The 144,179-nt window shown below is 49.9% G+C and overlaps 1 protein-coding gene across 2 annotated transcripts; it reads right to left on the bottom strand.

Annotated features, from left to right (window-relative positions):
• Nucleotides 1-45,892: 45,892 nt before the first annotated feature.
• Nucleotides 45,893-143,348, bottom strand: LOC144782601 (uncharacterized). 2 transcript variants are annotated; one of them, XM_078661968.1, is made up of 8 exons: nucleotides 143,196-143,348; nucleotides 109,274-109,395; nucleotides 106,170-106,308; nucleotides 83,516-83,637; nucleotides 80,139-80,249; nucleotides 79,095-79,201; nucleotides 52,230-52,320; nucleotides 45,893-46,507 (listed from the first exon to the last, which is right to left on the bottom strand). In XM_078661968.1, the coding sequence occupies exons 1-8, from the start codon at nucleotides 143,287-143,289 to the stop codon at nucleotides 46,391-46,393; spliced, it is 903 nt and encodes a 300-aa protein (XP_078518094.1). In that variant the 5' UTR covers nucleotides 143,290-143,348; the 3' UTR covers nucleotides 45,893-46,390. The 2 variants fall into 2 exon arrangements, with proteins under 2 accessions (XP_078518094.1, XP_078518095.1); XM_078661969.1 differs by having other exon boundaries at nucleotides 143,164-143,288.
• Between the last annotated feature and the right edge of the window lie 831 nt (nucleotides 143,349-144,179).

The following is a 144,179-nucleotide window of genomic DNA, read 5'->3' as shown; positions in this document are numbered from 1 at the left end:
ACCCCTCTACCGTGGACTCGGGGAGTCTGGGGTGAGGCATGCTTCAGCACACCTCTGTGGAGTCCAGACCAGGAGCTGTACCCCTCTACCCTGGACTCGGGGAGTCTGGGGTGACATGCTCCAGCACACCTCTGTGGAGTGCAGACCAGGAGCTGTACCCCTCTACCGTGGACTTGGGGAGTCTGGGGTGTGACATGCTCCAGCACACCTCTGTGGAGTCCAGACCAGGAGCTGTACCCCTCGACCGTGGACTCGGGGAGTCCGGGGTGACATGCCCCAGCACACCTCAGTGGAGTCCAGACCAGGAGCTGTACCCCTCTACCCTGGACTCCGGGAGTCTGGGGTGACATGCCCCAGCACACCTCAGTGGAGTCCAGACTAGGAGCTGTACCCCTCTACCCTGGACTCGGGGAGTCTGGGGTGTGGCATGCTCCAGCACACCTCTGTGGAGTCCAGACCAGGAGCTGTACCCCTCTATGATGGGGACTCGGGGAGTCTGGTGTGACATGCTCCAGCACACCTCTGTGGAGTCCAGACCATGAGCTGTACCCCTCTACCGTGGACTCGGGGAGTCTGGGGTGACATGCTCCAGCACACCTCTGTGGAGTCCAGATCAGGAGCTGTACCCCTCTATGATGGGGACTCGGGGAGTCTGGGGAGACATGCTCCAGCACACCTCTGTGGAGTGCAGACCAGGAGCTGTACCCCTCTACCGTGGACTCGGGGAGTCTGGGGTGAGGCATGCTTCAGCACACCTCTGTGGAGTCCAGACCAGGAGCTGTACCCCTCTACCCTGGACTCGGGGAGTCTGGGGTGACATGCTCCAGCACACCTCTGTGGAGTGCAGACCAGGAGCTGTACCCCTCTACCGTGGACTTGGGGAGTCTGGGGTGTGACATGCTCCAGCACACCTCTGTGGAGTCCAGACCAGGAGCTGTACCCCTCGACCGTGGACTTGGGGAGTCTGGGGTGTGGCATGCTCCAGCACACCTCTGTGGAGTCCAGACCAGGAGCTGTACCCCTCTACCGTGGACGCGGGGAGTCTAGGGTGACATGCCCCAGCACACCTCTGTGGAGTCCAGACCAGGAGCTGTACCCCTCTACCCTGGACTCGTGGAGTCTGGGGTGAGGCATGCTCCAGCACACCTCTGTGGAGTCCAAACCAGGAGCTGTACCCCTCTACCCTGGACTCGGGGAGTCTGGGGTGTGACATGCTTCAGCACACCTCTGTGGAGTCCAAACCAGGAGCTGTACCCCTCTACCCTGGACTCGGGGAGTCTGGGGTGACATGCTTCAGCACACCTCTGTGGAGTCCAGACCAGGAGCTGTACCCCTCTACCGTGGACTCGGGGAGTCTGGGGTGACATGCTCCAGCACACCTCTGTGGAGTCCAGACCAGGAGCTGTACCCCTCTACCCTGGACTCGGGGAGTCTGGGGTGACATGCTCCAGCACACCTCTGTGGAGTCCAGACCAGGAGCTGTACCCCTCTACCGTGGACTCGGGGAGTTTGGGGTGACATGCTCCAGCACACCTCTGTGGAGTCCAGACCAGGAGCTGTACCCCTCTACCTTGGACTCGGGGAGTCTGGGGTGGCATGCTCCAGCACACCTCTGTGGAGTCCAGGCCAGGAGCTGTACCCCTCTACCGTGGACTCGGGGAGTCTGGGGTGTGGCTCCAGCACACCTCTGTGGAGTCCAGACCAGGAGCTGTACCCCTCTACCTTGGACTCGGGGAGTCTGGGGTGACATGCTCCAGCACACCTCTGTGGAGTCCAGACCAGGAGCTGTACCCCTCTACCGTGGACTCGGGGAGTCTGGGGTGACATGCTCCAGCACACCTCTGTGGAGTACACGCCAGGAGCTGTACCCCTCTACCGTGGACTCGGGGAGTCTGGGGTGACATGCTCCAGCACACCTCTGTGGAGTCCAGACCAGGAGCTGTACCCCTCTACCGTGGACTCGGGGAGTCTGGGGTGGCATGCTCCAGCACACCTCTGTGGAGTCCAGACCAGGAGCTGTACCCCTCTACCGTGGACTCGGGGAGTCTGGGGTGACATGCTCCAGCACACCTCTGTGGAGTCCAGACCAGGAGCTGTACCCCTCTACCGTGGACTCGGGGAGTCTGGGGTGTGACATGCTCCAGCACACCTCTGTGGAGTCCAGACCAGGAGCTGTACCCCTCTACCGTGGACTCGGGGAGTCTGGGATGATACGCTCCAGCACACCTCTGTGGAGTCCAGGCCAGGAGCTGTACCCCTCTCCCGTGGACTTGGGGAGTCTGGGGTGAGGCATGCTCCAGCACACCTCTGTGGAGTCCAGACCAGGAGCTGTACCCCTCTACCGTGGACTCGGGGAGTCTGGGGTGACATGCTCCAGCACACCTCTGTGGAGTCCAGACCAGGAGCTGTACCCCTCTACCGTGGACTCGGGGAGTCTGGGGTGTGGCTCCAGCACACCTCTGTGGAGTCCAGACCAGGAGCTGTACCCCTCTACCGTGGACTCGGGGAGTCTGGGGTGAGGCATGCTCCAGCACACCTCTGTGGAGTCCAGACCAGGAGCTGTACCCCTCTACCGTGGACTCGGGGAGTCTGGGGTGACATGCTCCAGCACACCTCTGTGGAGTCCAGACCAGGAGCTGTACCCCTCTACCCTGGACTCGGGGAGTCTGGGGTGACATGCTCCAGCACACCTCTGTGGAGTCCAGACCAGGAGCTGTACCCCTCTACCCTGGACTCGGGGAGTCTGGGGTGAGGCATGCTCCAGCACACCTCTGTGGAGTCCAGACCAGGAGCTGTACCCCTCTACCATGGACTCGGGGAGTCTGGGATGTGGCATGCTCCAGCACACCTCTGTGGAGTCCAGACCAGGAGCTGTACCCCTCTACCGTGGACTTGGGGAGTCTGGGGTGACATGCTCCAGCACACCTCTGTGGAGTCCAGACCAGGAGCTGTACCCCTCTACCGTGGACTCGGGGAGTCTGGGGTGAGGCATGCTCCAGCACACCTCTGTGGAGTCCAGGCAGGAGCTGTACCCCTCTACCCTGGACTCGGGGAGTCTGGGGTGACATGCTCCAGCACACCTCTGTGGAGCCCAGACCAGGAGCTGTACCCCTCTACCGTGGACTCGGGGAGTCCGGGGTGACATAAGCCAGCACACCTCTGTGGAGTCCAGACCAGGAGCTGTACCCCTCTACCGTGGACTCGGGGAGTCCGGGGTGACATGCTCCAGCACACCTCTGTGGAGTCCAGACCAGGAGCTGTACCCCTCTACCGTGGACTCGGGGAGTCTGGGGTGAGGCATGCTCCAGCACACCTCTGTGGAGTCCAGACCAGGAGCTGTACCCCTCTACCGTGGACTCGGGGAGTCTGGGGTGACATGCTCCAGCACACCTCTGTGGAGTCCAGACCAGGAGCTGTACCCCTCTACCGTGGACTCGGGGAGTCTGGGGTGAGGCATGCTCCAGCACACCTCTGTGGAGTCCAGACCAGGAGCAGTACCCCTCTACCGTGGACTCGGGGAGTCCGGGGTGACATGCTCCAGCACACCTCTGTGGAGTCCAGACCAGGAGCTGTACCCCTCTACCGTGGACTCGGGGAGTCTGGGGTGAGGCATGCTCCAGCACACCTCTGTGGAGTCCAGGCCAGGAGCTGTACCCCTCTACCCTGGACTCGGGGAGTCTGGGGTGACATGCTCCAGCACACCTCTGTGGAGCCCAGACCAGGAGCTGTACCCCTCTACCGTGGACTCGGGGAGTCTGGGGTGAGGCATGCTCCAGGACACCTCTGTGGAGTCCAGACCAGGAGCTGTACCCCTCTACCGTGGACTCGGGGAGTCTGGTGTGACGTGCTCCAGCACACCTCTGTGGAGTCCAGACCAGGAGCTGTACCCCTCTACCGTGGACTCGGGGAGTCTGGGGTGACATGCTCCAGCACACCTCTGTGGAGTCCAGGCCAGGAGCTGTACCCCTCTACCGTGGACTCGGGGAGTCTGGGGTGACATGCTCCAGCACACCTCTGTGGAGTCCAGACCAGGAGCTGTACCCCTCTACCGTGGACTCGGGGAGTCTGGGGTGACATGCTCCAGCACACCTCTGTGGAGTCCAGACCAGGAGCTGTACCCCTCTACCGTGGACTCGGGGAGTCTGGGGTGACATGCTCCAGCACACCTCTGTGGAGTCCAGACCAGGAGCTGTACCCCTCTACCATGGACTCGGGGAGTCCGGGGTGACATGCCCCAGCACACCTCAGTGGAGTCCAGACCAGGAGCTGTACCCCTCTACCGTGGACTCGGGAAGTCTGGGGTGAGGCATGCTCCAGCACACCTCTGTGGAGTCCAGACCAGGAGCTGTACCCCTCTACCGTGGACTCGGGGAGTCTGGGGTGACATGCTCCAGCACACCTCTGTGGAGTCCAGGCCAGGAGCTGTACCCCTCTACCGTGGACTCGGGGAGTCTGGGGTGACATGCTCCAGCACACCTCTGTGGAGTCCAGACCAGGAGCTGTACCCCTCTACCGTGGACTCGGGGAGTCTGGGGTGACATGCTCCAGCACACCTCTGTGGAGTCCAGACCAGGAGCTGTACCCCTCTACCGTGGACTCGGGGAGTCTGGGGTGTGACATGCCCCAGCACACCTCAGTGGAGTCCAGACCAGGAGCTGTACCCCTCTACCGTGGACTCTGGGAGTCTGGGGTGTGACATGCTCCAGCACACCTCTGTGGAGTCCAGACCAGGAGCTGTACCCCTCTACCGTGGACTCGGGGAGTCTGGGGTGAGGCATGCTCCAGCACACCTCTGTGGAGTCCAGACCAGGAGCTGTACCCCTCTACCGTGGACTAGGGGAGTCTGGGGTGACATGCTCCAGCACACCTCTGTGGAGTCCAGGCCAGGAGCTGTACCCCTCTACCGTGGACTCGGGGAGTCTGGGGTGACATGCTCCAGCACACCTCTGTGGAGTCCAGACCAGGAGCTGTACCCCTCTACCCTGGATCGGGGAGTCTGGGGTGTGACATGCTCCAGCACACCTCTGTGGAGTCCAGACCAGGAGCTGTACCCCTCTACCGTGGACTCGGGGAGTCTGGGGTGACATGCTCCAGCACACCTCTGTGGAGTCCAGACCAGGAGCTGTACCCCTCTACCGTGGACTCGGGGAGTCCGGGGTGACATGCCCCAGCACACCTCAGTGGAGTCCAGACCAGGAGCTGTACCCCTCTACCGTGGACTCGGGGAGTCTGGGGTGACATGCTCCAGCACACCTCTGTGGAGTCCAGACCAGGAGCTGTACCCCTCTACCGTGGACTCGGGGAGTCTGGGGTGACATGCTCCAGCACACCTCTGTGGAGTCCAGAACAGGAGCTGTACCCCTCTACCGTGGACTCGGGGAGTCTGGGGTGTGACATGCTCCAGCACACCTCTGTGGAGTCCAGACCAGGAGCTGTACCCCTCTACCGTGGACTCGGGGAGTCTGGGGTGACATGCTCCAGCACACCTCTGTGGAGTCCAGACCAGGAGCTGTACCCCTCTACCGTGGACTCGGGGAGTCTGGGGTGTGACATGCTCCAGCACACCTCTGTGGAGTCCAGACCAGGAGCTGTACCCCTCTACCGTGAACTCGGGGAGTCTGGGGTGACATGCTCCAGCACACCTCTGTGGAGTCCACACCAGGAGCTGTACCCCTCTACCGTGGACTCGGGGAGTCTGGAGTGACATGCTCCAGCACACCTCTGTGGAGTCCAGACCAGGAGCTGTACCCCTCTACCGTGGACTCGGGGAGTCTGGGGTGAGGCATGCTCCAGCACACCTCTGTGGAGTCCAGGCCAGGAGCTGTACCCCTCTACCCTGGACTCGGGGAGTCTGGGGTGACATGCTCCAGCACACCTCTGTGGAGCCCAGACCAGGAGCTGTACCCCTCTACCGTGAGGTTCCGTGACAATTTTACTCATGTTTGTAACATTGTCGGAAATACATAATTTTGGTATCAGTGAACCGCAAATGATCCATTTAGTATATCCTGGTGTTTTCGCTATGCTACGAGCAAGAGCACTCCAGTTACAAACACATTTCTGTTCTACCCGTGGCATCCATCTTAGAACACGGAAGCCATTTTGTATTCCTTGCCCTCACATAGTCAATGGACACGCAATGATCTCTTTTTTTTCATTAAAGGACACGTAGGCTTTAACCGGCAATTCACCTTGCTAGTGACACGTGCACCTTAGGCCAGCAACGCTGTAGCAGCATGACTCGGCAAGAACTGCCTCCCCAGCCTGAGGCCAGTCCTGCTATACTGGTTCTTGTGTTCGTTGGCCTGATCATGATTAGGCGGCCGAAGCTGGTAACCGTGCCCATTTACGACCCACAAACATTTCTTATCCTGTCTTTCTATCTTCTACACCTGGCGCTGCTCCTTTCCTTCTGGGCCTTTATTAGGGGGAGGTAACGAAATTTACGATGAGGCGGTCCGGGTCTTGAATGAAGAATTGACATGGGATTATGATGGACTAGTGGGAACCCCTCATTCGTAATGTTTTGACATCAGATACTGTTGACGATTCCTGTGCAACGCCAAATATTTATTGTTTAAGACACGAATGTTTAGAACTGTGGTAACATGTAAAGAATTTGCCTGAAGCCCAATATTTAGTATATAAGGAGCAATCCTCTTTGTACAAATCGAACAGGCTCCTAGATACTGCCCATGTGTAGTTTCTGTGACTTCTGTGTCCCTGCAGTAATAAACCTTTGGTCTTTGACGCCACCATCGAGAAGCCCGTGTTTCTGTTTGTTTGTGTACCAAGACAGGTTGAACTCCGGGGTCTTCGGGTGTTGTCCCTGACACCTCTGGACGGAAACTAAAAAGTCCAGAACTCCATTTGGCGCCCAACTCGGGGCGACGTCATTCGGTACCGGTCCAAAAGCCTGAAGAGTTCGAGGAGCTTCGTGTGAAGATTTCAGAGGGAGGCGCCCCACTTCATCGATCCCGGCATATCGCAAAAGTGGCCCCGACGTCCTCTTCCACGAGGGTTCCCGTTCAGACGGCTGCAGTGCTCCGTTGCCTTGACCGTCGCCCTGTCTTGGACCCGAGGTGCAGTCCTCAGTACGGCGAAACGTGACGGGTTTCTCCTTGGTGACGTCTTCAGTGCCTCAGTTAAGTATTCAGTGGTTGCTAGTTAAATATTTTATGAGGATTGCTCCTGTTTGGATAATCCTTTTAGTTCTCAGTTCAGTTCAGTTCTGTAAGGTTATCACTGGTTATTCTGGTTACGATAATCATTCTGTTCAGTTCAGGTATCGATACATTTGTCAGTTCTGGTAGGCCTAAGTTCGTGGTTCGAGTGCGCATCTTTTCTGTTTGTGTCTTGTTTGTCTTGTGTTCCGGATTATAAAATGGTAAGTCGGAAAAATTGTATGTTGTCTTGTTTTAGTTGCAACAGTGATTCCCGGTTGGAGGACTCGTGTTTGGTTCCTCCGATTGGAACTCCCCTTTATGATCTATATTGCAAATTTGGTGTGGGCCCTATCTCTTATAATGAGGTATGGATCCGCTACACAGAGAAAGACGGTGTCCTTAGTTGGCCACTACATGGTAGTTTCGAACCTGAAGTTCTCGATAATCTAGAAAGAAGGTTGTTTAAGAAGAAAGCCCGGCCGGCAATGTTTGATTCTTTCCGTTATTGGCGAAAAGAATCTAAACAGAGAGAAATTAAAAAGTTGAAGAAAGAACAGAAAGAGCAAGAGTTGACTTCAGAACAGTCTGCTAGGCAGCTGCAACTCAACGAGTCTGAGAAAGCGATGGAGGTGGCCGATAGAGAGCGTAATTTAGCGATAGACAAGTGCTATCCTGCTTTGCCATCGAGTACGGCTAAGACAGTAGAGGACCCTGAAAAGGATCCCCTGTTGTCTTACTTGTTACGATCACCCCCACCGTATGCACAGGGTGCTACGGCTCCACCTATACCGAATGTTCAATTACCGGTTGCTGGACAACCTGGTGTCCCTGTTCCCGCTCCCCTGAATCTAGTTCCTGTACCTCCTGTGGTCAATATTAATGTTCCTTCGACAACCCCTCTTCTAGGGTTGCCGGCTTCTTTACCTATGCCTGTGTCGCTCACACCTGCTACTTCACAAGCTAGTTTTCCTGCTACTCCTACTGTTCCTGATCTATCTGTTCCAACTGCTACTCTATTCACTGCCTCTGTTAATATTATGACTCCGCTTTCTGTTCGTCGAAGAATCACTGATTCTGTCTCTAATATTCTATCTCCCTTCTATAAAACTCTGATTAAGACTCCTACCTCTGACTCTGTGCAGAGACGTAGTCAGCTTCCCAGTACTGAAGAAAGAGGAATACTAGATTCCACTGCCCTTAGATGGGTTTCGAAAGTTGGAAGATATAATGTACAAAATGTATTAGATACATTTATGCAATGGAATGAACCGACACAACGATATGTGTTCGATGAAATGTGTTTCCTTCTACGTGAGGAATTGGAAGAGGATGGCCCTGAATCAAATTTAGGAGAATTAATTAATGTTCAGAAAGAGTTTGCTACAGGTATGATAGTTGGTCAAAATATAAAAGAAGCGATGGAACTAATTTTAAGTTATAGATCCGACTCATCCCTTCTTTCACCGAGAGAGTTAGAGAAACGTAGTACGAAACGAAATCGTCAATATCCAATGAGAGAGGTTCCACCAATTTGGCGCGAAGCTGTGCAAGCTAATGCACCGCTTGGTATTGCAGCCGCTCCGGCCCAATTCCAGAGAGTATGGATACATATTCCATGGAAACGAGCTGAAGTGTTAGCAGTAAAACAGGCCTTGCCAGATCCGCGTAAAAATCCTGCAGGGTACTACAAAGAGTTGGCTCAAACAGTTGACGCTTGTGTATTGAATCTTGCTGACATAGATCTGCTATTTGGTAACGTAGTACCGCAACCAATTTGGGCTAAAATTCGTAAAGAGAATCATCCAGTTGCCCTAGGTGGTGACTGGGCAGCTATAACTGCAGCGGATGGTCAACAAATAGGTGGTTCCAAACCTGAACCTTTAATTGCTAACTTGCCTGGTAGAATAATCGATTTAATGAAAACCTTGATGCCAGCATTACGCGTTAACTGGGATAAATTGTCCGCGTGCAAACAAAAGAAAGACGAAAGCGTCTCCGACTTTTTCACAAGATTCGAAGAGACTTTCGTAGATCATAGTGGTCAGGATATGAGCACAGAAGGGGGCCAGAGATTATTTGATGATAAATTTGTGCACAATCTGTTGCCAGAACTTAGTGGTAAATTAAAGAATTCTGAAAGTGCGTGGGCTGTCTCTACGACTGCGCAAATACTTGCGACTGCTCAGTACTACGAAAATAGGGATAAAGAAGAGAAGGAAAAATCAGATAAAAAGACGAAAGATTTAAAAACTAAAGTACTTTTACAGCAAGCTTATCCGCCTCGCATGAATCAAACTAATATGCAGCAAGGGTCATATCAAAGAACGGATTATAATTTTCAAAGGCCACAATACCAATGGAATCAATGTGCTTATTGCAAAAAGGAAGGTCATTACAAAAGTGATTGTCCAGTTCGGGCGCAAAATAATGATGCGGCCGCTCAGAGAGGTCGTGGTAGTTCTATGCAAAACTCTAGAGGTCGAGGACGAGGTGCTATGCCTCCACAGACAAGTGATCGCCCCTCTAATTATTTCGACCAGCGTAATGGACAATCTGTCCAACAGAATAGGTCTCCACAGTATCATGTTGAAGACTATTATGAAGCTAGTGAGGAAGGTCAGCAAAGTGAATACTAGGACAGCCATGGACAAAGAGAGGGAGTAGTATCAGTACCAGTAGATCAGAGTGGGCCTTATGTCGCGGTAGCAACATCAGGTATAGTCGAACCGTTTCTGTTGGATACTGGTGCAGCAAAAAGTTCTATCATACATGCGAAACTCCCTGGCGCACCTTTGTCTGGCTCAACAAACGTTTCAGTAGGTTTTTCGGGCGCCCCTGTTCACAACCCTGTTTCTGGTCCTTTGTCTATTTCTGTTGGACCCCGTCAATTGAAAGCACCCCTGATTTTGACGACAGGTTGTAACGAAAATCTGCTTGGTTTAGACTTGTTAAAACGCCTGTACGCGACATTGTACTGTTCTCCAGCAGGTGTACAGCTTACGTTGGGTAAAAGAATAATCTCCCCGATGTACTTGTCGATGGATGCGCTCCCACCAGAGCTGCGTTCACTCCCTGATACTCTTTGGGCGACTGGTCCTAATGATGTAGGTCTATTGGAAATTCCACCCTATGTAGTAACTTTGAAAGCAAATGTCAAACTTCCACGAATCCCACAATACAGAATCTCTAGTGAAGGTGAGCGTGCGCTCCTACTGATAGTACAAGACCTGATCAAGAAAGATGTTGTAGAAGAGACTAGAGGTAATGTCTGTAATAGCCCTGTACTGCCTATTTTGAAACGAACTGACCCTACAAAGCCTCCAGTATATAGGTTCGTAATTGATCTTAGAGAGGTTAATAAAATTGTGATCCCACAGTTTCCTGTGGTTCCAGACATTACTGTATTGTTAACGTTGATTCCTGCTACAGCAGCATGGTTTTCGGTTGTCGACTTGAAAAATGCCTTTTTCAGCATTCCGATAGCCGAGGAAAGCAGAGATATCTTCGGTTTCTCTCTAGGAGGACGAAGTTTTAGATTTAAACGCGCTCCACAAGGTTATTGTGAAAGCCCATCCATTTACAGTCAAGCATTAAAAAGCCAGTTAGATTCCTTCGTACTTCCTCGTGGTTCTGCTTTAGTACAGTATGTCGATGATCTTCTAGTGGCTGCCGATGACAAGGAAACTTGCAAAACAGCTACGATTTCTTTATTGCATCACTTGTCAGATTTGAATCACAAGGTGTCACCTTCAAAAATGCAATACTGCTGCCAAGAAGTGACCTACCTAGGTCATCTCTTGTCAAAGGAGGGAAGAAAGTTGACCCCAGAGAGAATAAAAGCAATTACACAGATGAACGTTCCTAGCACGCAGAGAGAAGTACGTGCCTTTTTGGGTATTACCTCATATTGTAGGCAATGGATCCCAAATTTTTCTCTTCTAGCAAAACCATTGGTAGCCTTGACTGGGAAAGGTGTCCCGAGTCCGGTACCATGGTCTGCTGAATGTCAACAGAGTTTTTCTGAGTTACGGAATGCACTGTGTTCAGCACCTGTATTGGGTACACCCGACTACAGTAAGCCATTCACGCTCTATGTCCACGAGAGAGAAGGTTGTGCATTGAGTGTTTTGACGCAGAAATTCGGTGATAAACAACGCCCTTGTGCGTATTTTTCATCAACATTAGATCCAGTAGCTAGAGCATTGCCTAGTTGCTTGAGAGCTACAGCCGCAGCTGCAGCCTCCATTCGACAATCTGCTGGTTTAGTAATGAACAACATGTTAGTAGTTATGGTTCCTCATGCTGTGGATACACTCATGAACCGAACCAAGACGCAACACCTTACCAGTGCTAGATTATCAGGTTATGAACTGACACTGTTAGCTAGTCATATTCAGATCAAAAGATGCAATGTATTGAATCCAGCAACATTGTTGCCGACTAGCGAAGAGTCGAGTGATTCCGAACCACACGACTGTTGTTTCAGAACTGAGGAAGAAACAAAAGGACGAATCGACTTAAAAGACACTCCGTTGTCAGAACCAGATGGCACGTTGTATGTTGACGGGTCTTGCTTCAAATTGGAGAATGGTGATGTGACTGCTGCTTATGCAGTAACGACTTTGAGTACGATTGTGGAGACTGCAAGAGTGAGTCAGAATTCTGCCCAGGCTGCAGAATTGATCGCGCTAACAAGAGCGTGCGTTTTAGCTAAGGGAAAGAGAGTGAACGTGTTCACAGATAGTCAGTACGCGTTCGGCGTGGCCCATAGTTTTGGCCGTTTGTGGAAAGAGAGAGGTTTCATTACGTCCCATGGGACTAAGATTCAACATGGTCAGCTAGTTAATGACTTGTTGGAATCTCTAACCTTACCGACTGAAGTTGCGATTGTGAAATGCAGTGCTCATAAAGCAATCACGGATAATGTTGGTCGTGGGAATGCTTTTGCTGATGAGACTGCAAAACAGACAGCCAGAAATATGACGAGTAGAATGTATGTTGCAACGTCTGCAAGATGGATTTCTGAGTCTGGAATGTGTGAAGACACAGTGGAAAGCGTGAAAGAAATTCAGAAAGAGGCGACTGAGGAGGAAAAACTTGCATGGAAAGAGAGCACGGGTAAATTGGACTCGAGTGGGTGTTGGATTGACTTGTCGGAACAACAGCGTTGGATGTTGCCTGATGCGTATGTGCTTGCAGTAGTAACGATGGCACATGGAACAGCGCACATCAGTTCAAAAGGGATTTGTAAGATGTTGGCTCCGGTCTGGAAGAATGACGGGATTAGTAGGTGTGCAGAGAGAGTGGTGAGGAATTGTATGGTATGCTTGATGCATAATCCTGGCAAGGGAATCCCCACACCTGCAGGTCACTTCGCTCCTCCTTCCTGCCCCTTTGAAGTGATCCAGCTAGACTTCATTCACATGGATCGTTGTAATAACCTGAAATACGTCCTAGTGGTAGTTTGTGCTTTCTCCAGATGGATCGAAGCATACCCACTGAAGGACAATACTGCCTTATCCACTGCCAAAATTCTTCTTAAAGAATACTTCCCCAGATACGGAATGCCACGGATTGTATGGTCAGACAACGGAAGTGAGTTCGTAGGGAAAGTTATGCAGAGTGTGTGTGCCGGCCTAGGGATTAGACAGAAATTTCATAGTGCGAATCATCCCCAGTCCGCGGGTTTAGTCGAGGGTTACAATGGCACCCTTAAACTGAAACTCGCTAAGATACAAGCATCCACGGGTTTGTCCTGGCCAGACGCATTGCCTTTGGCTTTGCTATCAACAAGAGCAACTGTACATTCTAGAGTAGGGCTTAGTCCCTACGAAATAGTTTTCGGTCGTCCTGCAAATGTTTGGGGGGTACCTAGACCGAAAGAATTTAAGCAGCTGGAATACCCAATGTTAATTGATTACCTTTTCGACTTGACTGCTAAATTGAGTCTTATTCACCAACAGGTTTTCGATGCATTGCCAAAGCCATCGGAGAGTCCAGGCCATCAGCTGAAACCGGGTGATCAGGTGGTCATCCGAAATTTTGCAAGAACGAAAAATCTTCAGCCCAGATTTATTGGCCCGTTCCAAGTCCTGCTAGCAACGAGAACTGCTATTCGTGTGGCCGGAAGAAGAAATTGGATCCATACGACTCATGCTAAACGTGTGCCTCTGCCACTTCCTTACGACAACTGGGTAAAGAAAGGAATCGGTGCCTCTGAAACGGAACAAATCCCCAGGTTCATACCTTTCAGTGATGCAGAACTGATCACGGATTCACCAAATTCTGACTCTCCTCCTGAAACTGCTCTTTTGAACCCCGAACATTTGTCATCTGTACCAAAAGAACATTTGTCATCTGCGAACGTGAACATTGCAACGTCAGCTGAAAATACATTGTTTCCAGATCAGACAGCTCCTGCAAAACTGAGATACAACTTACGTTCTCGCAATATGGACAAATAAAGCAGGAAACTGCCTATTTTCAGATTTGAATTTGCTATACATTGCCTCCAGCCAGGAAGTTTGCTAATACTATGTATTGTTTCTTTTTGTTTTAAAATTGCCTTGCCGTCTGGGTAGCCGTAGGGTCGTGGCTGTGTGCCTAGTTGAATCTGCAGGGGTCCGACACAAGGTCGATCTTTCTGTTAGTTCTGGGAACTCCCAGGGCTGATAGAGGCATTTTCATCTACGTACACATCATCAGTGGTCGCGAACGGTCGTAGAAGATGGAGCTTCCTGGGCTACAACGAGAAAATGTAATTTATGTTCGCAGAAATAGACTGAACAGAATACTACACAGCAAATGCTTTCTAATGCAATGTGCAGTTACATTTTTAATTGTTTTAATGACGTTGGTGGGTGGAATCGTCTTTGGTGTACATTTGATTTTTATGCCAGTAACTACAGTACCTTCCCTTGATCCTGCTACTTCTACGGTTTCTTCTATGCATTCTTTTCACTCATTTCCTGAACACGAATAAGCTCGACGCTCAGAATGTATTAACAATACATTTGTACAGCTCTTGCATCAACACCAACTGATAGTTAATACTACAGACTGCTGGATGTGTGGCTTGATACCTCACACTATGGATAAAGGCATTCCCTATCTAGTCTTGCCTTTCAGCTATAATGGATCATTTCAGGCTTTTCAGACCATTTTTTCATATGCCCTTGAGACCTATCCTCCGCGTCCACCACGGTCCACTAAATACAACTCAGCCAACAAAGCTTTAGTCCAGGGAATTATTGATATGATTAAAGACGTCAATAATACTCCATCTTATCCTAGAGATGAATTACTGGTGTATTTGAGTTGGAACTCTACAGAGTATCGCCTTGGTTTGGGAGAAAGCAAGCGTAAAAGCTCCACTTCAGTTTGGGTCGTGCCTCACCGAGGTCAGGTCTGTTTGCAAGGAAATGGGAGAAATCCGAGAGCTCAGCTAGGGAGCAGTGAGTGCGTTGAGACTTACGTATTTCCGTCTGACTCCTCCCCTGCCTTTCTGACTGCTAGGGGTACCTACTTCATTTGTCAGGACAGAGCATATACATGGCTGCCTGCTGACTTTTCAGGTTCATGTTATATTGCTCGATTGTTACCTCCGACATACACTGCTTCTTCAGATTATCACAAAACCAGAGTAGCAAGAGGTGTCTTCAGCAAGGAAGATACCGCTGGTCAAGAAGCTGGAGACTTCTTCAAAGGTTTCCTTCCGTTTTGGGGGCCTATGGCTAATAGTAGAAGTATACGTCAACTAACACGAGTAGTTGAATCTACTATTACAGAAACTGCTGGTGCCCTTAGTAACTTAACAGCTGAGCTTCAAGCGGATCGTCTCATGACGTTGCAGAACCGTATGGTTCTAGACGTAATACTTGCAGATCGAGGTGGGGTATGCAGAATGATCCAATCGAGCTGCTGTGTCTTTATTCCAAATAATGCTCCAACAGTCTATGAAGCAATCTCTAAGCTACATAAGATTTCCGACTCTATACACGTAGATAAGGGAAACTGGTCCTTCATGGAGTGGTTTTGGACTCTGGTATCAGAGTGGGGATGGAAGGTTCTGATGGTCATTGGTGTCATCCTAGTATTTCTGTTCTCGTGCTGTCTTATTATCCAATGTGGTCCCGCTCTGTGTAGCCTCTGTGCTGCAACCTGTTTCAGAAAACCACCTACATTAGGAGAAAAGACACGAGACAGGATGATGATACAACAACATGTCACTGACCTAATGAGCATAGAATTAGACTCTGACTCTGATATAGACTAAGTAATTGCCTATGTAAGGGCAAAAGGAGGGTCTGAGGTTCCGTGACAATTTTACTCATGTTTGTAACATTGTCGGAAATACATAATTTTGGTATCAGTGAACCGCAAATGATCCATTTAGTATATCCTGGTGTTTTCGCTATGCTACGAGCAAGAGCACTCCAGTTACAAACACATTTCTGTTCTACCCGTGGCATCCATCTTAGAACACGGAAGCCATTTTGTATTCCTTGCCCTCACATAGTCAATGGACACGCAATGATCTCTTTTTTTTCATTAAAGGACACGTAGGCTTTAACCGGCAATTCACCTTGCTAGTGACACGTGCACCTTAGGCCAGCAACGCTGTAGCAGCATGACTCGGCAAGAACTGCCTCCCCAGCCTGAGGCCAGTCCTGCTATACTGGTTCTTGTGTTCGTTGGCCTGATCATGATTAGGCGGCCGAAGCTGGTAACCGTGCCCATTTACGACCCACAAACATTTCTTATCCTGTCTTTCTATCTTCTACACCTGGCGCTGCTCCTTTCCTTCTGGGCCTTTATTAGGGGGAGGTAACGAAATTTACGATGAGGCGGTCCGGGTCTTGAATGAAGAATTGACATGGGATTATGATGGACTAGTGGGAACCCCTCATTCGTAATGTTTTGACATCAGATACTGTTGACGATTCCTGTGCAACGCCAAATATTTATTGTTTAAGACACGAATGTTTAGAACTGTGGTAACATGTAAAGAATTTGCCTGAAGCCCAATATTTAGTATATAAGGAGCAATCCTCTTTGTACAAATCGAACAGGCTCCTAGATACTGCCCATGTGTAGTTTCTGTGACTTCTGTGTCCCTGCAGTAATAAACCTTTGGTCTTTGACGCCACCATCGAGAAGCCCGTGTTTCTGTTTGTTTGTGTACCAAGACAGGTTGAACTCCGGGGTCTTCGGGTGTTGTCCCTGACACCTCTGGACGGAAACTAAAAAGTCCAGAACTCCAACCGTGGACTCGGGGAGTCTGGGGTGACATGCTCCAGCACACCTCTGTGGAGTCCAGAGCAGGAGCTGTACCCCTCTACCGTGGACTCGGGGAGTCCGGGGTGACATGCCCCAGCACACCTCTGTGGAGTCCACACCAGGAGCTGTACCCCTCTACCGTGGACTCGGGGAGTCTGGGGTGACATGCCCCAGCACACCTCTGTGGAGTCCAGACCAGGAGCTGTACCCCTCTACCGTGGACTCAGGGAGTCTGGGGTGAGGCATGCTCCAGCACACCTCTGTGGAGTCCAGACGAGGAGCTGTACCCTCTACCGTGGACTCGGGGAGTCTGGGGTGTGGCATATGCCCCAGCACACCTCTGTGGAGTCCAGACCAGGAGCTGTACCCCTCTACCGTGGACTCGGGGAGTCCGGGGTGACATGCTCCAGCACACCTCTGTGGAGTCCAGACCAGGAGCTGTACCCCTCTACCGTGGACTCGGGGAGTCTGGAGTGACATGCTCCAGCACACCTCTGTGGGGTCCAGACCAGGAGCTGTACCCCTCTACCGTGGACTCAGTGAGTCTGGGGTGAGGCATGCCCCAGCACACCTCTGTGGAGTCCAGACCAGGAGCTGTACCCCTCTACCGTGGACTCGGGGAGTCTGGGGTGTGGCATGCTCCAGCACACCTCTGTGGAGTCCAGACCAGGAGCTGTACCCCTCTACCGTGGACTCGGGGAGTCTGGGGTGACATGCTCCAGCACACCTCTGTGGAGTCCAGACCAGGAGCTGTACCCCTCTTCCGTGGACTCGGGGAGTCTGGGGTGAGGCATGCTCCAGCACACCTCTGTGGAGTCCACACCAGGAGCTGTACCCCTCTACCGTGGACTCGGGGAGTCTGGGGTGACATGCTCCAGCACACCTCTGTGGAGTCCAGACCAGGAGCTGTACCCCTCTACCGTGGACTCGGGGAGTCTGGGGTGAGGCATGCTCCAGCACACCTCTGTGGAGTCCATGCCAGGAGCTGTACCCCTCTACCGTGGACTCGGGGAGTCTGGGGTGACATGCTCCAGCACACCTCTGTGGAGTCCAGACCAGGAGCTGTACCCCTCTACCGTGGACTCGGGGAGTCTGGGGTGACATGCTCCAGCACACCTCTGTGGAGTCCAGACCAGGAGCTGTACCCCTCTACCGTGGACTCGGGGAGTCTGGGGTGACATGCTCCAGCACACCTCTGTGGAGTCCAGACCAGGAGCTGTACCCCTCTACCGTGGACTCTGGGAGTCTGGGGTGTGACATGCTCCAGCACACCTCTGTGGAGTCCAGGCCAGGAGCTGTACCCCTCTACCGTGGACTCGGGGAGTCTGGGGTGACATGCTCCAGCACACCTCTGAGGAGTCCAGGCCAGGAGCTGTACCCCTCTACCGTGGACTCGGGGAGTCTGGGGTGACATGCTCCAGGACACCTCTGTGGAGTCCAGACCAGGAGCTGTACCCCTCTACCGTGGACTCGGGGAGTCTGGGGTGTGACTCCAGCACACCTCTGTGGAGTCCAGTCCAGGAGCTGTACCCCTCTACCGTGGACTCGGGGAGTCTGGGGTGGCATGCTCCAGCACACCTCTGTGGAGTCCAGACCAGGAGCTGTACCCCTCTACCCTGGACTCGGGGAGTCTGGGGTGAGGCATGCTCCAGCACCCCTCTGTGGAGTGCAGACCAGGAGCTGTACCCCTCTACCGTGGACTCGGGGAGTCTGGGGTGACATGCTCCAGCACACCTCTGTGGAGTCCAGACCAGGAGCTGTACCCCTCTACCGTGGACTCGGGGAGTCTGGGGTGACATGCCCCAGCACACCTCTGTGGAGCCCAGACCAGGAGCTGTACCCCTCCACCGTGGACTCGGGGAGTCTGGGGTGGCATGCTCCAGCACACCTCTGTGGAGTCCAGACCAGGAGCTGTACCCCTCTACCGTGGACTCGGGGAGTCTGGGGTGGCATGCTCCAGCACACCTCTGTGGAGCCCAGACCAGGAGCTGTACCCCTCTACCCTGGACTCGGGGAGTCTGGGGTGACATGCCCCAGCACACCTCTGTGGAGTCCACACCAGGAGCTGTACCCCTCTACCGTAGACTCGGGGAGTCTGGGGTGTGACATGTTCCAGCACACCTCTGTGGAGCCCAGACCAGGAGCTGTACCCCTCTACCGTGGACTCGGGGAGTCTGGGGTGGCATGCTCCAGCACACCTCTGTGGAGTCCAGACCAGGAGCTGTACCCCTCTACCCTGGACTCGGGGAGTCTGGGGTGAGGCATGCTCCAGCACCCCTCTGTGGAGCCCAGACCAGGAGCTGTACCCCTCTACCGTGGACTCGGGGAGTCTGGGGTGACATGCTCCAGCACACCTCTGTGGAGTCGACCAGGAGCTGTACCCCTCTACCGTGGACTCGGGGAGTCTGGGGTGTGGCATGCTCCAGCACCCCTCTGTGGAGTGCAGACCAGGAGCTGTACCCCTCTACCGTGGACTCGGGGAGTCTGGGGTGACATGCTCCAGCACACCTCTGTGGAGTCGACCAGGAGCTGTACCCCTCTACCGTGGACTCGGGGAGTCTGGGGTGAGGCATGCCCCAGCACACCTCAGTGGAGTCCAGACCAGGAGCTGTACCCCTCTACCGTGGACTCGGGGAGTCTGGGGTGACACGCTCCAGCACACCATCTGTGGAGTCCAGACCAGGAGCTGTACCCCTCTACCGTGGACTCGGGGAGTCCGGGGTGACATGCCCCAGCACACCTCAGTGGAGTCCAGACCAGGAGCTGTACCCCTCTACCCTGGACTCCGGGAGTCTGGGGTGACATGCTCCAGCACACCTCTGTGGAGTCCAGACCAGGAGCTGTACCCCTCTACCCTGGACTCGGGGAGTCTGGGGTGGCATGCTCCAGCACACCTCTGTGGAGTCGACCAGGAGCTGTACCCCTCTACCCTGGACTCCGGGAGTCTGGGGTGACATGCTCCAACACACCTCTGTGGAGTCCAGACCAGGAGCTGTACCCCTCTACCGTGGACTTGGGGAGTCTGGGGTGAGGCATGCTCCAGCACACCTCAGTGGAGTCCAGACCAGGAGCTGTACCCCTCTACCCTGGACTCCGGGAGTCTGGGGTGACATGCTCCAGCACACCTCTGTGGAGTCCAGACCAGGAGCTGTACCCCTCTACCGTGGACTCGGGGAGTCCGGGGTGACATGCCCCAGCACACCTCAGTGGAGTCCAGACCAGGAGCTGTACCCCTCTACCCTGGACTCCGGGAGTCTGGGGTGACATGCTCCAGCACACCTCTGTGGAGTCCAGACCAGGAGCTGTACCCCTCTAACGTGGACTTGGGGAGTCTGGGGTGTGACATGCTCCAGCACACCTCTGTGGAGTCCAGACCAGGAGCTATACCCCTCTACCGTGGACTTGGGGAGTCTGGGGTGACATGCCCCAGCACACCTCTGTGGAGTCCAGACCAGGAGCTGTACCCCTCTACCGTGGACTCGGGGAGTCCGGGGTGACATGCTCCAGCACACCTCTGTGGAGTCCAGACCAGGAGCTGTACCCCTCTACCGTGGACTCGGGGAGTCTGGGGTGTGACATGCTCTAGCACACCTCTGTGGAGTCCAGACCAGGAGCTGTACCCCTCTACCGTGGACTCGGGGAGCCTGGGGTGACATGCCCCAGCACACCTCTGTGGAGTCCAGACCAGGAGCTGTACCCCTCTACCGTGGACTCGGGGAGTCTGGGGTGACATGCTCCAGCACACCTCTGTGGAGTCCAGACCAGGAGCTGTACCCCTCTACCGTGGACTCGGGGAGTCCGGGGTGACATGCCCCAGCACACCTCTGTGGAGTCCAGGAGCTGTACCCCTCTACCGTGGACTCTGGGAGTCCGGGGTGACATGCCCCAGCACACCTCTGTGGAGTCCAGACCAGGAGCTGTACCCCTCTACCGTGGACTCAGGAGTCTGGGGTGTGGCATGCCCCAGCACACCTCTGTGGAGTCCAGACCAGGAGCTGTACCCCTCTACCGTGGACTCGGGGAGTCCGGGGTGACATGCCCCAGCACACCTCTGTGGAGTCCAGACCAGGAGCTGTACCCCTCTACCGTGGACTCAGGGAGTCTGGGGTGTGACATGCTCCAGCACACCTCTGTGGAGTCCAGACCAGGAGCTGTACCCCTCTACCGTGGACTCGGGGAGTCTGGGGTCACATGCTCCAGCACACCTCTGTGGAGTCCAGACCAGGAGCTGTACCCCTCTACCGTGGACTCGGGGAGTCTGGGGTGACATGCTCCAGCACACCTCTGTGGAGTCCAGACCAGGAGCTGTACCCCTCTACCGTGGACTTGGGGAGTCTGGGGTGTGACATGCCCCAGCACACCTCTGTGGAGTCCAGACCAGGAGCTGTACCCCTCTACCGTGGACTTGGGGAGTCTGGGGTGTGGCTCCAGCACACCTCTGTGGAGTCGACCAGGAGCTGTACCCCTCTACCGTGGACTCGGGGAGTCTGGGGTGACATGCTCCAGCACACCTCTGTGGAGTCCAGACCAGGAGCTGTACCCCTCTACCGTGGACTCCGGGAGTCTGGGGTGACATGCTCCAGCACACCTCTGTGGAGTCCAGACCAGGGGCTGTACCCCTCTACCCTGGACTCGGGGAGTCTGGGGTGACATGCTCCCGCACACCTCTGTGGAGTCCAGACCAGGAGCTGTACCCCTCTACCGTGGACTCGGGGAGTCTGGGGTGTGACATGCTCCAGCACACCTCTGTGGAGTCCAGACCAGGAGCTGTACCCCTCTACCGTGGACTCGGGGAGTCTGGGGTGTGGCATGCTCCAGCACACCTCTGTGGAGTCCAGACCAGGAGCTGTACCCCTCTACCGTGGACTCGGGGAGTCTGGGGTGTGGCATGCTCCAGCTCACCTCTGTGGAGTCCAGGCCAGGAGCTGTACCCCTCTACCGTGGACTCGGGGAGTCTGGGGTGACATGCTCCAGCACACCTCTGTGGAGTCCATGCCAGGAGCTGTACCCCTCTACCGTGGACTTGGGGAGTCTGGGGTGTGACATGCTCCAGCACACCTCTGTGGAGTCCAGACCAGGAGCTGTACCCCTCTACCGTGGACTCGGGGAGTCTGGGGTGTAGCATGCTCCAGCACACCTCTGTGGAGTCCAGACCAGGAGCTGTACCCCTCTCCCCTGGACTCGGGGAGTCTGGGGTGAGGTATGCTCCAGCTCACCTCTGTGGAGTCGACCAGGAGCTGTACCCCTCTACCGTGGACTCGGGGAGTCTGGGGTGTAGCATGCTCCAGCACACCTCTGTGGAGTCCAGACCAGGAGCTGTACCCCTCTACCGTGGACTCGGGGAGTCTGGGGTGAGGTATGCTCCAGCTCACCTCTGTGGAGTCGACCAGGAGCTGTACCCCTCTACCCTGGACTCGGGGAGTCTGGTGTGGCATGCTTCAGCACACCTCTGTGGAGTCCAGACCAGGAGCTGTACCCCTCTACCGTGGACTCGGGGAGTCTGGGGTGACATGCTCCAGCACACCTCCGTGGAGTCCAGGCCAGGAGCTGTACCCCTCTACCGTGGAGTCGTGGAGTCAGGGGTGACATGCTCCAGCTCACCTCTGTGGAGCCCAGACCAGGAGCTGTACCCCTCTACCGTGGACTCGGGGAGTCTGGTGTGGCATGCTTCAGCACACCTCTGTGGAGTCCAGGCCAGGTGCTGTACCCCTCTACCCTGGACTCGGGGAGTCTGGTGTGGCATGCTTCAGCACACCTCTGTGGAGTCGACCAGGAGCTGTACCCCTCTACCCTGGACTCGGGGAGTCTGGTGTGGCATGCTTCAGCACACCTCTGTGGAGTCCAGGCCAGGAGCTGTACCCCTCTACCCTGGACTCGGGGAGTCTGGTGTGGCATGCTTCAGCACACCTCTGTGGAGTCGACCAGGAGCTGTACCCCTCTGCCCTGGACTCGGGGAGTCTGGGGTGTGGCACGTCCAGCACACCTCTGTGGAGTCCAGACCAGGAGCTGTACCCCCACTGCTACTCAGCCTCCTAGACAATTTGGAAAAACAAATATGAAACGAGAAAAATAATATATTTTATCGCCGTTGTCTCTTCCACTGTGAGCGACCTTGGAAGGCAGAGCCTGCGGCCCTATCTGGAAAGGGGGGGGGGGGGTGCTCGGCTGCACAAAGTTACATTTCACCCGTTTCTCTCAGTTACTTCGGTAAACAAGCCTTGAAACACTTGTACTGTTGTAAAACGACACATTAATACTTCCGGTTACATGGAATTCTTTCCACAGAACACGAACAGAGGTCAAATGGGGGTGGACTGTATGTTACAGACCCACGGCTTATGGCCTGACAGATTTCACAGTGACCTGGGACCTCCAAGGGGTTGTAACCGGGGAAGGATGAAGGCTAGCCTAGGCATGCCAGGGCCCCAGTACCCTCCGCCAGAGTCCTGGGGTCTGCAAGAGCCTGGAACAGAGGCAGGCTGAAGGCCCACGGCCCCCCTCCAGGCTCTGTGCCAGATGCAGCTACTTCTGGGATGCTGGGGACCCCCTGCTTGATGAGGTACCATCCAGCAGTGTCTAATCTAGGCCTGCCAGGGCCCCAGTACCCTCCGCCAGAGTCCTGGGGTCTGCAAGAGGCTGAAACTGGGGCAGGCTAAGGCCCAAGGGCCCCCTCCAGGCTCTGTCCCAGATGCAGCTACTTCGGGGCGGCTGGGGACCCCCTGCTTCAGGTACCATCCAACAGTGTCCACCCTAGGCCTGCCAGGGCCCAGTACCCTGTGCCAGAGTGTCCTGGGGTCTGCAAGAGGCTGAAAGTGGGGCAGGCTGAAGGCCCACGGCCTCCCTCAGGGCTTTGTCCCAGATGCCGCTACTTCTGGGGGGCTGGGGAGCCCCTGCTTCAGGTATCATCCAGCAGTGTCTACCCTAGGCCTGCCAGGGCCCTGGTACCCTCTGCTGGTGCCCTGGGGTCTGCGAGAGGCTGAAACTGGGCCAGGCTAAGGCCCAAGGGCCCCTCCAGGCTCTGTCCCAGATGCCGCTACTTCAGGGGAGGGGAGGGGGGGTACGCCTGGGGGTGGAATTGGGGATGGGGGGGGGGCTGCACCGCCTCCTGTGTGGTGGTGACGATCAGGTGCTTCTGCAGGCATTTGTATTTACAATATGCGTGTTCAAACAAGCATTGGCAACTACAATACGTGTGGAATGTACTATTGCTGATTTTAGCATAAATATTGTATTTAAGGAACGCTTTGTGTAGGTAAGATTTACTATTAAGTGTGAAGAAGTAGCTAATCTCCCTATAATAACACTAAAGAAAGAAGTTATACTATTAAATCTAATTTTGTACAATGGCAGCCGCAAGTATGTACCAGCCCCCACCTTTTCGAAATTAAGATGGAGAACCAATTCTACCCTGGAATCAGTGGACTAAATAGCTTGAGTCCTATTTGATTGCGATAGGAGGGGAAAAATGTATGCCATTAAGGAAACCGCATATCCTACTACATACTTTGGGAATAGAGGGAAGGAAAGTTTATTAAGATACATCCGAGACAGAGGAAGACGAACAACAGGAGGAAGATCACAACCAAGTGGATGTAGACCAGGCCACTTCCAAACAACTGCAAAACCATGTTGGGGTAAGAATAACGGTCCCAGAAAGGCGCACTTTTTTCACGAGGGTTCAGAGCAGAGCTGGAAAAGTAGCAGCATATTTTGCGGCTCTTAAAGGATTATCTAACATGTGCGACTTTGTCTCCTCAACAGATTTATTGATTTGTGATCAGTTGGTCAGAGGTACCAACATTCCCAGTACAGGAGAAACCGCTCACGTAGTTGGGGTAGAACACAGCAGAGTGCATGAAGGAAACCAGGGCAAATACTGACCGACAAGTCACATCCCCGCTGAACTGAATGTCATTACAAAGTTGGTGGTCCACCCACATACAAGACAGATGGCACCTACAAACAAAATATTAGGAAAAAAAAGATGATTTTTACAAGCAAACATCAGCGAATGAGAGAACCAAGTGTTTCCATTGTGGAAGTGTAGGTCATCTTGCAAACTTCATACATTGCCAAACCAGAACCTCTTTATGTAGAGAGTGTGGGAAGAAAGGGTACTTTGAAAAGAGTGTGTAGGAATACACAAAACAAACAAGAGCATATGGTAGAACCTGCAAACACTCAGAAGAAAACACATTAGTTTTTCAAGCTACCAAGAACAAGCATGTGAACTTTCCATCTTGTTGATTCTTGTTCTCCATATACCTTATTAGATATGAATACGTTTGATGTTCTGTTTCCAAATAGCAGTGATTTGCTAGAACCACCAGATATTAGATCTGGTGGATACAATTGAGATGCAATACCGCTGGGGGGTAGAGTGAAAATAAGGATCTGTTTTAAAGACAGAAGCACCGTAGGGAATGTATACATCACAAAAAAGGGATCGAATCTTCTTGGATGGAAGCATAAAAATATTTAGGCATAAAACTTGACTCCAGCAGTGCTGATCCTGTCCTTTTAGTAAACTCTTCTAGGTGTGGGTAAGACGTTTGCAATTAAGTTCATGAGGTGTTCTCTGAAAAATTAGGTTTGTAAAAAAACTATCAACACATTAAACCCAAATCAAAGGTTACACCAACTGTACACAAGGTTAGACCATTCCTCTCCCTTTTCATGCTCTACTCAGAGAAGAGCTAGATAAGTTACTCAAAGTGAAAGTAATCAATCCTATAGAATGCTCTGAGTGGTTAGCCCCGACTTTAATTGCCCATAAAGCTGCTAAGGGCCAGATTAGACTATGTGTAGACCTCAGGGACTTAAATGACAAGATCTATGTGGAACACCACCTATTGCCTCGTATCCAAGAAATCCTAACACTAATTGACAGTGTTTTAGATCTATCTCCGGCCTACCATCAAGTAGAAATAGACCGCCAAGACATTTTACTTCATTCATAATCCCATTAGGAGTATTCCAATACAAAAGAACGCCTTTTGGTCCGGCTTCGGCTGAAGTCCAACACATCATGCAACACATGTTACAAACCATCTGTTTCCAGGATGACATTTTAATGTTGGGCACCAGTATTGAAGAACATGATAACACTCTCAGGGTAGTATTAAACAGACTATAAATTGTAAATTGATACTTGTATAGCGCACTACTCACCCGCAAGGGTCTCAAGGCGCTTGTACGAATACCGCTGTGGAACCCATCCTGGCTTTCCCTGTGAGGTGTCCACTCCTGGGCACCCCCAAGGTGGAGGCCAGGCAACCTTAGCATTGTGGGGGCCGTTGTGGAGATTGAGCAAGCTTTTGCCCAGAGTTGCAGAGTGGGACTCCATGATTGGAATAGGCACCGAGGCGAGAACTATCAGGTCCGTGGAATTTTGAGCCCAAGACCCGCCGAGGCGGGGAATTGAACCCTGGTCCCGGGCTAGACCTCTGCATCAGGGTCTGCCGCTCTAACCATTGAGCCACACTGAGAGACCGGGTTAACCATAATGTAGTAAAAATGTCACATTGGGGTAACCTCTGTGGAGTATTTAGGCCACACTATATCATGGAAGGCATAAAACACAATATTGACTGAGTGGAATTAGTAAAAAAGGCACCATACCAACCTGCAAAGATTAAATGAAGTCCTTCATTGGACTTGCTGAATATTACCGGAAATTCGTAGTAAGTTTTGCAAATATAGTTGAGTCCTTACGTAACCAACTTCAAAAGAATATAAAATTTGAGTGGGATAAATGAGTTGTCAAAAGGGTTTTCACAACATGAAAACAGCAATTGCTAGTGGTCCCCCACTGGAAAGGTTTGATCCCAATAAAACCACTCACTTAACTACTGATGCCAGCAACAAGGGTTAGGAGCCATGCTCACACAGTAAGAAAACGGTACAGAACACATAACTGTGTTTGCATCAAGAGCTCTTAATGGGCAATTAAGGGGTGGGGGGGTGGAGGGTTGCCAAGATGGCGACTGAGTCAGACGTGTATTTTGGAGCTCTGCAGTGGCTCCAACGACTATCCGGTGGCAATTTCCTTCATCCAGTCAACATCAGTGGCAAGCTTAATCGGGGACCCTCCGATGCCCTGACTCATCGCCCTTGACCCCGCCGCTGGACACTGAACTGGGCCTAACCACATAGCCCCTGTTGCTGGCTCGCTGTGGGCTTCGGACCAGGCTACTGCCTACCTGTGGGTGAATGGGGTGCGATTGCCGGAGGTGTGGGGGCTCACATTCACATCCCCGCACGACATGGAATCCCAAGAGCTGCAGGGGACCCTGCGCTTAGGTGCCATAGGAGAAGGGCGAGGCTTGATCAGCTGACATGGGCGCCAGTGGCTCCTAGACCCAGCCGCCAAGTGGCCATGCATGAGCAAAACTGCCATATCTGCACCCCCTGCCGGTGATCCAGACTAACCACTGAAGCAAGTTGAGTGTCCCACTGCCTACCAATGATTAAATTCCTGCATGGACGCTGGAGCCTGAACTATCCTGCCTTGCTGCTGGGTGGCCCTTGCCCTTTACCCTTATCGGAAGGTGGAGCTCGCCCCCTCCCGGCAGGTGATGGATAGCTCGCGGTGGAGGGCCCTAAAATGACCTTGATTCTCCTACATTCCCTCTGAGCAGTGAGCATGCCGCTGGACTGTCGTTCTTCACCCCTACACAGAGGGTGTCCTTGTTGCACTACGGCATGGACCACACAGTGTTCCCTTCCCTCCTGGGCTGTTGGGCCCTGTGCGCCGTGGTGCTGCGAGGTGGAGACGATATCCGACCGGAGCCCGATGGGCCTTAGAATCACTGCAGAATTGTGCCTTGTGTATGAGCCTGTCAGGTGGCGCCCACCCTTCTACTACCACACTTGATCCTACTTGCAGGACCGCCCGTCCGCCCTGGGGTACTCCATGATCCTCGACCCCTGGGGGAGCACCCGCAGATCTGTCTGATGGCCACGTCCACATCTGGCCCTCTTAGCACACCTCCCTAGGGTGACTGGGATTTGTCTGCCCACATCCCTTTTGCAGGTTCGGAATTACTGCTCCGGCATTTCCTGCAGCCTTGTGGGACACTGAGAGGTCGTCCATCCAGGGATCTTGACCTTGGACTGGTGGTGAGTGTTGGCGCACTGGGAGCAGAATGGCCGTGGTGGTGCTGTACCTGTACCTGTCTGACAGCTAAAAAGTGCCTGCTTGCTGCATTTTGGGGTCCCTGCTCTGCAGCGGTTGCCTTACTGGCCGCTTCTGCCTGCGTGCCTCCCTCTGAGCTGACCGACCTGCATGATTCATATTTGTTTCCCACCCCCGATGGCGGGGTTGGCCTTCCTTTGCTCGATCTTTCACAACTCTCCATAGCACTCGGCACGACCCTTCTTCATCTCCTGACTTGGACCACCAGTGCCTGCGTCTCAGGGGACATGACCTGACCCTGAGTGGGCATCCATGACAGCAGCCTCCTTGGGGGGGGGGGGGGGGGGAGGGGGGTTTAGGAGTAGTGCGGGGATTTCAATTGGGTCGCACCACTTGACTGCCATGGTGAAATTTAAAACCACCAAACTGCAATACTTGATGGGCGAGGCCACTGCAATGGACCTGTCACACGAGACAAGACCCTCAGCAGCCTTCAACACCTGGAACAGACTCTCGGCGGAATTTGACAAGGTGGTTCAAGGCATCCTCAACATCAAGACTTCCTTGGAGGCTCACATTGACAACCTACTGCTTGCCAGCCATTGCAAATTGACAGACCGAGTGGAAGAGACCGTATCTGCGCCAGTGGTCCTTCATCCCCCCCCCCCCAAGGAACAGTAAGAACGCCTGAAGAAAGTGGAAGTGGAGATCACCGTCTTACAGATCACAGCAGAGAATGCTGAGGGCAGGTCCAGGAGCAACAACATCAGCCTGCTAGGCTTCACGCAACGATCGGAGGGTCCCAGCGTGAAACTGTTCGTAGAGGACTGGGTAGTGAAAAATGTCCTTGATGACCAGGCTCCAAATTCTTTTTCGACTAAACGCACCTCGCCCCGGGCCGCCCCTTCCCCCCTTCCCAGGAGCTCCTCTCTGTCCCGTTATAGAGCATCTCCTCAACTACCGGGATCATGACCTACTCCTGCAGCGCTTTCGCACCAAAGGCCCATGGGCATATGAAAATCCTCAGATCTCAGCCTACCCGGACGTCACACTGGAAGTGCAACTTCACCTCGGATCGTTTCTACGTGTCAAACAACGCCTCCGGGAACTGGACATCAAGTATGCAGACACTGATCAACAACCTTCTGGAACACCTGGAGTCAAGTCTGTGGTGGTGTTATGACATCTTCAAGTATCTGGGTATACAGATATATCATTCCGACTGAGACCTCAGGGAGGGCAATCTAGACAGGGCAAATAGATCCATACGCCGTTCGCTGCCCTTCTGGCACTCACTTCCATTGTCCCCTTTGGGCCAGGTCGCAATCTCAAAAATGCTCATACACAGAAAGTTCTATTATTTTGCGGTTATACCCCTTGTGCTCCCCAGGAGCCTCTTCCCCAACTTGAATGGACTGCTGCTGGAGTTAATCTGGAGCTCGGGCTCCCGTCGGGTGGCTCTGTCGGCACTGCAGCGCCCACTCACGGAAGGCAGCCTGGGGACCCCCAACTTTGAGCTGACTACAACACAGCACAACTACAGTGGCCCATGTACTGGCTGGGTTCCCGACACGCTCCACATCTCTGCTTGTCTGTAATGCCCTGCTGGGAACGGCTATTTACACTTGGCTATCGGATTCCACTATCCGTCCGACACTCGAATCCTGTCAAATAACGGTAGCCCACACTTGCTAGCATAGATATTTGCCCCCCAAAGGCCCCAACCTACCGTACTCTCCCTCATTCCCAATCTGGGACTTGCCCTTTTTGCGCCGGACATAGAGGCGTGTGTAGACTCACACACATGGACCGATGTTGCTATTACACTGTCGGGGGATCTCTATAACTAGGGAACGCTCATGTCATTCCCAGACATGGTCGAGATATACGGAATGCATGCTGGTTAATTCCCATCATATCATGTTTTACGACAGGTGACCCATGAGTCGTGTGATGCTGGGGAGGCCGGGCTGCCACTGTCCCAAGCTCTGTCCATGTTGTTGACATGCGACTTCACACGCCATGCTATCACATTTCTGTACTCCGCTCTTAACACTATCCCACCCGACCACGCCACAAGGGCTTGCGCCAGATGAGATGCAGTGCTCCACCAGCCTCTTACTGATGTAGCATGGGCTCGCATCCTACGATTGACCAAGGATGTTTCCCGCAATCCCAGGTTTCGTATCACCCAATTGAACTACATACACCACACTTATCTTTCACCAGACCACATTCAAAGCATGTTCCCAACAATCTACCCGGAATGTCCCTGTTGCAAACTACAGAACGCAGATTTCATGCATATGATATGGACCTGCGCACCATTATCACTGACGTCGGCAGAAGTAACCTCAATAGTGGCGGAACTGTCCACTCCTCACTCCCTCACCTCCTCCCCTGAATCATGCTTACTAGACTGCGGCCCCACGCGAAAGGGACAAACACTTGCACCGCTTCATCGACCTGGCCTTCGTTCTGTTTAAAGAGAACATAGCCATGGCATGGAAATCCCTCGCCCCCTCCAGAGATTTGTGGCAGGCTTCGGGTATTGCTGACATGGACCAGAGCCGAGGCACACACTTTCAGATTGGTTCGCATGAGAGGCGATTCTTCCATGCCAGATGAGGAGTGGCAGAAGTTTTTGATAGGAGTTAAAGCCAAGACTGATGATCTATCACCTTGAACACTTAGGCACCGGGCACTCCCCTATGTGTAGCAATAATGGACGACACAGTTAATTGCGATGTCACTCTTTCCCGTACTCACGGCTACTTCACCTCTGCGCCACGCCCTCGCACCACTCTCACAAAGCGCGATTACCAGCTCCCACAGATATATCCTGGGTACCCAATTTGCCTTTCACTCATGCCAGGGCTGGTAACCACTGCACTTGCCCACCTGTTTCCAATAGGCAACAACACTCACATAGGACTGACCGCAGCGCAGCCCCTCGCTACTGATGGGACAGGTGGATGTGCGGCCACTCTGGTCTCACTTTACAATAGTCATGGACCGTAGAGCTCTCACACAGTTAAACTGTTGTTTTACCCTCTCTTCCTCCTCTCCATCTTCCTGTACATTTGCCCCCAACTATTCTCACCATATGGCAGTGAGGCATATATACAGTTAGATGATCTGCATGCAGAATATAATTGCTAAATTCAAGTCAAGTCAAGTCATGTGATTTATATAGCGCGCTACATACCCAGAGGGTCTCAAGGCGCTTAAAGAATGGTGGGGAATTACTTGTCGAATATCCAGGTTTTAAGTTGCTTTCTGAATGATAGGTGGTTTTGAGTGAGGCGAAGGTGAGTGGGGAGTGAATTCCAGGTTTTAGCTGCCAGGTAGGAGAAGGATCTTCCTCCCATGGTGGTTTTGTAGATGCGGGGAACAGCAGCAAGGGCTTGGTTGGAAGAGCGTAGCTGGCGGGAGGGGGTGTAGAAGGAGAGTCGCGTGTTGAGGCATTCGGGTCCGAGTTCGTAAAGTGCTTTGTGAGCGTGGGTGAGGAGGCGGAATGTTATCCTCTTATTGACAGGGAGCCAGTGGAGGTTTTTCAGGTGACCAGAGATGTGGTCTTTATGCGGGATGTCTAGTATGAGTCTCGCAGATGCGTTCTGGATGCGTTGTAGTTTTTTCTGGAGTTTTGCGGTGGTACCGGCGTATAGTGTGTTTCCGTACTCCAGTCGGCTTGTAATCAGTGCGTGGGTGACCGTTTTTCTGGTTTCGGTGGGGATCCAGCGGAATGTTTTTTTGAGCATGCGAAGAATGTTGAAGCAAGATGATGAGACGGCGTTGACTTGTCTGGTCATCGAGAGTGAGGAGTCCAGGATGACGCCCAGGTTCCGTGCGTGGTCTGTTGGGATGGGTGCTTTTCCAAGGGCCGCTGGCCACCAGGAGTCGTCCCAGGCGGAGGGGGAGGTGCCTAGGATAAGGACTTCTGTTTTGTCTGAGTTCAGTTTTAGACGGCTGTGCTTCATCCACTCTGCTACTTCTTTCATTCCTTCATGTAGGTTTGTTTTGGCGGTGTAAGGGTCTTTGGTTAGTGAGAGGATCAGTTGAGTGTCATCAGCGTAGGAGATGATATTGAGGTTGTGTTGACGTGCGATGGTCGCGAGGGGGCTCATATATACGTTGAAGAGGGTGGGGCTGAGTGAAGATCCTTGTGGTACGCCGCAGATAACTTCAGTGGATTCTGACTTGAACGGTGGGAGGCGGACTCTCTGAGTTCTTCCGGTAAGGAACGAGGTGATCCAATCGAGTGCTTTTCCTTGTATTCCGATGTTTCTGAGGCGTTGTAACAGGGTGCTATGACAGACTGTGTCGAAGGCTGCCGAGAGGTCGAGGAGGATGAGGGCGACTGTGTCTCCATTGTCCAGTAGTGTTCTAATGTCGTCTGTTGCTGCGATGAGTGCGGTCTCAGTGCTGTGTTTGGCTCGGAAGCCGGACTGTGAGGAGTCGAGAGATTTGTTGGCTTCGAGGAAGGCGGCAAGCTGGTTGTTGACTGCTTTCTCGATGACTTTGGCTGGGAATGGGAGGAGCGAGATGGGGCGGTAGTTTTTGAGTTCGGTGGGGTCAGCTGTGGGTTTTTTCAGAAGGGCGCTGAGTTCGGCGTGTTTCCAGCTTTCCGGGAAGGTGGCGGTGTTGAAGGAGCAGTTGATGACGTCTCGGAGGTGTGGTGCTATGATGGAGTCAGCTTTGTTGAAGATGTGGTGAGGGCAAGGGTCAGTGGGGGATCCTGAGTGGATGGAGTTCATCAGGCGGATGGTGTCCTCCATGGAGATTGGGTTCCAGTCATTGAGGGTGCTTAAGGGGGGGGGAAGGTTCGGCATGCGGTTGGGATGGTTTGTCTCCGGTTTGGTTGTCGAAGCTGTTGTGGATGTCTGCGATTTTGTCGTGGAAGAACGAGGCTAAGGAGTCGCAAAGGGATTGAGAGGGGGTGATGTCGTTGGAGTTGGCAGTGGGGTTGGTAAATTCTTTGACGATGTTGAATAATTCCTTGCTGTTGTGGGCGTTGTTGTCAAGTCTGTCTTTGAATGCGGCTTTCTTGGCTGTTCGGATCAGTTGGTGGTGTAAACGGGTGGCGTTTTTGAAGGTGTCCCTGGTGCTATTGTTTTTTCCAGGCCTTCTCAAGGGAGCGACAAAGTTTCTTGGATTTCTTAAGATCATCGTTGAACCAGGGGGCGATTTTGCTGCCTGGTTTGATTTGACGTTTTTTCAAAGGTGCTAGGTTGTCGGCGCTGTTGGTTAGCCATTGAGTGAGGTTAATGGCTGCTTGGTTGGGATCCGATGAGTGGGCAGGAAGGTTTTGAAGAAGCGATGAGGAGATCTGGTCGATGGTGATTTTGTTCCAGTTTCTTCTCAGAGTAGGTTGAGGATGGTTGTGGGTTGTGGTTTTTTTGTAGACAAAGTGAACGCAGCTGTGGTCCATCCAGTGGAGAGTTGTGGTGTGATTGAAGGAGATATGTTTGCTGGAGGTGAAGATAGGGTCGAGTGTGTGTCCTGCATAGTGGGTGGGGGTGTTAACTAGTTGTTTGAGTCCGAGGTTAGCAAGATTGTCCAAAAGGGTGGTGGTGTTGTTGTTGTTGTTCTTTTCTAGATGGAAATTGAGGTCTCCCAGTAGAATGTATTCTTCTGAGGGGAGGGCGTGTGGGGTGATGAAGTCAGTGATGTCTTCACTGAATTGTGCACGGGGTCCTGGTGGCCTGTAGAGGAGGGTGCCTCGGAGTGTGGTCTTGGGGTCGGTGTGGATCTGGAAGTGGAGGTGTTCGGCGCTGGCGAGGTTGACGTCTGAGCTGGTTGAGATGCGGATGGAATTCTTGTGGACGATAGCGCTGCCTCCTCCTGTTTTTTGATTGGTGCGGTCTTTTCGGATGATCTTGTAGCCTTCCGGGATGGCAATGGTGATGTCTGGAGCTGAAGAGGCGTTCATCCAGGTTTCTGTCAGGAAGGCGACGTCTGGAGAGATGGTGTCTAGTAGATTCCAAAGGTCGATGGCATGTCTATGGATCGAGCGGGTGTTAAGCAGAATGCATTTAAGGTGGTTGGTGTCGGGTCTCTGTTTGGTGTTTGTGGAAGTGGACTTGGTCTTGGTGCCGTCAAACTTGCAGGAGTTGCATGTAAAGGGTCCATGGGTCTGTCCAGGTGCGGCTTGGGCGCAGTTGGGGAGACGGCCGGGGTTCAGTGCTAAGAGGGTGGAGGCGTCGTAAGTAAGGCGGGTGGGCTGGGCATAGCGGGGACCAGGGGGTTTGGCGCTGGGCGCGGGCCAGGCGTAGACGGGCTTACCTTTGGCGCACCTTCGGCGCGACTAGGGCGCGATTGCTGCGCGTGACCGCTGCGCTCGGATGCATCTGTCATAAGAGGATGGTGGGGAGGGGAGGGGCGAGGGAGGGTCAGCTGGGAGGCTGGGGCGGGGCCGCTAGCCGGGCTGGGAGGCAAACAAACAACAAACAAAATGTCGGCGAGCCTTAAGGCAAATCAGGGCGCTATTGGGGTACAGGTAGGGCGATGCAGCACACAATGCGAGATAAGTCAATATAAAGTGCACAATTACGCAGACAGGCAAAGTAAAGCAGCACTGGACTGTGATAGGCACACGAGGCGCTGTCTGGCGGCACAGCGCTCCTAACTACAAATTAGTCCTTAATAGCGCGAGATGCTAGCAGTTCCCAGATGTTAGCTTTTAAGTAATTATGGTTTGATCAGCGCTACTGTGAGAAGTTGGCCTGGTAGGGGATGTTTCCAATTCTGGAACCACCTACTACCTGACCAAACAATCCCTTATGGTGTCTGGTTGTAAGTCAACCTTATTAGACAAGCTATCCTAGGGGTAGCATGGACTAAGCAGCCTAAAGGCTTAACTTAAGAGGTCGTGTTAAGCGAGCTGTTTTACCACATACAATACTGTAATACCAAATGAAAGGACACCACACAAGTATATATTATAAAAATATATGTGTTTATTACTAAAAACAATCCCCAGTATTCTTTATGAATAAAGGGGCACAAGCGTTAAATCAAAAGCACTGTTTAAACATACAAGTTGCACAATTATGGATGAGGGCGGGTGGCCACTCAAACCATATACTAAACAAGTGGTATAAGAGATGCCACTCGAGCAGTGGTTAGGCCTAGGGCCTAGGGAATCGCTGGGAGCAGTCAGGACAAGCAATGCTGAAGTCGGGAATGGCCCTCGGGATTCGGGAGATGTGCGGAAAGCGCACGCATGCACCAATGTTAACCAATGGTGCGTAAAAGTCAAAGAGTTAAAGTTTAAGGACACTTCCGCTGAACCTAGAGGAACAAAACTTAACACACAGACCCTAGAGGTGTGCACCAGTGTGGGAACACCGGCGGAGCAAAGTTACCTCACCCACAGGAAGTGGGTGCACAGGGTCGAAGTGGCGTCGGGTTTTGACACGCAGGCTCTTGGTGCTTGAAGCTGAAAGGGCTGCAGGCAGGGTGAAGACGAAGTGTCCGGTGGAGTCCAAGGGTGGACTCAAGTTGTAGAGTACCTGAAAGCAGAGGGGACAGAGTCTGGGTCACTCAGCAGTGACCAGGGTGGAACCAGGACGGAACCAGGCAATGTCGGGCGCAATCAGGTGGTCGTCGAGGAGCTTCTCTCCGCTGTCACGTGGGCTCTGGGGCATCTGCGACGTCCAGGAGCAGGTCACGATCTGTCCCACGCAGGCTCTCACCGTCGGTGCAGTCGGCTTCAAGTTTGGAGCAAACAAGCCTTGGTAAGAGCAATCCACGCAGGATCGGAAGATTGCTTCTCACTCGGACCAGGAAGGTCAGAGTCGGGGCTCCTTTTCAGGGGAGCTGGTGTGGATCTGGAGCAACCAGAATCACAAGTCTTTTTAGGTAGTTCGTCAGCACAGGGAGCACAAGCCAGCTGGCAAGTGACCGGGCCAACGCGTTGAGCCAAATCGTGCCAAAGGGCCCCACGCAGCACTCGTCGAGTGTGGAGGGCTGAACTTCGGCTCAGGAGTAGCTCAGGGTGGGGGCTTCTCAAACCCCGGTGTACAGCTTCGAGGGTCACTCGTGGGCTGCACGGTCAGCGTCTCGTGGTCACTTCAAGATGGCGTGCCCCACGCTTCCGGTTGCCTCCACGGGTCTCAGCTTTGCAGGGACTGTGGATCGGGCTGTTAGAAGCTGGGCAGGCTTGATCTCGTCGATCTCAGTCGCTCGAGTTCCGGCGGGAACTGCAACTAAGTAGACGTCGAGGGCTGGATGGTGCCTGCTGCTGCAGGGTGGTCACTCCTTGACCACAAGGGAGATTCTTCGGGCTTCCACGTTGAGATGGAGGGCGAAGGGTCCAGAATATTGTTTCAAATGTTTCTTCCAGGAAATCTGATGTGCATTGGCACTGCTCCCACTCTTATTCGAATCTGGTGGGCGTGATTACCTGCTAGGTCCCCTCCTATGGGTGGGACCCAGGAAGTGGGTGGATACACCCCCTTCCTTTGATCCAGGCCGCCCTGGCACGAGGGCTGGAGTGCCCCAGAACCGGTTTGGCCGGATTATGCAAGGGGCAGCCTTGTGCGCCCCAGGCAGTGTCTGGTTTCTTTCAAACCTCCCTGCTACAATACACTATCTCCTGTCTGGAGGGCGGTGACACCCTCCTGTGACAGGAAACCCTTTGTCCAGGACCCCCTTGACTGAGTTTCGGTCAGCTCCAGGGGTCCAGACATTTGTCTGTGGCAGAGGCATCCATTTTGTGGATCTTAAGGCCTTTGGAGAAATCAACCGCATTAAAGTGAAGTAACATGTCTTACCCCTCTAGAGGGGTGGAATGCCATCCCCGTCGCCAGAACTGGCGAGGGGATGGTATTCCAAAGCGTATGACACCTTACACGACATGTTTTGATAAAGCCAAACCAAAGTTGCTAAATAACCGCGAGGATTATAAGGCACTTAATAGTATATGGTATGGCATTATCCTGAAACAGCTTAGGGATTTGTTCCCGACGGCTGCAGACAGGCTCAGCTCATGCTAGAGCTCCATCTCACATAAAAACCATGCACCCAGCCTCCAGGATTGGGGAGGCCTGCCTATAGGAGTGGCTCATAGGTTTACATGTGTCCAGATATAGGTTTAGACATAGGTATACTATATCTAAGCAAGGGGTGTGTACACCACCTTACCCCAGCTGAGTGATCAGCCAGTTGTGTCAATTTAAGAACCAGCCAGGGGTGGCAAAAGATATGCTGCAGCCCCTGGTAGGCCTTAGTGGCTCCTGTGCCCTGTGCACCTATAGTGCATTCTACAGGGGCTGACAAGGAGTCCATTTCCAATTGGTATGTGCCTATAGCACATGTGTCATTAATTTAGTGAGAGAACAGCAGGCTGGGGGTCTGATCAGCAGGCCCACAGCCTCAGTAGTCGAAAACCAGTGAAGCAAAAAGCAAAAATTTGGGGTGACCATAGGATAGCAGACCCTACTCTCCTACACAACCCCCCCCAAACGCAGGGACATTAAACTAACCTTGACCAGATAAGTCTTCATGTTCTAAGTGGAAGTACCTGGAGAGACCATCTGCATTACCATGGTCAGTCCCTGGGCGGTGCTCCACTGTAAAGTCCATCCCCTGTAGGGAAATGGACCACCTGAGCAGTTTGGGATTTTCACCCTTCATCTGATTAAGCCATAAGAGGGGCTTATGGTCTGTTTGCACCAGGAAGTGAGTTCCAAACAAGTAGGACCTCAACTTCTTTAATGCCCAAACCACAGCAAAGGCCTCCCTCTCAATGGCTGACCAACGTTTTTCTCTTGGGGTTAGCCTCCTGCTAATGAAAGCAATTGGCTGGTCTTGACCATCTTGATTAAGTTGTGAGAGTACAGCTCCCACCCCCAACTCAGAAGCATCTGTCTGAACAATGAACTGTTTGGAGTAGTCAGGACTCTTTAGGATAGGTGCAGAGCACATGGCCTTCTTCAGGTCTTCAAATGCCTTCTGACAGCTAACTGTCCACTGAACCTTTTTTGGCATCTTCTTGGATGTCAAGTCATTTAATGGTGTCACTATAGACCCATAGTTTTTCACAAACTTTCTGTAATACCCAGTCAGGCCCAAGAAGGCTCTGACTTGTGTCTGGGTAACTGGAGGAGCCCAGTCCTGTATGGCCTGGATTTTGCTTTCCAGTGGCTGAACCTGGCCTCCACCTACTAGGTGGCCCAGGTATACAACCTTACTCTGCCCTATCTGGCACTTTGTGGCCTTGATAGTTAGGCCTGCCTTTTGCAGGGCCTCCAAAACTTTCTTCAGGTGGATCAGGTGATCCTCCCAGGTGGAGCTAAAGACAGCAATATCATCTAGATAAGCTGCACAAAAGTCATCCAACCCAGTAAGGACTTGGTTCACCAACCTTTGGAAAGTGGCAGGTGCATTCTTCAAACCAAAGGGCATTACCACAAACTGATAATGTCCACTAGGGGTAGAGAATGCTGTTTTGGCTTTTGACTCCTCAGCTAGTCTGATTTGCCAGTAGCCAGCTGTCAGATCAAATGTGCTCAGAAACTTGGCAGAAGCCAATCTGTCAATGAGCTCATCTGCTCTTGGAATGGGGTGAGCATCTGTCCTAGTGACAGCATTGAGACCCCTGTAATCCACGCAAAACCTCATTTCTCTCTTACCATCTTGGGTATGAGGTTTTGGCACCAGGACTACTGGGCTGGCCCATGGGCTCTCTGATGGCTCAATCACTCCAAGCTCCACCATCTTTTGCACCTCAGCCTTGATGCAATCCCTGACATGATCAGGTTGCCTGTAGATCTTATTCTTGACTGGCAGACTGTCACCAGTGTCCACAACATGGGTACACCAGTCAGTTTGGCTGGGTGTGAGTGAAAACATTTGCCTGTGAGCCTGCAAAACTTGTCTGCAGTCCCTCTGTTGCTGGTCAGTGAGGCTGCCTGCCAAGGCTACTCCATCAACTGAACCATCATCAGGGTTCTGAGAAAGCTGGTCTGGGAGAGGGTCACTCTCTTCCTCCTGTTCCCCATCTGTGGCCATGAGCAAGCTCATGTCCTCCCTGTCTACAAATGCTTTCAAGCGATTCACATGGATTACCCTGTGAGGGCTCCTGGGTGTTCCAAAGTCTACCAAGTAGGTGACTTCCCCTTTCTTCTCAATAATAGGATAGGGTCCACTCCATTTGTCCTGGAGTGCTGCTGGAGCCACTGGCTCCAGTACCCATACCTTCTGTCCTGGTTGGAACTCTACCAGCACAGCCTTTTGGTCATGCCAAGCTTTCTGCAATTCTTGGCTGGCCTCCAGGTTTTTGGATGCTCTTTCCATGTACTCAGCCATCCTGGAGCGGAGACCAAGTACATAGTCCACTATGTCTAGTTTGGGCTTTTTGAGAGGTAACTCCCATCCTTCCTTCACCAAACACAATGGACCTCTCACAGGGTGGCCAAACAAAAGTTCAAAAGGGCTGTAGCCAACCCCCTTCTGTGGGACCTCTCTGTAAGCAAAGAGCAGGCAGGGTAAAAGAATGTCCCATTTCCGCCTGAGCTTCTCTGGTAATCCTTTTATCATGCCTTTAAGGGTCTTGTTAAATCTCTCCACAAGCCCATTGCATTGTGGATGATATGGGGTGGTAAACTTATAGTTTACTCCACATTCCTTCCACATTGCTTTTAGATAGCTGGACATAAAATTTGTCCCTCTATCTGATAGTACCTCCTTAGGAAAGCCCACTCTTGAGAAAACTGCAATGAGGGCTTTTGCCACCACAGGTGCTGTGGTGGTCCTTAGGGGAATAGCCTCTGGGTACCTGGTGGCATGATCCACTACCACCAGTATGAATCTGTTCCCAGATGCTGTTTGGGGGTCCATTGGACCCACAATATCAATTCCAACTCTCTCAAAGGGGACCCCCACCACAGGTAGTGGTATTAGGGGGGCCTTTGTTGTGCCACCTGACTTACCACTGGCTTGGCAAGTGACACAGGAGCGACAAAACTCCTTGACATCCTCTGACATGTGAGGCCAGTGAAAGTGTGGAACAAGCCTGTCCCACGTCTTGTTCTGGCCTAAGTGTCCTGCAAGGGGAATATCATGGGCCAAGGTAAGAAGGAACCCCCTAAACTGCAGAGGTATGACCAACCTCCTGGTCATGCCAGGCTTGGGGTCTCTAGCCTCTGAGTAAAGGAGTCCCTCATCCCAATACACAGTATGGGTACCTTTAGCATCCCCAGCAGCCTCAACAGCAGCCTGCTGTCTGAGGGGTTCAAGGGAAGGGCAATCTAATTGAGCCTGCCTCAGGTCTGCCCTTGAGGGTCCCCCTGTCCCCAGAAACTCAACCTGGTCAGGTTCAAGCTCCTTAGAGACAGTCTCCTCTTGGACTGCAGAATCAGTTTCCTCTGAAACCTGATCCTCAACCTGGGGCAAGGTGGAAGGCGAGGCCTTTCCTCTCTTGCTCCTTCTCTTGGGTTGTGGCTGGTCTATTGTCTCAAGATCCACCACTGGTTCAGGAAGGCACTTCTTAGCCTGAGCCCTTGTCATGGCAAGGACATGCTCTGAAATCCCTAGCATTTCTGCATGAGTCCTGTACTCCACTTCTGACCATGCTGAGCTTTCAAGGTCATTGCCTAACAGACAGTCTACTGGTAGGTCTGCACTCACCACAACTTTCTTTAGGCCATCAACCCCTCCCCAGGAGAAGTTCACAACTGCCACACTATGGGAGGTAGTGGAGTTGCTTGCATTGGTTACTAGGTAGCTCTCGCCTAGTACAATCTGTCCAGGGTCCACAAAGCCAGGGGTCACCATGGTGACACTAGCACATGTGTCCCTGTAAGCTTGAGCCAGTTTCTCATTTATTAAGGGAGTCTGCCTGTATTTGCCCAGGTTAGTGGGGCTTACTGCAGTGGGCAACTCAATGTCCACATCATACAGGAGAACTGCCTGTGTAGGGACTCTGACTAGGCCAGATCCTACTTCAATACCCAGGGTCAACCCAGCTACACCCTTGGACTGTGTTCCACCACTGCTTACTGTACTTGGGGTTGCAGTTGCTTTAGGAGCTGTAGTGGTGGGAACTGGATTTGCCTTGGTGCACTCACTGCCCCAGTGTGAAACTGATTTGCAGGTATTACACCAAGGTGTCTTTGGACCTTTGTTCTTCTTCTTCTTGTTACCAGTTTGGGAACCACCCTCCTTACTATTAGTTTGGGGGCCTGAAGACTTCTGGTCTTTTTCTTTATCTTTCTGATTCTGATTACCACCCTTCTGGTCTGTTTTCTTCTGGTCACCACCTTGGTTCTGGGGTTTCTGCTTAATCCTTGTTCTGACCCATTTGTCTGCCTTCTTTCCCAATTCTTGGGGAGAGGTCAGATCAGAGTCAATAAGGTATTGATGCAACAGCTGGTTTGTACAGTTATTAAGGATCTGTTCTCTCATCATAAGATTGTATAATCCTGTATAGTCTGAAACTTTACTTCCCTGCAACCAACCCTCCAAAGCCTTAGTGGCACACTCCACAAAATCAGTCCAGTCTTGAGTCTGTGCTTTCTGGGTGTCTCTGAACAACAACCTGTATTGCTCAGTGGTTAGGCCATACCCTTCAATGAGAGCACTCTTCAAAACAGAGTAGTTTTTGGCATCCTCAGGTCTAACTGTGAGGAGCCTGTCCCTCCCTTTCTCAGAAAAGGAGTACCACAAAATTGCAGCCCACTGATTCTCAGGAACCTGCTGTACCATGCAGGCTCTCTCAAGAGCAGTCATCCATTTGTGGATGTCATCCCCTTCTTTAAAGGGGGGCACAATCTTGGTCAGGTTTCTATTATCATAGGTCCTGTCTTTTTCTCTTGGAAAATTGCTGCCACCAGTGACATCTAAGCCACTTAATTTCTGCTCTCTTGCCAAGGCAAGTCTAGCTTGAGCCAAGGCTACCTCCTCCCTCTCTATCTGGAGTTTGACAGCCCTCATTCTGGCCCTATGCTCTAACTTTTGAGAAGCATTCATGCCTCTCTGTGATTCTCTGGAGGCACTAGAAAGATGAGAGTCCCCTGAGGGAGATCTCACTCTTCTGTTGCCTGGGAGAATCATATGTTGGGTTCTGGGGAGGTGCTGGCCCTCTCCATTCCCCAGTAGGTCCAAGTTGGCCTGGCTAAGCCTACCAACTGGAACCTGGCTACCCTGATCCTGTACTCCTAAGTCCTCAACATCTGAGTCCTCATCCAAGTCATCATCATCCTCCTCTTCAAGGGGATCAACTGCAGGGGGGTTCCCTCCAGTTCCTGTATCTAGGGAAGCTGCTTTTGCCTTCTCTAAGTCATCCTGTTCTAGGATTTCTACCAGGATTAGGCAGGTGGGGCTTCTGCCCCTTTTTAACCCTCTTGCTTTGCACAAGGCAATCAAGTCTCTGCGGGTTAGTTTGTCATATCCAAAAGTTGCCTGGGTAGGGTCAACTGTCACAGGACTAGACCCTGAGGCCTTTCCTGTGTCAGACATGGTTACTAGTGAGGTGTAAGTGGTGCACTTACCTACACTAAGTGTTTTCCTACTGGACCTTGCTAGTGAGTTGTAGTCAGGGGTGTGCTACTCCCTTCAACCTACAACTACTAAGTTCAGTAGAACTTAATATGCTAAGCTTTTGATTTTATATGTACCTAGAGGTACTTGATGTGATCTTTCAATTTGATATAAAGATTGCAATGGTAAAACAACAGCAAGCTCAAATCCGCACCGCTGCTCACCAATGTGAGAAGTTGGCCTGGTAGGGGATGTTTCCAATTCTGGAACCACCTACTACCTGACCAAACAATCCCTTATGGTGTCTGGTTGTAAGTCAACCTTATTAGACAAGCTATCCTAGGGGTAGCATGGACTAAGCAGCCTAAAGGCTTAACTTAAGAGGTCGTGTTAAGCGAGCTGTTTTACCACATACAATCCTGTAATACCAAATGAAAGGACACCACACAAGTATATATTATAAAAATATATGTGTTTATTACTAAAAACAATCCCCAGTATTCTTTATGAATAAAGGGGCACAAGCGTTAAATCAAAAGCACTGTTTAAACATACAAGTTGCACAATTATGGATGAGGGCGGGTGGCCACTCAAACCATATACTAAACAAGTGGTATAAGAGATGCCACTCGAGCAGTGGTTAGGCCTAGGGCCTAGGGAATCGCTGGGAGCAGTCAGGACAAGCAATGCTGAAGTCGGGAATGGCCCTCGGGATTCGGGAGATGTGCGGAAAGCGCACGCATGCACCAATGTTAACCAATGGTGCGTAAAAGTCAAAGAGTTAAAGTTTAAGGACACTTCCGCTGAACCTAGAGGAACAAAACTTAACACACAGACCCTAGAGGTGTGCACCAGTGTGGGAACACCGGCGGAGCAAAGTTACCTCACCCACAGGAAGTGGGTGCACAGGGTCGAAGTGGCGTCGGGTTTTGACACGCAGGCTCTTGGTGCTTGAAGCTGAAAGGGCTGCAGGCAGGGTGAAGACGAAGTGTCCGGTGGAGTCCAAGGGTGGACTCAAGTTGTAGAGTACCTGAAAGCAGAGGGGACAGAGTCTGGGTCACTCAGCAGTGACCAGGGTGGAACCAGGACGGAACCAGGCAATGTCGGGCGCAATCAGGTGGTCGTCGAGGAGCTTCTCTCCGCTGTCACGTGGGCTCTGGGGCATCTGCGACGTCCAGGAGCAGGTCACGATCTGTCCCACGCAGGCTCTCACCGTCGGTGCAGTCGGCTTCAAGTTTGGAGCAAACAAGCCTTGGTAAGAGCAATCCACGCAGGATCGGAAGATTGCTTCTCACTCGGACCAGGAAGGTCAGAGTCGGGGCTCCTTTTCAGGGGAGCTGGTGTGGATCTGGAGCAACCAGAATCACAAGTCTTTTTAGGTAGTTCGTCGGCACAGGGACCACAAGCCAGCTGGCAAGTGACCGGGCCAACGCGTTGAGCCAAATCGTGCCAAAGGGCCCCACGCAGCACTCGTCGAGTGTGGAGGGCTGAACTTCGGCTCAGGAGTAGCTCAGGGTGGGGGCTTCTCAAACCCCGGTGTACAGCTTCGAGGGTCACTCGTGGGCTGCACGGTCAGCGTCTCGTGGTCACTTCAAGATGGCGTGCCCCACGCTTCCGGTCGCCTCCACGGGTCTCAGCTTTGCAGGGACTGTGGATCGGGCTGTTAGAAGCTGGGCAGGCTTGATCTCGTCGATCTCAGTCGCTCGAGTTCCGGCGGGAACTGCAACTAAGTAGACGTCGAGGGCTGGATGGTGCCTGCTGCTGCAGGGTGGTCACTCCTTGACCACAAGGGAGATTCTTCGGGCTTCCACGTTGAGATGGAGGGCGAAGGGTCCAGAATATCGTTTCAAATGTTTCTTCCAGGAAATCTGATGTGCATTGGCACTGCTCCCACTCTTATTCGAATCTGGTGGGCGTGATTACCTGCTAGGTCCCCTCCTATGGGTGGGACCCAGGAAGTGGGTGGATACACCCCCTTCCTTTGATCCAGGCCGCCCTGGCACGAGGGCTGGAGTGCCCCAGAACCGGTTTGGCCGGATTATGCAAGGGGCAGCCTTGTGCGCCCCAGGCAGTGTCTGGTTTCTTTCAAACCTCCCTGCTACAATACACTATCTCCTGTCTGGAGGGCGGTGACACCCTCCTGTGACAGGAAACCCTTTGTCCAGGACCCCCTTGACTGAGTTTCGGTCAGCTCCAGGGGTCCAGACATTTGTCTGTGGCAGAGGCATCCATTTTGTGGATCTTAAGGCCTTTGGAGAAATCAACCGCATTAAAGTGAAGTAACATGTCTTACCCCTCTAGAGGGGTGGAATGCCATCCCCGTCGCCAGAACTGGCGAGGGGATGGTATTCCAAAGCGTATGACACCTTACACGACATGTTTTGATAAAACCAAACCAAAGTTGCTAAATAACCGCGAGGATTATAAGGCACTTAATAGTATATGGTATGGCATTATCCTGAAACAGCTTAGGGATTTGTTCCCGACGGCTGCAGACAGGCTCAGCTCATGCTAGAGCTCCATCTCACATAAAAACCATGCACCCAGCCTCCAGGATTGGGGAGGCCTGCCTATAGGAGTGGCTCATAGGTTTACATGTGTCCAGATATAGGTTTAGACATAGGTATACTATATCTAAGCAAGGGGTGTGTACACCACCTTACCCCAGCTGAGTGATCAGCCAGTTGTGTCAATTTAAGAACCAGCCAGGGGTGGCAAAAGATATGCTGCAGCCCCTGGTAGGCCTTAGTGGCTCCTGTGCCCTGTGCACCTATAGTGCATTCTACAGGGGCTGACAAGGAGTCCATTTCCAATTGGTATGTGCCTATAGCACATGTGTCATTAATTTAGTGAGAGAACAGCAGGCTGGGGGTCTGATCAGCAGGCCCACAGCCTCAGTAGTCGAAAACCAGTGAAGCAAAAAGCAAAAATTTGGGGTGACCATAGGATAGCAGACCCTACTCTCCTACAGCTACGATACCAGCTCGAGGTCAGGAGCAGCGTGGGGGAGCGACCGCCTTCGGGAGGCTCAGGTCAGTCACCAAGACGTATATCTTGTTAATCCTCTGTACGTGCAAATGCCACACTTTGAGCTCCACTGCTAATTGTCGATCACTGTATTTTATGCTGTTAATAAAAACATTTACCAAAAAAAGAGCTATTAAGGCAACAGCACATCCTACAACATAGTCTGGGATATCCCGGACAGAGGTAGACGAAGAAGATGACAGCCAAGTGGATGAATTCCAGACCACTTTCAATAAACTGCAAACCCATTTTGGCAAAAGAATGAATATTGTCCTAGAAAGGCAAAACAATTTCATGAGGGTTCAGGACGAAGCTGAAAAAGTAACAGCATATATTGCGGCTCCTAGAGATTTATCTAACACATGCGACTTTGAATCCTGCACAGAATCATTGATTCGTGATAAGTTAGTCAGATGTACCAACAATCCCAATGTACAGGAGAAACTTCTCATACACAACCTAGACCTGAAACAATCAATTGATGTAGCAGTTGGTATGGAACACAGCAGAGTGCATGAAGGAAATTAGAGAAAACCGTGACCGACAGCCCACATCCCCTGCTGAACTGAATGTCATTAATAAAGTTGGAGGTCCACCCATATACAAAACAAATGACTCCTACAAACAAAATATTAGAAAAAATAACGATTTTCACATTTAGAAAAAATATATTTTGTTCCACCTTTCAGCAGGGAATGTGGGCGGTCAATCAGTATTTGCTCTCATTTCCTTAATGCACTCCGCTGTGTGTTCTATCCCATCCTCGTAGCCAGTGTAATAAAGAGTCGAGAAGGCCACGTGGTTCTTGGGAAGTTTATTCACACACCATCAACCCTTCAGTCAGAGCTCAAGTGCCAGCTGGAATGTTAACAGAATCCCAAAGCAACTTCAACTGTACGGAACATTCCCTTGTCTTATGAGGGAGAGGGGAGGACAAGGAGAACAGGGGACAAGGGAAAAACAGAAAGGGCTATATACACATTGCAATATTCTATGGTCAAGTCATTACAACACTGGGGCTCCTGCAGGCACCTGTGTGGGCAATCCTGGAGCTCCTGCAGACAAATGAGTGGGCAAGCCCTGGGGCTTCTGCAGAGCCCTCTGTGGGCAATCCTGGGGCTTCTGCAGACCCCTCTGTGGGCAATCCTGGGGCTTCTGCAGATCCCTATGAGGGCAATCCTGGGGCATCTGCAGACCCCTGTGTAGGCAATCCTGGGGCTTCTGCAGACCCCTGTGCAGGCAATCCTGATGCACCGCAGACCCTCACGAGTCCCTTGAGCAGCTGCTTCAGAACCTGCTACCGGACCTGGTACACATGAATGCTCTCCAGGGCTTCGTTGTCGGTGTCTGGACCTAGGTACACGTTGCAGTCCAGCTGGACCTCTTCCACCCAGGTTTTCAGGTCTATACCAGTCTGAAACACAAAGCATACCTTTAGGACAGAGGAGAGGAACCAGTGTGTGGACCCTGCAGCCAGCGACCCCCTGGCTCATAGTAAGGGTGCCAGAAAGCTCCTTCCCAGATGCAGGAGCTGCGGGGGTGCTAGGGGACACACAGGGTACCACAAACATAACCCACTACATAACACGCTACGCTACAGGAGCGGGGATTGTGCGCATCTTCTCTGATGCACTGAGCAATGCACAAATGTCTGCTTTAATGTTCATGAACCCCAACAGACACAAACTCGGGGTCCTCAGACTATATGTAGAGTCCAATTCAATCGCCGCAAGAGACAAACCATGCAATCAGGAACCGCGACAAGTTAGCCTACTCATAATTACGCTTCTCAGTAGAGGAGTTACTAAGCAACTATCTGACAAACAATGTCCTCTACAATGTACAACATACTCACAGATAAACTATACTGAGCTATCCACATTCATGAAACCTACAATGGTGGTTACAACCCTCACAACCTGTCTGCAGAGGACATAGGCTGGAAAGCATGCAAGAGGAGCATAGTGGGCAGCTCCAGAAAGCAGTGTTTAAGCCAATGGAAGGAGCACAAAAGCAGCAGTGTCATTCAGTGCACAAGCAGTGCAGGGCAGTGATGGAGTGTGTGGTGGCAGCAAGCGGACAACAGTAAAGGAGAGACACGTAGTGCTCAGAGTTTGGCATGGAATGATATCCTTAAAGAAGACCCCTGTCCAACACTGGAGGGGACCACCTCTAGCACGGTTACAGCGCCATGAACAGAAGACGACCCACACTGACCCCTCTGTGATCAGGAATTCAGAAAGGGGCGCAATATCTGGTTGTTCAACTCATCCCTCCCAAGCAGCATGGCTCTCAGCGCCTGATACCCTCGTGGGTGAATAGCTGCGCTTTAAAAAACAAGATTGATAGAACACACTACCTCACTGACACTGCACCTCAAACAAGCAACACAGCCCCAAAGGGCAGGCAAATGACAACAAGGGTCCTTGTTGGAAATGGGATCCCTGGCTGGCCAGGGCTTTCGCCAAAGTCAGTCAGAGACCACCACTCCCAAGTCAGGGCAAGGGAGTTACACGCCAAGATAACCCCTACTCACCCTCTAGGTAGCGTGGCGCGAGCAGCAAGGCTAAACTTGGAGGCGATCTAAGTTAAGTATTTGCGCACGCACCCCAGCAACAACACCCAGGACCCACCACAAAGGAAACTCCACACAAGGTTATATAAAAATAGCCTTTGTATTACACCAAAACACATTAGATAAAACACACACTTTACAATGTGCCAGAGGCACGGGCAGAATTTACAGGGGATATTTACAAGACAGGGCCACCTGGACCACTGTCAGGAATCAGAAGTAACACTTTTTAGAAATAGCACTTAGAATGTAAAATTACTTTAGCACAAAATAGCACACAACCAGTAATCACTGGTAACCAGGACCTCACTAGCACCACCTGTACTAGGGAGAAAACAACCACCTATGTATCACAATACCTGTAGGGGTGTAAGAACATAACACATGATGCAATGCATAACATTCATTCAGAGGTGTAAGGGAGGAAAACACATGATGCATCAACAATACATTCAGAGGTGTAGAAAATGAACAATTGCGCCAAACTCACAGAAGTCACCACCTGTGTCTGTCCATAGGCAGGAACACCAGAACTGTCCCAATGTCAGGGGCCTAAACGTGGCAGCTGCCCACGAAGTGCTGGGCAGCTGTGAAGCAATGATGGTGGGGACAACGTTGGAGCCTCTCAGGCTCTGCACAAAGCCCTTATGTCCCCCAAGAGCCTCGCGGCTCTAACCAAAGAGAATGGCCCTCCTGAGCTTCTCGGGCTCTTAAACACAATGTGCTGGAGCAGAAGGAGTTAGGTCCTGGGTCATGTGAGGGGCTGGACCATATATATCAATGTGAACATACAAATTGACCCCACACTTTTAGTTTCAGCTTGTTATTTAGAACAACAATAATCAGGACTGTTTCTGATTATGTGGGCTTACTTATTTTGGCCCTTTTACTTTATTATTCATTCAAATCGAGAAATTGTTATGTTTGAGAAACACACGAAACAAACGATAATCAATCAAAATATAAAAATTCACAAATAACAACACATTATTTTCAAACACATTGAGTCATACAATACAAACATGAAGGAAAATTTTTAAAGCAAGACTTTGCACATTATTTACAGTGATAGCTTATATCAAATAGTGGAAAAGGTGATGATTCTTTTGAAAGAATCTGCATGAAGGCTAATGGATACAAATAAATCAATATTATATCACAATGATTGCTTTATGTTTTTTGCAGCCTTCTTGCTGCCGACGCGTTTCGACCCGTTAAATCAATGAACGAGGTCTCATCAGGGCCTTTTCACTTTGTTCTTTTCTCTTTAGCGCGAATGTAGCGTTTGTTGCCAAAAAACGCCAGATGCAACGAGCCTGACAAAGCGCACTGAGGACTTCTGAATTCGAACTAACCCCCGTTTTTCTAAAGAATGACGTTGAATCGTGCAGTTTCCTGAGGAGACAAGACACCCGTCTACTGAGGGCGGCTTCCCTCATAAGGGACACCCAGGCACTGAAATCAATAATCCAGTAAGCCACAGACCCAAAGATTTTAAGAAAAAGAAAAGACTAAACAGAAACTGACGCCAAGATCAACGGCGCTGCTATCAGAGTTCTCAGCAACATAAAAAAGAAAAGGAAGCTGTTGAACCCTTCGGATCCGGCTACATTCGCGCTAAAGAGAAAAGAACAAAGTGAAAAGGCCCTGATGAGACCTCGTTCATTGATTTAACGGGTCGAAACGCGTCGGCAGCAAGAAGGCTACAAAAAACATAAAGCAATCATTGTGATATAATATTGATTTATTTGTATCCATTAGCCTTCATGCAGATTCTTTCAAAAGAATCATCACCTTTTCCACTATTTGATATAAGCTATCACTGTAAATAATGTGCAAAGTCTTGCTTTAAAAATTTTCCTTCATGTTTGTATTGTATGACTCAATGTGTTTGAAAATAATGTGTTGTCATTTGTGAATTTTTATATTTTGATTGATTATCGTTTGTTTCGTGTGTTTCTCAAACATAACAATTTCTCGATTTGAATGAATAATAAAGTAAAAGGGCCAAAATAAGTAAGCCCACATAATCAGAAACAGTCCTGATTATTGTTGTTCTAAATAACAAGCTGAAACTAAAAGTGTGGGGGTCAATTTGTATGTTCACATTGATACTTAAACACAATGTGGGCACTCAAGAGCCCCTCTCAGGGCTCCAGAACCAGAAATGCCCCTGGAGCCTCTCCTAGGCTCGAAAACAAATATGCCCCCTTGAGCCTCTTGTCGGCTCTGAGCAAAAGGTGGGGCAAGGTGGGAGCCTCGCAGGCTCTAGTAACCAACACAACTGTGCCCCTGAGCCTTTCGGGGCTCTTAAACAACAATGGGGTCGCCTGAGCCTCTCTGGGCTCTTAACTCATGATGTGCCCCTCAAGAGCCTCTCGTGGCTCTAACAAATGGTGTGCCCCTCAAGAGCCTCTCGTGGCTCTAACAAATGGTGTGCCCCCAAGAGCCTCTCAGGCTCACACACGAAATGCCACCTTCGTCGGAGTCCCCCTCCTGGGGACTCGAAGCAACTATGGCCCTCCCAGAGCCTCTCAGGGCTCTTGAAGCAAGAATTGCCCCCACGACGTTGGAGCCTCTCTGGGCTCGTACAGAATGCAGCCTGGGCCTCTCCTAGGCTCTTAGAAGGACTGCCCCCGGGGCCCCACTCACCGGCTTCCTGTGGCGGGGGGAGGGGCTCCTCCTCGCAGGGGGACAGGACTCCTCTTCGGCCCTGCTCCTCTTCACTGGGGACACATGAGAGCTCCCGCTCCTCGGGGCTCGGCGCAGACTTCTCCCCTCTCTCTCCTGGGCTCTCCTTCTCCCCGGGGCTCTCCCTTCACATGGGAGCCCCGGCAGGCAGCAGCTTCCGGCTTCACTCTCTGTCCTGCCCCCGGCCTGCCTGACTTCCGGGTCGCGGCTGTGGGGGCGGGACATCCGGTCGGCCCGCTACCTGATTGGCCGGCCGGACAACCACTTCCGGGTTGTCGCGGGCAGCGCGGCGGCCCGTTCCAGGCACTCGTAGGCGGGGGATAATCAGGAAATGCCGGGTGGGCACCGGCTCTCTTAAAGGAACAAATAAATCGAGGTGGGCACTCGATCAAAGGCGGCAATGTCCCTGGCAGGGCGGGCACCTGCCAGAGGACTCGAAAATCGGCAAAAGCGGCGTGGGCAGCCGCGGAAGGACAATGACAGCGCTCCCAGCGCTTCGCCGATAAATAAAGCGCTTCTAAGCGCTAGGGTCGCAAATAAAGCGCTTCCAACGCTTCAGGGGTAAAAGAAAGCGCTCTCAAGCGCTAAGGGCCACAAGGAAGCGCTTCCAAGCGCTAGAAGCAAAGTCCAGGCCCCAAAGTCCTTGTAGGCAGGCAGGGGGGCAAGGCTGGGCCCAGAGCCAGCACACTGGGTCTCCAGGCAGGGAGACACCCCAAGTGGCGGTCCTCTGGCCCAGCAGCAGCAACAGCCCCCTCTGGCAGGAACAGAAAAGAGAACACAATTCATGGGGACATAGCCCCTTCTTATACTGTAAATCCTTTGTTTCAAGGTGCAGGGTGGGGGGAAAACCAGTTGCAGCTGGCTTGGGAGCACTCTTGATGGCCCAACCACCCATTTCTTTCACTGGGGAGGCTAGGGTCGTTAGACACACCACAGGGGGGCGGAGCCAGCATTGTGTGGGGAAAACCCAGCCCATCCAGGACACAGGTACACTCCTCCCACACATCACTCATGCTAATCTCACACTCACCACCGGGCAGACCCATCCAGACTTCCTGGAGCCTGGTATGCCAGCCAGCTCCAGCCAATCACGCTCCAGCACCCTTACTGCACACGCACATCAATGTCCAGAAGTAGCACTTCCCTTCTAGACACATACATGCCGCATACACCATCTCGCAGCATTCACTCTCACGAGTTTACACATACTAAACTCGAGCCTGCACTCCCCACGCATCAGGAACTACCAGGGACACACACATTCCCCATGCATTCCTATGGGAGGGCAGGCCAGCCATGCTACACGCACGCACTTTCACTCTGGGACCCAGGGAAAAGTGCGCAGAGACCCAAAAAATCACTGACACAGGGTCACACATTCAGCAAAAAGTCTAGGGGTGAACCTGCCCTAAGGGCCAAAGTCCAACAGTCCTCCACTGTGTTCAGACACAAATTCAAACAGCAACGAGCCAGCCAAACCATAACTATGGGTCCCTGCTCCTCCAACAAGGTACACCACAAACCCACTTCTGGGCTCTACTTTTCAACACGGTCGCCAGCAGAAACAAAAAGCATGAGCCAAACAAACTACTGCAACCCAATCAACACGAACTCTACAAGCAGTCCACCCCAACGGCAGATGCGCATTACACGAAAACCAGCAATGAAACATCACAAGAGAAGGCCACACCAACACAATTCACCCTATTGTTTCCCTCAGCTCCCACTTTGAAAAGCAAGCTATGATCACCAGCATGCCCGAGTTTGAGTTTACCACCGGAGTAACCAGAAACACCACTCTGAATGTCCAAATAGGTGGCAAGACCATTCCACCGAGCATGCACGGCGCAGGATGTGAGTAGACACTTACCTGGAGCTTGGCGAGGGACTCCTCCAGGGCCGGCACCGTTACCAGGAACGCACCCTTCTTCCGTGCATGGCTGCTGATGCAGGTCCAGGCCCTGAAAACCAAACCCAGACACTGTTGAGCCATCTGGCGAGGACAAGGCTTCAAAATCATGCGCACAGCCGCTCAGGTGACTGCTCGGATCCATGAAAACTGGCCCATGCACCAGGGCAGTGTCCTAGGGCAGCTGAGGCCCTGCAAGGGATTTCAGGCATTATCAAAGAGCCAATAAACTGAGGGGGCGGGGATCCACAGATCTCCTAATGCACCAGGGCAAAGAGTGCGGAGTCCCATGCCTTATCACTACGGCAGAGAGGCATATCAATGCACCAGCAGGGACAGCGCGTCTCTACTTATGTACCTATGAAAAAAGAACTGTTGATGGACAGAATGCAGAACAATGTCATACATTCACCCCAGTACAGAGATCTGGGCCTAAATCCATCGTTTTTTTGCTCATCATGCCATTCCAGTTTGGACCCAGCCAAATGCAAATCAGTCTTGACCCTGCGCCCTATCAGAACAGTCCAGCCCGAACTGCCAGGCCAGGTCCTCCGTGGACTGGAAACAAGCCTCCTAGGACCGGTTTTGGGCTTTCACCCCTCTTCAGCCAGGATAGCTAGACTCCAGTGGCATGGAGAGCACGGGACTCATGTCTGGGCATACCTGACGCACTTAGGGCGAGAAAGCAAATGACACACAATTGGCTGGGTCCAAACTGGAATGGCTTGGTGAGCAAAAAAACGATGGAGTTAGGCCCAGATCTCTGTACTGGCTGGGAGCTGTGTCAGTAGCGTAGGTCAGTAACCAACCAGGCTCATGAGCCTTGCGGCCACGAGCCATGTGTGCTGCAACACTTCCCATGGGCACAGTCGGGGGAGCTGGCAGGAGAGGTATGGCTGGGAGCTGTCAGTAGGGCAGCTCAGTAACCAGCCAGGCCCCAGAACCCTGCGGCCACAAGCCATGACAGCTGCACTGAGGGCAGGAGAGTCGTGGAAGGGAGCTGTGTCAGTAAGGGTGGTCAGTAACCAGCCAGCCCGGCCCCAGCGCCGTGCGGCCACAAACCATGTGTGTTGTAAATCGTTTCATGGGCACACTCGGGGCAGGAGAGGCATGGCTGGGAGCTGTAAGTAGGGCAGCTCAGTAACCAGCCAGGCCCCAGCGCCGGGCAGCACCAAGTCATTTCTGCTGCAACATTTCCCATGGGCACACTGGGGGGGGGGGGGTGCAGGAGAGGCATGGCTGGGAGCTGTGTCAGTAGGTCAGGTCGGTAACCAGCCAGACAGACCCCAGAACCCTGCGGCCACAAGCCATGAGAGTCGCACTGAGGACAGGAGATTCGTGGAAGGGAGCTGTGGCAGTAAGGGAGGTCAGTAACCAGCCAGCCGGGCCCCAGCACCCTGCAGCCACAAGCCAGGAGAGCTGCAACACTTCCCATGGGCACAGTGGGGGCAGGAGAGGCATGACTGGGAGCTGTGTCGGCAGGGGGCAGGTCAGTAAGCAGCCAGGCCCATGAGCCTTGTTGTCACAAGCCATGTGTGCTGCATCACTTCCCATGGGCACAGTGGGGGGTTGGGGCTGGCACGGGAGGCATGGCCACGAGTTGTGTCAGTAGGGCAGGGGGCAGGTCAGTAACCAGCCGGCCAGGCCCCAGAGCCCGAAGAGGGATTGGTTTGCTGCACTAAGGGACCAGCAAACAGGCTGCACCACCGGGGACTGATGAGTCGGATAGGACAAGAGTACCCAAGAAGACCCAGGGTGTGATCCCACAAAGTGGGGGCGAGGGTGATTAGCCCCACAGAAAGGAAAGGAGAGAGGTAGTAAACCTACCAAAGAAGTTACCTCAGAAAACTAGAACCCTAAGGAGGGAGTCGAGACCCTACCACCTCTAGCAAGCACAGTAAAGGGATGAGAAACTCTTAGACAAGAGGTTGTGTTTTGACTGCCAACAGCCATGACACCGAGGGGATGCAGCATGCCCCAAGAAGAAGGTTAGCACTGGGGTGGATGGTGTAGCCTTAAAGGAGGTGTCTACAAGAAGGGGACTGGGGGCTTTTTTACAATAGTTCCAGCATACACGCCCGGCAATACATAAATACAAAAGAGGTATGCAGTTCCTGACAGTAGGACCCTCAAACACCCAGCCCGCTAGGTGTCATGCTTTATCATTGGGTCCGACGGGCACCCATGAAGGGGCTCTTTAGCAGAGATCTTTTGTTCCTTGCCGTAAGGTGCAGTGCGTGTGAGGGGCCTGGTGAGTGTAGATGTATAAGCCCGCCTGCTTAGCATTATTTATAATATCTGCTGAGGTTAATTAGGTCGTAGCGCTCGACTGCCAAGGTGCGCTTGTCCGACATTAGAACTTGTGCTGTGCTGCCTGCAGTTTTATTTGTGCCTGATTGTTCCTGCGCCTCCGCCATTTGCATCGCGCAATTTTGGATTGTGCTCCAGTCTTGTTTAGATATTGGCTGCTTGCTGCCATTTTGTTGTTGTTGTTCTGCCCCCCTGCCCTGATCTCCACCCCGCTCCCGCCTCCCAGCTGACCCCTCTTCCCACTGATACTGATCTCCTCACTCTGCCGTGGTAGCGCTGTGACCGTCCTGCTCCCAGCAGAAGCGGTCGCTCCACACACTGCTCCCAGCCTCCTCACCTGGTATCGTAGACTGCTGAGTGCCTATCTCGCCTACTGCTTAAGCCTGTATAATTATCTAACCTAGTTCGTAGCGCTAGATTGCCCCGCCTGCTTAGCATTATTTATAATATCTGCTGAGGTTAATTAGGTCGTAGCGCTCGACTGCCAAGGTGCGCTTGTCCGACATTAGAACTTGTGCTGTGCTGCCTGCAGTTTTATTTGTGCCTGATTGTTCCTGCACCTCCGCCATTTGCATCTTGCTATTTTGGATTGTGCCCCAGTCTTGTTTAGATATTGGCTGCTTGCTGCCATTTTGTGGTTGTTGTTCTGCCCCCCTGCCCTGATCTCCACCCCGCTCCCACCTCCCAGCTGACCCCTCCTCGCCCCTCCCCTTTACTATCCACTTATGACAGATGCCTCAGCGCGCAGCGTTTACGCGCAGCGATCGCGCCACATGCGCGCCAAAGGTGCGCCAAAGGTAAGCCCGTCTATGCCCGTCCGCGCCTGGACCGCGCCCAGCGCCAGACCCCCTGGCCCCCGCAAACTCCACTCAGCCCGCATATCCTACGACGCCGCAACCCTCTTAGCCCTGAACCCCAGTCGAACGCCACAATGCTGGGAGGAGAGGTGTGGCGCCGCGGCCAGGGCGACTGACGCTGGAATCTGGGGATCAGGGTTCGATCCCCGGCTCCGGCGGCAGGTTAGCCCAGCACCATGTGACTCTGGGCAATAGCTCGCTTAATCTTCCCGATGGCCCCCAGCGCCTAGAGACCCTTACGGGTGATTGTGCGCTTTACAAATGTGGATTATTATTATTATTATTATTACCCCAGGACATACCCATGGACCCTTCACCTGCCACTCCTGCAAGTTCGCCTGCATCAGGACCAACACCAATTCCACTAACTCCAAACACAGCTCCAACTCTAACTACCTGAAGTGCATCCTGCTCAACACCCGATCGGTCCACAGACACGCCACGGAACTCTGGGACCTACTCGACACTACCGCCCCGGATGTCGCCTTCCTTACTGAAACATGGCTGAACGACTCATCAGCGCCCGGCATCGCCATAGCCATCCCGGACGGCTACAAGATCACCCGTAAGGACCACACCAACCAAACAGGAGGAGGCATCGCCATCGTCCATAAGAACACCATCCGAATCACGACCAGCTCCGACGATATCCTCGCTACCGCCGAACACCTTCACTTCCAGATCCACACCGACCCCAGGACCACACTCAGAGGCACCCTCATCTACAGACCACCAGGAACCCGCACACAATTCAGCGAAGACATCACGGACTTCATCAGCCCACATGCCCTCACCTCCGAGAACTACATCCTACTAGGAGACCTCAACTTCCACCTGGAAAAGAAAAACGACAGCAACACCTCCACCCTTCTGGACAACCTGGCCAATCTCGGACTAAAACAACTCGTTGACACCCCAACCCACTTGGCCGGACACACGCTCGACCCCATCTTCACCTCCAGCAAACACATATCCTTCGATCACACCACAGCTCTCCATTGGACGGACCACAGCTGCGTTCACTTCAGCTACAAACAGACCACGACCCACAACCCTCCACAACCTATTCCTCGAAGAAACTGGAACAAAATCACCAGCGACCTACTCTTCACTTCACTTAACCAAAACCCTCCCGCCATACCATCGGACCCAAACCAAGCGGCCAGCAAATTCACACAATGGATCTCCCACAGCGCTGACGAATTAGCACCCTTGAAAAACCATCAAATCAAACAAGGTAGAAAAAAGGCCCCCTGGTTCAACGATGAAATCCAAGAAGTTATGTCGTACTCTCGAGAAAACCTGGAGAAAAAAAACAACCACTGACAACCTTGCCACCTTCAAGGACGCCACACGCAAACACCACCAATTGATCCGATCCACCAAACAATCAGCATTCAAGGGTCGTCTCGACAACAACGCCCACAACAGCAAGGAACTATTTAACATCGTCAAAGAATTTACCAACCCCTCCGCCGGCTCCAACGACATTACTCCCTCCCAAGACCTCTGCGACTCTTTATCCTCTTTCTTCCACAACAAAATCGCCGACATACATAATAGCTTTGAAAACCAGCCCGAAGAACAATCCACCCCACCCACCTCCGAACCTAAACAACACCCTAAAAACCTCTACGCCTGGAATCCAATCACTACTGAAGACACCATCCGCCTGATGAACTCCATCCACTCAGGTTCGCCTACCGACCCTTGTCCCCACCACATTTTCAATAAAGCTGACTCCATCATCGACCCCATCTCCGCGATGTCATCAACTGCTCCTTCAACTCCGCTACCTTCCCGGAAAGCTGTAAACACGCCGAACTAAGCGCCCTTTTGAAGAAACCCACAGCTGACCCCACGGAACTCAAGAACTACCGCCCCATCTCGCTCCTCCCATTCCCTGCCAAAGTCATCGAAAAAGCCGTCAACAGCCAGCTCGCCACCTTCCTCGAATCCAACAAATCCCTCGACCCTTCACAAGCCGGCTTCCGAGCCAAACATAGCACCGAAACCGCCCTCATTGCAGCAACTGACGACATCCGAACACTACTGGACAACGGAGAAACAGCCACCCTCATACTACTCGACCTCTCCGCCGCCTTCGACACAGTCTGCCATAGCACCCTCATACAACGCCTCAGCAACGTCGGAATTCAAGGAAAAGCTTTGGACTGGATCATCTCGTTCCTCGCCGGAAGAACCCAGAGAGTCCGCCTCCCCCCATTCAAATCAGAGGCCACCGAAGTCATCTGCGGCGTACCACAAGGATCATCTCTCAGTCCCACCCTTTTCAACGTGTACATGAGTCCCCTCGCATCCATCGCGCGACAACACAACCTCAACATCATCTCCTACGCAGACGACACCCAGCTGATCCTCTCCCTCACCAAAGACCCAAGCACCGCCAAAACCAATCTACACGAAGGAATGAAAGAAGTAGCCGAGTGGATGAAGAACAGTCGTTTAAAACTAAACTCGGACAAAACGGAAGTCCTCATCTTAGGATCATCCCCCTCTGCCTGGGACGACTCTTGGTGGCCACCGGCCCTGGGTACAGCACCCACACCCACAGATCACACACGTAACCTAGGCTTCATCCTAGACTCCTCCCTCTCAATGACCAGACAAGTCAACGCTGTCTCATCTTCTTGCTTCAACATCCTACGCATACTCAAAAAAATCTTCCGCTGGATCCCCACCGAAACAAGAAAGACGGTCACCCACGCACTGGTCACTAGCCGATTATGGAAATACCCTATACGCCGGAACCACTGCTAAACTACAGAAAAAACTCCAACGCATCCAAAATGCCTCAGCCAGACTCATACTGGACATACCCCGTCAAGCTCACATCTCCGGTCACCTGAAAGACCTCCATTGGCTCCCCGTCAACAAGAGAATAACATTCTGTCTCCTCACCCACGCACACATGGCCCTCTACGATCTAGGACCCGAATGCCTCAACACTCGACTGTCCTTCTACACTCCCACCCGCCAACTACGATCAACCAATCAAGCCCTCGCCGCAATTCCACGCATCCATAGATCCACCATGGGAGGAAGATCCTTCTCCTACTTAGCGGCCAAGACCTGGAACTCCCTCCCCACTCACCTCCGCCTCACACAGAACCACCTCTCCTTCAGAAAATAGCTCAAAACATGGCTATTCGATAAATAATGCACCCACCCTCCCTCAAGCGCCTTGAGACCCTCTGGGTGAGTAGTGCGCTATACAAATTTCCGAACTTGAACTATAAGAAAGTGAGGTTAAAATAGGAGGTAGGGGTCCAGTCAGATCAGAACAATTTTAATTTGGGGCTCCTCTCCTAGTTAAAAATAAGTGTGGCGTGCCCCTGAAATAATGTTACAGGGTCCCGCGTTTGTTGGTCAATATGTTTCTTGCCTAATTGTCTAGTGGACGGCAATTTGTCAGGATCAGCATCAGTTAATTCTACACTATCAGTAGTGGTGCATATGAAAAAGTGCAAGACCACAACCAGTACCCTAAACAGTGTGGTACCTGTCACTTTAAACAAACAACCTGTAAGAAATTAGAAGAGAGAGTAACAACATCAATTAATGGCACTCATCAGACGGTTAAAAACATGCCCGTGCAGCACTCAACAGTGAAGTAAGCATGCTACATGTTAGCGTGCTGTGACAGACATGTAAGGCGACGGTTTACAATAAGGAAAGTGGCAAAAGGATCTTGAACTCACTCCATTGTGGTCATTAATACTACTCTACGTGTTCCAGCAGGTGATGACACTGTAAAGACTAGTGTCCTGTAAGTATGAAAAAGAAAGGTAAATCGCTGGGGACCTGTGTCTTAAAGGTAGTGCGAACGTGGTCTTACTGTTAGAAAGGCGACCCGGGGGAGGCAGAAGATGTCTGACTGACCACCCCTAGGTCCACCCCTCCGTTGAGAAGTAGCCGAGCGTTATCGAGAGGCCTCTTGAATGAGGGCCCTCTCCTAGGATCGTACAGCAGAGTAATCACAGCACTACAAACGGACACCACACAGGAGGTCAAGTTCTCAAGCTTTTATAAGTAATAACGGTTGCGGGTTCTTGGCAGTATATACAGCTGGATCGAGGGATCCGTAAAGTCTCGGACAAGGAGGGTAGGGTAGCGGGACAGTCTTACTCTGGGCGGAGGAAGGGATACCCTACGCACAGCTCTCAATCCTCGAGCTGGGGGGTTCCGAGAGGTTCGAGCCGCGGCGGCGCCAGCAGGCTTGCAAGGTAGTTCAGCAAGGTAGGCCGCGGCAGCGCCAGCAGGCTCTCAGATGGTTCAGCAAGGTAGGCCGCGGCAGCGCCAGCAGGCTCTCAGATGGTTCGGCAAGATAGGCCGCGGCAGCGCCAGCAGGCTCTCAGATGGTTCAGCGAGGTAGGCCGCGGCAGCGCCAGCAGGCTCTCAGATGGTTCAGCAAGGTAGGCCGCGGCAGCGCCAGCAGGCTCTCAGATGGTTCAGCAAGGTAGGCCGCGGCAGCGCCAGCAGGCTCTCGGATGGTTCAGCAAGGTAGGCCGCGGCAGCGCCAGCAGGCTCTCGGATGGTTCAGCAAGGTAGGCCGCGGCAGCGCCAGCAGGCCCTCAAATGGCTTCAGGTTACAGGAAGGATGAGTGCGTCTGGTGTCGGCCGTGACAGCGTCAGCAGGGCTTCCAGTCCAGGATACAACTGGCGTCCTACTCCGGGGCTGGCCCAGATATAGGACGGAGGTCCTTTGATGTCCGGACCCTCGCGCCTGGGGGCCAGAGGGGCCGGGATGATGGTGTCCAGACACCCAGCAGGGGGGTGGAGCCAGCGCCCAGGGAGGCCGGAGGGCGATCGATACCAGGCGTCCGAGGGCGGCTGGAGGGCCATCAAAACTCCTCTCCCTCCGGGATCTGTCGAGTGGCCACTCGACCACCTGGGTGGAGCTTGGTGCCTCGATGTCTGGGCTTCGCTGGGGCCGAGGCTGGGGCCGAGGCCACGTGGTCGTGACGTGGTGGGCCCAAGATGGAGTCGGGCACGGCCTCGTGCTTCGGTCGTGATGGGCCTACGCTGGGGTCAGGCCGATGATGGGGATCCGGGATGGTAGCCGGACCTATGGTGTTGGGACGTGCAGGGTCGGGCAGAAGGGGCCGCCCGAGGTCCGGAGGAGGGCTGATGTCGTCCTGGGCCCGCCATGCGGGAGGGGTAGGACCACGCCATGAGGCCGGGTCCAACACTTACCACCTGTCACAATGGTCCAAGGGGGCACCGAACGTGTGAGGTGTCAAGGAGCGGAGGTAATGTGTCCCGCTGTCTGCGTTTCGATAGTGGTTACCAAGGAAACGCTCACTCATACCGGAGCGGCGTGCAACAACTCAACGGCAGCAGCACACAATAAGTGCACGAAAGAGGCTAACACAGAGCCTAATCAATGCACCTGCTGTGGTCAAGGCGACTGGGTCGTAAGCAACCGCATGCTGCCGCAATGACATGGGGATCCGGAATATCACCGCCTGCAGCCTGGAGTCACAACAAACACCTAGAGGTATCACTGATGAGCCTCGTAAGCCAAGGTATAGCCGCTGAGTGGGAGGCAAAGGTCTGTTAGCGGTTGGTTATTCACGCGTCTTCTGCGTGCATTGGCGGAGGACCTACCCCTCACACTGCTGGAACCAGGCGGTAACTGCCAGCCCAGTCATGGCGGTTATGAGCTCTCCGTCGGCATCTTACACCCCAATCCATCAGGTTTCAGGCCTCAACACGCTACGGAATCAGCCCTCCAGTACACTGCTGAATCTCTTAAAACCGCCCTTGATCAAGGAAAGACCTATCAGCCGCATTCGATACGGTCTCACATGTCATCTCTTGGACCGTCTCGAATCCTACAGTATCTCTCATCTTGCCCTGGCCTGGATCAGATCGTTTCTGCAAAATCGTAGACAAGTCATTACCCTTGGGCAATATCAGTCAGCAGAAAAAAACCTGCTTTCTGGGGTTCCATAAGAGTCCATCCTCAGCCCAGTGTTCTTTAATGCCTATGTGGCCCCATTGATTAGTCTGATATGGATTAGTTACTTACCTGTAATCCTAGTTCTCTTCCCGGGGTATCCTCATCAAAGTCATAAGCATTAGAATATTCCCGCCCATGCGCGGGACCCCGGAAACACTAAATTATATGTGCCCCACATATATATAACCATAAATTACCTACTGGCGGTCGCCAGTAGGTATATATAGTTAGGATTTTTTCTCTATGGGTTTTTTGAAAATTCTATGTCTAATAACTTTGGCGTTTGTGGACGGAATTGGCTGAAATTTTCAGGAAAATGGCACATTTTGTTTCTGAGCAGCCCTTGAAAATTTGGGGGGGGGTTCGTCAAGGGGGGGCCGAGAAAAAAGGGGGGTCCCAAAACGCGTTTTTCCCATGTTAATTTCCATAGGGCGGTTGGCCTCACTTTTAGCCCGAACGGCTGAATGGATTTGCACGAAACTTGGCAAAATTGTAGGGACTGGTAGCCCGATGTGCCTTTTGTAGGTCTCAATATATGTGCTCCAGTGGATTTTGAGAAATTAACGTTTAAAAAAAGATATATATCTGTAACAGCGGACCGGGCAGCGCTCTGGTTCGCGGACTTTTCGCGCAACGGAGCTTTGTGAAGCGAAGCTGATTGGTTCTCCGGCGTCTGTCAACATTCCAAACAGTCCGTAGCGGCCGCCATCTTGTCTCTCGGTAGGATCGAGAGACAAGAGGAGGCCAAAGCGAAGGGGCAAATGACCATAAGGGGGCATAGTACATTGTCGCTCACCCCCTAGGTTTGATGTGGAGGTTTTAAAAGGGCCCCGCTGGGCAAAAAAAAATAAAAATAATAATAATCGAACAGCTGAATGGATTTGCACGAAACTTGGCAAAATTGTAGGGACTGGTAGCCCGATGTGCCTTTGCTAGATCTCAATATATGTGCTCCAGTGGATTTTGAGAAATTAACGTTCAAAAAAAGGTATATATCTGTAACAGCGCACCGCTTCGCGTACTTTTCGCGTTACGGAGCTTTGCGAAGCGAAGCTGATTGGCTCTCCGGTGTCTGTAAACATTCCAAACAGTCCGTAGCGGCCGCCATCTTGTCTCTCGGTAGGATCGAACAGCTGAATGGATTTGCACGAAACTTGGCAAAATTGTAGGGACTGGTAGCCCGATGTGCCTTTGCTAGGTCTCAATATATGTGCTTCAGTGCATTTTGAGAAATTAACGTTCAGAAACAAGATATATATCTGTAACAGCGCTCCGCTTCGCGGAGATAAAATTATATGTGTATTACCTAGCTGTTGCTAACACCAGTTAGCGACGGCTAGTAGAAGATAGCGACCATCTTGGGCCCCACTTTGCATGTGAGTGATATTTATCACTAATGACATGCAAAGTGGGCATGCCAAGATGTTAGCGACTGGAAACAGTCGCTAACATCGCTATCTCCTATTATCAACTTTTGGAAATATTCGAGATAAGGGCGAATATCTCTAAAAGCTACCACCTGCCCTGAGCAGTTCTTAGCCATGTTATCCAATGGGAGGTGGATAACATGGCTAAGAGCATTAGCTCGGTAATGCATGAATATCGCTGAGTTTTCAGCGATATTAATGCATTGCGGTCGTTTTTTATCGTATTTCCGATAAACCTTGATAATAGCAAGGTTTATCTGCGATAATTTCTGACGGTAAAAAAATCGTTGCTAAGCATCGTTAGGGATAAATATCGCTTAACTTTGGTAATATGCCCCAACGTCTGTTAACGTTCGATTCGAAGGAAATCAGGAAGTGTTGAAAAACATTGTCTGCGCCATCTTGTCTTTTTTCAAATGCCACACTTTTGTCGTGCACGGCAGCCATTTTAGATGCCTTGACCAGACCCACTCTGTGCACGCTGTCGATCCTTAGCATGGCTCCCCACCCTCGCAAGCATCTCCCCCAGGCAGTGGTCACCCCCGCTCTCTGTCTTATGCATGGGTAATAAACCTCCCCCATCTGCGCTGCTGTTCCCTGAGAATCACACCCTGTGCCCGCCCGACACCTCCCTTTCGCCCTATTCACTACCGCACCCTCTGACACTCCTTTTCCTCTGTGTCCGATTATCCAGGCTGGTCCTAGGGTATCAGCTAGCCCTGCAGATGTAGTTTATGGCCACAGCTGTAAAGAATCACCCCTCTTCAAAGGAGTTATAGTAGATCAAGGCCCACACTCGATGAGATCCGTCACAGCAGAAGCGTTGCTATTATCTGAAAACCATCCTGTATTGTGATTGGGGAGGGGACCGAGCCTGAAGCGGAAGATTCCAGGGATGACTGTTTGTACATCAAAGTTTTTACAATTATGTGTCACATTAAAAATATATAGCACTCCGACAAAGTAGTAAGATTATAAAACTTTAATAATTTATAAATATATACAAGAAAACAAAAACAGTAATAACATGTAAACATTTTTAGGGAAAAACAACGAAGTAGCGGTCGGCTGTGCGAATAGTCCCAACGCAGCACAACGTCCAGATTTCCGGCGTGGGGCGTCGCGGGGGGTGGGTCATCAGTAGCAAACTGTTGTGCGAATAGTTCCAAGGCAGCAGAACGCGCCGAAATCTAGATGACACGAAAGTGATGTCTAGTAAGTTGCCACCCAGCAAATAACGGCATGGGGCGTCGCGGGGGGTGGGTCATCAGTAGCAAACTGTTGCGCGAATAGTTCCAAGGCAGCAGAACGATGGCACCAAGGTGATGTCCAGTAAGTTGCCGCACTGGTTTTGGTATCCTACAATGCTGCTCCGAATAACGGCGTGGAGCGCCCCGGGGGAGGCGGCGTGAACGGGCCTCTCCAGGTGGAGTCTCGTCTGTTGTAGTGGGGCGCCCCTTTACCGTTTCAGTTGCCATTCCGTCCGTTTTTGGTCCACTGTGTCAAAAGCCGCAATTCAGCTGAGTTGCGCCCACTCTTGCGGTGCAGCGATAGGCGGCTGTCACAGGACTCTCAAAATGGCGGCAGGCTGTTTCCTTTTTGGGCCTGGTCCACTGAAATGGCCCTGGGACACCTTGGAAATCGGACGCTTGTCTGCTAGGTCTTGGACCTCATTCTCGAAAGCGTCCCCTCCGCCTTGAGAATTCATCAAAAGTTTTGGGGGCTCCGACTCCTGCAGGCTTCTGGTGGGGAGCGGCTGCCATGATTGCTCGCGGAATGACCACGACTGAGCTACGAGATGGTGGTGCTTTCATGCTGACGCCAGCTTCAGTCTGAAACATCCAGAAACAAGGTGGGGCTTTCATCGTTTGGGGAAAAAAAAAAGTTTTCATCCTATGAAAAGTGTTGTTTTTAGGTCACATGATCAAGCCTTCCATCATTAGGAAACCAAAAGTAAAATGAACCAATGAAAAGTTTTATAAACAAGTCACATGACCTGTTATGCGGCATAGGGTGTAAAATTAGGAGAAAATACGTTGGCACGTGAGGCGGCGTCAGTAGCGGACCGATGTGCGAATAGGCCGAAGGCAACACAACGCGCCAAGATCCGGATGGCACCGAGGTGGTGTCCAGCAAGTTGCAGCACTGGTGTGGCCATCCTACAATGCTGAAAGTCGGCGTGGGGCGCCCCGTTGGCCTGTGAGTTTGCGTCAGTAGCGGACCGATGTGCGAATAGGCCGAAGGCAGCACAACGCGCCAAGATCCGGATGGCACCGAGGTGGTGTCTAGTAAGTTGCCGCACTGGTGTGGCTATCCAACAATGCTGAAAGTCGGCGTGGGGCGCCCCGTTGGCCTGTGAGTTTGCGTCAGTAGCGGACCGATGTGCGAATAGGCCGAAGGCAGCACAACGCGCCAAGATCCGGATGGCACCGAGGTGGTGTCTAGTAAGTTGCCGCACTGGTGTGGCCATCCAACAATGCTGAAAGTCGGCGTGGGGCGCCCCGTTGGCCTGTGAGTTTGCGTCAGTAGCGGACCGATGTGCGAATAGGCCGAAGGCAGCACAACGCGCCAAGATCCGGATGGCACCGAGGTGGTGTCTAGTAAGTTGCCGCACTGGTGTGGCCATCCTACAATGCTGAAAGTCGGCGTGGGGCGCCCCGTTGGCCTGTGAGTTTGCGTCAGTAGCGGACCGATGTGCGAATAGGTCGAAGGCAGCACAACGCGCCAAGATCCGGATGGCACAGAGGTGGTGTCTAGTAAGTTGCCGCACTGGTGTGGCCATCCTACAATGCTGAAAGTCGGCGTGGGGCGCCCCGTTGGCCTGTGAGATGGCGTCAGTAGCGGACCGATGTGCGAATGGGGCCAAAGGCAGCGCAACAATATTTTCTGATTTGAAGACACCACAAGGCGCTGAGATGCCAAGATCCGGATGGCACCGAGGTGGTGTCTAGCAAGTTGTGGCACTGGTGTGGCCATCGTACAATGGTAAAAGTCAGCGTGGGGCGCCCTGTTGGCCTGTGAGATGGTGTCAGTAGCGGACTGATGTGTGAATGGGGCCAAAGGCAGCGCAACAATATTTTCTACTATATTTTCGGAGTAGAAGACACCACAAGGCGCTGAGATGCCAAGATCCGGATGGCACCGAGGTGATGTGTAAGTTGCGGACGGATGTGCGAATGGGGCCAAAGGCAGCTCAACAATATTTTCTGAAGAGAATACACCACAAGGCGCTGAGATGCCAAGATCCGGATGGCACCGAGGTGATGTCTAAGTTGCGGACCGATGTGCGAATGGGGCCAAAGGTAGCGTAACAAGATTTTCTGTATGGAAGATACCACTAGGCGTTGAGATGCCAAGATTCGGATGGCACCGAGGTGATGTCTAGCAAGTTGTGCCACTGGTGTGGCCATCGTACAATGGTAAAAGTCGGCGTGGGGCGCCCTATTGGCCTGTGAGATGGTGTCAGTAGCGGACTGATGTGCGAATGGGGCCAAAGGCAGCGCAACAATATTTTCTGACTGACACCAAAAGGCGCTGAGATGCCAAGATCCGGATGGCATCGAGGTGATGTCTAAGTTGCGGACTGATGTGCGAATGGGGCCAAAGGCAGCGTAACAATATTTTCTGTATGGAAGATACCACTAGGCGTTGAGATGCCAAGATTCGGATGGCACCGAGGTGATGTCTAGCAAGTTGGTGTGGTCATCCTACAATGCTGAAACTCGGCGTGGGTCACCCCATTAGCCTGTGAGATGGCGTCAGTAGCGGACCGATGTGCGAATAGGCCGAAGGCAGCACAACGCGCCAAGATCCGGATGTCACCGTGGTGGTTTCATAGTTGAGAGGCACTTCATCTGCAGTGGGGCGCCGAGATCCGGATGGCACCGAGGTGATGTCTAGCAAGTTGCTGTACTGGTGTGGTCATCCTACAATGCTGAAATGTAGTGGGGCGCCCCTTTACCGTTTCAGTTGCCATTCAGCTGAGTTTCGGCCGCTCTTGATGCTACAGCGACAGGCGGCTGCAAGAGGACTCTCAAAATGGCGGCCTGTTCTTTGGATTTGGGCCTGGTCCACTAAAATGGCCCTGGGACACCTTAGAACTCGGACGCTCGATTTTTTTTTCCTTTCCTGTACATGCAAAAAAAGGTAAATGCCCGGTATGTTACACGCTTCATCTGCCACGATGAACTCTCCAGAGGAACCGAAAAAAAATATAGTTGTGGTAACTATACCATGCATCGTCATATGGAGAGGTGGCACCAATTAATTATAGTGCTGCATAAAAGAGAGATTTGGAGGAGAACCCCTGACCTGCTAGTACATTCATCAAAGAAGTGGCACTGAGAGCTTCAGAGGCAAGGGAAACGGTCCCAAATATTTAGAAGAACTTTGGAAAGATTAAAATGACATGTTTAGATTGTGGTAAATTAATTTCATGTGGGCAGATGAGTGTTACTCTAATAAATACAGCATATGAACATCATCATAGTCGATGGTTGGTAGAGACATTTTGACTATATCCTGGACCTGCCCGTCCTCGCCCAAAATGGCGCCGGAATAAATGGGACTCGTAACTCCTTGTTGTGTACTGGTTGCAGAACCTTGAAATCACGAGATACGTATGCAGTTTTGAAGCACATGGCGGGCGGGGACGAGAATTGATTGAATATTTCGACATCCCTATTGATATTAAGTTCTGATGTGTTATTGATTACTGTACTGTTGAAAATTCGAATTAACGTCACCCATGGTACTTGCCCGCAAATGTATATCTAGATAATTTTATTGTAACTGGCCCTGTCGTATTTTAATTATAAAATGTACGTCCACCGATTCCGTAACTGTTAGACACCTTAGTTTTTGCAACCTAATGGCCCGCCCGTTACGTTCCTCTACAGTGTAAATGTCTATTCATCATATACGATTACAGTTTGCTCCGTGGCAGGCCCACGTGGTTATAGGCTCGTATTTGTATAATGAAATTTTCACAATAAAGGTTTTTAAAAGAAAACATGGTAGTAGTGTATACATTGGTAAAGTTTTTAATAATAGTCACTGTTTTAGAATCATTAAAAGGCAAGTGAAATAAAGCAGACCAATTACATGAAGGGTAAAAGGTATAATACGAAGGAACGCAGTAAAGATAAATGGTCAAGGGCTGTTGTGTTTTCTATTCCTGCAACATAAAGTGATCGATAAGAATCTCATATTCAGGCGTATCGGCGACTAAGACAGCAGGTCGACCCTCTTTTGCTCAACGGCTCCGTCATGGGACGAAGAAACGCTCTTTTTCTCGAAAAAAGAATATATTTTACTTGCAGGACAGTTGTAAAATTTCCGGGAAAGTACATTAGCCTGGAACATTATAACATATATTTAAGAGAAAATAATGTTCGGAAGTAATTAAAAGCGTAATTTTTAGGTGATATGACCAAGGCTTTCATCATTAGAATAAGAAAAGTAAAATGAACCAATGAAAAGTTTTATTAACAAGTCACATGACTTGTTATGCTTACGTTACGCGCTGCGCGCCCCGGATGACTTCGGGATGCGCTAACGCGGCGCGTCATATGACGCATTACGCGACAACGCAGGTCCAGAATATAGTCAAAATGTCTCCACCAACCAGCGGTCGAAACACAACCCCTTTCAGCAGGCTAAATAGTTCTGTTAAATGACAACAGAAGGGACAGGCAACAAGAACCATCAGTCAAAGAGGGGAGGGCTAGTTCTTCTCTACCGGGTTACATTGGGGCGCTACCGGAACTGATCGAATTGGTAGTCTACAGTGTTTCTGGATGTTTCAGACCGAAGCTGGGGTTAGCATGAGAGCAGCACCATTTCGTAGCTCTGTTGTGGCCATTCCGCAACCAATCATGGCAGCCGCTCTTTATCGTTATTTTGGGCGGGGTGGGTGGCGGAGCCGAGCTGTTTTGCAGCCATCATTGTGTGGAGTTCAGTTCATCTCACTAGTTTTGTATTTGTCATGAGGGGTTGTTCCTAATGTTTCTATTTTAGCGAGGTCAAAAAGAGATCCCATTAGTGGCCTACTGATTTTGCTCGATTCCTTTTCTTTTTTTTTTACACGATTTTTCGTTATCTGCAAAGACTAAACAGAGTATTGCGACTCTGTGTTTGTTTGTAAATAGAGAATGAACCAAAGAGAACTAATTCTAAAACAGTAAATACTTGGATAACAATCAATCAAATGGAGAGAGAAGCAGGCACGACGGATTACAACGGGGGCAAAGGCCTGCGTTAACTACCTTTCACTATCTGCAAAGAGAGAGTACTCCTAATAGAAATGAGGGGGGGGGGGGGGCACCATTCAAAGCAGATCAGTGTGCATAAACACGAAAATGTTTTCACTTACCACGTACTTGACATTCGACAGCTTATGATATTTGCTATTAAAAAAACATTGAAATTCACTGAAAAAACCATAGGTTATAGACCATATATAGTTAGGAATTAGCATTTACAAAACCTTGAAAATTCACTGAAAAAACCATAGGTTATAGACCATATATAGTTAGGAATTAGCATTTAAAAAACCTTATTTTACTCACACAAAACCATTGAAATTCCATATATAGTTAGTTGCACTAACTATATATCGCGCACCCGCAATCCACTGCTGATCATGTCACATATTACATCATTCATGACATGGTCAGTGACATCACTGATGACATCACTGATGACATCTCAAATGACATCACTGATGACATCACTGATGACATCTCATTTGACATCAATGACCACATCACTGATGATATCATTCATGTGACAATACAATGCATCTCCTCACATTTTAATATAACCTCTGTTTCACCCAGTGTTAAATACAGAGTATAATTTTTGAAACCATTGACACACCAATACTAGTTACTACATATGTACTCACTGATTCCTACGTCTACACACACATTCACTCATTCACCCATACAATCATTCATACATACAATCACTCATCTTTACAACACTATCATATGCACTCATACACCTATACAGACACTCACACTCTGCCACTCATCCATGGAGTTACTCACACACCTAGTCAGTCCTGTAAAGAATCAATCACACTTCCATTTTCTTGTCTATACAGTTAAACATAGAGCACCTTACATTTTCAAACATATAGTAACACATACTTACTTTCTTATACAATCATTGATACAAGTACACATTGATCTGCACAGAGTCACACACCTCCCAGCCAGCCACACACACACTCAGTCTCCCATACAAATACTTGGACAGTCAATCAATAACCCATATAGTTAATCATATAGCTACTGATCAACACATGCAGTAGTTTACAGAACAACAGACATAATGATGCACAAATTAAGACAGTTTAGTCACTAACCCATGCACTCAGTGAGACACATTTAATCACTCACTCATACATTCAGTCATGCACCTACTAAATCCTTCGTCCAGACAGTTATACATCTACTCATTCTTCAATATCTAAAACATATTTAAACTTTACAGAAACACACAGTCACTGGATGATGTCATCAGTGATGTCATCAGTGATGTCATTTGAGATGTCATCAGTGATGTCATCAGTGATGTCACTGACCATGTCATGAATGATGTAATATGTGACATGATCAGCAGTGGATTGCGGGTGCGCGATATATAGTTAGTGCAACTAACTATATATGGAATTTCAATGGTTTTGTGTGAGTAAAATAAGGTTTTTTAAATGCTAATTCCTAACTATATATGGTCTATAACCTATGGTTTTTTCAGTGAATATATATATAAACATATATATATATATATATATATATATAAGCAATTGCAGCCTAATAAACATCAGAGCTGAATATGCAGTAAAGAATTTCCACCATACATGAAAGAAAAGCATTAGAAACATGAGAAACAACAACAAAGCTTGTTTAGAAACTGTTTTAATGCTCAGAAAACAGTAGAAATTCTCAGAAAACTCTGAAAGCATAGAAAGCTCCCGGGCAGTCTAAAAAGACTGAACAGCTAACCTGTAGCTGCATAGCAGTAAACTGACACTGTGCCTTTAAGGCACTCCTGACCCCCAGCTTCCCATCATGCCTCAGGGGAGACAGTTAGGTCAGTTGTTCTTTTCGGAGACTGAAAACAAACCCAGTAACAAATAGGTTAACAATATCTCCTTATTAAAGAATGTCCTTTGCCCGGGGAGGCGGGAGGGTTGCTTATGACTTTGATGAGGATACCCCTGGAAGAGAACTAGGATTACAGGTAAGTAACTAATCCTTCTCTTCCAGGGGATCCTCATCAATAGTCATAAGCATTAGAATAGAATAGCGAGCCTCACCTCATCCCTGCGGGCAAAGGAAAATACATGACAAAACATGATAAGAATGTTGGGCAAAAAACCCAAGGTAGGATAGAGCCCTATCCAAACAGATGCCTCAAAGAGGCCTGCCCTACTTGAGCATCAGCCCTGGAATCAGATTCTAGGCAGTAGTGTCTCGTAAAGGTATGAACTGATTTCCAGGTCGCAGCCTTGCAAATTTCAGACATAGGGACGTCATGCAAGAAAGCCACTGTGGCCGCTTTCCCCCTGGTGGAATGCGCTTTGGGAGGTAAAGGTAAGGGCCTTTTCGCCAGCTGGTAAGCCAACGTAATACAGGATACGATCCATCTAGAAATTGATCTTTTCGCTGCAGGAAACCCTGTTCTCATGGCGCCATAGTTGACAAATAACTGGTCTGTCTTTCTTATACCTTTACTTACTTACTAAGGTAAAACTTAAGTACCCTCTTGAGGTCTAGAGAGTGAAGAGCCTGCTCAGCTAGGGATGCAGGTTTAGGAAAGAAAGACGGTAAGGAAATGAATGAATGAATGAATGAATGGGTGTCTTATAATGCGCATAACTTAACCCCAGGGGGCATCAAGGCACAGATAACAGACAGATAGGCACAGCAAAACAGGAAGGAGATATAGTAATAATTATTAATTAATAAGCCAGGGAAAAGAGCCATGTCTTCAAATGTTTACGAAAAATCATCAATGAGGGTTGGCTGGAAAGTTCAGGCGGGAGCGTGTTCCATAGTGTGGGTACCAAGGAGAACGATCTTCCTCCCCACTTCATCTTATTGAATCTAGGGACGGTGAGCAGGTTTTTGGTGGATGAGCGAAGGGATCTGCTGGGGATGTGGGGGCTGACTACAGCTTTAATCCCTTCGGAACCAGGTCCAAATACAGCCCTGTGGGCCAGACAGAGGAGCTTAAAAGAAATTCTGGCCTGAATTGGCAGCCAGTGGAGGTCTTTTGGACTGATTGATGTGGAAATCAGACACCACCTTATGGAGAAAAGAAGGATGGGCCCTCAGCACTACTCTGTTGTGATGGAACACAGTGTAAGGCTCATTGGTGCACAGTGCCTGGATCTCGCTGCCTCTGCGAGCCGAAGTAATGGCAACCAGAAATGCGGCCTTCCAGGATAAATGTTGCAGGGAAGCCCGATGTATTGGTTCAAACGGGGGACCCATCAGTTTGGACAATACCAAATTAAGCTCCCAAGGAGGAGAAGGGCTTCGAACAGGGGGGTAAACTTTCTTTAACCCCTGCAAGAAGTCCTTAACCACTTGCATCAGGAAAAAAGAAGGCTGCGTAGGAGACTTCCTACAGGCCGTAATGGCAGACAAATGCACTCTGATGGAAGCATACTTAAGACCAGATCTAGCTAAGTGTAGAAGGAAAGGGAGAATAACATCCTCCTGGCCCTTGGTCTGATCCAGGTGATGTTCCCTACACCAAAGACAAACCCTCTTCCACTTAAACGCGTAAGACGTTCTTGTTGAGGGCCTTTTGGCTTCTTTCAAAATATGCATACAATCAGGAGGCAGATTCAAATGTCCGTATTGGAGGACCTCAGGAGCCATGCTGTTAAGTTCAGGGAGGGAAGGTTGGGATGAAGAATCCTCCCCCCCATCTTGGACAGAAGGTCCGGCCTGCAGGGCAACCTCCTGGGTGGAAGTACCGACAGATGAAGAAGGTCCGGGTACCACCACTGCCGTGGCCAATCCGGAGCTACCAGGATCATGGTCATGTCTGATCTGAGGAGCTTGGACACCACTTTCGGGATCAGGGACAGAGGAGGAAAAGCGTAAGCAAAGGTCCCTGACCAGTCCATCAAAAGTGCATTCCCTCGTGTCCCTGGACGATGGAATCTGGACGCGAAGGAGTGGCATTTTGTGTTTACGTCATCTGTGAAAAGGTCTATTTCCGGACGACCCCACCGATGGAAGAGGTCTGCCACCACCTCGTCGTGCAGCACCCAGTCTGGCTGGTCTTCGAAGTGCCTGCTGAGTGCGTCTGCATTGATGTTTAGCTCGCCTGGCAGGTGCACCGCTACTACTGTGAGGTTCCGGGCGAGAAGCCAGTGCCAGATCGCCTGTGACTCCAGGGAGAGGGGACGCGACCGGGTTCCGCCCTGCTTGTTCAGGTAGAACATGGTCGTCGTGTTGTCGGTCTGGACCAGCACCGAATCAGAGTCTATGGCAGGCAGAAAAGCCTTCAGAGCCAGATGGACCGCTCGAAGCTCCAGCATGTTTATGTGGTAGGACTGCTCCTTGGTCGACCACCGTCCCTGTATCTAGAGGCCCCCCATGTGCGCCCCCCAGCCTTGGAGAGACGCGTCCGTCACTATGGACTGTACAGGGAGGGGCTGATGAAAAGGAACTCCCACCATCAGATTGCGCTGTTGAGTCCACCATGAGATGGAGGATTTCGCCGCCAGGGAGAGAGCTATTCGATCCTCCCATCGACCTGTAGCCTGATCCCACTGGTCCTCTAGAGATTGTTGCAAGGGACGCATCCGCAGCCTGGCGTGGGGGATGAGGAAAATGCACGACGCCATGGATCCCAGCAGAGATGCCACTTGCCGGACCGTCGGGCGCTGTACCAGGAGCAGAAGCTTGCATTTCTGTCGCATTGAGGACAGTCTCACCTCCGAAGGATACGCTCTTCCCACGCTTGTGTCCAGAACGGAGCCACGATAGTGGCTGCTTGGAGTGGGAGTCTGCACTGACTTGTCCTTGTTGACATGGAGGCCAAGCTTGTGGAGATGCCGTAGGCAGGTCTGAAAGTCGTGACTGACTTGCTGCGGAGATGGACCTTTCAGCAGCCAGTCGTCCAGATATGGGTATACGAAGAGACCTTTTTTGTGTAGGAAAGCAGCCACCACCGCCATGCACTTGGTGAAGACTCTCGGCGCTGACTTGAGGCCGAAGGGCAGAACCTTGCACTGGTAGTGTTTGTGGCCGACTACAAACCTCAGGTACTTGCGGTGGTGTTTTGAAATGCTGATGTGGAAGTACGCATCTTGGAGGTCCACCGAACACATCCAATCTCCGACTTGAAGATGTGGACATATTTGGTGAAGGGCCAACAAGCGAAACTTCTCCTTGGTTATAAACTTGTTTAGAAGTCGAAGGTCCAGAATAGGTCGAAACTTGCCCTCCTGATCTTTTTTGGGGACAAGAAAGTACCTGGAGTAAACTCCTCTTCTTCTTTGCGAGGGCGGAACCTCTTTTATCGCGTGCTTGTGAAGAAGAGCTCTCACCTCTTTTCGAAGCAAAGGCAACTGATGAGGTCGTGACTTTTTCGGCGGAATGTCCTGTGGACGCGCATGGAAACGAAGTGCGTATCCATTCCTCAGTATATTCAGCACCTAACGATCTTTTGTGATGCTGACCCAGTCTGCTAGATGTTGAGATACGCTTCCTCCCATCGGAGTGGTTAACTGTGGCAGAGGAAGACACTGTTCATGATTTGCCACCTCTCGTCGTGGCAGAGGACTTCTGTTGACCTCCTCTACCTCGGTTAGACTTCCCTCCTCGAAACTGAGGTTTGTTCTGGGTCTTGCCTTGGGACCACTGAGGGGTTTGAACCCTCTGCTGAGGCCCCCTGCGTTGGTTAGATTTGTAGCGGCGCTTGAATTCTTTCTTCTTCTCTAGACCAACCGCTTTGACAGTGTCTAACTCTGTTTTCATCCTTGTCATCTCTTCTTCTGCGTGAGCACCGAAGAGAGAGGAGCCAGAGAAGGGAAGGTTGAGGATCCTCTGTTGAGCATCAGGTTTCAGGCCTGTGAGTCTTAACCAGGCCGACCTCCTGGCGCATACTCCATGCGCGTAGTAATGTGCGGAGAGCACCGCACCATCCGCCGCCGTACTAATCACCTGATTAGCCACCAGGGAACCCTCCGTAACAATCTCATCAAAATCCTTTTGATCCTCTTTGGGGAGCTTGGTTTTAAAACGTTCCAAAGAGTCCCAGAGCGCTCTGTCATAACGGCCAAGCAACGCAGCCCCGTTGGGAACCTTAAGAGAGGAAGCAGCAGATGTACAGGCTCTATGACCCCAGGAGTCTAGGGATCTGCTCTCTTTGTCAGGCGGCACAGAAGAGGAAGCTGACACCGCATGAGTCTTTTTGGCAGCCGCCACAATCACAGAGTCTGCAGGTGGATCCGTTCTGACAAAGACCGGATCCGATGAAGCCGGTTTGTACTTTTTGAGAAGATGCGCCGGCACTGCTTTTATGGTTGCTGGCGTCAGAAAAGTGTCCATGACGGGGTCCAAGATCCCCGGAACCAACGGAAGCAGAGGTCGAGATGCCGTTTTCTGGTGGAGCGTCTCGAAAATCACAGTAGTCGTGACTTGCGGGATTGACATCTCGATATTGAGTTTCTTGGCACCTCTCTGCAGGACATCATGGTAGGTAATGAGGTCATCTATGGGAGAGACCCTGGAAATGGGTCTGTCCGATAGTGTGGGGGAGTAATCCCTCCTTGAGGAGCGGGTGGTGGAAGTAGAGGAGGTAGATGGTGTTCTTCTCCTCCGCCGATGTTCCTTGCGTCTCCGCTCCTGTGACCTTCCGACGTGTTCCTCCCGTCTCGGAGAGCGCGAACTCACATCCCTTCTCTCAGGAGATTTGCGCCTGGGGGGACTTTCCCTGTCTGCCTCCTCAACCAGTCTCTGAAGCGGTGATCGATGCACAGAGCTGGCATACTCCTGCATGCGTTTTGTAGCGCCAGAGTCCCGCCAGTAGCTCAAAGGCAGTTGCCATCTCAGGGACAATCTAGCAGCCGTCTGGGCCTCCTTGGATTTTGAGGGAGACCTTCGGGCGCGAGCAGCCACTTCCGGAGAGGCAGATTTGCTTCTGGCAGAGTGAGAAGACGAGTGTCGTGAGGCCGACTCCGTTACTAGCACCACAGAACCATCCCTCGACCTCGCCGAGGCGTTTCTCGACCTCGAGAGTGCTCTCGACGGCGATGTATGCGATCGATGGTCCTGCCGTCTGCTTGACGTCGAACGTCGCCTCGACGGCGACCTGCGGCGAGCTGGAGAATGCTCTCTCGACATCGAACGGCGTCTGTCCGTCGACGTTGAACGCCTCCTGGACGTTGACGGCTTCCGAGCAGGCCGTGGAGGGGTTCTTCTATCCCTCGACGCCGAGACGACGCTGGAGACCCACGCCTCGACGCCGATTGCCGCTGATGTGGCGACGGCGGAGGGGTCCGTGCACTCGACGCCAATCGCTGTTGGGACTGCGATGATCGAAGAGAGCCTGCCCTCGACGTTGAGCGTCCAGCCGACGCCGACGGAGGGACTTTACTCCTCGACGCCGATCGTCGCCGAGATGACGATGGCGGAGGGTCCTGTTCTTCGACGCCGATCGTCGCCAGGTTGACGACGGCGGACGGGTGATACTCCTCGACGCCGATCGTCGCCAGGTTGACGACGGCGGAGGGGTGATACTCCTCAACGCCGATCGTCGCCGGGTTGACGACGGCGGAGGGTCTCTGGTCCTCGACGCTGATCGTCGCCGGGTTGACGACGGCGGAGGGTCTCTGAGCCTCGACGCCGATCGTCTCCGGGTTTACGACGGCGGAGGGTCTCTGGTCCTCGACGCTGATCGGCGCCGGGTTGACGACAGCGGAGGAGACTTGTCCGTCCACGCCGATCGTCGCCGAGTTGACGATGGCGGAGGATCCCAGATCTGCGACGTCGACAACATACCTTTTGTCTTTTCTTCGCTGAATGTCCCTCTTGAAGGTCTTTTCTCAGCGCCGAGCCCGACGCTGAGATAGAGGGACGCGAGGACTTGTGCCTAGAAGTGGATCTAGGCCTCTTGGATCCCTTCCTCACAGGGGAACTACCTCTAGATTTTCCTGCCAGACCATAAAGGCGAATCCTCGCCCTTTCTTTCAAAGTTCTACTGGTAAGGGTCTGGCAAAGAGGACAGGTCTTGGGATCATGATCCTCAGGAAGACAGAGAATACAGACCTCATGAGCGTCTGACTTGGCCTTCTTTTTCCCACAAGAAGGGCAAGTGTCAAAAAGAGAAGGCATTTTAAAAGCTAATAAATGCCCAAACCTGTCAAAAAAAGACAGCACCTGACTTCTAAAGTCAAAAGACGTCGAAGTAAGTAATAAAAGTTGTGAAAAAGAATGAATTTTCTGACATAAATCAGAAAATAAGTGGAGCTGTGTTGCCAGGATCCTTATAGAAGGAGCCGCAAAGAACAACTGACCTAACTGTCTCCCCTGAGGCATGATGGGAAGCTGGGGGTCAGGAGTGCCTTAAAGGCACAGTGTCAGTTTACTGCTAAGCAGCTACAGGTTAGCTCTTCAGTCTTTTTAGACTGGGTATTTGCAATGCAGCCTGGGAGCTTTCTATGCTTTCAGTGTTTTCTGAGAATTTCTACGGTTTTCTGAGCATTAAAACAGTTTCTAAACAAGCTTTGTTGTTGTTTCTCATGTTTCTAATGCTTTTCTTTCATGTATGGTGGAAATTCTTTACTGGATATTCAGCTCTGATGTTTATTAGGCTGCAACTGCTTATTTTTATATATATATATGTTTATACATATATATAGTTATATATATGTGGGGCACATATAATTTAGTGTTTCCGGGATCCCGCGCATGGGCGGGAATATTCTAATGCTAATGACTATTGATGAGGATCCCCTGGAAGAGAACGTCCTTTAACATCGAGACTATCTCATATGCAGACGAGACGCAGCTAATCTTGGTTTTAGACAAAAACACCCAACCGGCGGAAGAAAACCTCCGTCAATGTCTCACAGTGGTTTTTCACCAAAAGTGCAACTCAGAAAAGACAGAAATCATGCCTTTGGGGAAAGGGAACACCTTCTCCCCCAGTCTATGGTGGCCCTCTGACATCCCTCCTACCCCCCAATACATTAAAGGTAGCCAGGAATTTGGGGGTCAAACTGGACTCAACACTATCCTTCCACCAGCAATCATTAGCAGTAGCTGGGACCTGCTTCCATATGATAAAATCTCTTTAAATAGCTCTTTGACTTACTCCCCGGCACGACGAGACAAGCAGTCGCAGCAGCATTAATTATATCTAGATTGGACTACTGCAACAGCCTCTATGCGGGTGCCAATAAGCCGGTCCTACGCAATCTATAGATGGTACAATACGCAGCAGCACGTTTAGTGCTAAAATGGCCCAGGAGTTCATCAGCATCTGCTACACTAGAAGCACTACATCCGCTACACATTCACAAAAGAATCCCGTTTAAGAACCTGATACTTGCCTTCAGAATCTTCCGCCCCTCAGGCCCTCACTACCTCCTGCCCAGGTTTGCACGCTATGTACCATACCACACTCTTAGATCTTCTAACGGCAATCAGCTAAAACCCCCAGTGTTCAGATGTGTCTCAAAAGGGGGAAAATCAATCGCAGAGATTGGCTCCAAAACCTGGAACCAACTCCCCAACCACCTTCGCTTTATCCAACCAGAAACTCTTTTCAGGAAGGCCCTGAAAACGTGGATTTTTAACGCCCCCTGACGCACTATGTAGAGCACTTATCTAAACCATTTCTCCACTCCCAATTACCCTGTCTACCAAGTGATCCGCTTAGTGCCGTGATGCTCCTCGGAGTGATAGCTGCGCTCTAGAAATGCCTGTTAACAGAACATAACATATGAACTCTGCAAACTGCATCATGAGGAGTTTAGCGAGACTGTTACGAGCTATCCACAAGAAGGCTATCATCACACCTGTCACTAGAACCATTTCATTACATATCTTACCCCTTCTATAGATTCAGCATCCCTTGTGCTGAAAATTCAATTAAGCCCTGCTCAGGTTGTCCTATCCCTCCTTTCATCAACTATCACTGACTCCCGTGCTGTCACACTTAAAGAGAACAGGTGGCCTAGAAGCATCTAAGAACTCGCTGTCATTACCTGGTCTGTTCGTTCTCGTCCAAGAAATACTCGAAGACATTGTTCAGCACAATCACATCAGCATCCTGAAGAAGGGACGTCTGGGTACAGATGTCAGCGTGAAGCACCTGAGCAGGGAGACAGGATGGAAGAAAGAAACATTAAGGCTATTGTGGGCTTGAAGAAACCAGGCTATCCAAGTGTACCAACAGCAGTGACCTGAGGGCGCTGCAACGACTCCCTGTGTGCAGGTTATAAACAACGGTGAGGCGGGCTGGTCAAGCTATTCATATTGTTGCCTTCCCTCACATTAAAGAAAGAAGGTGGGAGAGAGGAATGATTATAGAAAGAATGTGGTTTGACTTGCTATTATCAAGAGGGACCAGGGTGGTCCAACGAAGAGACTGTTTCCTACTGCTCCATGGCATCTTCACATCCAAGGAAGGCCGAGACCTCTATGCTCATCAGCTAAACACACTTGTTTCCTTGTCTTTACTCTCATAGTCCTAGTAAGAGGTGCCAAGAGACCCTGAGGCTCTGCCACTGAGGTGAGGGGGGCATGCTAGGGGAGCGTCCCTTTCTGCTGCAGCACTGCAGAGGACTAATCCACGTAAAAGTTTAAACAATGAGTGGAAGGGCTCCTTGCAATGGACGCTCTACCACATAGGGAGTAAGCAAGAGTGGAGATCCAGTGCCTAGGAGGCCATTTTTAAGACTTCTGATATGCAGAGAAAATAAACAGTGCATCTGGCTAGTAGTCCTGACACAGCATGAGACTGGAGGAATGGGAATGAAGTAAAGATTAAGAAGATTAGTGTGGCAAGTTATTGAAAAGGGTAAGTAGCATGTCATCAGTAACCAGAACTGCAGAATAGGTTTCTAAAAGATGACCTGAGCAAGCTCCTCAACCTCCTGGTCCATGACAATCCTGAGCCCTGAACAACGCTTCTTAGGGTTACAGATACCGACTCAGGGGTCTCCCATGTCCCGCCAGATGTGCAGTCCTGGGTCCTCACAATAAGCACGCTGTAGCACATCTGATGTAAAGTGCACAGTCCGCATCACCTGGACTTTGTCGCTGAAGTGGTATTTGTTGATGATCTTCTCTTGGAGCTCACAAAAGTCTTTGTTCATCTCCACACCGACGAGCCGGGCAGCAGAGCTGTACAAAGCACCCTGGGGTAGAGGAAAAGGACACAGATGATCTCACAGCAACAACCTTCATTCCCCGCCCGGGGTTCAACATAAAGAACAGTTCAGTGTAAGGATCTGGGCAGACCTGTGGTAGCATGGCCACGGGGAAACCATTTTTGGATGTACCCTTCATCCATCGTTTCAGTGTCCTAGAATAAGCGCAGGGTCTAAGGGTCACCGAGGCGAGCAGGACCAAAAGGGGTCATAGTGCGGTAGACTGCCATGGGGACGTTTGAAAACCAAAACACTGGATTCAACATTTGATTAATTAGAGGACAAAGAGAGGGAACAGGATGAAACAGGATCTTCACATCAGGTATGCTTTGTAGACAGGTTATGAACTGCGCTATCTTATTTAACCTCTATTTCTCAAATTGATGATTCAGGATATTGATTACATTGGTGAGACACAGATTATACCGAAGCTTTGAACTGTCACTCATATCAGCAAGAGTAGACAGGGAGGCTGATCACTTTTACTAATAAGTTGCAAGAGGTGTCAGGGAAGAAAGGGCTTCCAAGTGATGGAACAAGGACAGTGGCTGGGTCTTCTGCATACTGCCATGCTGCATAAAGGGGTGGTTGGGTTAGCAGCAAGAGATGAAAAGGCAAGCAGGGCCTGAGTGTCCAACAGCAGAAGATGGAAAGGAAATAGAGCAAGGGAGGGCCGACGAGCCCAATGAACGAGGAAACAGCAGAGACCTGGGGAACAGTGGAAGTAACTGGGAAATTAAGCAGCCGGAGAAAGGGTTTGGAGGACACATAAGGAAAACCCAAGATGGCAGTGATATGGAAGCTGGAGGAACTGGGAAATAGAGCAAGGAAGAGCAAAAGAAGGGTGTGGTGGGTGGTGAGTTGACTGTAGTAGTTGAGCTGACGTTTGAGTGGTAATCTTTCTTGAAATCCCACTCAAGGTTGCGTCAAGCCTGGTAATAGCCAATGTGTGGGATGAGCAACAAAGCGGCACGCTCACATGGGGAGCTGCAGGGCACAATAGTGCAACGGAGGCATTTCTCGGTGTTGGCGTATGTGCCAGGAAAGTGACACTGTAAAGTGCACAGCAAGATGGGTGAGATATAGTTGGGCCGTATAGCTCCTACACTGGCCAAGCCAAAGGGAAACTGCCACGTGGGGCTAGGAATTTTGGCACCGTTCTGCAAGAGGTTACCCAATTGTTGGAGAGGATATTTTACTACGAGCAAGAAATTCTGAAGCTGCAAAAGGTATTTGAAACATGCATGCTCATGCAACAATTGAAAGCAAAGCTCTGTGTTATTAGGATGAAATTCTAAGGACAGTGCAGTCCACTTTTGGGTGGTCATGACCTCCAAACACACACTGTTTAAACTGGGAACCACCAGCTGACACACAGTCCCAGCTCTCATTGATTTCCACAGGATATTCTGGATTTGCTTATTCTCCAAGTCTGGCGGTCCACAGCCACAGGCGGTTTTATGCAAGTGACCTTCTAGTCTCCTCCTGTGTCCACCAGTAAACAGAGACATCCTCACCGAGCTGGTGTAAAAGGTTATTGTAGAATATGATGAAATATTTGGGAGAGGGGGAAATGGGGGTATTCTGCAACCTGTTATCCACACGCTACTATTTAATGGCTTCATGTGGTTCACTAGACGATCTGCAAAGATCCTGTTGAAGTTGTTTGCGCGATGGGCCTAGGTTTTCCGGATCTTGTATGCATGTATAATTTATTTCTAGAGCGCACGTACCCTGTAGATACATGGCGCTAATGAAAATAAATTTTAATTACATAAAGGCATTAAAAAAACATAACATTTTAAGGAAGGGCAAGGGGAAGGGCATCATTAAGATGGAATGAGGGTAGTTCTCCACTTACTATGGAAGGTTACATACTCAGTGGTACATCTGGGAGATTCAGCGCTGGCAGTCTGAACGTCCAGGACAGGGACAACATAAAGTAGGGGGGCAACGGTGGTGGACAAATGTGAACACCAGGGGTATCGCATGGTCAAACATATTTCCAACTTAAGAAGGCTCTGCGAGGGCTCATAAGCTGCAAAGTGCTCTGCAGAATAACAGATCTCACCAAAATGCATGTGTTGCTGGAGGCAGAGGAGCAGGAAGGAGAGACCCACAACCTTCCAGCCGGTCCACCAGGAGAAAGAGGTGAACTACGCTATCTGAACAGAGGAACTCATCCTCAGATGTGTGACTACAACCGAGGACCTCCTCCTCGAGATTTTCACCAGATGTGATAAGCTTTAAAAAGGCTGGTCTGTCTAAGTGGCGCATAGCAGGCAAGAATGTGACTGTTTCCGGTCCAGGGAGGAACTGGCTTGGCAGTTCGGGCTGGATTGTCCCCATGAGGAACAGGGTTAAGACTGATTTGCATTTAGTTGGGTCTAAACAAGGTGGCTAAGTGAACTAAAGTACGATGATGGATCGAACCCAGCTCTAATAGTGACTGGGGGTGAGTGTCTGAAAAGGTTTAGCGCTCCGTCCATCATCTCCTTGTGTTTGCTAGGAATGTGACTGTGCACAACCTGGACTTGAAACCTAAAAGCAGGCATGACCCTGCCTGGCAGCAGTTCTCTTGCTCCCTACTTTGACCTCAACAGAGGCTGGACAGATGAGGGAATTGGGCAGAGTAGTATCTTGGCTTTCTCGAGATGCCCCAGGTGTATTCTCTTGAGTACATTATGTGTACACACAGTAGAGCAATCCCCTAACCAATGAATAATGTCATGCACTGCGACAGACTGTCCTCTGCATGATGTACCAGTGTGATCCCCTGCCCTGAGTGCCTCACTGCATGCACATCTGGTATCCTGACTTTTGTTTAGGCCGTGGCATCACACTAATCTAAACATGCGGAAAGGCCTAGGCCTGTCCCGGACTATGATAGGTCTGGACCAGTTTGCAGAGCCACGGTTAGACAGCCCCAGAGCACCAGTGGCAAACGACCCCAACCACCATGGTTGGGCCCCAAAATCAGTTAGGATCACCATACGGTGCAACTAACACTGTTCTGGGAAGGTGTAACTGTTCTGTGGCCTAGGCAGTCTCACTGTGGCCTATGTCGCCAACAATCTACAGTGTGCCGCAGTGTACGATGGAAAGCCGACGGTCTAGGATCATACGAATACAAACGTTACAGACAACAATATTGGAGACATGCACATTCTTTCCATCCCAAATTGCTATCAAATGAAAAGGCATTCATTAACACAAATAGGCGTATCGCAGTAAAGGAGTACAACTTAACTTACCCCAAAAAGGACAGCACCGAGTCGGGAGCCAACGTCGAGCAGCATCTTGCCCGTTAGGTCTGGAAGCGCGTGCTGGAACAGAAACTTCAACTCCACCAGCGAAAGGGAGTGGGAGATGAACTCTTTAAAGCAGAAACAGGAGATAAGGGAAAGTGTATGGTAAATATTACAGAAAACTGAATGGATACACATTAGCGGGTCTTTCTTCCACTCAGAGCCTGCACCACCCTCTTCCCCCCTACATTCTCCACTGCCAGAACCACCAGCCTATGCCTGTCTGGACTCCATTATCCTCGCACCTTTAGGGAGGCTGTAGTCATGAAGGGGCTGATTCTGCACACCAACACTAGGTTTAAACCTCTCCACTTTTCTTCTTTTGTCCACAGTATAAACATGATCCATGTTCAGCGGGTGCTGCTAGCCGTGCCTACCTATGCCCTTGAGCAGCGCTAGCATGGCCCCCCCCCCAATGGCCTACCAGAGTGAATCCTATTGGTCCAATGCAGTGCTATTCATAAAAAACAGGAGGAGCTACAGAGGGATAATGACCAGGCCGCCCTCCACTCACTGAACCATGCACACAGTGACCTGATTATAATGAGCTCTATACACTTTCAAAATACCAGGGGTAGTCTTTGTAACCAATCTCTGCCAAAGGCTGGCTACACCAAACTACCAGGCCTGCCCAGCTTCAAGTGTTCTGTACTCTAAATTTTAAAAGTTTGTCACCCACTATACATACTCTCACATCATGAACAGAACCAGAAAAAGGTGTGAGGGGTCAGAAAGTATCTCACGTAAGTATCACCAAAGGAGCTGCTGGTTGGTACTCCCCAGTTTGCTCACGTTGTCATCATTGGTAACTTTCATGACTGAAATGGAAAAAAAGGTTAAATCGAAAAAAAGGTTATTGTGCCCACGTTTTTTAGTTTATGTGAGAGAAGGTGAAGAAAGAAACACAGTTATATACCATTTTAATATGTGTTTACATGTTTGGTACAATCTTTCTTTTATATTGTTTGTCAACCACCACAGATTGCGCTTGAAGCATCGGTGAGGCGGAGATCGGTCCCCGAGCCCTGATGAAATTCACAAAAATGATTAGGCAATGAAATATGTAGGCCGTTCTAACTGAAATGGTCTAAAACATGCCGTTCTTTTGTTATGTTATGTTATGTTATGCTGTTTTGTAACGCGCTCAATTACTGCCGGAGTATCCTGGCGCGAAAAGAAGAAAGAAATTTAACAGCCAACACTACACAAAAAAGAGAACTAAAAGGCCAATCTAAACAGGTGAGTTTTCAACGCTTTTTTAAAAGCCCCTAAGTTAATGATAGCACGCAGAGAGAAAGGAAGCTCATTCCAAGCTAACGCGGCCTTCACCGCCACTGAGTGCCCACCTAACCGGACACGCCGAAAGCGGGGAACCTGCATCAGATGTTGAGCAGCAGAGCGCAGGTCTCGGTTGGGAGAGTAGCGAATAAATCGTTTCTTCAGATAGGCGGGACCCTGCCCATTGATGGCTTTATGAGCCAGGGTCAGAATTTTAGAAGTAATCCTTTGGGAAACTGGCAGCCAATGCAGGCTCTGCAGGTAATTATTTACGCTGATCCGGCTGGAGATATTCCCCAACAATCTAGCGGTCACGTTTTGGATTACCTGGAGCCGTCTTACCAAATATGCCGGGGAGTCACTCAGCAGAGCGTTGGCATAGTCCATGCGCGAGAGAATTAAAGCTCTCGCTACTGACTCTCTTGCCGAGGCAGGCAGATAGAGGAAGAACTTCCTGAGCGCCTTCAGGGCCCCGAAGCAACCACCGGTTAACTTCTTAATATGCCCCTCGAACCGGAGGTCTTCCCCAAACCAAACCCCCAGGTTCTTAGCAAGGACGTTCACTACACAGGGCATGGGGAAACCAACCGGCCAAAGTAAGTCCCTGAAATTAGGGGGGAATTGACCGTAGAGAAGAATTTCGGTCTTATCCTCATTACATTTCAGCTGTGATGAAGCTAACCAGTTAAAAACTGAGGACAGACAATTCTGAATCCGCTCTGTCTCTAAGACCGCACTAGGCCAGGTGAACAGCAGCTGCGTATCATCAGCATAAGCTATAATTTTGGCTCCCAAATGTTCGGCTAAATCTATCAGGGGGGTCAAATAAACATTAAAGAGCAGAGGGCTCAAAGTAGAGCCCTGGGGGACCCCTGTCATGAGAGGCCTAGCCGAAGATGAAAAAGGGGGAGCCAAACCTGCTGAGATCTAGACACAAGAAAGGAGCTCAGCCAATCTAAAGCGAGGCCAGCGACCCCAATATCAGCGAGCCGGGCGAGGAGGCGTTGGTGAGGCACCGTGTCGAACGCGGCAGAGAGGTCCAATAAAATTAGAGCCGCTCTGCTGCCACCGTCCAGACACTCCCTGACCGCTTCCGCGATTTCCACCAGAGCCGACTCCGTGCTGTGGGCAGCACGGAACCCAGATTGAGCCGGGTGAAGCGCCCCAGATGCTTCCACAAACTCATTTAGCTGCTGGAAAGCCAATTTCTCGCCGATTTTAGCCAAAGCCGGAAGCAGCGAAATAGGCCGATAGTTGGCAAGCACAGCAGGGTCAGCTCCGGCCTTTTTGAGCAAGAGCAGGAGCTTAGCCTGCTTCCACCCGGCAGGCACTATGGCGGATTTAAAAGATAGGCCGACTAAATGAGTCACTTCCTGCACAACCACATCGGCTACGCCTGCCAACACCCTCGCCGGACAGGGGTCCGATGGAGATCCAGATTTCAAGGATTTGATCACAGCCAGTGTGTCAATAGCTGTGGGAGGAACAAGCTCAGCCATCCTGGACGATGAACCCCTTAAAGGGGGGGAGAGGTCAGGAATGCCATCCACTAGGCTGTTGGCGACAAAACTGGACTGAATAGCAGCTATTTTTTGCTCAAAAAACACGGACAGGCTCTCGCACCATGCCCTTGAAGCTGGAACTATCCGCTGCTCAGCACAAGGGGAAAGAAAGCTATTAACAATCGCAAAAATCTCGCGACTGCTATTGTTAGCTTTAACAATTCGATTGGCATAATATTCACCCTTGGCTATTTTAATACTGGCGTAGTAGTTTCTTTGCTCTCTATGTAAAACTACCTTGGCTAAAGGGCAATAGGTTTGGCGCCAGGCCCGTTCGAGTTTTTTACAAGCCTGCTTGTGTATGCGCAGCTCAGGAGAAAACCACGGTTTAGATGGAGTAGAGCGCATTCTGCCACTGCACCCCCCTTTAGATGAGGTCGACACCCCCGCAACCATCCATTCATTGAAGTTCAGCACCGCTTTGGCAAGATCACTGCCCAGCACGGGCCGACACTCCTTCAGGGTGGCAGCCAGAGTCTCGATGTAAATTTTCCTGGCACAGACGGTTTTAACCCTCCGAGTGGAAGTTCTCTGAGCTGACCAAGCAAATCTGATCAGCTGATGATCCGACCACGTCAAAACTTGAGGGGCGTCTACCCGGAGGGAAAAGTTAGAGCAAATCACATCCAGGGTGTGACCCCCCCGAGTGCGTGGGTAAGGAGACCCACTGGGAGAGATGCGCCAGGTCCAGAAAATCACACAGAGCTTTACATTCCGGGAGATCCGCTACCTCGGCATGAATATTAAAATCACCCAGCAATAAAAAATGCGGGAATCTCAGGGCTCGAGGAACCATAGAATCAAGCAGAGCTGCAAGAAACGGTCCAGCCGATAGATTAGCGTACCCCCCAGAGTGAAATGAGGGGAGAGGACCAAAGAGAAATTCATCACTTCGCCACCTCACTTTTAATCTGAGTGCGATCACTGTGAAGAATAAAGAATGTACATTTGCAAGTGAGTCACAACTCATTTTAGCTTGGAGAAGCAATTTTCTTCTTTCACGTTACGGGGTCCAGTTGGTTGTTGGATGACACAAGCATCAACACTACACTTTGTTTCTTTCTTCACCTTTTCTCACATAAACTATAAAACTTGGGCACAATAACCTTTTTTCCATTTTAGTCATGAAAGTTACCAATGATGACAAAGTGAGCAAACTGGTGAGTGCCAACCAGCAGCTCCTTTGGTGATGCTTATGCGAGGTATTTTCTGACCCCTCACACCTTTTTCTGGTTCTGTTCATGATGTTAGAGTATGTATGGTGGGCTGACAAACTTTTAAAATTTAGAGTACAGAACACTTGAAACTGGGCAGGACTGGTAATTTGGTGAAGCCAGTCTGTGGCAGAGATTGGTTACAAAGGCTGCCACTGCAGTGCTAACCTGGCCTCACATGGCCTGGTGCAGTCTCCCCACTCATCCACACCAACCATCCACCACCAAAATGAGGGAAGTTACAGAGCATTCAATTTTCAAAACATTTTCAGCAGTGAAACATTTAAGAATTATAAGCGTTTTTCAGGGCTTTGGATGGTAAGTGGATAAGGGTAGTAAGAGGGTTTTAAGGTTTGGGGGTGAGCAGTATTTAGGAGTAGTAAGGGATTTTTAGTATTCAGGGATACTAAAGTATAGGGAAGTAGATACTTTTTAGGATTCAGTGATGGGTGGTATAAAGGCAGCAATGGATTTAAGGTTTCGAACTGGGTAGCATAAAGGAGTAGTAAGGAGCTTCAAGGGTTCTGGGGTGGGTAGTGTTAAGGGGCAGTATGGATGTTTAGGGATCCGAAATAGGTAGTGCAAAGTGGTAGTTAGGTTTTTTTTTTAACTGGTCTTTATTGTACAATTTTGTCGATTAAGCCACCCCCCCCCCTTTAACCCCCCCATACAGACTGTTTTAAATTATTAAACACGTACATACATCATCTTGAGGAATCAAAATCAAAGTTGAAGTTTGTTAGTTTAAACAAGCATTGGCATTGCCAATAGGTCTCGCTTGTGGGACCTGATAAGTATTTAGTTTTGCAGCACAATATCCTTGTTGCATAATCGGATATTGTGCTGCAAAACTAAATACTTATAAGGTCCCACAAGCGAGACCTATTGGCAATGCCAATGCTTGTTTAAGTCAGCTCCGTTTGGCAATGGGCAGAGAGTGTCTCTCTGTGGTGTTGATACATTCCATGTTTGGAGTGTATCTTACATCACCAGGTAGAATATAGAATATTTGCGGGGTGGGAGTTCGAGGTGAAGACAGTTGGGTAGATTTGTATGAAGCTGAGCTGGCAAAGTGAGAAGCGGAGTTGCAAAATAAAGATCCAACCTTTACATGAAATTGAGTAGTCTACTTTACAATTTGGCAACAGAGGATGGAGAGGCAACTCTGCAAGGACCCACGGAGAAAAGGAATTAGCAGTTGATGATTTAGGAATACGTGAGGATCCGTAAGACAACAATAAGTGAAAAACGTGACAAAAAGAAGAATAAAGGTGAGCCCAAGTGCAAGCGAGCGCAAGTGGAATTCGAAGTGATGAGCATAATTGAATTTAAGAAAATTTGTGAAGTTACCGTTATCGGCGGCATGCGCGAGTGAAGCGCGAGAAGTGGTGCGTGGAGTCAGCGCGAGTGAAGCACGAGAAGGATGTTGCATGCGCAAGCGCTGTCACGCATCAATGCTAGAAAGCGAAGAGGTACTATTCACGACGAAGGGTTGAAGGAAATGTTCTCGTTCTTGATTTACGAAGAACCCGAAGTAACGCGAAGGATAATAATTGCGCGAAGGAGGCACTGGGCAGTTTAAATAAAAAGTTTGAAAGAAATAAAACCTTTTTGGGAAATTGTGAACCATTCATAAAAATAAAAAAAAATTTGTGACTGAAGATATTAAGACTGCTACATTGGATGAATTAACATTTAAAGAATACATTACAATACAATACAATGAATAAAAAATTAGATACAAGAATTTAAGAGACCGTGATTGAAAGCAATTGTTGATTGTGAGCGTAGCGTTACATGAGGAGAAAATTACAAGTGGACGGGGGAACACGGCCTGGGGGAAGGTGGCTGGGGAGGGGGAGGAGAAATGCAAGGAAGTTAGGGGAGGAGAAGCCGAGAAGCCGCAGAGCGCACGCTGGGCGAAGCCCTTTGATGTGCTCTGCGGCAAGATGCAATTAGGAGGGAGGGAGGCTGATGCGCGTTCGTGTTGATCACGTGGTTCACGTGAACTTCGTGAAAACGCCAGGCAAAAAGCTGGTGGTTTCACGAGCAGTTTGCCGACTTGAATTCTCGCTCCGCTCAATGCGCATGCGCGCATCGATAGGTTGCGAGACCTAAAAACAAAGTAAGTTCAGCTGGAAATACTTCATACAGAACAAGAGAGAACGAAAACATGGAGCAGAAAGATAGAAGGATCCAAAGTGGAAAAGTGGAAGAGGAGGGAAAAAGGCACATGTTTATCGTGTTTGAACAATATTACAAAATCGATCTCCCCATCCATTGTGTAAGCGGATGCCATATTTCAAGCCCTTTCTTTTTCCTTTTTATTCCCTTCCTGCTGAATATGGCTATTTCCACGTTATATGCGGCTAGTAGTCGTGCCCGCCATTGATGGAATGAAAGTGGATATGGGTCTAACCAAGTTGATGTCAACTTGGTAGTTAGTAGTTTTAAGGGTTCAGGGATGGGTAGTGAGGGTTTTATTCTGTTTAGGGAAGGGCAGTGTATGAGAGATAGTAAAGTTATGTTAGAGTAAAGGGATGAGTAGTGAACAGTGGTAACGTGGATTAATCTCTTTTATACGCATGTATCATGTATTTATGATATTAAGCATTGTAATAAGTGTGGTTGTGCTTTGCGTTGTAATGGTAAATGTGACTGTGGTGGATGAGAGTGCGTTGTAAGTGAATTCATCATGCATGCGTAATGCTGGTATGTGTTCGTTGTAGTAATCTACACTCTGGCCTGATGCAGTACTGGCAATGCGTATTCCTGAGTTGGGATTTTGACAGTAATGAACGCCAGAGCCTTTTGTTTTCCATTATTAAATGGAACAGCTTCAAAACCGTATCAGGAGTCTAATGACGTCTGTGGATGCACGATGGCCTTTTGTTGAACAGTGACTCTACTTTTCAAATTAAAAATGTTTTTTAGTTATATAGATTTTGATTAAAAAATGGAGGAGATTAATTAATTTTAAAAAGTATTAATAAAAAAAAATGTAAGGAAATCTTCTAAGGTCCTAGGATCCCCCAGTATTTTTTTTCTTTTTTACATATATATTTTTCTCCTATTGAAAATATTTTAGAAAAAACTGAGATTAGAAAACAACCATTGGCATAGCCAATAGGTCTCGCCTTTGGGACCTTGTAAGTGTTTAGCCATGCAATGTTAAAATTATAAATCACTAGTCTCTCTACATGCCAACGTTCAAACGAGGGTATTCTGGCACAGAAGGAGAGCTTACTATAAACTATATACCTGCCAACCAGGCCAATTCACGTGGGAGACTCCCTCTTTTATTTAAGCCAAAAATGCTTCTATTTTACCAGCTTCCTGTCTAAAACGAACCCTTGTTCAACATATCGCAACGGGGAAGGAATATGCTACTTACCAGTATGCATCTGTTCTTGGCATGTAGAGCTGCAGAGTTGTACACTTAGCAATAGATCGCCACCTGGTGTTGGGCTCGGATGATTGCAGGTTGTTGTCTTCTTGGAAGAAGTCTTTGTAGTCACGAGATAGGTGACTCCTCCCTTGGACAATACTGCGCATGGTCATCGACTCCATCCTCAGATTGTTTTTCGCCATGATGGGAAATGGTGGAGTTAGTAGAAGTAAAGAGAAAAGGATGTCCATGCGTGTGCATCTAAGTAAGATGAGTACTGGAACGGATACAAGTCCCGGGGAGGCGGGTGGGCGTGTACAACTCTGCAGCTCTACATGCCAAGAACATATGCATACTGGTAAGTAGCATATTCCATTCGAGGCATATGATCTGCAGATCGTACACTTAGCATCGATTGTGTAGCAGTGTCTCTCCTAGCGGTGGTCGCTTGTATCCGTTGCAGCATACTGAAATAGTGTTTTAAGGACAGCTTGGCCTACTGCAGCTTGCTGCTTGGCTTGCACATCAACACAATAGTGTTTAGTGAAGGTGTGTATTGTAGACCATGTTGCTGCCTTGCATATGTCCTCTAATGGTATGTTTCCTAATCAAGCCATAGAGGCTCCTAGTTTGCGAGTGGAGTGCGCTCTAGGCGGAACCTTTAGTGTACGTTTAGCTTTTTGATAGCATATTTGAATACACTTTACAATCCACCTGGCACTCCCCCCCCTTAGAGATGGGATTGCCTTTGTGTGGGGGAGAGAAAGATACAAATAGTTGTTTTGTCTTTCAGAAGGATTTAGTCCTGTCTGTGTAGTATTGTAGAGCTCTTCTAACATCTAAGGTGTGTAAAGCCCTTTCTGCAAAAGAGTCCGTTTTTCGAAAAAACACTGGTAACTGTACTGATTGGTTAAGGTGAAAAGTAGTAATCACTTTTGGCAGGAATTTTGGATTGGGTCTAAGAACCACTTTGTTAGGGTGTATTTGAAAAAATGGTTCTTCTGTTGTGAATGCTTGTATTTCGCTAACTCTTCTGAGAGAGGTGATGGCAACAAGGAAAGCAGACTTCCATGTTAGGAATTGCAGTTCACACTTGTGTAAAGGCTCAAAAGGGGGACCCATAAGTCTTGTAAGGACCACGTTTAGGTTCCGTACTAGTGCAGGTGGTAACCTAGGTGGGATTATTCGTTTTAATCCTTCCATAAATGCTTTTATCGCAGGTACTCTAAAGAGAGATAGATGCTGTCTGTTTTGTAAATAGGCTGCAATTGCTGCTAGATGCAGGCGTATGGAAGAATAAGCCAAATTGGACCTTTGTAGGTGTAGAAGGTAGAAAATAATATTTTGGATGGAAACATCCAGTGGATCAATGTGATTGTTGTTACAGTATATTGCAAATCTTTTCCACTTAGCAGCATAACATGCTCTAGTGGTGGGTCTTCTAGCTTCTTTAATTATGTTCATACATTCTGGTGGTAGGTTTAAGTAGCCAAACTCTAAGACCTCAGGAGCCAGATCGCCAAATTCAGTTGGTTTGGTTCTGGGTGCCTTATTTCTCCATGGTTCTGTGTTAACAGGGATGGCATGAGCCGTAATTTCTGATGTGGAACCAGTGAGAGATCTAGTAGCGTGGTGAACCACGGCTGACGTGCCCATGTGGGGGGTGTTAAGTTATAACGGGGTTAAGCCCTTAAAGCTAACCGACCTGGGTCATAACATAGGTACATACGAGAAATGGTCGATATAGCAAAAACATTTAACAATTATTTAGATAGTAGACCAAACTAAAAAATGAATTTATAGTACACATAAGGATTTTAATTCTTTCAATTTGATCAAAAGATCTTCAGTCCATGATTCTGATCATTCAAAGAATACATGTATATTTCCAAACATTTTCTGCAAAGTGTCAATATATACAATGTAATACAGTGCTCTAGGTGCACAGAAGGTGGAAAGGAGTAGGAGTGATTGGGTCTGTGAGGGATGGGGTAAAGGTTAGGTGATATGAACAAAATTCAATCCTATTCAATAGAACCTTTACAGCCTAACTTCGGTCTGCAAGTCCCTTCAAATACATTACACATAGGACAACATTAGTTAAATATCGAATCCTATGGTGTATGTCCACGTGTGGAAGGTTGTCGACGTTTCGACCCCTGGTTATTAGGGTGATTGGATCCTTATTCTAGGGTCTTCCTCAGGACAGGTAGGTAGAGCACCTGAAACCATAGAATTGAATTGAATCTGGCGGCGAAGGTTGGGCATTTTGCGTTTTCGTGGGTGTCAAACAGATCTATCTGTGGATGCCCCCACTTTTGGAAGAATGGTTGGAGAACTTGTGGGTGCAACTCCCATTCGTGAATCTGTTGTGACTGACGACTCAACAGATCTGCTATCTGATTGTGAATTCCTGGAAGGTGTTCTACTGTCAGGTGTATGTTTTGAGAGATGGCCCATCTCCAAATGTTCTGTGCAAGCTGTGACCGTTGCAGAGAGTGTGTCCCCCCTGTTTCTGTACATAATACATGGCTGTCATATTTGTTTTGTACTTGTACTTGAAAGTTTTGAGTGCTAGGAAAATTGCTAGCAGCTCTAGATGGTTGATATGGAACATTTTTTGTTGGTTGTTCCATTGGCCTTGTGTGGTATAGTGTAAGAGATGGGCTCCCCATCCTGTGAGGGATGCATCTGTTGTGAGCACTATTTGTGGAACAGGGTCTAGGAACGTCCGTCCCTTTGTCAAGTTTTTGGTGTTCCACCATTGCAGAGAGCGATATGTACGGCTGTCCACCAACACCAGGTCTGTGAGCTGACATTGAGCCTGATTCCACTGTTGTGCTAGACATTCCTGTAGTGGGCGCATTTGCAGTCTTGCAGGTGGAACTATGAAGATGCAAGACGCCATCATGCCTATTAGTTTCATGAACACTCTGGCTTGAAGAGAGTGTTGGCATTGAAAAAGGGAGACTAAGCTCTGAATGCTTTGAATCCTGGCTTGACTTGGATACGCTAGAGCTACTGATGTGTCTATGGTAGCTCCTAGATATTGATGAACGTGCGAAGGCTCTAGGTGCGACTTGGTGTAGTTTATTGTAAACCCTAAGTTGTGTAATGTTTGAATCGTTTGTTTTGTGTGTTGTACACACTGGTTGAACAATCTTGCTTTTATGAGCCAGTCGTCGAGGTAAGGGAAGGCATGTATCTGTTGTCTTCTGAGATGTGCTGCTACTACTGCTAAGCACTTTGTAAACACTCGTGGTGCTGTTGTGACCCCAAATGGAAGGACTTTGAACTGATAGTGTTGTCCTTGTATGACAAATCTTAGATACTTACTGTGCGCAGGATGTATAGGAACATGAAAATAGGTGTCCTTTAGGTCTAGTGTTGAAAGAAAATCTCCCTGTTCTAGTAATGGGAGTACTTGTTGTAAAGTGATTATGTGAAAATGATCTGATTGTATGTAGTGGTTGAGGGGCCTGAGGTCGAGAATTGGTCTCAGTGTCCCGTCCTTCTTGGGGATTAAGAAGTACAGTGAGTAAACTCCTGTTCCTTGTTCCTGTAAAGGGACCACTTGAATAGCATCTTTTTCTAGAAGTGCTAGAACTCCCTGTTGAAGCAGAGTTATGTGTTCTGCGGACATTGGACGCTGCCTGGGTGGTATGTTTGGGGGGGTTGCTGTGAGTTCTAGGCAGTAGCCATATTGGATAATCTGTCTTACCCACCTGTCTGTTGTGATGGTATTCCAGACAGGTAGGAACTGTGATGGTCTGCCCCCCCACAGGAGTGGAATGCTGTAGGGTGGGCAGGGGGAAGTCACTGTTTGGGAGTGGAAGAGGAGCAGTTGTTGTTATTACCTCTACCTCTTCCCTTATTGTTGTTGCCTCTGTATCCTCCTCTAAAGTAGCCTTTATTAGAGGAGGTTTGTGTGTGTGTCTTAAAAGATGATGTGGTATCTGTGCCGGTCTGCTTGGAGCCTCCTCTATAAGAGGAGCGGCGAAAAGAACTTCTAGACTGGGTGGATTGAAATGCACCCATAGACTTAGCAGTATTCGTGTCTTTCTTTATCTTTTCTAGTGTGTTGTCTACTTCCAGCCCGAACAACTGGTTCTGATTGAAGGGCTGGTTCAGGATGGTAGTTTGTACTTCTGGTTTGAAACCTGAAATGCGTAACCATGCATGACGTCTGAGAATAACACTAGTATTAACTGCTCTGGATGCTGTGTCAGCTACATCTAGTGCACATTTAATTGAGGCATTAGATATTAATTTGCCCTCTTGTAAGAGCTCTGCTGCCTGATCTTTGTATTGATCTGGTAGGTGTTCCATTAATTTTTCTAGTTGGTCGTAGTGAGCCCTGTTGTAGCATGAGAGTAAGGCTTGTGTGTTTGCTATGCGCCATATGTATGTTGCTTGCGCAGCAATCCGTTTCCCTGACGCTTCAATAATTTTTGATTGTTTGTCAGGCGGGGGGGGTGTCCCCAGAAGTTTGGGAATTGGCTCTTTTACGTGCATTTGACACTACCAAAGAGTCTAGTGGCAGATGTCCCTTAATGTAGACTGGATCAGCTGGTGCCGGTCTATACTTTTTCTCTATTCTGGGATTTAGCACCCTACACCATACTGGATCTTTAAAAATGTCTGGAGCACGTTTAATGACTCCTTTGATCATGGGTAATATTTGAGTAGACCTTTGTGACTGCTCAAAAGTGTCTAATAAGAAATCCTCCTCTATGGCACCAGAGTGCATTGAAACTCCATGGTAAAGGGCAGCTCTGTTTAATAGATGATTAAACCCAATACTATCCTCTGGAGGGGAAGGTTTTGTTGGGTAGGACTGAGGATCAGGGATGTCTGGTGCATTGTTTGGTGGAAAATTATATGCATCGTCATCCTTGGGATATTCTGGATTGACATCCTCATCTAAAGGGTATGTATGTGGCTCTGGTACGTCACCCCCCCCCACCTAAATCATACTCCTTATCAGTTTGGTGTGATGATGCAGGAGATTGAGCAGGAGAAGTTATAGGTTCAATATATGGAGTAATAGGAGAGGAAGAAGGTGAAGGAGAGGAAGGGTGCATTGGAGAAGTTGCGCAATCCTTTTTGGCAGGAACCACAGGTGGAAGTGGTGTGTCTACTGGTCTTTTTTTATAAGGAATTGCTTCCACATGTCCAGTTTTTGGATTAATATGGACTTTTTTCTGTCTAGGATCTGGTCTAAACAGATCTTCCTCTTCTATAATCTTCTTCGGCGTCGATTTTTTCGGTGCCGATAGGGGTTGCTTAGTGTTCTTTGCCTTAGGAGGAGTGGTTGAGTCCTGTGGCAATTTTTTCGGTGCCAAAGGTGTTTTAGACTTGTCTGGAGTCTTTGGTACCAATATTGAAGATTTTGGCATGGAGACAGGTTTTGTTGGGCCTGCAGCGCCGGAATCTAGCTTCCCTTCCTTATTTTTGGAACCGGAGGGTTTCGGAGTCGAAGTTTTCGGGTCCGGTACGGTTCCTGGCTTCGGCACCGATGTGTCTTTTGGTTCGGGTGCCGAAGGGTGTTTTGGCTTCGGTGTCGAAGAGTCCTTCGGTGTCGAAGGATGTTTCGGTGCCAATGGAGGAGGTTGAACTGGCACATGTGTTTTTTTCGGCGCCGAGGCACCAGAAGGCGTAGTCTTTTTCCTCTGAGCCGAACCCGAAGGCGGGGCGTCGGAGGGTAAATTTCGGTCTCGACTGGGCCCCATGGGCGGAGTGCTGACCGTTGCCTTTTCTTTGGGTAGTGTATGTTGTGCAGGGGCAGAGGTACTCACGGGTTGTCGAGATGGAATCGAATCGTCCAAGTCCTCTGCTCCCGATATGATCTGGAGATCAGGCGAGTCTTCCTCGGCGACGAGTGGAGCCTCGTCCTCGGAGACGTCTTCTTCGACGATCTCCTCCTCAAAGATGGCCTCCGGTGCTGGTGCTGATCTCCTCATCTCGTGTCGACAGGCCCTCCGATCCCGAATGGTCTTCTTCGATCGGAAGGAGGCACAGGCTGTGCAGGTCGACTCGTCGTGTTCTGGCGAGAGACAGAGGTTGCAAACCTCGTGATGGTCGCTATGAGGGAATTTTGCTCGACATACCGGGCATCTTTTGAATGGAGTTCTGTCCATGAGGCGTAAGCCGTACGGCGCCGATGGGCCCAACGGTCCGCGTCGACGCACCGGGATGTTGCTGGTGACGTCGAAAAGTCTATTCGATGTCGAATAAGTTTATCTAAAGTTTCACGCATCGAAAATGCAGAAAAAGTGTTTTCTAGCCGGAGCGGAAAACTTTCACCCGAACCCAGTGGCAGAAAAAAACAATCTGAGGATGGAGTCAATGACCATGCACAGTATTGTCCAAGGGAGGAGTCACCCATCTCGTGACTACAAAGACTTCTTCCAAGAAGACAACAACCTGCAATCATCCAAGCCCAACACCAGGTGGAGATCTATTGCTAAGTGTACAATCTGCAGCTCATATGCCTCGAACAAAGCATTACCCTGATTTTCTTTTTTAAAACTTTGCGGTTGTAAAAATGTTGGCATATAGGAAAATACGACTACTGATTTACCATATGGAAACTCATATTAGTCCAAATTCGTGAGAAACTCCTTAAAACTAGAGTTATGTATCCCCACAATCCCCCTACACCTAAGATGGTGGAAAAAATTATCTCGGTGGAAGCTAGCAAAGGTAATGACCTGGGTCCCTATAGAAAAAGTCAAAGTACATCGCGTTTTTACGCCAATGAAGGTGCTGTTTGAGGAATGCCCTCTAGTTATGACAGCAAACGGTTCCATAAAGCTTGAGGCAGTCGTGCTGTGATATAAACAAACACGCTGTAGTGCGATCAGCAGGCCCTTGGTCCAGTAGCGTCCAGGGCAGAAAGATATTTGCTACCCTCCCTTGCTACTGTTGGTGAATAAAATGTGACAACAGATGCTTTTCACCGGCCAGACTCCAGCTGGTTACATCAGATCAGCAACTTGCCTCTAAACATGCATCTTCCCCGGTTCACTGGGTTAGGGAGGGGGTGTTGATGTGCGTCCACATCGGGTTAGAGATAGATGGGTGGGAACAGAAGGTAAAGGGCCGATAGGGTACTAAAACAGCGACTGCAGCACAGCGGGAGAAAGGGGTGTGGGAAGACATGTGAGTGGGGGTAGGGGTGGAGGCGGGCACATGGAAAAGAAAGGCGCACAGCTACTATTTTTGAAAGCGTGCCACGCTGCCCAACAAAAACATTTTATTAAGTTTTTGTGCTTTAATTGCCGAATGTAGAAATACGGAACTGGAGAGGCCATTGAAGGGACTTGAGGCGATCGATATTACTTACACAGAACCAAAGAAAGCCATGAAAGAGAACGTCGTATATAACTGAATTCATCCAGTACTGAAGGACATCAAATACACAAAACAGCACTGAGGGGCGAGCACAGTGGAGGCAAAGTAGGTTCTGTGGAATGTGCCAGTGACGCCATAGCACAGCTTGGTGTCACAGTGTCAGCCGTTGCTGCAGAGCAGTACGATCACACCGCGGGCAGGATAGTTAGAGCATGCCTGTCACGTGCTTCATCCTTTTTTGTTTTTTTTAAACTCTTTATTCATGACTGTACCAGATTTTACATTTTACATTTGATTATATTATCCTCCATCAGTCTTTTCTCATTTTCTACCATTAACTGTCGGCAAATTGACATGTAATCTTTCCCGCTCATTCCTGTAATCTCAGGTGTTCCATTCTATTACATCAGTAATCATTTTGCATTCACATTACATTGTCGCCGTATGACTAAACCCCATCCCACCCAACTCCCTCCCACCCTTCACGTCTCCCAGCGTCTCCATCGCGTACACTCTGTATTCCTTGGCACAATGACCTTATCTTGTCTAGAGATTGTATTGGCATTTGGCTGGCTTAACCTGTATAGTCAGCGGTCATATCCCTGCTCTATATTACCATTACTCTCCACCCTGTATGCTGGATCATGTGTTATCCCCTTGTGAGAGCTCTAGGTCCACACCCTCTATCTCTATCAGCATCCGCTCCCAAACTTGCGCGATGGGATGTTTACGGAGCCCTTTCTCCTCCTCCCTACGCAGGACCGCACTTTCCGCTCTGCCCCATTTGAGCCAATCAGATCGCCATACCTCTACACCAGGGGGCCTGGCCGACTTCCACCTCATAGTTATAACTCTGAGTGCCAACAAAAGTGCCAGGTCTAAGAATTTCAGCTGTGCTTTATGGGTCTTGGGTCTCTTCCTGTGCCCAATTAAGCAAGGCAATGCCCCCTCCGGAATCTGCAGGGCTGTGATAGTGTGTAGTGAATGGCGGACCGTCCCCCAGTAATTGCGTATTCTCGGGCATGTCCACAGCATATGGAGAATACCGGCCTCATCCTCCTGACACCGGGGACAGCTGTGGGAGGAAGTGGGCAACATCCTATGGAGCATTTGGGGGGTGAGATACGCCCTGTGTAGTATCATAGCCTGTATGAATTTGAATTTGACGTTTCTAGACACTCTCCTGTGATGTTCTAGGACAATCTTCCAGTCTCCGTCCGTCATAGCCTCCCCTGTGTCCAGAGCCCAGGCGTCTCCGAGTGTGGTAAGGGACAGAGCAGCGTGTTCCCTAATGCCCACATAGAGCCATCGTACCAGGTGTCCTCCCGACCCCATATGGTGGAGGAGATGTACCAGTTCATGTTGTTCTGGTTTGTTGCGCTGTGGAGCCCATGTACGTCGTACGTAGTGTATCACTGAGGCGTGTAAGAGGTACAATCGCAGTGGGGCCCCTGTGGACTGTGCGAAGGAGTCGTGATCTAGCAATGTGTCATCCCCAAACAGGTCACCCACTCTATCTACTCCCACCTCCGCCCAAGGCTGCAACCTGCGTTGTGTCAGACTTCCCTGCGGTGTTGGGAGCCCTAATAGGGGAATGTTATCTGCATAGGGGGTGGTCCCTGCTGTGTACGCCAGTGCCTTTCGCCAGCACCGCAAAGTAGTGTGTAGCTGGGGGTGGCAGTCTCGGGGGATCTTGGCTGCGGGCAACAGAAGGGAATGCAGTTCTCCACATGCTAATCGCTCCTGTGTAAAAGCAATCTCGTGTAAATTCTTACCCGCCATCCATCTTGTCAACCATTGTAGTTGGCTTGCGTAATAGTAACCTCGTAGGTCTGGTACACCTAGGCCTCCCTGTCTGCTGCTCAACTGTAGTTTTTTTAGGCTTATTCGCCGTCTCCCAGGACCCCATATGAGGGCAACCAGGAGCGTGTTCAGCGTGGCAAATATGTGTTGTGGAAGGAGAACCGGCAGGTTTACGAAGTAGTACAGTATCCGGGGGAGTAGAACCATCTTTGAAATCTCTACTCTACCCATGACAGATAGGGGCAGGGACGTCCAAAAGTTCACACTACCTCGGAGACCATTGACTGCCCTCCGTACATTACCCTCAATCTGGTCTTCCTGACTTCTATAAACATTAATGCCCAGGTATTTAAATGTGGTCGGCGCTATTTGGATCCTGTAACCACCAAATTGTATATGAGAAGGTCGGTGCCCTTCTCGGAAATAGAAGCCTAGGGATTTCGTCGGGTTAATGGGCAGGCCAACGACCGTCTCAAAACGGTCAAAGATGGCTGCCAAGTGTGAGTGGTCCCCATTCAAATCTCGAAGGTACACTAAGATATCGTCAGCGTATATTGAGATCAAGATATGTGTACCCCCAATGGAAATGCCCACCTCAGCCGCTCTGGTCCGGAGCGCGATTGCCAGGGGTTCGAGTGTCAGTACGAACAGCAATGGTGATAGCGGGCAGCCTTCTCGGGTGCCTCTGTAGATGTCATAGCTGTCCGAGGTATACCTGCCCGTACGTGCTCTAGCCGTCGGGTTTGTATATAGTAAGCGAATCCACTTTATCAGGGTGTCAGAGAAACCGAAGCGTCTTATGACCTCAAACATAAAGCTCCATGGTAGGGAGTTGAATGCCTGTCGGAGGTCCAGGGCGATGCAGCCGGCCTGAGGTAGGTCCATTGGCGTGGCTGACATGAGGGCGTGGAGTCGCCTCGTATTCTGGGAGGTACTCCTCTCCGGGAGGAAGCCACATTGGTCTGGGTGGATTAGGGCAGGTAGATGGGCCTGCATGCGCATAGCGATAGATTTGCTAAGTATTTTGTACTCCATGGGGAGCATTGATAGGGGTCTGTAGTTACTCAAGTCAAGGGTATCCATGCCAGGTTTTGGAATGGATATCACAGAAGCTTGCATTGTCGTGGCGGGTAGGTGACCAACCTCGTAGGCAGTCTTGTATATTTTCTCTAAAACGGGTACTAGCGTTTCAGAGTAAGTCTGATAAAATTCCGCAGGCAGCCCGTCCATGCCATGGGTTTTGCCCCGATTAAGGGAGTGGATGGCTATTTTTATTTCTTGTTGTGTTATGGGTCCAGCCAGCTCAGTCCGTACCTCTCGGGTCAGGGTTGGGAACGGCAGGTCTCGTAGGAATTCTATCATGCCGTCTCCATCGCCCTCGGGGGGAGGGGCATATAGCCTCTCCAAGTGAACCCTAAATGCAGTATTAATCTCCGACTGTGTGGCCACGTCCCTACCCGTTTCGTCTCTGATGCTCGTAATCACAGGGACTTCGGGAGTGTCGCGGACCAGGCGAGCTAGGGCCCCAGATCTATCCGCCTCCGCCTGTTGACATCTCAAATAGTCCTTGTAATCAATGACCCTCAGTGTTTCCAGGAGTTCTGCATGTTCTATGTTGCATAACTGTAAGTCTCCCTTACGCCCGGGGTCTACTCCCGCTGCCGTCTCTAGATCTTTCAGGCGGTCCTCGACCTCACAGAGTTTCCTGTGTATTTCTTGTCTGGCCCCCACCAGCTGGCCGATCGCATCCCCTCTTATCACAGCCTTCATGGCATCCCACACCACTAGGTTCGAGGACGTAGAGTCCCAGTTCTCGTTGAAGTAATTATTGAGAGTGTCTGATAGGTGTGTGCGGAATGGGGCGTCTTCTAATAGCAAGGGATTGAGCCTCCAGGTGGGTACTGGTGAAGGCACCCTTCCCCAATGTAGATCGAGTGTCAGTGGTCTATGGTCCGAAAAGGTTTTAGCAAGGTAGTCTGAGGACGTACATTTGGACAGCAGGGAGTTGGTACACAAGAATCTGTCTAGGCGAGTTTGTAGGTTATGCATTGGGAATAGTATGAGTAGTCTTTGTGTGTTGGATGCAGGGTGCGCCATACATCTGTCAGTCCCCATCCCCGAAGCCAGGTTCCAAAGGAGGGGGGGGGGGGGGTGCGATCTGTCCAGGTCAACATCCAGTACCATGTTCCAACCCCCCTCCAGAAAGTTGTACCGGTCTGCGCTGCCAGCTCAACGGCGCCGCCAGGAAAGTTATTCTACGAACATCTATTACTGGTAGCCCTTGGAGGGGGGGGGGGGGGGGGGGGGGGGGGGGGGGGGGGGGATTTTATTCCGCCTTCGTAACATTGTGTCTCATTTCTCCGCAGGAATATAAGGTGTGAGGTCCCTCAATCACAGCTATCCTGTGGTAAACAGATCATGGTTAAACCGAACCTCAACATACAGATATTTTAACAAATTCAGTTTCTCCTGCGACAGGTCCCCTCCTGCTCTCTCTAACCCAGCTTTTCGATCAGTATACAATGGAAAGGATATCAGTAGGTCTTAGGGTCTCTGGCCCTATCCGTTCCAACCATTATTCCTGGGCATTGTCTGGAAGGTCATCCGCTGCTCTTGGTGTTACAGTCGGGAACAATACCATACTGTGTTCCGAGTCCGAGTGCAGTGTACTGTCCTCAGTGTCTATATTGATTATCTCTCGTTCATCTCGAAAGGAGCCCAGCATCGCAACAGCCTCTTTCTGGCCTTCCTTCTGCTGGGATTTAGTAGGTTTATGCCGTTTCGGTTCCGCAATCAGCGTGTTGGACATATCTCCCGCGTGGTCGGAATCGTCCTTGGAGCCGCTGGCCGGCGATCTCTGAGTCGGTCCTGAATCCTCCTCGATGTCTATCACCTCTAGCCATTCCTCCACATCCGTGGGGCTCTCAAAAAAGTGAGTTTTATTGTCATGTATCACCTTAAGGCGGGCCGGAAACAGCAGGGCATAGCGGAGTTTGGCTTTTCGGAGTGTCTTTTTTATCTCGTAATAGGAGGACCGTTGTTTCTGCACCAGGTTGGTATAGTCCGGGTATAGTGAGATACGCCTGTTTTCATATTCAATGAGGGACTTTACCCGGGCCTTTTGAAGCACTATGTCCCTGTCCCGGTAATTGAGGATTTTAACAATCAGTGGTCGTGGTGGCTGTCCTGGTCTCGGTTGTCCAGTAGGAATCCGGTGAGCCCTCTCCACGCAGAAGAACGGCGACAGGCCTTCCGCGGCCACGTTATCCCGGAACCACTGCTCCATGAATTCCGTTTCGTGAGCTCCCTCGCTCCGTTCCAGAAGCCCAATGACGCGGATGTTGTTGCGTCGATTGCGGCCTTCGGCATCCTCCACTCGCTCCATGAGGGAACTTCACTTGGTGTTGTATTCGTTGGATGGAGCCGGTGTGTTCCGCCACCGTCGGGGCGAGGTCCGTCAGTGTTGCTTAGTGGTAAGGGTACCCATCTGTGTTTCCATCGCGGTTCTGGAGTCCCTGATTTCCTTGAGTATCAAGTCCAATTTGTCCATTTGTTGGTCACCAGGAAGGGCAGAGTTCGACGTCAGCTGTGCAGAACCTCCGGGACCGGCTTCTAGAATGTGTCCCGCCGGTGCCCCATCCTTGCCATCCATTGCTTTCGCCCCTTTCCGGACCATGATTCTCGCCTTCGTACACGATCAGTGTCCGGGGCCGGGACCCGGGGCGGGCTCCCCCCAACCGCCACGCCACCTCCACTGGGGTGCCCGCCCTAGTCTCTTGTCCTCCCGCGTCGTCGGCGGGTAGATGTCCCCCAGAGCAGGGTCCGGCTCAGGTCTCCTTCCGAGGGATCGCAGCCAGCACCCACTGTTCGTCGCCCCGAGGAGGCACGGGGGGCTCACCCGCAATTTGTGTGACTGGCCGTCTCTGATTTGGCGGTCGTACCTCAGCACAGGGCGGCAATGATGCTCCTCCGCGCTCCCGGGCTCTTCGCTCAGGCCGGCGTCACTCGCTCCTCCGGTCCGCCGCAGCCCCCGTTTCAAGCCGCGTCAGGGGGGGGCAGATAGGAAAAGCAGGCATGTCCCCTCGTAGCACCCCCGTGCCCCCTCACCTCCCGGCACTCCACCAGGCCTTCGGTCAAAATCGTAGAGCTGGCGCAGCAGTCAGGCCTCCTCCGGTCGGATCTCCTCCCAAAGTCTGAGCCCGCAGACCGTCCTAAGCCCTCCACAGAGATGCAGGCAGGCACCGTCGTATCTGTCCCTGCCTCTGGCGTCATAAAGGGCTGTGTCTCAGGCAATCTCCTCGGGCCAGCCCCAGGCAGCAGCGCTGGGCGGCGACCAGCGGTCCGGACACATCCGTCACTCGAGGTCCCGGCTTGTAGCGTGGAGTTAGGCCTCAGGCGTCCCTCTCCCGTCCGCTCGATTTCCCCGGCTCTCAGGACCTCCAAATTTTCGCTGCGTCGTCGGGGGGCCCTACAGAGCCAGCGACCTTCCTGAATTGGTATAGGCTGCCCCCCAGGCGCGGCTTTCAGGATTTCCCTCTCCCGGCGGCACCGGAGCTCTAGCAGACTCCGTCCGCCATCATGGCCTGCTAGCCACGCCCCCCGTGCTTCATCCTTGAATGAGCAGAGTTGCAAGTGGGGGAGGCGGCACTTGGAAAAGAAAGGAGCACAGCCACTATTTTTTAATGCGTCCCACGCTGCCCAACAAAAATGTTTTATAAAGCAAAAGGGGCAAGCGGCGCACTTGGAAAATATCACGCACGATAGCACGGCTTGGTGTCACAGTGACAGCCGCTGCTGCAGAGTAGTACGATCACACCGTGGGCAGGATGGTTAGAGCATGCCCGTCACGCGCTTCATCCTTGAACCGAGCAGAGTTGCAAGAGGGGAAGGCGGGCACTTGGAAAAGAAAGGAGCACGACCACTATTTTTGAAAGCGTGCCACGCTGCCCAACAAGAACGTTTTATAAAGCAAAAGGCGCAAGCGGCGCACATGGAAAATATCATGCACGGCAACGATTGCTACTACTACTATGCTGGGGGAAAAAAACATACAATGTTGTGAAAAGAAGCGCGCCTGAGGTACTAACCTGATCACAAGTGGGGGAGGTGTGCTGTGTCAGCGTGCTGGAACTCAAACAAGCAGCAGCTGTTTTGAAGCACTCGTGCTTGTGCTGGCAGAGAGAGCCATACGTTTTTAAGAAGCACACGCGCCGCTGCTCGCTCCCACAAGGTGGATGCCAGCACAAGCACGAGTGTTTGAAAAGAGCTGACCAATTTCTAAAGGTCATTTCCTAGAGGAGCGCATGCGCGCTGCCTAGGCGAGACCTAAAAAGCAGTATTCAATGTCCTAGATCGAGGCAACAGGGGAAAAGGTGGACTTGAGATGGGATTCACTTATTGGTATATTGTTAAAATTTTTGGCTACATATTTGAAATAATTAAGTTTTGGTTGCGTATATATGTTATTAGGACAAACAATATTTAAACATAATACCTGTACCTTTAAGAGGTGATTCCACAGAATCCTAACTGATTCTGCACTAGAATGTACTTAACATGAAATCTTTTGATAATTGTCACTATTCAGCATAGTTACATTCTAAATTTTAAAATATCCTTTTACGGAACATTGCATAATACTATCAAATAGATTTATTTACTCATCACAAGATGGCTAAGAACCTTTTTCACACATTTAAATAAAACCATGTATTTTTTTTTTTTATCATATCTTAACCCCTTGTGTGCTTTGGATGCCCCCCAGAAGTCACGGTGGGCGTGTGCAGAGGACAGGATGGAGCCGTCCGAACTCTGCCCACTCAATAAAACTCCTGAACAGCGCGAAAATTCACGCAGGGCGGAAAGGGTTAAAAAAGCGCTTTTATTCACTTTGTTTGATGCTTGTCACATACAGCCCTGAAGAAGCGCTGTCTTTTGTTGCCAACATGGGTCGGCTGTTCTGTTATGGTTGAAGATCATGATCTGTTAGTTGTACCTACCCAAGGGTGCGGTCTTCCAAGAACCACAGGATAAGCAGTAGTGTCTGTTCATCGTACCTTCCTCGCACATCTGGTCGACAAAGCTGTCCTCGTACAGGAATGCATCCAAGTGCACCATGGGCTTGGTGCTCTGCTCCATCTGAAAGGAACCAAAGGACACCGCTCAGAGACAATGAGACACACTGCTTTGGGGCCCATATTGTACAAAGAGTGTAGGCTTTAGATGCAGAAAATCCAACAAGTTCTTGAGCCAGAAGTGGAGACTGAGTGCATGCAGCCCAGTGCCACTATGGTGGGTTAACTCCGGTACTAAACTACGCAGAGGTGTGGGTATTGCCCTGGGATTTGCACTGAATATGGGAAGGCTTCGTGTGCAGCACCACACCAGCAGGGGAAGCTCTGATGCTCACCTCTGACCCCAACAGGACCTCTTGGTTAAACATACTGTTCTTTACATAATGTGCCATGGCTCCTAAAGCACTAAGGTTTCCAATAAGACCACCCATGTCCCCTACTTCTGAGTTCAGGCATACCAAACTCGAATTTCTACCATGTTCCCTGAGCCTGCTAGGATTATAGAGTGTAATAATTCCAGCCGCCCATTCTGGCCTATGAGAACAGGTAGCCTTACAATAGTGAAAAACGAAAATGGCTGTAATTCACTATTAGGACATGCCACACACATCAGGGCTTGTCCTACCTTATGATTACAATGCACCCTGCCCTTGGGCCTACTATAGGGCTGACTCACATGACGTAAAGGGAAGGTTTAGGGGCTGGCAAGTGTGTGCACTTGCCCAGCCAGCATGACAGTACCAGACTGCACGCAGGTTCTGCAATGGCAGACCTTAGACACTTTTTACAAGGCTGCTTGAGTGGGTGGCACAACCAGTGCTGCAGGTCCACTAGCAGCATTTGGATTTACAAGCCCTGGCACTCCCGGTGCACTTTACTGGGGTCTGACAGTAAACCAAATAAGCCAATCATGGAAACCAATCACATATATACTTTATAGAGGGAGCACTTGCACCATGGCAATGATTGGCTGTGGCACAGTGCTCTGAGCAGCTAACACCAGCAAAACATATGAGGCACAGCAGTAAAAAGTGGTAGGGAGACTCACGCCAAGGTGCCAGGTCTAACACTCAGTGACCGGGTTCCTATACTTATACTAAGTTTAGGGGTTGAACTAACTCTAGGGTCCCACCCATGGGAGGACCTGGGGAGGGGGTGGTTACACCCCTTCCCCTTTGTCCAGTTTCGCGCCAGAGCTGGGGCTGAGAGCCACAGCAACCGGTTTGAACTGGGAAATGCATGGGACACCCTGTGTGCCCGAGGCAGTGTCTGAAAAGCATTCACTGAATGCAACTCACCCTGCCCCAATACACTAAAGCCTGTCCGGGGAGGTGCTGGCACCTCCCTGGACAGGAAACCTATTGTCCAGGCCTCCCCTGCCGGAGTTTCGTCCAGCAGCAGGAGGTCATACTCGTGTCTGTGGCAGCAGCATCCATATTGTGATGCTGAGGCTCTTTTAAACATTTACCGGTAAGTAAGTGTGTACATGTCTTCTCCCTCTAGAAGGGTGATAAAGCCATTCCAAAGTTAGCATAAACCGCAAGGATTATAATGCACTTAAGAGTATATGGTATGGCTATGTCATAGAACAGCTGCCATTTCAGAAGGCTTCCCAGTGGTGACATAATACATGCTTCAGCTCCTGGTAGGCCTCTGGGGTACCTATGCCCTTGGTTCCTAAGGTACCATATACTAGGGACTCACAAGGGTAACCCAGAAACCAATCTGGAGTGTACTTAATGTACATGCAATCAATTTAGAGAGCTAACAGCTAGGCTGTGGTCCTGATTAGCAGGGCTACAGCCAGACTAAAGTTGAAAAAACAGTGAAACACAGCAAAAAGTGGGGGTAACCATAGGAAGCAGATGCTACTCTTCTGCATTATGTACGTTTCATGACCAAGTGAAGGCACGCCTGTAAGAAACTGGCTCTATATATACTGCATCAAAGTGAGATACAGTGTGTATAGAGTCCAAGGGTCTCCAGAGGTTTGGCAGAGGCTACAATTAGATAGAACCTGCACTTGCGGCAGGAGAAGGGTCCTTGGGTGCCCTTCAGGGCAGCTAGGAAGCAGGTGTGTGATCGTCCGATGTTGAGTGCGTGGAGGGTGCTGGCTTCGTAGCGGCGTCAGGTGTTGTGGTGTTTGCGGGGCCAGGGGGTCTGGCGCTGGGTGCGGTTCAGGCACGGACGGGCGCAGACGGGCTTGTCTTAGGCGCGTCAGGGGAGGTGGGAGGGAGGAGCAGCTGGGAGGTGGGAGCGGGCCGGCGAATGTGCGAGCAGGGGGGCGGGCCGCAGGGACGGAAAAAAACGGGTGAGGAATGGCGGAGGGAAAACAGAGGGCAAAGCAGGGCACATCAATTACAGAAGGGGGAAGGAATAGAAGCAATACAGATGGTAATCAGTCCAAGACCATACAAAAACAAATTACAGGGCACAGAATCACAGGAGGGAGAGAAGGAGATGAGGGAAAATGCAGGTGGCAAATAACAGTCAATTGACAACAAACCAAGTCCAGCGAGCGAGTCTCGAACTCGCGTCTGGCAGCAGCAGCAAGCTGTGGGGGCGCTCACAACCGGTGGAGCTGTTGCGGCGGCGATGGAAGCGACCTGCCTGAGAGCAGGGTCAAGGGTCTACATAAGAAGACTTTGCCATAAAAGCTAAGAACAATAAGCAGGCCTAGAGTAAGAGGATGGCCTACCAAAGCCTTGAGCTGGGCTGGGTAAAAACATTTTAAAAGACAGTTCAGGCCTACAGTCAAGTATAAGTGTTATGGATTAGGTATGCAACTCAGAAAAGATTGAATATGTTCTAGGGATGGGGACAATTTAGAGTTGGCCACACAACAGCAAAGCATCAGCTCCTCCAGAAGGTACCTGCCTGAAATTTTAAAGAGGAATAAAATGGTAAAGACTCTAAAAACCTTCCAGGCTTCCTGTCTACCCAAACCTGCAAGTTCCCTACACGGACGGGTCTGCATCAGGGGCAGTAAACAGTGCATTGCACAGAGAGCAAAGGCTCTGGTATCATACCTTCTCCATGGCTTTGTGCTCAGAGCTCAGCATGGCGTCTTCAGGCATGGCTTGACGAAGCTCATCTGCAATAATCCGAAGCATGGCGTCTTCGTTACTCTGCAAAAGGTCCTCAAAGTCATCTATAGCAAGGAAAGAGTCTGGTCAGAGGCCCAGCTAGATGGAGCTAATGCATTCTAAAGAGCAACAAGATAAGCCTAAAACGGAGAGAAACAAGATCCCTTAAAGTGCCCTGAAAAATCAAAGATAAATCAGCAGTAAGCTCACGAATGATAGAGTGAAGCCAGAAACACAACAGAAATTATAGGGTTTGGAGCATGAAGTCAGAGGGAATAGCAGGACACTTCACAGAGAACCCCAAGGAGCAGAGTGGAAAAAGCAGCTAGACACATCGGAGCAAAGTTAGGGGACAGGAAAGAGCAATATGGACAGTCAAGACAGAGCACAATGAGAAGCCGGACTGACCACCATGAGCTAGGACAGAGCAGTGCAACGAGCTAGGAAAAGAGTAGCAAGCAGCCCCCTGGAGGACAAAAACAACAGGACGCCCCCAGGGAACCTGGACAGAGCAGAAGACCCACAGGGCATTCTGAAGGTGCTTTGTTATCCCCAAGAGCGCTCGTCTTTCTGTTAGAATACTCCCCTGCTCCCCACCCAAGTTCAACTTGCCCAAGGTTTTTTTTGTCTTCTAACCTAATGCTTTCCATGAAGCATTCCTTTACACATCTCTACCAAGGGGTTGTCTCCTACACCAAGCTGCTCTCACTGAGCACACATCTCCTTCCCCGTAGAGAGTGGTATTTGGGTGCTGTTTTCCTCATTAAATTCCCATCACCCACCCAGGTGCTTCTAGCCTCTACGAAAGCATACCCTTGACTTTGACCAATCCACCAAGAGTGTATCTTCGCTCTCCTCCCATACTCATTGGTCTGGCTCCTACATTCGCTTCTAGCCTCAAAGAGAGCATACCTGTGACTAACCCTCCAAGAGTGTATCTTGTTTCTCTCCTCCCATACTACAGTGCTTCTAGCCTCAAAGAGAGCATACCTTTGCCTTCGACTAATCCTCCAAGGGTGTATCTTCTCTCTCCTCTCACACTCTTTGGTCTGGCTACTACAGAAAGTGTATCTGCTCTTCCTCAACCGGATATCAGCATGACTGCCCAACCTCATGGTGCTGCAAGAACACCTCTGGGTGCATCTTCCCACCTCGGGGTACTGCCCTATCCCTCAGGGTGCATCCCTCCCACCTCAGGGTACTGCTCTATCCCTCAGGGTGCATCTTTTCCACCTCAGGGTACAGCTCTATCCCTCAGGGTGCATCCCTCTCACCTCAGGGTACTGTTATAGTTATAGGGGAGAGGTGTGGCGCCGCAGCTAGGGCGACTGACTCTGGAATCTAGGGATCACGGTTGGATCCCCGGCACCGGCAAAAGATTAGCCCAGCACCATGTGACTCTGGTCAATAGCTTGCTTAACCTTCCTGACGGCCCCCAGCGCCTAGAGACCCTTACGGGTGATTGCGCGCTTTACAAATATTGATCATTATTATATTACAGAACTCACAAAAAGGTAACCGGATGGTGTATCTACACTACTCACCAGATATTCACTGTGAGGATAGGGTGACAGACGCACACATGCGTTAAGACGAGAACCCTCACTCACCCAAGGGTGCCATGCTTCATCATTGAGTTTCCTCTTGCACACTGGGACCGCAAGGTAACCAGTGTGGGCTACAACTCTCCTGCAGGAGAGGAGCGCAGGTGTTTTGTGTCATCAAATGTAGGGTCGAGTGAGGGGCAGAGTGCAAGAATCAAATTAGGAGTTAAAACTATCTCCTGGATGACAAAGTCAATCCTTTATTGGTGTCTCCGGTGGATAGGTTAAAAACAGCTAAGTAAGAATAGGGATATGGATGTTCCCTATTAAGATATGGTTAACAGGTTTCAGCCTAGTTGGTCCGAAAGGTTCTTGGCATTCCCCAGGACCATATACTTTGTCACTCTGATCTATAAATGTGAGTAAATTAAAGAAATCAACTAAATTACTATACTTTTACTGGTATGGCATTGATCTGTGGTACCGGCTTGAAGTCAGGCCAACACTCTAAGGATATAAGAACATAAATCAAAATACAGTATGCATTTCAAATGTCCCATTATCAACAAAACACCATTGTCTATCACCATCACTGCAAAAGTGTAAAGTTGCAATTAAAAACAAGCAGTTGCATGAAGTCTAACCAACTGGAGACTACTGTTCTGAATCAACTTCCTATGTCCTTTAGATAGCAGGTCTCAGGATTCTAAAGGTATAAGGGGTACAGTGGCACATAATCAGACACAACACGAATATATTCCATCAATTCTAGCCCCCTCCTCCTTCTAAAACACTCCATCTCTAATCACATTAGGGCAGGATACGTCCAATTCACTGCACCATTCTATGAGCATACACCTCTAGGGGTGCCTGCCAGGGTGTATCAAGAATGGATCTATATTTCACCATACCACTCCGTGTTCAGTTACTAGACGGTCACTTGGTTACGGTTTCATGTAGCACCACGTTTGATCAGTGTCCGTGTAACGCAGTGTCCGTGTAACAGTGAGTGTGTCCCACTCACTGCGCTGTAATTGTCACGAACATGTAGTTAATTCACTCTCCTGATCATGTGATAGACATGCCAAACTCAACTAACGTGACTCCACTACCTGAGGCCACAAGCATGTTCCTTGAAACCCAAATATAATGTTACACAGCAGTGGAAAACCCACAATGGACATAGAGCCGATAACTCAGTCGAGAAGGGTGTAGAAGATGTTGATCTATTTGTCCGCTATGATGCCCTGTGTGAGACCCGGAGATGTGCTCCAGATCTGATAAAAAAAAATGTAAATGTAGTGCTTATATAGCTCACGTATCACCCCTGAAGGGGTCTCAAGTCGCTGTACACATACCGCTGTGGAACCCTTCCTTGTTTTCCCTGTGAGTGTCCACTCCTGGGCACCCCCAAGGTGGAGGCCAGGCATCCCAGCACTGTTGGGGCCGTTGTGGAGATTAAGCAAGCTATTGCCCAGAGTTGCAGAGTGGGACCCATGATTAGAATAGGCACCGAGGCGAGAATTATCAGGTCCGAGGAAATTGAGCCCAAGACCCGCCGAGGCGGGGAATTGAACCCTGGTCCGGGGCCAGATCTCTGCATCAGGGTCTGCCACTCTAACCATTGAGCCACGCTTGTACCATGAAGCAGCATGTGGTAGTGTCTAAAGCAGGGAGAAGTATGTCTAAGGAGTTTGGGGCTAGTTTTGCTCACTGTGTATACAAACCAAGAGACTTGTAGTTTGTGAATTGATGGAACGTGATTTAGGACAGTCAGGCCTTGATTGTCTTTCTGAATTCTACAAGGCTGTTGATGGTCCTTATCCTCTTAGGGAGCTAGTCATCAAGCCTGGACGCCTGAACGGAGGAGCTACTTCTAATGGGTACCTTTTTAAAAAGGAAATAATCTGGAATGGCTCTATTTTGGATCTGATGTTTGAGCTTGAGCTACACAGTCTGAGGTTTGAATGTTCCACTCCCTAGAACTGCTCAGCGTGCAATGCAGACGCCTTCGTATGATGTACTTCTCTCTTCTGGCAACAGTGTAGGGCTTTGAGGGTAAGTGTAATGGGGTCCAGCTTGCCTGCGTGTAAGAGATGTCTCGCTGCACGTTCTGGATTCTTCACAGCTTGCTTATTTCATTTCTTTGGAAGTAAGGTGTCGCGGTCATCTTCACAGCAAAGGCTGCCTTTTCGAGGATCTTACAAAGGACAGGCCCTTTGGGTACTAGTGTGCAGGGTTCCAATGATCAAGCCCTCGCTTCTTTACTAGATATATGTCTAGTTGATAAGGATCAACCGAGGATAGCTCTGGTAGGTTTGACCACAGGAGCGTCTTAAAGAATGCTTCAATATATGTTTGTAGGGCAGGAGTCTGAGGAAGACCCTGCTGAGTCTACAGCTTTCATCCGTTCCTTGGTTTCTTGTGCTGTTGGAGGGTTGAAGGGGTACACCACACCGCAGGTTGTATTTTGAAAGAAGCCCTGTTTGACAATGGTTGTTTTACAGACTGCTTGGAGTTGGAAGTATCCTTCCAGGTCTTCAACTATTGTTGATGAGGTGGCGCGGCAGCCAGCTGCAAAGCTCCTGGGTACCTTCTATGCTCACCTGTGAGCATGCTGCATTATGGACTATAGAGAGTGTTTTAAAGAGGTCTTTACTGGGGCATGGAGCCCAACAGATGCAATGACAAAAGTTAGCCTTTTTGTTTACTGGACAGATATTCTGTACTGTCTTTGGAGCCTAAAATATGTTGTTCTTACAGTATGTTTTCCTGCATTGTCTTTCAAGAAGTCTGATTTCCTTTTTGCATCGTTTTATAACAGAATTAAATCATCCCACTTTTTGATTAGGAGGTCAATGTAGAATATTTAGATAGGAATAAATGGACAACTATAAATAGAATTCTTTATAGGCATTTTTTGGGTTCAAAGTTTTGGTGGCAGTACGTTTCCCCCACGGTGCGTCATTGTCAAAATTCTGCCAGGGTCTGGGAGACATGTTTAGAGTAGTTCCTTTTGCTGGAGATACGGTCCTGGGGAGATTAACGTGAATGATGTTTTGATAGCTCCAGGTTGTAAAGTTGTTTTTTTAAATGTCTTTTCGATGATTAATCGGCATTGATGGTGCAGCATGCCGGATATACGAGTCCCAAGACTAGCTGATAGAAGTCCAGAGATTATCCGTCAGAAAGTAAACTGGATGTGTTCTGGAGCACGGGGCGTCTAACCAAGTACTGAGATCACCTAAGGTACAAAGCGTTGGGGGGATAATAGTTGTCACCAATACCGTGCCCAGAAGTGCATCAGTGAAAGCTGGGTTGTGAGGCGGCAGTCAACAGATGAGAAGGGATGAAGATCTGAAGGTTAAGGTGGGTGACAACATTCCATTACGGAATATTCATTACAATGGGAGGTAGGCATGATGTTTTTGTAGACCTCCACTACCCTTCTTGGATCACAAGCCGACTGGACTACGGAAACACCCTTTACGTCGGAACCACAGCCAAACTACAGAAAAAACTCCAACGCATCCAAAACGCCTCAGCCAGACTCATACTGGACATCCCCCGTCAAGCTCACATTTCCAGTCACCTGAAAGACCTCCACTGGCTCCCCGTCAACAAGAGAATAACGTTCCGTCTCCTCACCCACGCGCACAGAGCCCTCTACGACCTAGGACCCGAATGCCTCAACACACGACTGTCCTTCTACACACCCACCCGCCAACTACGATTGTCCTATCAAGCCCTCGCCGCAATTCCTCGCATCCAAAGATCCACCATGGGGGGAAGATCCTTCTCCTACTTAGCGGCCAAAACCTGGAATTCTCTCCCCACCCACCTCCGCCTCACACAGGACCACCTCTCCTTCAGAAAGCAACTAAAAACCTGGCTATTCGATAAGTAAATCACCCACCCTCCCTCAAGCGCCTTGAGACCCTCTGGGTGAGTAGTGCGCTATATAAATCTCTGAACTTGAACTTGAACTTAAGCAGAAGTTTTCTGTATTGAACCAGATACCCGTCAGGGTCAGCGTTATGCCGAATAAGCGCAGCATCACTAGTGTGAAGCTTACGATCACGCTTCAACCTTTCTGAAAATGGTAATGTACGTGCTCTAGAAAAGACTAGAGGACACGACTCCTGCCCATTCAGCTCAACATCACCCTTGAATTCACCCTTGTTGCCTCTAGTATTACTACACAACATTTCTCTTTTGTAAACGGGCAATCGTAACAGGGCTACAGACTGACAGTGTGCCATGGGAGAACCATAGGAGGCGATGGCTCAAGCCAAAATGTTAGATGCCAATCAACATTTTTAGAAGCAACCAATTTAAGACGAGTGGATATTTAAAAGTAACTGCATAAACCCAGAATCCCCACAACTTCAGGAGTAAAGTCATGTATGGCAATCTCAGTTGTGATATTCACAGCGTATACTCTGCTTTTATCTGTTTTATAGGTCTAGTAGAAGCTTTCAGATTTAATCCATTATCTTCACTGTATTCATACTTTACACTGATTTTCTGTAAGTTGCAGAATTCAATCAGAGATCCATTACATAATCACCATGTAAACCAAAACGCAAGAGTGCAATCCCTGTTACCACTGATACATCATTCTTTGACATTACAGCCTCAACTTAAGGATGAAAGGCTGTTTGTGAGAGGAACCCAACAAGCACAACCCTTTCGAGTTTGAAAGGTCTGATGGCAGCCGGCGTTTACAGCCAGAAGAAAAGACGTGGACTTCAGGTTGGGCTCGAAAGAGGCCTCTAAACCATTTCTTCCTTGTTTCTAGTTTCCACAGTTTGTTTCCAGAATAGCTTTGCTCGTGGAGGCTACGGCTCAATCAATACTATATGCTGGACTGGAAATTAGATTTTTGCCCAGGCAGAAGTGCAGTCACCACACTAATATTAAGGAGCAAGTAGGGATGAGGCATTTTTGTTGGTAGCGCTCAACTGGATGCCAGGCTGGAAACAAATCACAATTACTTGGACTAAGGCTAAACATACAAGGCTTCTGTCAGATCCATGCTATGCTGGTGTACCAGGCAAAACAAGGAAACTCTCTAATCTCTTTCCCCATGGCATTGCATGCCCTTTGTTAAAGTGCTCGAAGCTCTTGCCCGGCAATCAATCAATCACGAAATTTGCATAGCGCGCTACTCACCCGGAGGGTCTCAAGGCGCTTATGGGGGGGGGGGGGGTCCGATACTGCTCGAATAACCAGGTCTTGAGTTGCTTCCTGAAGGAGAGGTGGTCTTGGGTCAGGCGGAGTTGGATGGGGAGGGAGTTCCAGGTCTTGGCTGCCAGGTAGGAGAAGGATCTTCCTCCCATGGTGGCTCTTCGGATGCGAGGAACGGCGGCGAGGGCGTGGCTGGTCGATCGTAGCTGGCGGGTGGGGATGTAGAAGGTCAGGCGGTTGTTGAGGTACCTGGGGCCCAGGTTGTGGAGGGCCTTGTGAGCGTGGGTGAGGAGTCGGAACGTGATTCTCTTGTTGACGGGGAGCCAGTGCAGGTCTCTCAGGTGTCCGGAGATGTGGCTGTGTCGGGGGATGTCCAGGATGAGTCGTGCGGAGGCGTTCTGGATGCGTTGGAGTCTTTTCTGTAGTTTGGCTGTGGTTCCGGTGTAGAGGGTGTTTCCGTAGTCCAGTCGGCTGGTGACGAGTGCTTGGGTGACCGTCTTCCTGGTTTCGGTGGGGATCCAACGGAAGATCCTTCGGAGCATGCGTAGGATGTTGAAACATGATGATGAGACGGCGTTGACTTGTCTGGTCATCGAGAGGGAGGAGTCCAGGATGAAGCCCAAGTTGCGTGCGTGGTCCGTAGGTTTGGATGCGCTGCCCAGGGCAGGGGGCCACCAGGAGTCGTCCCAGGCCGAGGGTGATGATCCAAGGATGAGGATTTCCGTCTTGTCTGAGTTCAGTTTCAGGCGGCTGTTCGACATCCTCTCGGCTATGTCTTTCATCCCTTCGTGTAGGTTGGTTCTGGCGGTGGATAGGTCGTTGGTGAGGGAGAGGATCAGCTGGGTGTCGTCGGCGTAGGAGATGATGTTGAGGTTGTGTTTAGGTGCGATGGCTGCGAGGGGGCTCATGTAGATGTTGAAGAGGGTGGGGCTGAGTGATGATCCTGGAGGTACGCCGCAGAGGACTTCGGTGGCCTCGGATCTGAACGGGGGGAGGCGGACTCTCTGGGTTCTTCCGGCGTGGAACGAGATGATCCACTCTAGTGCCTTCTCTTGGATTCCGATGTTGCTGAGACGCTGCACTAGGGTGCTGTGGCAGACAGTGTTGAGCGCTGCGGAGAGGTCCAGGAGGATGAGGGCCGCTGTTTCCCCGTTGTCGAGCAGGGCGCGGATGTCGTCAGTGGCTGCGATGAAGGCAGTCTCGGTGCTGTGGTTGGCCCAGAAGCCGGACTGCGAGTGGTCGAGGGATCCGTTTGTCTCGAGGAAGGCGGCAAGCTCTCGGTTGACGGTCTTCTCTATGACTTTGGCCGGAAAAGGGAGGAGCGAGATGGGGCGGTAGTTCTTGAGGTCGGAGGGGTCTGCTGATGGTTTCTTCAGAAGGGAGCTGAGTTCGGCATGCTTCCAGCTCTCCAGGAAGGTTGCGGTGTCGAGCAGTTGATGATGTCCCGAAGTTGGGGTGCGATGACGGAGTCGGCCTTGTTGAAGACGTGGTGGGGGCATGGGTCGGTTGGAGATCCGGAGCGGATGGTGTTCATCGTGTGGATGGTGTCTTCGGTGCTGATCGGGATCCAGGCGCGGAGGGTGGAGGTGGGGGGCGTCGGTTCGGTGGTTGGGTGCGTGGTCTGGGCGCCGAAGCTGTTGTGTATGTCGGCGATCTTGCTGTGGAAGAACGAGGCGAGCGAGTCGCAGAGGTCTTGTGAGGGAGTGATGTCGTTGTTTGCGGCGCTGGGGTTGGCGAGCTCTTTGACGATGCTGAAGAGTTCCTTGCTGTTGTGTGCGTTGTTGTCTAGTCGTTCCTTGAATGCTGTCTTCTTGGTGGTGCGGATCAGCTGGTGGTGTTTGCGGGAGGCGTGCTTGTAGGTGGTCATGTTGTCTGTAGTCGGGTCTTTGTGCCAGGCTTTCTCGAAGATGCCGCAGTTCTTCTTGGAGTTCTTGAGGTCGTCGTTGAACCACAGGACTTTCTTGCTGCCGGGCCTGCTGGGCTGGTTTTTCAGAGGTGCGAGGTTGTCGGCGCAGTTGGTGATCCACTGTGTCAGGTTGTTGGCTGCTTGGTTGGGGTCCGTTGAGCAGGCGGGAGGGTTCTGGCTCAGGGATGTGGTGATCTGTTCGGTGGTGATCTTGTTCCAGCTCCTGCGGGGAGCCTGTTGCGGGTGGCGGTGAGTCGTGTTCCTTCTGAAGCTGAAGTGGACGCAGCTGTGGTCTGTCCAGTGGAGTCCGGTGGAGTGGCTGAAGGAGATGTACTTGCTGGAGGAGAAGACTGGATCCAGTGTGTGTCCGGCGTAGTGGGTGGGGGTGTTCACTAATAAAAATAAAAGGGAAAATGTCTAGGAGGAAGGTAAAGGAGAAGCCCAACTCATTTCCACACAACACATCAAAGGACTCTGGGATCTAACATGAAGTTATGAATGTGTATTGAGGAGTAATGACAAACGGGTTAAATATGCCTGATCAGTCTGGTTCTGGCAGAGAAGTAGCCTATTAACCATGTTATGTCTCAACCTCTCATGCACACTAGTTCAGTCCTTGTGACTAGCGTTTAGAATGGACAACTGGTATTCCCATGAACGCAGATCGTTCCTCTTACAGCACCTTCGGCAGTATGAGGTGGTTGGGGTGCAAACATGCCCGAGACTGGCCTCTAGGTAGCATAGATCCTGCTCATGTCACCACCTGTAATTGCTGCTCCGGCTGTTACCTCGCCGCAGGATGTGGTACCTCATTCTTTAGAAAGTTGTACAGGTTCTGCTCAAGTCACTCTTTGGAATACCGGGTCTGGCATGCGGCAATAAAGCTCTTTTGGAGTAAACAAAGACCGAGCTACATTGCCACATGTGTACCAAATCGTTAGATCTAACTGGAGAAATCCAAAACTCATCCTCGTGAAACCACACCAATGAACACCCAACAGTGCATGTTAGAGCTTACTTCTAATACAGCACAAATGTGCTACATAGGTAACAACCGCTTAGCTCCCAGCATCACTTACAACCAATGTACACAACTATCATCCAACAGAGCACATTATGCAAAACTTCTCACATATGCAGGATCAGCTCAAAGATTCACACAGCCAGCCAGCATCACCAGGCCCACGCCATCTCTAAATGACTAGGTGATTAGGTAACTAAGAGATGAGTGATCAACTGGTGAATGTCTTCCACCAGTCACTCCAACATCAAAATCACATCCACAGCTCACTTAATGTGGCACTACAAACCAAGCCGGCACCAAAAAGAATACAATTCTCAGGACAAATGATCAAGGCACAATTAAGGCTTTGTTCTGAGATGTAAACCCCAAAATCAAAGCAGAGGAAACCCACACCCCCAGACTGCCAACAGCTGTATGATGCCATACTAACTGCAGAGTGTGCGTGTACGAAAGACAATGACATAATATTACCTGGCACCACATAGTAAAAATACATTTCTAATGCTGCAAAGAAAATACTTTTACTCTTCAAAGTTTCCCTTGTGAATTATTTTATGTTGGACAGACCTGGTGGAAAGAGCATAAATCTAGTCTTGGAACTTCATCACAAGTGGCCCGGTGCAGGATGTGATAAATATGACACCTGGTAGAATTGGATTCCCCAGGCAACACAATTTAACGGGTATGATAATTACCTATTTAAATTTTAGCAGCACTCCAAAATGGGGGTAACATGCAGATTTTAGTGCTTAATGCACCAAATTCCCATTATCCCAGAATTGAGCAGAAATTTTTCAAACTTTTACATTTCAACAGGCTTCACCCAGGTGAGAACAGTATGATAAATTCCTTCTGCAAAGATCCTGTCCAAGATCCACAATCCTTTGTGTTTCCCGTCATGTGTTTGATGCAATTTCCTTTTCCTGTTCTTTAACTATATAAAGGATTCAGTCCAGCTCAAGAGTGGGCTTCAAATAAAAGTGGAGGTTTTATGCTTGATATCTCACTCCGCCCACTCACTCATCCTGACTTCTTGCTCCTGAAGAAGTTCTCAATCAGATTCCGGATTTCTTCAATCCTTTGAAGACTGTGTCTATCGAGCGGGCTTTTTACGCCTTAGGCTTCTCCCTCTTCAGAAGGTGGCAGCTTCTATGGGGCACTTGCCTACCACATATTTCAGTGTGTGGCGAGTTGTGGCCTCCCGGAAACTGTCACCTGTTCATTGGACTGCGAAACAACCAGACGGGAATATGGCAAATGTCCAGACCTGAACATGCAGCCACTCCCCTTCCTAATTGGGTAGATCTTTTGTATAGTTAGCGAAGTGGGGTAAGCGCGGAGTAATATTTTGAACACAGTGCGGTGAAATCATGATTGGAAGACACAATTTTATAGTCCGATCCGTTCAGTGGTGTCTTGTTATCCCGGTCCCATTTATCTCAGACAGTGAGGGGGTTTTGTGCTCAGTCCTGTAGCAGTGCTCTGTAAATGTTGGATGTGGGCCTTTCTCCTTTTAGGTTAGGTTAGGTTATAGCAGTCACAGTACCAGATTGGTGAGGGTGCCCCAAAAATCCCCCGATATAACTCTTGCAGCCCTTGCAATGTTTAAAAACTCTCCTGTTCATATTGTAAATGTACACCTATCTTTAAATATCACCAAACACCTGTACATATCAATGTCCAGCATCCTCCTCAATCTAAAAAACGTATTTTTGGGATGAATGGATGTCCCCCGATGGCTTCTGACAAGAAAGAAGATCTTTTCCAGATTTTCTTAATTACCCATTCCCTTAGTAGTGACATCAATAATATCACATTTCTCATCGTCAAGTGTCCAATCGGTAAAAACAGACCTCCAAATGACCTTAATACCGAAGTCCCTCTATGTAACTACAGACAGTTCATCACATACGCTAAAGTAAAGTACAACGCCAACACCATCAATGAAGTAGGACTCTGCTCTAGACAATCAAGCAGAGCCTCAACCCCCGGCCAGGCCCACCTATTCCTCACTGCACAGAAAACTAAAGCAATCAACCTCTTCTTTAGTAAAAAAAAAATACAAAAGATCCAACAGCACATTGACAACATCAAGACAGCTTCATCTTTCACCCACCCCTTCCCGTAGAATCCTGCAATGGTCGGCCTTCAAAGCTCAATCTCTTCCGGATCGGACATACTCTACAACCTCAAAGCCACTTAATGAAGATGATGCCTTACCCTCCTCCTTCATCAAAGCTCTCTTTGGGGACATTCTCGTACCCTTCATTAACACCGTCAATGTCTCTCTCACTCAAGGCATCTTCCAAGAAACTACGAAGACAGACCAGAGCCATCTACTTCTGAAGAAACCTACACTAGTCCCCGATGACCTTACTAATTACCAAGACATCATTCACCTACCAATCATCAGCAAGGTCAGAGTAAGAGCAGTCTATGTTCAACTCCAGGAACACAACTATGCAAACGATTTCTTGCACAACTTCCAGTCTGGCTTCAGATCACACGGCAGCTCAGAAACTGCGACCTTAGAAAACGTAGACTATGATCCCTCAGCAGCTCACACTCGGCCATCCTACACTCATATGCACCCTGGAGTTATAAATGGGATTCTGGTTCACCTCGTACTTCCCCAACCGACACCAGTTAGTCCACATTAACACCTCCAGGTGACAAAATACCCGATCACTTGAGCAGTTCCCCTGGGCATCAAGATTCACCGACAGGTTAAGGATAGACGACTCTACTTGAAAGTCACCTTCACTCAACACATCCAATGCCCCAACCACTATTTGGACATCATGTACACCTAGATGACCAGCACCTACCTGAAGCTAAATCCAACCCAGACAGTATTCCTTGCATTTGCTAATAACAAAAAATAGTACAAATCGGAAATAGACCTTCAAGGCTTAAAACCCCAACTTTCACAAAATGCCAAGTCACTTTAACTTACCAGACACCAACCTCACACTCAAGTAACAAATCAATCAATCAATCAATCAATCAGGGTTTTTGGAAGTGCGCTACTCACCCGTGAGGGTCTCAAGGTGCAGTGTCAGGCTTCATCTGATGCGGAGGAGGAGTTTGTTTCAGGTCTTGACCGCAATGTAGGAGAAGGATCTGCGACCTGCTCTGGCCCTATAGATACGAGAGACCATGGCTAGGTCTGCAGAGCGGAGGTTTCTCTTTGGGGTGTGGAAGGAGTTTCGTTCGTTGAGGTATTGGGGTCCGGTGCTATGGAGGGCTTTGTAAGCGAATGTGAGCAGTTTGAAGGTTATTCTTTTTTCGACGTGAAGCCAGTGGAGGTCGCAAAGGTGTTGGGTGTTGTGGTCATATCTTGGGATGTCGAGGACGAGTCTGGCTGCAGCTTTCTGGATGGTCTGGAGTTTGTGGAGGAGCTTTTTGTTGATTCCAGCATAGAGAACATTTCCCTAGTCTAATCTGCTGGTGAGGAGTGCAGACAGTCTTCCTGGAGTTGGGGGGGATACATTTGAAGGTCTTGCAGAGTATGCAGAGGGTGTTGAAGCATGTGGAAGACACAGTGTTGATTAGGCGGGGTTATGGCGAGTGAAGAGTCAAGTATGATGCAGAGGTTGCGAGCCTGGTCCGTAGGGGTGGGTAGGTTTCCAAGGGCGGGGGCCACCAGGTGTTGTACCATGTGGAGGGGGAGGAGCCAAGGATGAGGACTTCTGCTTTCTCCGAGTTGAACTTCAGGCAGCTGTTGATCCTCCAGGTTGTGATGTCCTTCATCCCTTCTTGGAATCACCAGGTGATGTCGGGTTCCTTGTTGAGGAAGAGGATGAGCTGGGTGTCGTCGGCGTATGAGATTATTTTGAGTCCGTGTTTTCTGACGATGGTTGCGAGGAGGGCCATGTAGATGTTGAAGAGCATGGGGCTGAGGGAGGATTCTTGCGGAACTCCGCATCTGTTCTCTGTAGGATCGGAGAGGAAGGGCAGGAGTCTTATTCTTTGTGTTCTGCCTGAGAGGAAAGATCGAATCCAGTCTAAAACTGTTCCCTGGATGCTGGCATCGTGGAGTCTGGCGACCAGTGTGTGGTGGGAGACGGTGTCCAAAGCTGCTGAGAGGTCTAAGAGGATGAGGGCTGCTGTGTAGCCTTGGTCGAGGAGGGAGTGGATGTTGTCGGTAGCGGCTATGAGGGCGGTCTCAGTGCTCTGGAATCAGGATTGAGAGGTGTCGAGGATGTTGTTGGTTTCTATGCAGTGCTCTAGCTGAGTGTTGACAACTTTCTCGATTACTTTATAGGAGTGGATGTGGCTCACTGGTTAGAGGCGGCAGACCCGGAAGCAGGAGTCGGCCCGGGACCAGGGTTCAATTCCCGACGCGGCAGGGTCGTGGACCAGGGTCAGCGGACTCGATAATTCTCGCCTTGGTGCCTACTCTAACCAGGGGTCCCACTCGGCAACTCTGGGCATTAGCTTGCCTAATCTCCACAACGGCCCCATCAACGCCGGGGATGCCTGGCTTCACCTTGGGGACTCCCAGTAGGGACCATCCCACAGGGAAAGCCAGGACGGGTTCCCCAGCGGTATACCGCGCCAGGATACTCCGGTAGTAATTGAGCGCGCTACAAAACAGCTTATAACATAACATAACATAACTTTGGCGGCGAAGGGGAGAAGAGAGATGGACTGAGTGATCAAAAGGTAGGGAGGAGGAATAAATGTCCATTTACTTCCCCAGGTTTAGTATACAGGTTATCAAATGTGAAAATGGACACTAGTTACAAATCTAAACCATTGGGTAAAGATACTATGGTACCCTCAAAAAACTCAATGTTTTTACGGTTTTGCGGTGTATATCTATTCTCCGCCCCACATTGTAGTTTGTGGCAGTTATCATTGGGTACCATAGTTTGTGCTTTGTGCCCGCCTCATCCAGAGGCTCCTCTGGTCTAGCTTGCAGTGTCCAGAGATGGTTTTAAGGGTACCCCCACCAAGTAAGGGTAAAAATAGTGAAAAGTGAAATTTAAAAAATATAGAACTCTACCCCGAAGGAACTTTAATAAATGGTATGAGTCTATAGTGATAAAACATAAAAGGTACTTGTAAGAGATCAAGTTACTGGATCTCTAAGTATTATAAGAGTTTTGTCGACATGTTTCAGCCCCCCTTGGCTCGAACGAGTCTATGGGGCTTTCGTCAGGACTTACACGTATACATACAAACATATAGCGGTGGCATGTACTTACACAATTAGTGTAGTAACTTATTTGGTTCACTGCCTTATTGTAGGCTGTCACTGCCCAATCACCCTCTGTTGCGCTTGTCCAGGGGCAGAGTCAGCACAAGCGGCAATTTTGGAACCCACGCGGCTCTGAGCTTCAAGGAAGCTGGAACCCCCTGATGATACGAATTGACAATCACTACAAGCGCAACAGAGGGTGATTGGGCAGTGACAGCCTACAATAAGGCAGTGAACCAAATAAGTGACTACACTAACGTTCGAGCCAAGGGGGGCTGAAACATGTCGACAAAACTCTTATAATACTTAGAGATCCAGTAACTTGATCTCTTACAAGTACCTTTTATGTTTTATCACTATAGACTCATACCATTTATTAAAGTTCATTCGGGGTAGAGTTCTATATTTTTTAAATTTCACTTTTCACTATTTTTACCCTTTCTTGGTGGGGGTACCCTTAAAACCATCTCTGGACACTGCAAGCTAGACCAGAGAAGCCTCTGGATGAGGCGGGCACAAAGCACAAACTATGGTACCCAATGATAACTGCCACAAACTACAATGTGGGGCGGAGAATAGATATACACCGCAAAACCGTAAAAACATTGAGTTTTTTTAGGGTACCATAGTATCTTTACCCAATGGTTTAGATTTGTAACTAGTGTCCATTTTCACATTTGATAACCTGAGAAGAGAGATGGGCCAGAAATTCTTGAGGTCAGTCGGGTCTGCAGAGGGCTTCTTGAGTAGGGATTTGACTTCGGTGCGTTTCCAGACGCTGGGGAAAGTGGCAGTCTGGAGACGGCAGTTGATAGTTCGTAGTAGCTTGTGTGCGATAGCGGAGGCAGCCCTGTGGAAGATGTGCAGAGGGCAGGGGTCAGTAGGTGCTCTGGAGAGGATGCTTTACAGTATTTGCGGTATCAGGGGTCCCGGTGAGGAGGGTCTGCTGAATGGTGTTTCTGGTGGGGGTTGTTGGGTCGGTGCCGTGGTTTTGGGCGTCGAAGTTGTCGTACAGCGTCTTGACCTTGTGGTGGAAGAAGGAACGGAGTTTGTTGCAGAGGTCTTCGGAGGGAGGGACGTTGGTAGTTTCAATGATGGGTCTGGTGAATTCTTGTATGATGGCGAAGAGTTCCTTGGAGTTCTGGGTGTTGGAGAGGATTCTGTCTTGGATGAAGATTCTCTTTGTTGATTTGATGAGTTAGTGGTGTGCTATGGTGGAGGCCTTGTTAAAATGTTAAATAAATAAATGTTGTATACTTGTAAAGCGCACAGCTGCCCCAGCAAAGGGGCGTCCCGGCGCTGTATACCGCTGGGGAACCCGTCCTGGCTTTCCCTGTGGGATGGTCCCTAATGGGAATCCCCAATGTGGAGCCAGGCATCCCCGGCGTTGATGGGGCCGTTGTGGAGATTAGGCAAGCTAATGCCCAGAGTTGCCGAATGGGACCCCAAGTTAGGGTAGGCACCGAGGCGAGAATTGTCGAGTCTGCTGACCCTGGTCCATGACCCTGCCGCGTCAGGAATTGAACCCTGGTCCCAGGACGACGTCTGCTCCCGGGTCTGCCGCCTCTAACCAGTGAGCCACACCACTCCTTGTAGGCGGTGCATGCTTCCGGGGTTTTGCTGTTTCATCACCTTTTCTTCAGTCGTCAGCAAGATCACTTGGATGCTCGGAGGTCCGTGGTTAACCAGGTGGCTTTCACATTGTGTTGTCTGGTGGAGTACTGGAGGGGGTGAGAGTATTGGTGCAGTTGGTGATCCATTGGTGGAGGTTGGTTGCTGCTGTGTTTGTGTCTGTCGTAGTAGGGGAGGAGGGCAGCTGAGGGTGGAGGTGAAGTATTCGTGGCCTGCGATGGCATTGGTGAAAGGGGAGCCGGGTCTGGGCAGTCTGTAAGCAAGTGTTCAGCGGAGCATCATTCTGGGGTTGGGCTGGATCTGGAAGTGGATGTGTTCTATGAGGGGAAAGGCGTCGTCCGAGTTGGTGGTTGTTAGTCGGCAGGAGCTTTTGTGGACGATGGCGAGGCTTCCTCCTGGGCGGTTGGGGCGGTCTTTCCTCAGGATCTTGTATACGTCTAGGATGGCGGTTGAGATGTCGGGGACGGAGCCAAAAAAACAAAGATGGCATGGTACCTGCTCTCTCTTCTAAAAGAAATAAACCCTTTTCTTCCAAAGATACTTAAAAAATGCTGTTCCCACACTTGCCATGACAGTAGCGAAACGTGATATTGCACAGAAGTGGGGGGCTCCGGACGTGCCCACAGTGGAAGGTTGGGCTGAACACATGGACATCCTAATGGTCACGGAAAGAGCTGTGTATGTCCTTCGAGCAGCCCCCAGGAAATGGAACAAGGTGTGGACAGACTGGAATGTTTACAGGGGGGAAATCTGTGAGCCCTTGCCGGAGGATGATGACCTAGATTCTGAGGAGGAGGGGGAGTGATAGATGAGACTAGAGATTTATGCTTTTCAGTACTAATTGTACCGGCGTGATGGGAGGATGGCACTGAGTTCAGACACAAGGGCAAAGAAGCGTGATTGGCTGAGGAGAAGTATGCGACCTAATTAGAAGTGATGAAACTAAGTTGGGATATGGGGGGGGATATGTTTCTTGAAAGTTACTAGACAATTTCATAGGTTGGGCATCGTGACACTGCTACGTGACAAGTTAAGCACTATTGGTAATATATATTGATGTACGGAACTCCATCGGCGAGGATTGGGCAGACAGATTAAGATTGTGTTGTAACGAGATTGCTACCGCCAATGGTTCCAGGTTGATGTTATGCAAACGTAAATGTGACAAATGTATGCATCATTCTCACTGATTGCACCACCTTTATGTTAATAAAAGATTTATAAAAAAAAAAAAAATGCTGTTCAAACAACTGGATGCTGGTTACACCCCGCTCCATGGTCTCCAAGACTCCATTTTACAACCCCTACTACACATCTCCTCCAGGGCCCAAAGAAAAATAACCATATCACCCCCATACAGATGGAACTACACCGCCTTTCCTTGACTATCTTCACCATCTTCAAAACCTCCGGCCGACATTTACAAAGCCATCACAACCATCACCCCTGCTTATCTTGCAGACAAGCTCACCATCTGTTGGAGTCTACATGAGCCCCCTCGCAACCATCGCACGCCAGCACAACCTCAACATCATCTCCTACGCCGACGACACCCAGCTGATCCTCTCCCTCACCAACGACCCCGCCACCGCCAGAGCCAACCTACACGAAGGGATGACAGCCGTTGCCAAGTGGATGATGAACAGCCGCCTGAAACTGAACTCGGACAAGACGGAAGTCCTCATCCTGGGATCTTCACCCTCCGCCTGGGACGACTCCTGGTGGCCTCCCGCCCTGGGCAGCGCACCCAAACCCACAGACCACGCACGCAACCTGGGCTTCATCCTGGACTCCTCCCTCTCCATGACCAGACAAGTCAACGCCGTCACCTTGTCGTGCTTCAACATCCTGCGCATGCTACGTAAGATCTTCCGATGGATCCCCACCGAGACCAGGAAGACGGTCACCCAGGCCCTCGTCACCAGCCGTCTGGACTACGGCAACTCCCTCTACGCCGGAACCACCGCCAAACTCCAGAAGAGACTCCAGCGGATCCAGAACACCTCAGCACGACTCATCCTGGACATCCCCCGCCGCAGCCACATCTCCGGGCACCTGAGAGACCTGCACTGGCTCCCGGTCAACAAGAGAATCACCTTCCGGCTCCTCACCCACGCACACAAAGCCCTACACAACCAAGGCCCAGAATACCTCAACAGCCGCCTCAACTTCTACGTTCCCAAACGCCAGCTTCGATCGACCAACCATGCCCTCGCCGCCGTCCCCCGCATCCGAAGAGCCACCACAGGAGGAAAGTCCTTCTCCCACCTGGCCGCCAAGACGTGGAACTCCCTTCCGACCCACCTCCGCCTGACCCAGGACCGCCTCGCCTTCAGGAAGCAGCTCAAGACCTGGCTGTTCGAGCAGTAGCAGACCCCCTCCCCCCAACCCCCCCCCCCCAGCGCCTTGAGACCCGCCGGGTGAGTAGTGCGCTATATAAATGCTGTGATTGATTGATTGATTGGTTGTGGTTCTCCGCACACCTGAAGTCAAAACACCGGCAGACTGCAGACAAAGAAGTGTAAAGAAGAGAAAAAAAAGTAAAAAAGACAGCTGGCCGTTTCCACCTATGCACCCAGGATCTGGAACGATACCCAGATATCCATCAGACTACTTTAAGACTTCTAAGTCTTGCAGGGCGACTACCCTTTGCTTATATGAGAATTTTAGTGCGGTCATTTTAATTATAAGGCCCCACCCCCACTCTCCTTGAACAAAGGGGTTAACACTGTCTATTTTGTTTTAAATATCGTTTAGGGAAATAAACACATAACATCCTGGAATGCGCATAGACATCTGGGAAGCAAAACTGTCTTAGTAAGAGCATCTGATCAGGGACAGCGGACGTGATTTATAACAAGCATTGGCAAAGCCGATAGGTCTCGCCTTTGGCAATTGCTTTTGGCAGGACTGTACAGCATCGAGAAGCACACTGGGCAGCATCTTTGAAATACAAATAGGCACTGACAAAGACACTAGTTCACGCATAGGCAAGACCTATTGGCTTTGTCAATGCTTGCTGTAAAAAGTGAGCCCGGACCTTATTGTATTGAACTAGAAAGGTGAAAATACTGCTGGTTCTGCCATATTTAAAGCAACGTCTTGTAGGCTGCGTGCCGATTTAGGCAACAGGTGCATTTACCCACTGAGTCATCCTACAGCTGCACTCCCTTTAGAAAATAAACAAGCATTTACAATGCAATGGTCTCGGCATTGTTAAAGTTAGAGCTATTCGCATTGCTCATGACATTATTTTTATTTATGTTTTTAAAACATATAAATAAATGGCATTGTCATTTACAATGCCAATAGCTTAATCGCTCGCAAATGCGAGACCTATTGCATTTGCACCCACACACAGAGCCACACACAAAGCCACCCACACACAGACAGAGCCACACACACACACATAGACAGACAGAGCCACACACAGACAGAGCCACACACACACAGACAGAGCCACATACACAGACAGACAGAGTCACACACACACACACACAGAGTCACACACACACACAGAGCCGCACACACACACACACACAGACAGAGCCACACACAGACAGAGCCACACAGAAGAGGTGCGGGTTCAAGCCCCCATACTGCCAAAACATAAAATCTCGGACTCCGCCCACTGCTGCGCAGTGCGATGCTAGTCCGAGACCTAAAAAACTAACTATCCAGTAAAACGAAAACCTGCAAAATAAATCTAAATTGCTTCTCAAAATGTATCATTTTAATAAAATTCCCATTAAACACTTTCTCAGGGTATGCACTTAGTGTCAGAAATGCCCATCCAACCAATCAATAACCTATTTGTTATTGTAAGCTAATCTAAGGGATCTTCTACTGAACCAGCCCTAGTATCGCTCAAAATGTGTTCATGACAAAAAACTCACTATTGTCTCAAATGCACACAACTTGTCAGTTATACCACTACTAGAAACGTTAGATCAAATTCTGAGAACTGCATACGAATTTCCTCTCTCATTCGTGCACTAACTACACACTGACAACATACTGCTTATTACAAGTGAATACTACTGTACTACTACTCTCCGTATGTTCAATAACTGACACCTACAAATGTATATCTCTTATAAGCCCTACAATTATACTGATGCCAACCAAAAATATATACAGCTATAGCTTTCTCAATTACTGTACTTATTGTGCCACAGCCCTTTCACCTGCAGCTGTTGAGTAAGTTCTTAGCCATTTACCCTCTGTTGTAGTATGGCAAAATCTCTAACATACATACTGTTTCCTAAAAAGACAACAATTACAATACATTTGAACAGGCTATTACAAGAAGCGTAGAATTTGGCCACACTACTCCACCGAGACAGTAAATCTACAGACAAGTGTAGAGCAGCCTGGAATGACGCTTAGCGGCCTCCTCAGGAAGACGTAAGTTCTAGTCACTACCGATTGAGGTGGGCGATAGGTAAAAGTATAAGTCTTACAGAAGACGACAATGCAGGGACCTCCGAGGCCTACATCTACACCCACCCAACACTGAAGCATCTCGAGCGGCGGCACGGGTTAAATCTGAGTGGGTGCCTTAGCCATTGGAAAGCGGTGAGCTCGGAGATAATTGAGGGGAACATGAGAAGTCAATCCAAAACCTAGTACAAAGAGTGTAGATAAGAAAGTAAATATATTTATTACACGGGTCCTCCTCCGTTAGCCACCAGGAGCAGCCTCGTCAGTGGGATAACGACCGAGCCTCAACAGTCGGGCTACGGCGAGCCCTCCTCAACATTCCAGGGCACGAGACCCGGAGCTCGCGGACACAGCCGGGCGCTTCCGAGTACAATACAACACCAGGCCGTGTGGCTCGCGGGTGTCGGATCGCGCCACAGAGGCAGCTGGGTGGCTAAGCCGGATACCAGTCAGCCGTGACCTGCCTTGCGAGGAGTACTTACTCACCAGCACTAGTCCCATTCAAGGGAGACGCCGGTGTCTTCAGGCTGGCCTCAGGCCTGGGCGCTGGCTCACTCGTACGGACGGGTAGGCTGGGCCCCGGGCCGCAGGTTTCTACACAGAATAGTCAGTCACTCAGCATCTCTGTATTCCCGTCGCTGGAGCCCGCACACTGACGGAAGGCGGGCAGAGTAGCCAGGTCTGAAATCCAAGACAAGCACGATTCACTTTGGAAAGATGCCCAAACATGCGCTAGTTCTACCAAAACAAGCCCAACGATAGGTACGAGGGAAGCCAAGGACAGTATTAAAACGACTTTACTTTCCGGCTAAAATACTAACAAAGATACTCAACATGCAGTATAAACTCTATTCGCTGTGATTTGTAGCTCAGTTAAAGGTTCTACAGAAAACCGTCAAAGACAGGAGCAACAAGAGGTTTACTAACGCAGGCGAGCTCCTCCTGCGAAAGGCAGCCTTACGTGGGATTAGATCTGCTCTGTAACTGGTGCACACTGCTGGGTGAAGTTGCGACACCGGCCAAGCCAAGCGCGAGAGTGGACAGGGGAAAAGGGGCCCGGAGCAGAGATTACAAGCCTCTGATGACGGGGGCGGGCACGGGAAGGGGCTGAAGCACCACCATCTTTCTGCCTCGGAGAAACACACGGTCATTTTGCGATTCAGGGGCGTGTTTGTAGCTGTTGAGTGACGGATGACGTCACGGCTTAAAAACTGCAAAAAACACGCCCCCGTATCGCAAAAAGACGGGGCTTGAACAGAGTGACGCCCCTCTCCTCCAATGGCTGGCCTCCGTTTAGGAAGCCAGCCAATGGAGAAGAGGGGAGGGTTCAAGCCCCACTGTAGCCAAAACATGAAATCTCGGACTCTGCCCACTGCTTACGCAGCGCGACGCAGGCCGAGACCTAATAAACGTGTGCTTCTTATCTGATCAGTCCGGGTTTGGCTGTGTTCTACAGTGACCCAAGTGTGACTCAAAAAAATAATGTGACCCGTCGCTGCTTCCAGCAGTTGTTTCTTGCCGACAAGTAAACACAACCCTCTCTAGGAACATGAACAACGTCATCAATCAAATGGGCAGTGGTGCATACTTATGGTGCCTGCCAAGAAGCGTCTACAAGTGCTGATTTCACTCTCCAGGAAAGGTTGCTGGTGAGCAGAGTTCTTAGGAACCAGCTATGAGCAAAAGACACACCGAAATAAAAGCATTGAATAAATATTACCACAGTCTTCATTTTGTTAAAACAATGAATGGTTTCAAATGAAAATATCTACCAAAGCAAGAACTTAGTAGGAGTGTCATTTTTCAGACTAGGATACAGTAAATGACGACAAGTTGAAGGTGTCATTTAGAGCCCCTAAGCGAGAGCCCCAAGCTTGGAAACGAGATGCAGACGTACCAAGCCTCTGCCCCTACCCAACATAGAATGTAACCAATCAGAGACCAAATGGGGGTTCACCCTATCCAGAGGGACATGCGGGCCACATTCCTGTGAATGAACATCCTGAATAATAAAAGCAGCCGTATTGATGCAACACGTTGTTGGGTAAGCAGCGTACACCAGAAATGGAGGATAGCGCCTTGGCACCACCTGGCACCTTTGGAATAGCAGTGGAGAGGCATTCAGGGTCTGTCCGGGACCTGACATCGCTCACTCAGTATAATCAATCAAGCAGGGGTTTATAGAGCACCCTACTCACCCGTGAGTTTCTCAAGGCACTAGGGGGGGGGTGAGGGCTGGGGGAGCAGCTCCGGATCAATCGAAGAGCCAGGTCTTGAGGTCCTTCCTGAACGAGTGCAGGGTTGGGGAGCCTCTTATGTTCACTTGTAGCTTGTCCCAGGTCTTGGCTGCGATGTAGGAGAAGGCTCTCCGCCTGTTCTGTTTCTGCGAATGCGGGTGACCTCTGCCAGTGCCAGGTCAGCGGAGGTTCCTCTTGGGTACGTGGAAGGATACTCTCTCATTGAGGTATTTAGGTCTGATGTTGTTGAGGGATTTGTTGGCGTGAGTGAGGAGTTTGAAGATGACCCTCTTCTCGACGGGGAGCCAGTGGAGGTCTCGTAGGTGTTGGGTTCATGTGTTTGTGACGTGGTGTCCTGAGGAGGAGCCTGGCTGCAGCGTTCTGGATGGTTTGGAGTTTGTGTAGAAGGGTACTGTTGATTTCGGCGTACAGGGCGTTTCCGGAGTCCAGTCTGCTGGTTATGAGCGCATGGGTGACGGTCCTTCCGCAGTAATTAATGTGCATGGGGATGCCCCAGGAATCTGATGCAGTTACAAGTTGTGTGTGGTCTATGCCACTGGGATTCACTGCTCCACGAGAGGGCACCATCTGCTGAAGGAGGGGCACGTTGTTATGAAACAGTTGTGCCAGCCCTGTGAACACACATCTGGGATGCCTTTCTATCGCTACCCACTCTCTTGGAAATCTCCACTGTTAGGATCTTCCACAAAAAGCCTTTTCAGGTGCCCACAGCTGGGTCTCGAGATGAAGGCCGAGAGAGGCTTAAAAACATCAAACAGCTCCGACTCGGTGAACGTGTCTGTACAGAGATTGAAGTGGGGCAGATTCCCAGGGGCCGGGCAGTTCTAAATACTTATGACAATGAATCGTGCGACCTCAAAGGCCAGTGAGGATTTAAAGCAGTGATGAGGGATGGGGTAATTTGTGGACAGAGCAAGCATAGACAGGAGGGAGGAGGTGGTGGAAAAGCTTTTAAACACGCACACAGGCGATATTGCTTTTTTCCAACGTAAACAAATATTTCAATATAAAGGAGAAGCACCATATCTTTTTAGGCTGAGAAACATTAAACCGCTCCGACTCTGAACATGTCTGCACAGAGACTTGGAACAGATCCTGGGGGCTGGTAAGCTCGAAACACTGATGACAATGAATCGCAAGACATCAAAGGCCAAAGGGGGTTTAAAGCAGTGATGGGGAGGGAATGATTTATGGATGGAGCAAGCATTGTCGGGAGGGAGAATGTGGGGTAAAAGCTTTTAAACGTGCAAACTCGCTAGCTTGCCCTTTGCCGACGTAAATAAATATTCAAACATAAAGGATAAGCATAATGTCTTTTAGCTGCCACAAAAACATAAGGGAAAACATGCTGCAATTCAAATGCCACAAAAGCACGAAGAACCAAAAAAAAAACAAGCATTGAAAATGCAATAGGTCTCGCAATAGAAGAGTTTGACATTTTTCGTTTTGCATATGGATGAGTGGCGTTGCGTGGATGAGTGGCGTTGCGTGGGTGAGTGGCGTTGCGTGGGTGAGTGGCGTTGCGTGGGTGAGTGGCGTTGCGTGGGTGAGCGGCGTTGCGTGGGTGAGCGGCGTTGCGTGGATGAGCGGCGTTGCGTGGATGAGCGGCGTTGCGTGGCTGAGCGGCGTTGCGTGGCTGAGCGGCGTTGCGTGGCTGAGCGGCGTTGCGTGGCTGAGTGGCGTTGCGTGGGTGAGTGGCGTTGCGTGGGTGAGTGGCGTTGCGTGTGTGTGTGGCGTTGCGTGTGTGTGTGGCGTTGCGTGTGTGTGTGGCGTTGCGTGTGTGTGTGGCGTTGCGTGTGTGAGTGGCGTTGCGTGTGTGAGTGGCGTTGCGTGTGTGAGTGGCGTTGCGTGTGTGAGTGGCGTTGCGTGTGTGAGTGGCGTTGCGTGTGTGAGTGGCGTTGCGTGTGTGTGTGGCGTTGCGTGTGTGAGTGGCGTTGCGTGTGTGAGTGGCGTTGCGTGTGTGAGTGGCGTTGCGTGTGTGAGTGGCGTTGCGTGGCTGAGTGGCGTTGCGTGGCTGAGTGGCGTTGCGTGGCTGAGTGGCGTTGCGTGGCTGAGTGGCGTTGCGTGGCTGAGTGGCGTTGCGTGGGTGAGTGGCGTTGCGTGGGTGAGTGGCGTTGCGTGGTTGAGTGGCGTTGCGTGTGTGAGTGGCGTTGCGTGGTTGAGTGGCGTTGCATGTGTGAGTGGCGTTGCATGTGTGAGTGGCGTTGCATGTGTGAGTGGCGTTGCATGTGTGAGTGGCGTTGCATGTGTGAGTGGCGTTGCGTGTGTGAGTGGCGTTGCGTGTGTGAGTGGCGTTGCGTGTGTGTGTGGCGTTGCGTGTGTGTGTGGCGTTGCGTGTGTGTGTGGCGTTGCGTGTGTGTGTGGCGTTGCGTGTGTGTGTGGCGTTGCGTGTGTGTGTGGCGTTGCGTGTGTGTGTGGCGTTGCGTGTGTGAGTGGCGTTGCGTGTGTGAGTGGCGTTGCGTGTGTGAGTGGCGTTGCGTGTGTGAGTGGCGTTGCGTGTGTGAGTGGCGTTGCGTGGCTGAGTGGCGTTGCGTGGCTGAGTGGCGTTGCGTTGTTGAGTGGCGTTGCGTGTGTGAGTGGCGTTGCGTGTGTGAGTGGCGTTGCGTGTGTGAGTGGCGTTGCGTGTGTGAGTGGCGTTGCGTGTGTGAGTGGCGTTGCGTGGTTGAGTGGCGTTGCATGTGTGAGTGGCGTTGCATGTGTGAGTGGCGTTGCATGTGTGAGTGGCGTTGCATGTGTGAGTGGCGTTGCATGTGTGAGTGGCGTTGCATGTGTGAGTGGCGTTGCATGTGTGAGTGGCGTTGCGTGTGTGTGTGGCGTTGCGTGTGTGTGTGGCGTTGCGTGTGTGTGTGGCGTTGCGTGTGTGTGTGGCGTTGCGTGTGTGTGTGGCGTTGCGTGTGTGAGTGGCGTTGCGTGTGTGAGTGGCGTTGCGTGTGTGAGTGGCGTTGCGTGTGTGAGTGGCGTTGCGTGGCTGAGTGGCGTTGCGTGGCTGAGTGGCGTTGCGTTGTTGAGTGGCGTTGCGTGTGTGAGTGGCGTTGCGTGTGTGAGTGGCGTTGCGTGTGTGAGTGGCGTTGCGTGTGTGAGTGGCGTTGCGTGTGTGAGTGGCGTTGCGTGTGTGAGTGGCGTTGCGTGTGTGAGTGGCGTTGCGTGTGTGAGTGGCGTTGCATGTGTGAGTGGCGTTGCATGTGTGAGTGGCGTTGCATGTGTGAGTGGCGTTGCATGTGTGAGTGGCGTTGCATGTGTGAGTGGCGTTGCGTGTGTGAGTGGCGTTGCGTGTGTGTGTGGCGTTGCGTGTGTGTGTGGCGTTGCGTGTGTGTGTTGCGTGTGTGAGTGGCGTTGCGTGTGTGAGTGGCGTTGCGTGGCTGAGTGGCGTTGCGTGGCTGAGTGGCGTTGCGTGGCTGAGTGGCGTTGCGTGGCTGAGTGGCGTTGCGTGGGTGAGTGGCGTTGCGTGTGTGAGTGGCGTTGCGTGGTTGAGTGGCGTTGCATGTGTGAGTGGCGTTGCATGTGTGAGTGGCGTTGCGTGTGTGAGTGGCGTTGCGTGTGTGAGTGGCGTTGCGTGTGTGAGTGGTGTTGCGTGGGTGAGTGGGTGAGTGGCGTTGCGTGGGTGAGTGGCGTTGCGTGTGTGAGTGGCGTTGCGTGGGTGAGTGGCGTTGCGTGGGTGCTTATGCGACGTATAGCACTTAATACTAAAGTAGGCAGACCTTCTTAGCCTTTGTGAGAATAATAGCAAAATAAAAATAAAAACCAGATCAAGTCAAGGACGCAAACGGCACCATGCTATTGTTTATTTACTCAGATGATATGCATAAAAATGTAACTTGTGAGCACGTTTCTCTAACTCTCCAATAATCCCATTACAACACTTTGTACAAATGAGATTGGGACTCATCCTTCCGAAGTCGAGAAAAATGTGCAACGCTGTGTTGAAGTTAATTTTTTTAATTAACAAAATGCAAATAATGTGGAGAGATTTCAAGTGATTCAGGAATGGGGGCCCTTGTAAAGAGAAAGTACGGCCGGCCTGGGCAGTGATAGGGGAGGAGGGAGGAGAAATGCGAGTCACGGCAGCAGCAGCCTTTGATGTGCCTGCCGGCCGGCCGTGAATAATTAGGGGGTGAGAAATGCGCTCGGAGGGCTGCCTTTGATGTGGTAATGCGAGGCAGGCAGGCAGGCGGCTGGTGGCATTGTGCACGCGCTTTTTAGGGCTTGCGCAAGCGCAATGACCTAAAAAGCACATGCACTTGAAGGAATCGCCAGTGGAATCGCCAGTGGATAAACACTGGATAAGCCCCTATAGAGCTTCGCCAGCTATGCGCTGAAGCGCATCAGCAGGCGAGCCCTAAAAATGAAGCTTGTTAAAACACAAGCGGAAAAAAGGAAAATAAATTGTCCCCAAAAATAAACACATAAGCCGCAAAGTGCAACAATACCGGTAAATAGGCGGTGCTTCGTGGCAGGAAAGAAGCACAACAAGCAAAACAACAGCACGTTGCATGTAACCTGACCCACCAGGAATGCAGCTGCCACCTTGCACGCCGCTGCTCGCTCCCGAGAGCAAAACGCAAGTGACACATTGGAAAGGAGGTGGGACACGCACCCGCCTTTGGCCATTTGCGTGATTTCATTATTGAAAGACACATGCAAAGGCCAATCCAATGTGTGGGAGGAGTCAGACCCACACAGAGAAGTTTAGAGTGCTCACAAGAAGCCTCCCATAGAGCAGCGCATCTGCACTGAGCTAGGCTCGACCTAAAAAGAGGGGGTGGGGTCTAATCACTGGAGGACCCTGTCAGCATTTAATTCAATTTTGTCTTCCCTCAATTGCGCTATATGCAAAGTATTTTAGTGATTTAGATTGCCAGGTCAATCCCTACTATATATTTAGCTATTCATTTATTCAATCATTCATTACCAATGGACTCAGAGAGATGGGGCCCCTAGAGTCCTACATGGGCCAGGTTGCAATGTCAGGGTTTCTTTTACCATCTAGTGGTACAATAGTTAATATTCTATGCTCTGAGGCCCTCCTATTTTTTTTAATCTCAAAGACATGGGTATTTTCTTAAAATATGGCCCTAATATTTGCCATATCGATGCAGCCGAGCGCCCCGTGGACAAAACCACCATGTCTTTGCCCCGTGGTTTTAGCTGTGTTGCTCTCCTGACTAGACACCGGTCTAGCCTGTATCTCAGGTTGGTGGGCTCCTCTTTTCCCTCATCACAACAACCAGCATACACAAATACAATTTTTAGTGGTCTGAAATAAAAAAAAATGTCATAAAAGAAAATCCAGACTATAAGTATGAACAAAATAACAGTGTATTTGTAAAGCACATGTTTACCCAAGGGTATGTTGGCGCTGAATGAGAGATGTTAATTGTTACTCAAATCAATGGTACTCATTTTATCAGCCCCAGAAGAATGAAAGGCTGATTGGACCCGCCAAGATTTGCACCTGTGAGCAGGAGGTTGAGCACAGGCCCCTACAGTGGACACATTAGTCCACTAAGCGACCACGGGCAATAAGTCGGGCTGCAACTCAAAACTCCCTGTCCAAAAGAATTATTTTCTAGAGATATATTCTCAATATTTTTATATTTTATTTCATGACTGGTTAATAGAGGGCAAAGGTATGCAGGCAAGCCCAATTGGCTGCTCTACAAATCTCAGTAATAGGAACTTCCTGAATCTATGCCTGCGAATCAGCTGCCACTTGAGTATATCTTCCTTGAATACCATCAGGAAGAAGAGTTCCAGAAATAGCATGCCAAAGAGATAGTAGATGAGATCCAGCATCTGATGGAAATAGAAGGATCCTGGAATACCAGAAACTTGCGGAAATGACACCTACACAAGAACGCCCCAAGACGACCAGTCATGACCAATGGTTACAGCCACCAAAACAAAAACAAAAAAGAAACCTAGAGTTTAGTCCCAAGTTGATTAACAAAAGGTATAGATTGTGGAAAAAAACACTCAGAAGCATGGTGGCAGGGACGTCATCTGACCCAATGCCTTCCAAAAGGCCATGATGAGTTCTAATTGCTACCCATTGAGCCTGTATTGCACAAACTGTCAATTTCCCCTGAATTTCTGTAGAACAATTTAAGGACAGAAGACAAAATAACGTACTAGTGAAAGAGACCTAGACAACCACCAATGTTTTTCAATCTCTAGAGTACACCTACATCTTTGAATGGTTTCAGTATGATGATTTGGGCAACCTCGATTTTATAGCTCAACCCTTTATATCTCCAAATTGGTAGAAGTTTAAGTTAAACAAGGAGATATATTGGAATCTGAAGAGGAGAGGTAACAAGAGGAATTCTACAAAGTTAAGATAGAAACATAAACTGCAATAGAGGAAACCAAGATTTGCAAATTCAGAAAGGCAGAAGCTAGATTACTTCTGTGCCTCCTCCAGAATTTGTAACAGAAGTCTGGGTTAAGAGAACCTGGAGGAACGCCATGTAAATGAGAGATCACCAAATCCCTTGAAAGAATAATCTGGGAAATTGTGCTTCCACCTGGGAACAGATCTAGTAACAACCTCTCTAATCTCTGGAAAATTAAACTGAAAAATTCTGGGGAGAGGGATCAATCTTGAGATGAGGGAAATATTCTGGTCAGGCCATCTGCTTGGTTTTTTTCCGGACACTTGATATGAACTCCTTTTACGGACAGAAGATGCCTCTCAACTCAAACTCCCTGTAGCATTGCTACAAGACTGTGCAATCTAAAACAAGTCCCTCCTTGATCATTTACATTTGAAAATCATGCAAGGCATGCTACCCTCTGTTTTTACTACGAAAGGAAAATCGGAATGCAGTGGAAAACCTATAGTAGATTCTCTGGTTTCAACCATGACTGGAGAACTGAAAGAGAGGCGATTACTGGGGTGAGTTTCTCCAAGGCTTGGATTGCAAGTCTCCAATAATTTAGAAGACGAATTAGCAAAAGACGCATATGAAAACATGCCCATGAGATCCGAAAATACACAAGACCATGTGTCCCTTAACCTTCAGCCACGAGTCTGAGGCTGGGCCTGTAACAAAGTTAGAATAGCTCTCAGGTGTTCTGCTCTCTACAAAGGAAGGAATAACATCTCCAAATGTGTCAACTAGTGTGCTCTAAGAAACTTATTTCTTGCAACTGAATCACCTGAAATTCTAAGAGCAGGTCATGAAGAAAGGCACTTCTAGGATCTTGAAGGCCCTTCACAGCTTCCTCAGGTGATGGAGCACGAAGTAACCAATCGAATCGTCCAGGTAAGGACTCTGATATGACACAGCAACAGGGGTGAAGGGACTGGGGGTCAGAGGGCCCATATTTTCTTGAAAACTCTTGGAGCAGATTTAAGTCCCAAGGCAGTACCTGAAACTGATAGTGATTTCCACACTTGCAGAAATGTAGGAATTTCTGAAGACAAACAGAAATGGGAATGACAAAATAAGCTTCTATAAAATGTATTGTAATCATAAGGGTTTCTCTTGAATGCAAGAAATTATCTTGAGAAAAGACTCACTCTTGAAAGGAGCTCTCCTTCTCAACTGTATTGTTTTTCAAGTCAATTGGGAGTTTGACAACTCCTGACACTTTGAGAACTAAAAACACAATGGAATAAGCCCCAAGCCGTACTCCTTTTATAGGAACTGGAACAACTAGCTCCTTTGTTATGAGACAGAATTGCCTGAAGAATTACCAACTTCTTAATAGGATAGTGACGCGCAAGGGGTAATTATGGTCCCAAAACCTATATGAAGGAAGATTTATTCTACAAGATGTCATTCCTTGACCACTTTCAGCTCCCAGACATTAGAACAGATTGTTCTAATGCCAACATGAAATGTTTGATTCAGCCTCCAACCTGCCACTTGGGGCCAACTTCAGCATAGTTAGGGATGTGTAGATTTATTGAGGTAAGCAGCTTTCCCAATCTGGTCAAAATATCCAGCAAATTACTTTTCATGCTGTTTCCTTCTATTGTAAGTCTGATGTTCAGGAGGAGCTCTTCCAGAGGGATGTAAAAAAAAAAGACTTTGAAGGAGACCACATACTAGCAGAGATTATTGCTGAAACGAAGAAAAACGTATCTTCTCTTTGAAACAACCAACACAGCTGTTTTTCCAACTCTGGACCAAAGAGTTCTTCTTTAGATGAAAGAAGTACTGAGTTTTTATGAACTGAATCAGTACGCCTTTCTTTGCTAAACAAGTTCTGCAGGGCTGCAATGTCTGCTCCTTCACCAATGGTGACACACGCACTTCATCAAAGGATACGTCAGATAAAAATTCCTCCTACGTTTTAGATTTCCAGCAAGGTAGTACACTCCAAGCCCTTGCGGGTGGCTTTAAAGAGCTCTCTAAAGTCAGGGATGAGCGAATGAGAAAAATAAGCTCCATACATGCCCACTTTCAAGGCTAAATGAAATCCAGCAAATAACTTTTTCCATGCCAAGTAAGCTTCACGTTTGAAAGTTCCTTAAAGAGAACCTTTTCCGCCATAGAGACACGATCAAGCAAGCTTGCAACTTAAGAATCCACTGACACTAGTCCCGGAATCATTTATTCCATACCCTCTAAACAATGTAACCTGGAAACAAACTTAGGTGAATTAATCTCAACCCGGTACTTACTTTACCTTAAGATTACATAGGGCAGTGATACTCAAAGTACAGCCCGGGGGCGCGTGCGGCCCTCCTGACCTTTACACGTGGCCCCTTGATCAACAGCAGCACTGGGCTGCTATTTACTCGGCTCAGCACTATCATTAAAAAGCTGTTCAATATACAGTCAAGCCTTTAATTAAAGGTTAATTGAAGTTAAAGAAAGGAACCAACTAGGTTGTCCTGCACCACTTAACTTGTTAAACACATTCATTTTCAAAGTCAACTTGCACCAAAGGTGCCCCCAGACCGCCACCGGGCTAGCATGGATGCAGCCCTCTATCACATCAGAGACCAAACTTTGTGGCCCTTGCGAAAATGTTTGTGAGTACCCATGACATAGTGTATATCATGATGCAGAGGTTGGTGCATGGAAAAAGCACACTGAAATTGTCTAAGTACTTGCCATGAAGAAGTACCTGCAACATCATCCCATGGAAACCCCTAGTTACTATGGTGCTTTGTAAATATCTTGGACTAAGTCTCTTTATCAACGTAATTTCTTCTTTGGTCAGAAGTGGACATTTCTACCTCTTTACCCTCAGTGGAATCAGAAGGAGAAACCTTATTTATTTATGAAAATGTAGTATGAGGAGCAGTACCATCCATAGAGGACAGCCTGACAGGGTCTCAAAAATGATCATAAGTATTTTGTCCACAAAATCGTCCTCATGGCACCCTCTAGTCTGTTTCTTGGGAGAAGGAGAGAGTGAAGCATAAGAAAAAGAGTCCTCTAAATGGTGCCTATTCTGAGCTTGGCCATGATTTACAGAGCAAAAACAATTCAACAATTGCTAAACAATTCTCTAGAGCTCACTGCTATAAACACAACTTACCTGACGCCCATGCTCCTTTAAAATCTAATAATGAAAAGAGTAGAGTGTTATCAAGTGGCATAGAGTGGAATAGGGTGGCATGGAAAAGAGTTCTGTAGAGTGGAGCAGAGTGGCGTAGCCTGGCCGAGAGAGGAGTAGCGTAGCGTGGAGAGGAGTGTAGTAGACTGGTGGGACGTACAGTGGCACAAGTGGAGTAAAGAGTCCTGGAGTGATGTATTGTGGCGTAGAGTGGAGCCGAGTGTCGTAAAGCGAAGTATATATGGTGTGATGCCCAACTGTAAACTGTGTATTTTTCTTTTCCTTTGATGCTATGAATATTTGAACAACTAAGTACACCTCCTTCAAACACTTTCATATCGAATTATAATTACTCATGTAACACACGACCACTGGTATTTGTGTTCTGCAAAGAGGCCAAAGGCTGGATAAACATGTAGTCTGAATAAGAAATTATCTTCTGGAAGGCACTGTTAGAAACTCCACTGGCACTGTTAGAAACTCCACAGCTGGTACTCGTGCCCTGACACCCAGCCCCACTGTGAGACACACAGAGACAAGGCAGCAACAGGTGGATACACACCATACAAGATGCATACCTTCCATCCTTACCAAAACACAGTCTGTAAAAAGCAAATACTCGTAGAGAGTAAATGCGAAGTAAAATAGGTGAAATGTAAACTTTCCTAACTGGGACTACCTTAAGGGTTTCTGCACTCCCAGTGGTGACACTGATTGGTGATTTTGCCTTTAGAGTTAAAGTCATAAATATAGAGGCCCTTCTCAAATCAATTCCAGTTACTGAGCACTGGCAGACCCCGCCCCACTTAAAGCACTGGTGCACTCCCTTAATCCATCCTACATATCACCTCAAAATGAGAATCTGACATTCCTCCTCCCAAATCATAGCAAGGTGCCTTTGTCTGCTAGATCTCTTCCCATCGGCTCCCCAGCAGAGCAGTGCATCCTGGGAGTTGTAGTTCCCCTTGTTTCATTAGAGGTAAGCGCTGTAAGTGCCAGTATAACATAAAGTATCAAGACTGCTGATCTGTGATGTGTCATGGCACGTGCTCTCTGTGCCCAGTCGCATGTTTCATGCATGGACACACACACACACGCACTCACACCCCTCTACCTGTCCCAGGACAGCTCCCCGACGCCCCTCACCCTCTCTGATGCTGTGCAGCACCCCCGGCAGGGCCCGGCCCGACACCCCCCGGAGCAGGGTGCGCAGGGCGGCGAGGGCACTGGGGGCATCCATGGGGGCAGATGGCACCGTGATCCGCACTGCGCATGCGCAGAACGCGCAGCGCTGGCACGTGCGGTAGCCGGTACTGCTGGAGTGCGCATGCGCTCTGTAGACACAGAAGAGGGACTATGGATTGAACCAATCCACTACATTGGAGTGAAGCACTAGAGCGCTGACTTATTAAGTGAAGGTGTCGACGAGGGCCGCCATGATACACGTGCGATCTGCCTTCAAATTCTGCTCTTTTCTGGGCCCCCAGCTTAAATCAGGGGCAGAATGGCTTACTTTGATGGTACCCACTGCAGGGATGGGAAAAGGTCGAAACACACAGATTGTACAAAAAAAATTTTTTAGTCTTTTAAAATGGTTTATGAATTATTTCCTAGCAATAAATATATTTCATGTTTTTATTGTATTTTTAAATTACTGAAGTGCTTGACGATTCCCTTTTTCAATACTTCTAAAGATTAACTATCGGAAAAAATACTTCAATGACAGGGATCTGCTAGGGACACCATCTTTCCAAGAGAAAAATACTGTTTTGTTGTTGTTTTATGAGGCTGCAAAGGCCGGGAGGTAATACTAAATAGGACTTTGTGTATTTATTTGTAACATCACTTTTCTGTCTTTGCTTAATCATTAGTCATGGATCATTAATGCAGTTCTTGAAAATATTTAAAAGTCCTACATTTGCTGTCTGAAGTATTCCTAGACAAAGACTTAAAATACAGCCTTTAGGTGGTTTTGCTTATTTTTCTATCAACTGGAATATTAAAATTCTTCTAGCACCTGTGAAAAAACAGTCAGGTGGCAACTCTAGGAGCAGCGGGCTCCCAAACAATGCAGCGTGTTTAAAATGTTGCTTCTAGATGCGGATGGTCAAGTGTAGTATCAAAATTGCA

This window comes from Lissotriton helveticus, chromosome 9 (assembly GCF_964261635.1).
Source record: "Lissotriton helveticus chromosome 9, aLisHel1.1, whole genome shotgun sequence".
Taxonomy (NCBI): domain Eukaryota; kingdom Metazoa; phylum Chordata; class Amphibia; order Caudata; family Salamandridae; genus Lissotriton; species Lissotriton helveticus.
The sequence above is the reverse complement of the archived record's forward strand: the minus strand, read 5'-3'. Positions and strand labels throughout refer to the sequence as shown.

Bases quoted from the DNA above. Each gene is read 5' to 3' on its own strand.
- LOC144782601 (XM_078661968.1), bottom strand. From the start codon at position 143,289: ATGGATGCCCCCAGTGCCCTCGCCGCCCTGCGCACCCTGCTCCGGGGG. The intron at 106,309-109,273 runs GTATGATACCAG...GGTTCCTTTCAG, and splicing joins AGCACAAAGCCATGGAGAAG to ATGGAGCAGAGCACCAAGCC. The intron at 83,638-106,169 runs GTAGGTACAACT...TCTGCTTTAAAG, and splicing joins TTGGAAGACCGCACCCTTGG to AGTTCATCTCCCACTCCCTT.